The sequence below is a fragment of the Rhineura floridana genome, chromosome 4 (genome assembly GCF_030035675.1).
Source record: "Rhineura floridana isolate rRhiFlo1 chromosome 4, rRhiFlo1.hap2, whole genome shotgun sequence".
NCBI classification, from domain to species: domain Eukaryota; kingdom Metazoa; phylum Chordata; class Lepidosauria; order Squamata; family Rhineuridae; genus Rhineura; species Rhineura floridana.
In genome coordinates this window covers 81,273,845-81,418,023 of record NC_084483.1, presented here as the reverse complement: position 1 = coordinate 81,418,023, position 144,179 = coordinate 81,273,845, and the positions used below count along the sequence as shown (strand labels likewise).

At 41.8% G+C, this 144,179-nt stretch overlaps 1 pseudogene; it reads left to right on the top strand.

The window, feature by feature from the left end:
• Positions 1–24,079: 24,079 nt before the first annotated feature.
• Positions 24,080–109,988, top strand: LOC133384153 (ATP-binding cassette sub-family D member 1-like; annotated as a pseudogene).
• The last annotated feature ends 34,191 nt before the right edge of the window (positions 109,989–144,179 follow it).

Sequence of the window (144,179 nt, the reverse complement as noted above, 5' to 3'; positions counted from 1 at the left end):
AAGCGAAGGGAGGGAGGGACGGAGACACACATTGCCTCCAAGCAAACAGCTGATGGTTCAAAGTAGAGCAGCAGAGAGGCCCATTGGACATCATGTGTAAAACTGCAAGGGGGGAAGGCAGCTTCTTTTGCAAGGCCAGCTTCAGCAGCAGCACTAACAACAGCAGCAGTAGCAGCAGTTGATGAAAGGAAGAGCCTGCTTGTCACACACATTCTCTCTCACACACACATCATACACCGAGGGGGAGAGAAAAAAATCAAAAGGGCACAAAGCAACAGAGGAGGCTGCAGGGCAGAAGAAAGCAGGCAGAGAAGGGGTAAATGGGACAGGGGCATCACTACCGGGGTGCGGAGGGTGTGGACCACACCCGGGTGACACCCTGAGGGGGGTGACACCCAGAGCTGCCCCGCCCCACACCGTTGGCTGGCAAAGGAGCCGAGAAGCACTCCAGGTCGGCGCAGCCAACTCCTCCTCAGAGGCGGGCAGGTGAAACCGACAGCAGGCGCCCACTCGCTGGTGGTGAAGCCAGGACGGGCCTTCCACCACCAGCCTGGAGCACGTGGTGAGTGCGCGCACATGCACGCGCAAGACCAACCACCCCCATCCATGCCCTGGAGGGTGTGCACCAGAGGTCCGCACTCCCCGCATTCCCGCTAGTGACGCCGCTGAAATGGGGGAGGCAGAGAAAAAAGAGCTCTTATGTGATAGGCATTTGGGTTGCTCTTGCTTCCTTTTGGAGATTTCAGTGAAAGAACGGTTGGAGCATTGCTGTTTCTGGGGAGGGGCAAAACAAAACGATAAAAGGGAAGAAAAACAGAAATTAAATAAATGCAAGCCATAGCCACCAGCAAGGTGGATGGAAGAAGATCCAAACTGGAGCACCAAATGGACTCCATCCCTAGCAGCAGCTAAGGTTTTTTAAGTGTACAAACAAGAATACACACCACTCAGCCACTTCTTAATTATTTTTAGATAAGAAAGTTAGAGACAAATTTTGGCACCCTCCCCAATTGAAACTAATACAGGTTTTTAGACTTTTGTTTGGTCTAATAAAGGTATTGACCTAATATAGAAAGTGAATCCCTTTTACTTTCCCCACAGATGCCCCTTGACCTACAGTTTAACAGGCTTAATCCATGCTAGGGCTCATGTGTCTGCAAATTTTATCTGCTTCTGCCAAAACGGGGAAAGAAGTAATAGCTGGTTTTAGAATTCTCATAAGGATGAATGGGGAACACTAAGCTTCATTTAAACAGAGCAACTCAGAAGTCACAGACTGAAGCAGACAAAACACAGAGCTACTAAAAAATAGATCAGGTTTTTTTTTAAAGAAAATAGATACAGATACAAGACAAATATTTTATTTATTTATTTATTTATTTATTTATTTATTTATTTATTACAGTTTATATACTGCCCCATAGCCGAAGCTCTCTGGGCTGTTTACAGCAAATATTGGGTACTGTACACACTCCTACTGCATATACTTTTCCCTTTTACAAAGCTGAACAAAGTTTAAGTTAGTTTTGTTACTTTTCTTCAAAAGTCATTTTTGCACTTAACTGTATCACAATTTTCAGAAAATCTGAAAACAAGCCACCTTCAATTAACTTAAACTTCCTAAGATTGGAATTACTTTTGGAGCTATAGACATAGCCATAATCAAGAAAACATCTCCCAGGACAGGATTTCTCTGTGTCCTGGTTACACTTAGATGCATTTCTATTTCCAACCAAAGAATTTATCCACAGCTGATATAGCCAGAGGGCTTGTTCTGTGGTGTGAACCTCCACTTGCCAAGGAAACAGTCATTTTATTACCATGAAGACATCAAGAAGGCTCTAGAGAGAATGGTGAAAGCTCCTAAAAGCATTTTTAACCTCCACTCTTCTTCCCTCAAAGCATTATATTTCAAAATAACAAAAATTAACAGCCAGAGAATTGAACTGCACAATGATGGCAGAGCTTTGCATTTTTTCATGGCTTTGTCCATGGTGATCTCAATGTGTCTTCTGCTCCTAAATACACCCCCGCGCACGCACACATGTGCACACACACGCACACGCACACACATACCCTGTGTTTTGCCAACAGAATTTCAGAAGGCAATGAATCACACTGGTGGAAGAAGATAAACTGTTTTATTGGAGATAACGGTATAATACTGAGTTGCAGGCAGGCACTAAAGCAATAAAACAGAGATAAAAGCAGCTAATGAGCCCTCCCCCCAGTCTTATTTTTGCCTTCAGTTGCTGGAAGCCCCAGAAACAGAAACAGCGAGATCCCTGAGGCCAATTACTTATATAGCACCCACCAGTCTGTATTTAAGCTTACTGATCAACATCTAGGAGCTTTATTTATACCCATAAAGAACCCCTGGACCTGGGGGCAACTTTGCACCTCTGATTTTAACTGTCTATACCTGTGTAATATTTATTTTTACTTGGATCTCACCTCTGTCTTTTGTTTATCACTTCTGCTGGGTCTGTGACCTTGAGTTTTGCTGCAGCCAGGCCTGAGAACACAGCCTTGAGGCTGTGTTCCCAGCCTTTGGCAGTATATGTGAAAACATCTTCCCCGATGAGCTCATTGGTATCCACTGTCTGTTTTGGCTAATTAAAGGCCTTTCCTCAGCTTTTTGTACTATTATCTTCAACACAGGCAGAGTGAGAAAACCTGCAAATTGAGCTTAATGGCCTCGACAGAGCTTCTCAGACTCCTGGATTATGCAAGAATGCTGAGAAAGCAATAAACAAACCCACTTGGGTGACAAGTAGGGGTGTGATACAGGAGTATGGGACAGGGGAATGGAGCATGCCACACTAAATCTCCTCAGTTACATTGAGATGTCTTCTGGATTTATGTTCTAATACACCCTGTAAACTTCAAACTTAGGGGAGTAGATCTTCTTGGCTTCCCCTCACTCCTGACAGGGCCTGACCCAGGCATGCTGGGGCCCTTGGGCACCACCCTGCCCCGGGCCCCTCCACTCCCCTTCCATGGTTCATGGCAGGATCACTGCCATGGATCACAGAGTGGGAACTTTGGAGCCCCCGCCATTCCCTCATTCAACCTACCTTTCTTGGCTGTGTTTTGTGGCTGCGCATGCAGGGCTACCCTTAACCAAGATGGTGGCCAAGATTTTCCTAAGCACAGCTGAGAAAGGTAGGTTGAACGAGGGAATGGCAGGGGCTCCGAAGCTCCCACTCTGCAATCCGCGGCAGCGATCCTGCTGTGAATTGCAGAGGCCCTCCCAGGGGCCCCTTTAGCCCCAGGGGCCCTCAACCAGAGCCCCACCTGGCTGTCCTTTGGAGCTGGCCCTGACTCCTGATAAAGCTATTCCTGGGGTACAGGCTTGCAACCAGTCCTGAAAGTTGTATTCTCAGCATCTGATCATGGCTATTAATTTAATAGCTTTTAGTCATAGAAACACCATTTCTAACAGCAGCTTCTCCTCCTCCTGTGATACAGAGGGTTCATTTACATACCACTCTCCGGTTTGGCAAGTAGGACTCTAGTTTTTACCAATAAGAGTGGGTAGGAACATGGACTGCTAACCTAGGGCATACCTACACTGCAGGGTTAAATGCATTTCATGGTGATTCCTACTTCTCAGAGACTTTGAGGATTTGTAGTACTCATCAAACTACAATTCCCAGGATAATTAAGGGAAGCCATAACAGTTAAATTGGTTCAAACCCAATATTAACTGGTAGCCTATCTATGCCCACAGTCTAGTGAGCCAGCTATATGATCAAGTTTAGGTATTGTTCTCCAGAGTTCCCTGGAAAAAGGGATTGATTGTTAAATTACTTTGAGAATTGTATGTCTGTGAAGGGAATAGGGTTCTCCTAACAATTCTCAACTTCCTTAACAAACTACAATTCCCAGGATTCTTTGAAGGTAGACATGACTATTAAAGTGGTACAATACAGCTTTAAACATAAGGTGCAGATGTGGTCAATGTTGCTTTCTGATATTTCTGTTTGGTGTGTTATATTTCAAATACCTTGATTTGCTTGACAAATTCCCTGCATGAAGATTACTGATTACTTTGACTACTCAGCTTTTAACATATATGTTTTGGGCTGCATATATGTTCAATAGAATTCTAACTTTTAATCAAATAAAGAAAAGTATCTGAAAACCATTAATACACATTTTGAACTCAGTAGATCTGAATCCGCAATATCTTGTGGAACGCCTCTCCCGCTATGAACCGACCCGGTCACTTCGCTCAGCATCTAAGGCCCTCCTCTGGGTACCAACCCATCGGGAAGCCCAGAGGACAGTTACTCGATCTAGGGCCTTTTCTGTAGTGGCCCCCGAACTGTGGAACAGCCTCCCTGAAGAAGTACGCCTGGCGCCGACGGTTCTATCTTTTCGGCACCAGGTTAAGACCTGGCTATGCTCCCAGGCATTTTAAGCGTTTAATGTTATAACTTTAAATCTTTTATTTTTTGTTTGCTGCTTATGTTTACTGTTGGTAGTTGATTTTATTGTGATATTCTGTATTTTAACCTAAAGAGAGCCACTCGCTATGGGCGGTTTATAAATGAAACAAATAAAAATAAATAAATAAATTAATTAATTAAGTTTAAAGTATTTTAATGTGTATATTATTCCAAGACACTGCTAGAAAATGTTTGGTGTGTTCCCCAAAATCCCTGTAGATTAGATAATGTAACGTAGTTAATATTACAGCATTATAAAAGTAAATAATCCTTGAAAGCAGAATGACACTTTTGGTTAACAAAGAAATAAATAAAAGTTTCTGAACCCCACCAAGTTCCAGAATATCTTACTTAAAATAGGCATCAGTCATGTGTCAGCTGATATCAGTTATAAGGTCAAATTCTGTTTCCCTTGTTGAAATGAAATATTCCATGTGACTTCATTATCTATTTCATCTCATATCATGCAAGCCTGTTTTAATCAACAAGGAGCTGAAGTATATACTTGAAACCTATTGACTTATCTTTGCATCTAGAGAGAGAAGATGATGTTGACAATAATTTAAATTAATTTACTGCTACATTCCTAGAATAAGTAAAACTACAAGAAGCCATACAGTAGCTCATTAACTGGAAACATGCATTCCAAATGCATTTTGAGTATAGATCAAGGAGATCAAAATAAGGATTAAACTAACCCTCTGGCAAAAATTATTCTATTCCCTCAATGAAAGTTGGGGCTTTCTGCAGGATTTAGTAAAAAGAACTACTCAGTATGCAGCACTCACTACTACCTATCATCTGAAAAGGATAAACTTAAGCAGAACTGCATATGATTGTGGGGTTTCTTATTCTGCTCTGTAAGGTCAAAACTGATTGCCATGTATTTAAATGGCACTTTCGCTTAAAGTATCAGCTTAAGTTGATACTGAAAGGTCTAAAAATGTAAATTGTATTATTTATTTATTTATGTAAACATTTGTATCCCACCTTTCTTCCATCATCAAACCCAAGACAGCATATCTGTGGGTTTCTAGGCAGTCAGCCATCCAGGCACTGATTAGACTCTGCCTAAGTGCAACAAGTTGGTGCTTTCTGTGCCTTCAGACCATAAACTGGGAAGAGGGTTTCATATACTTTCAGTTATTTTTGTACTCATATATATTTGATTATTTTTTGTGTGTTATCAGATAATTGGCTCTTACAATATTGCTAGTTCCTTTTCCCTCCCCACAATATGTGTGTGTAAGCAAAAGCTTGTTATAAGAATTGCCCTTACAGATTCTAAACAGAACTGGAGGCCTTTAATTTAATTACATTTAATTAAATTGCATTATTTTAAATTATAGTTAATTAAAATATTTACTGGAAACTTGCTTCTAGAAAATCCTCACCTTATATTCAGCCTTTGATGCCACCTACCTCCCCCACAGCCTCCACTTCCTTCCTTTCCCTCTTCCCTCATTTCTGCTCACTTCCCCCCCCCCCAAAGTCACACGCTGTCAGTTACTAAGCTGTGTGCTGGATGTTGCTCACTTCTGTATGCCTGTATTCATCTGTGGCCAGTGCTGGCTGGGGCTGATGGGAGTTGTAGGGCTTGTCCACGGCAGGCTTCACTGTGTATTCGAGGCTGTTTGAACCTCAGTTTTGTGGGTGCCATCCACATGACATTTCCCCCATCCTGCAGCCGTCTCGCTTTTTTGTTTACAGTCAATTCACATTTTCATAACCCTTGGAAAATCTGAAAAGAAGGTTTAAATCAAACCCTGATTTGGAATGGCCTGCTTAATGGATACGTACCTGTGATTTGATTTCTCTTTACTTGTTCCTCCCCCTCCATGTCCCCTGCCTCCTCTGTCTTCTCAGCTCTTCTGAGTTCTCTTCCACCCAGTGTTGAATCAACTTCCAGTTGTCCAGTCTAGTTGTTGGTCTAATCATTGCATTCATTGGCACCTACTTACTCAGAAGGATCCCCGTTCCCATGGAAATCCTGAAGTAGAGATTCACATTTTCTGGACATTTAGAATTACAAGCCTTGGATTCATAGTTGCCTTTTGGCCCACAAAAGGTTAAATGCAGAGAAGGAGGTGTATTCCTAGAGACGAAGGGAAGGGAAGGGGTGAAATGGTGTCCTCCAGGGCAAAGGCTCCTCCCTCGCCTGCCTTGGAGAGAAGCTTCATGCATGGAGACAGTAAAGAGCTTATTGGGAGGCGAGCTTCCACAACCTCTTGCTCACCCCCACACTGTGTGTGTGTGTGTGTGTGTGTGTGTGTGTGTGCGTGCGCGCGCGCCTACATAAAAGAGAACTAGCCTTTCTGCATTTGGATGAAGGGGACACAGTCACAGAGAGACCTATAGTGTGTCAGGAGCATTCAAAGGAGTGGGACTGATGGGAAGGTGGGGCAAAGGACCTTGCAATTACCTCTAATTTAGTTCAAGTATGAACAGAAGCCACTGGCTTGAGATCAAAAGGACCAACCTCCTATTTACACAGGTTGGAACAGTTTGGAGCAAACTCGAAAACAGATAATGTGGTTGTATCGCTGATATAACTTGAGATCCTGCTCATGTGTGGATTTGCCCATAGTCCAAAACTTCTGGAGAAGGCTGGTCTAAAATGAGTGTGAGAACAGGTTGCTGATGTCACAAGGGCAGCCATAGAAGACCATTTAAAGCAGACAAACACAGGGCCTTGATTATTCCTAGGGAGGAGATGCATAATGTATCTTTCCCAGTCAAAAGGCAGATTCCTAGAATAGTATTGTTTGTTTCCTGGTAGCTTTCAAGATGGTACTTTTCTGTTCATAAAGAAGTTCAGATACAGTAGCTTGCAAAAGTGAAACATAAGAATAGACTAGTTGCTGGGTCAGACCATAGGTCCATTTAGACCAGCATCCTGTTCTCACCCTGGCCAACCAGATGGCTATGAGAAGCCATGATTCTCAGCAACTGGTATTCAGAGGCATGCTGCCTGCAACAGTGGAGGTAGCCAGGGCCGGCTCCAAAGGGTGGCCAGGTGGGGCCCTGACTGAGGGCCCCATGGCTCACAGTGGCCCCTGAAGGGCCCCTCGTTAAGGTGGGGGAGTAGCGCTCCCTTTCCATGGCAGGCTTCCTGCCACGGATTGAATCCTGTCCCCCACTTGCTCACCCCCCACTTGCTCACTCACCCGCCCACCATTCCACCCCTCTGGCTCACTCACCCACCATCCTGACCCCGCTCGCTCGCCAGCCCACCCGCTGTCCCGCTCACTCACCTGCCCTACCTCCTGCTCCTCTGCCCACCTGGTAGGTAAGTAGGTAGGTAGGTGGGGTGTGTGTGCATGCACCAGGGCTCAGGGCAGGCTGGTGCCCAAGCACTCTGGTATGCCTGGGACCGGCCCTGGTGGTAGCCATCTTGGCTAGTAGCCATAGATAGCGGGAAAGCAGAGAGGGAGGCACCCCAAATGCACTGCAGGCAAGGAGAGGGGAACCCTCAAAGTGCTGAGCCAGCAACCAGCCAAAATGAAAAATGAAAATAATAATTGTTTATTGCAGCCCGATGCATTTCAGGTAACGAACAACCCCTTGTTAAGGGCAATCTTGTGCAAGTAACACACTGCTATCTTATCAGTGTAAAAATCCTCTTTTGAATCCATCCAGGTTGATGGCCATCTTGTGGGAGAGAATTCCATTGTTTAACTATTTATTATAAGTTATATAAGATTCATAGATGGAGATACGGAGTATTTGAAACAGGAGGTGTTTTAATGAATTAGTCAATGAAAATGTGCTCGGTATTATTGGGCGAGCTCATTTACAAAATGTGAGAGTGATGTTTCCTTGTTCCTTCACTTATTATGCTTCAGCAAGAGCAAAGGACAGATGTAAAGCTGTAGAAAATGCATCAGCAAAAAGTGCAGACTTGCAGAGTTAGTTATTCAGCTGTCCACAGTAAATGTCTTTACTTTCTTTTAAGCACACAAGCATTAAAGGAGTATGTTAAAATAAAATATTTATATCACCTCTAAATCCACAGAGAGATTTCTGAAGGAAATGCAGGTAATAACCAGTGGTAAAAATGGGATCAGTTTTTAGGGAGACAGGTTAACGCAACAAAGCAGGAAAAATGACTGATGGCAAGTTTTAGAATATAACACCCTTCTCACCAAGCTTGAAACAAATTACTGTTTTATTTTGGATAAGGCAAAGCATTGTACTGCTGAAGACTAATCTGTTAATATTTGGAAGTGAGACCTAATGATTTCAATAGAACCCATGTCCAAGCAAGTTGTCTGAGCCTAATAGCATAAGTGTTTCTGTGGTCTGAGGGAAAATTTCTTACGTTTAGGCAGCAACATGTCTAACAGTCTGGCAAAAGATCCCATAGCAAGTAAGCAAGAAGGTAGGAACTAGATTCAGTACCCAGGTCTTAACCAAAGAAACATACCAAGTATAACTGAAATAGATTTATTAAAATAAATAAAAACAGCAATAAAAAAGGAGAGCCAAGATACAATTAAGAAATACAGTTAAGAAACACAATTGGGAATTATATATCAGAAAAAAACAATAAATCTATCTTGTCCTAGCTCTATACATACCATAAAGAACATTTGACGCCACAGGAACAAAGCACACATCACAGCAGAGGTAACAGGCAAAAAGGTGTGGGGTACCACCAAAACCAAGAATGGGGCTAGCTTTATACTTAAAAAGCTTAGCAACTAGGGTGGCTCTTATTAGCCAATCAGAAAGCGTTTAAGCTAGAACTTTCTGGTACTTTGGTGTACATGCTTTCCCACAGCTGAAAGATTTTCACAATTAGGTCTCATCTCTGAGCATGGAGCACAGCAGACTTAGATAACACAAGTATCTCCATTATGAGATCATTACCAATTACTGAGAAATAATTTCTATGCCACAGTCAGCTTTTACTCAAAGTCCTGAGCAGGGAAACCATTTTCTTAGCAAGAGGTCTAAGCAGGAAAAACACATTTTCTTGATGCTCACCAGAGATGAAATCCAAGAGCTCCTGCCTTTTCAGACACTGTTATGAAGGTGCAAAAAGTAGGTGCCTGAGTCACTGTTCCTGCTTCGTCTCAAAAGCTATCATTTCTAGTTACCAAAAGTAGCTGAATTTAAGTAGCAGTAGAACAAAAAAGTCCCACTATTGCTATGGAGCTAAGCACATGTTGTTCAAGAGCAAAACCTCATGTGTATACCTCCTTTGAGTGTTATTTTGAACCCCAAGAAGACCAATACAAGGGATCTTTTTCTCTCCAGTCCTATCTCATGTTACCGAGCTTATTTTGGGGGCAAACCAGCGTGAATGGTGAATGTGACAAAAACTTTGATCAAAAAGAAGGAGAGGGCTTTCTCTGTGGCAGCCCCTAAATTGTGAAACTTCCTCCCCACAGAGGTGTGTCTAGCATCTTCATTGTACAGCTTTCACCATTTGCCAAAGATGCACTTCTTTACCTTGGCCTTTGAAAGATAATTTTGTGGGACCCCATCTTTTGCTGAATTTATATATTTTATAATTGTAATGATTTTATCTGTTTTAATAATTGGATTTTCTATTGCTGTAAGCTGCTCTGGAACCTTACAGTGAAGGATGGCTAAGTAATCTAATTAATAAATATATTAATTAAATTAACAGATTAATTACATAATTGTGGCTCATTACTGAAGTAAGCCTAAATATCTGTCCTGGAGTAAACATGTTGGAAGGTGAGAAGTAGAGATGTTGACAAGGCTTTTTCTGAGCTACATGTATGAAGAAGATGCCAGATTTGTTACTCTGTGTGGCTAGCAGTGCTGGTGATCTTCATAAGTCTGTCTGTGCCCCAATAAGTCTTGAGATCATGTTAACTCCTAAAACAATGGAAAACTGTTTCTGAAAGTGTTTTGTTCCATCACCAAGGCGTACTTATGTACAATGTGCTTTTTATTTCTCTTTGATATTCTTTGTGCTGACATTTACTATGTATTTTTGAAAGTGGTTTGTCTGTTCACTATGCATTTGGGCACCTCTTAAGATACTGGGCACCTTTAAAGACATTTTGCATGATGGTTCCTGAGATCAAGGAGCAGGGTTTTGTCTATGTTTGGATACAGTTGGATGCTATTTTGAATCACGATGGCGGACTGAACCTTTTTAACCACTAATTTAAAAACTGCACTGAGATTTTGGTTTCTTAAGATTTCCAAGCAACACTGGGCACAATGCTACTAGTTGGTTATAAACTAAAATGCATTCACTGGTCTTCTGCTATATTTAAAATACATCTTTCCAAATGGATTGTAGCCATTTGGGTCCTCTTCAGTTACCACTCTCTTGCCCATTGAGGCAAATTAAGAGCTTCACTTTCATCTCCCATTGGTCAGTTTCCTTAAATTCCTATATCCCACACATATTCATTGGCCACCACAAAAGAAGGGAGATCTAAAAGCATTCCTGCCTGCTGGATGGCTACATGGGGCATGATGTGGCTGGCAATTAAGCATAATCTTTTCCACTAAACTGTTTGGGGGTCATGATGTTGCTTAAATTCTTGCTTAAATTCATGCTCAGCATGTTTGGGATATGAACGTGTCCAGCTTGTAATGCCCATCTGTAATGCTGCCCTGGGCTCCTGCTGGGAGGAAGGGCGGGATGTAAATTAAATAATAAACAAACAAACAAATAAAATCTGCCTTATGGAGTAAGAACCATTTTGTCTCCCTATTCTTATCTCATTTGATCTGAGCTGTGCACCTCCCATGAACTTTGAATGCTGCAACAATAACATCCCAGGCATTAGTGGCATTGGGAAATGTTATTTTTCCTGGGCATCACTATGATCATCAGGTACCCTGGGAACATATTGTTCCAGACCTCCTTGCACTTGGGATGGTGCTGAGGCATGAAAGTCCCTGAAAATCCTGCCACGGACACACTGAATGTTCAAGTAAGGAAAAGAAGAGAAATTCTTCTCAGTGTGTGTATATGAAACTCTTAGTGGTTCTGTTTGTTCAACTTATATATATTCTTCCCTCTTCTGACTTAACCAGGTTTCCGTCTGCTTACTTTTTAAAAAGTTTTAATTTCATTCTAAAAATCTATACTTAGGTAACCTTACATTCCATGGAGGTATTAGCTCTTATTGGCCATGGTCCAGATAGTTTCTGCACAAAACAAGCAAAGAGGGAATAACAAGCAAAGAGGGAATTTCATTCAAAAGCCAGTTAACGGAATGCTTCCCTGGGGAGATCAAAGAATAAAACGAAGAGCATATGCCCTAAGTAGAACTAAAGCAGAGAACAAAGCATTTAAGCAGTTTATGGGTACTGTTTCCATTGTTGTCACTTCATTTGAAAAGTCTAGCAGAAGAACTTAGTGCTGCCATTAAGCAGTTTCCCACTGCACATTTTTTATTCCAGTAAACTTTGTAGCAAGTTCTAAAATGGACATGCAAAAGAAACATAGGTGTCATGTACAAATATCCAGTTGAAGCCTCTGATTCAGTGAGTTCCTGAGGCTTATTCAGGAGCTCTGCATTATGAGGGGATTGAGATAATGCTCACTCCATGTCACCTTCACATATATGTTCACTCATCAGCCTGTTTCATCCAGTTTCTGCATTAATGTCTGATTAAAAACAATGGCAGACCTCAGCACAGAAAAACTTGTCTGTATTTTAAGATGTATTTTCAAACAAAATATATGTTTCTAAATGTATATTTTTCTCCATATACGTTTTAAAATGTATTTTGTACATCTTTGAGCTGAGATCTGTGTTGGACCATTTGCAAAGTGTGAAAATTAGTAAATAATTAAGTTCTAATCTGCATATAAGTCAGGGAGATATGGACCAGTTTGTATTGGAAATCACAAAGATCAAATTCCTCAGTTAATCCTTGCTACATCTATTGAGCTCTATGTATATCTATGTCCTTTGGTAAAGATGGCATCTAATGCTTGGATGTATTTATTTATTTATTAGATTTATATACCGCCCCATAGCCGAAGCTCTCTGGGCGGTTCACAACATAAACATCCAATATACAATTAAAATATATATTAAACAACTTAAAAATAAAGTAATTATACCAGAAACCTAAACATAATTAAACACATAAGCAGCTACAAAACTCAACACTAAAATATTAAATATTAAAAAAGTATTAAATTGGTTAAATATTAAGATGTTAAGATGTTAAATATTAAATATTAACATATTAACATATTAAAATGCCTGGGAGGAGAGGAAGGTTTTTACCTGGTGCCGAAAAGATAACAATGTTGGCGCCAGGTGTACCTCATCAGGGAGAGAATTCCATAATTCGGGAGCCACCACTGAGAAAGCCCGTTTTCTCATTGTCACCTTCCGGGCTTCTCTCTGAGTAGGCCCCCGAAGGAGGGCCTTTGACGTTGAACGCAGCATACGGGTAGGTTCATATCAGGAGAGGCGTTCCATCAGGTATTGTGGTCCCAAGCCATTTAAGGCTTTATAAGTTAAAACCAGCACCTTGAATCGAACCCGGAAGCATATAGGCAGCCAGTGCAAGCGGGCCAGAATCGGTGTTATATGTTCGGACCTCCGAGTCCCTGTTAACAGTCTGGCCATTGCATTTTGCACGAGCTGTAGCTTCCGAACCGTCTTCAAAGGCAGCCCCACGTAGCGTGCATTGTAGTAGTCCAATTTAGAGGTTACCAGTGCATGGACAACTGAAGCAAGGTTTTCCCTGTCCAGATAGGGGCGTAGTTGGGCCACCAACCGAAGCTGATAGAAAGCACTCCTCGCCACCGAGGCTACCTGTGCCTCAAGTGACAGGGATGGTTCTAAAAGAACTCCCAAACTACGGACCTGCTCCTTCAGGGGGAGTGCAACCCCATCCAGGACAGGTTGAACATCCACCATCTGGTCAGGGGAACCACCTACTAACAGCATCTCAGTCTTGTCTGGGTTGAGCCTCAATTTATTCGCTCTCATCCAGTCCATTACTGCAGCCAGGCATCGGTTCAGCACCTTGACAGCCTCACCTGAAAAAGATGAACAGGAGAAGTAGAGCTGCGTGTCATCAGCATACTGGTGGCAACGCACTCCAAAACTCCTGATGACGACACCCATCGGCTTCATGTAGATGTTAAAAAGCATGGGGGATAGTACTGACCCCTGTGGGACTCCATATTGGAGGGCCCAGGGTGCCGAGCAAAACTCCCCAAGCACTACCTTCTGGAGGCGACCCGCCAAGTAGGAGCAGAACCACTGCCAAGCAGTACCTCCAACTCCCAAATCAGCGAGTCTCCCCAGGAGGATACCATGGTTGATGGTATCAAAAGCTGCTGAGAGATCAAGGAGGATCAACAGAGTTACACTCCCCCTGTCTTTCTCCCGACAAAGGTCATCATACAGGGCAACCAAGGCCATCTCCGTGCCAAAACCAGGCCTGAAACCCGATTGAAATGGATCTAGATAATCGGTCTCATCCAAGAGCGTCTGGAGCTGGTCTGCAACCACTCTTTCCAGGACCTTGCCCAAGAATGGTGTACATGCTGGGAGTGGGAGTAGGTGGAGTGGGTGAGCGCACTTCTGATCAAACATCAGCATAGGGCATTTCCCTCACATGGGTGTCTTGTTTACTTTGGCAGTAGCAGTACTGTAGCCTCCTTTGACAGACAAAGTGCATTCTAACTCCACTTTATTTGAGATGGGGTTTATTGTTAGGATTGCTTATGTGTGAATATAAACCAAGACATCTGACTGTGTGTGTGGATAACTGGATAACTCTAGCATATTGATTTCTGGACTGGATGCAAGATGTACTGTTATATTTAATTTTGGCAGGCAAAATATTCAAAAGGCATTTGTGTATATTACCAAGTGAGTGCCCCCTTCCCCAATTCTTCTCTGGCTTGGATCATAACCAAAGGTAGTGCTTCTCCCTTGAACAATGAGTGGTACAACAGTAGTAACCCAGGTTTCTGGGATACTGCAAAATGCAAATATGGAGAAATCATATTGTTTCTGAAGTAAAGTTTATGTTTTTAAAATGTATAGAAGTCCTCTTCTGAGTAGAATGTAAAGGTTAGTAGTTATGTAAACTGGCTTGCATTCCTGCTAGAAGCTTGGAGATATTATGAATCAGCAGGGGCCAGCAGGTTGCCTGTATGTCTGTTAAACAACCATTGTTTATTTTGTTTCAAACAAGATGTGGTTATGTGACTGAGATTTCTGTCTTTATAGACAGAAGCAAAGGAATCAGAAGCTGGTAAATTATAATATGTCATTTGGTAGACATTCTGCTTCATCTTATTGGATCATAGTTATAGATAAAAGAGGAGGCTGAATTCCACATAAATTGAAATGATTGGCTGGGGAGAATGCTATCAGGACATGAGGAAAGGTAGAGCTGTGCACAGCCCCCCCCCAATCAACCCCATGCCTCTAATCAGGCTGATCTGCCCTGGGTCAACCTGGGGACCAGCCACCCCGCCCAGAACCAGTCTCAAATAAGCCCTGACCAAGAATGGGGATCAATTCTGCAGGGGTGCTGTTTTGCATCTTGCAAAGTAGCACCTGGATGATTTCTTCTTCTGCTCAACAGTTGATGAGCAGAGGAAGCAATCCTGTGGGGTGCTCTTTTGCAAGGGACTTCCCTGAAGGAAAAGCAGCACCCACATCACACATGATATCAGGTCTGAAGAGTGTAAGGGCAAGCCTTCAAAGGGCAATGAGGAGCTTAAAGTTGGCTCCCAAATGTTCCTTTGCTTGAGTAAGGTGTGTTCCCAACCACCCATCAGCTCATCAGCAGTAAGAGCACACCTTGCTCAAAGAAGGGGAAGCACTTCTGCTTCCCAGGGCTGTCCTTTGAAGCTCCCGAACCCAGGGAGGCTTGCAAAGGAGGACTCTGAAACTTTGGCAAAGACTTTTTGGGGGGAAGGACAGGTAGGGACGGGCAAATCTGCACGACAGTTTCTCATTTTTCCAGTCTTAAGTTCAGTTCTCCACATTCCACAACACTTTGCAATTTTACATATAATATATATAGCCTCATGGAGCTTTATTAGCATTTCAGTGCAAATTTCTCCTAATATAAACATTTCTGTATGCAATTTTGCCTAATATAAATATCTTTGGAAAGCAGTTTTCCCACATATAATGCATTTTATGTTATTTTTCAGTAATATATGAATTTATCAGAGCTTGGAAGTAATTTGTTACATGTAACGAATTAGTTGTGATTCATTACTTTTTAAAGGAACGAGTGGGTAATTATTTACATTTTGATTGTAATAAAACTAGGAGTAATTTTATTACTTTGGTGGAGTAATTGTAACGTTTCCAGCATTACTTTGGGGCATTACTTGGGGGGGGGAAGCAGGGGAAGTCTGCTCTTCTGATTTGTGGATGAAAATTGTGTGCCTCAAACTGGGCTTCTGTGCAGCATCGCTCTTCTCTCATGCTCTGAGGGTAGGTAGGAGGTGGCGAGGGAGGAGGTGGAGAGTGAGAAGGGGTGGAGTGGAGAAAACAATTGTTAAAAAATGGATGGTGGTGGTGAAGAATGGAGTGGAGGGAAAAAGGAGCTGGAGGGCAAGGACATGAATAAAGGGGGAGAAGGAGGCAGCAGCAGAATGGAGATAAAGAAATGTGGAGGTGAAAGATGACAACGTGTGTGTGAATACTGTGTTTGCACTAGGCACACAAAGAGGCCTCCACCACCCTCTCTGGCTACTGTGCTGCATTTGCAGTATTTTAACTTTTTTGCATCTCAGGAAACAATGTTTGCTTGGGTGAGTGTCCCTTAGTTGGTGGCAGGGCAGGGTCTGGGAGGTGGTTAAGTGAGAGAGATTATGCTTGCTGGCTGAGGGGGGGTTGCACTTGGTTTGACGTGCAAAGATCTGAGTAGTGGCCTCTGCCTCCCTCCCCACCTCCTTTACCAGCGGAGAGACCACCATTGCTATCTTATGGATAAAAATTTATTATTTATTTATTTTATTTTTTTTTAAAAAAACTTATATACCGCCCGACTAGCAATAGCTCTCAGGGCGGTGAACATAGATACAATAAAATACAATATAATACAAAAACATCAGTCTAAAATCAAATTTCACAATCTAAAAACAGCAAAGGCTAAAATCAAATTACAAACATTACAATCATTAACAAAAAATTAAAATGCCTCGGAGTAGAGAAAGGTTTTAACCTGGCGCCGAAAGGATGATAGTGTCGGTGCCAGGCGAACCTCCTCGGGGAGACTATTCCATAGTTCGGGGGCCACCACTGAGAAGGCCCTTGATCTTGTCACTGCCCTCCGGGCCTCCCTATGAGTCGGGACCCGGAGGAGGGCCTTCGTAGTAGACCGTAGTGTACGAGCCGGTTCATAGCGGGAGAGGCGTTCCGACAGATATCGAGGTCCCGTGCCGTATAAGGCTTTATAGGTTAATACCAACACTTTGAATTTGGCCCGGAAGCGTATTGGAAGCCAGTGCAAGCGGGCCAAAACAGGTGTTATATGGTCAGACCGCTTCGTTCTTGTTAGCAATCTGGCCGCCGCATTTTGCACCAGCTGTAGCTTCCGAACCGTTTTCAGAGGTAGCCCTACGTAGAGTGCATTACAGTAATCCAAAAAGAATCATTCTACTACCTCTGTATGTGTGTGTTTAGGCTACTTAGATGTGTAGCAGCCAAGGCCAGCACCTTCTGGGTGTTTTTTTTTTAAAGTAATTGAAATATAATTGTAGTGATTACTTTTGAGAAAAAGTAAAGCAATTAGTTACTTTCAGAGCAATTGTAATTGTAACAGTAATTACTACTTTTTGGGGCCATGTAATAAGCATAGGGTGGTGGTAGTAACTGCCCCTTGCCTGCTTGAGTATACGGAGATGAGAACTGTGCTCAGACCCTTAGATTCCTATAGCAAGATGCTACTTGATAAAAGAAAAAAGGCAAGTCATGCATCCCTGGATGTATTTTGGAAGAGCCTTCAAGTGGCCTGTATGCAAGGCTTACCTGACCCAATTGATTCATTTCAGATGTGTGTGTTGTTAGTTTTGAATAAAAACTTTCCTGAAATATGTTGAACTGCTCTTCTTTTTTTGTGGTGTAGGAATCTATCTCTGTTCTTTCCATGTTGTTGCTACCTCTGGTACCAACGTTTCTGTTAAAGAGAAATGTCCAGAAACACATTTACTTCGTTAACTGAGGTATGACTGTATACACATTATTGTAAATGTTACATGGCTGGAGAACTGCATTGCAAAATTTGGAGAAGTGTGGATTTCAAAGGATGGATATCTTTTGGTTTAAGTATTGCTTTGTAAAGTGTGAATTACATAGAGTCACCTTTAAATGCAAACTGAATCTAATTTCTCTCCCATGCCTTGATACAGGAGGAAGGGAAGAAAAGATTTAGTTACATGATCTGCCTTCTGCTCAGGTAATGATTGTATACAACCTCATGTTGTTAATTAAGTCTCCTATAAATGCTGTGGGGAAGTATTGAGATCAAGTCATCTCTTGATTCACTTCAGATTGCTTGAAGTGGATTTTTAGCAAGCTAGTGGTTGAATAACTCCTATTGATCAATTAGTAGTTGAATAACTCTTTATCTAACACTTCAACCCGAAACTGATTCAAAGTTTATGTTTTAAAAAGTACTATGTGTTGGAGAAAGAGGGTTCTGAACTCCAAGAGGAAAATGGCTCCATTTGTACTTTCTGAAAATGTAAACTAAATTATACAAAAGAGATAGAAAATGGGTGTCATCTACATATAAATTGCTTTTGGAACCTAAGGGAGCACATATTCTGTCTATATTATGTTAAGATTCTATCACATTACCTAATGGATTAGATTTTCATTAACTACAATAAAACAGCATGAGATTTTCTTCAAGAGAAAGTGAAACTAGATAATTAATTACAATAAACCTTTCTTTTTTAGCCAACATACACATAAACAGGTTTTGCAGAATAACTGTCTGTTGCCCACTCCATCATAAAAAAGGGTTTTAACGCTCTATTTACCAAAGAATCAAGTCTTTTTGCCTTTGCCATTAGAGGTCATGAAGGGTAATAGTATAAACTGGGTCTGAAAAAGGGATTCAATGCATGAATGGATGATAAGTTCTGCAATGGCTACAATCTAAGAAGGTCATGATATGTAACATTTTCATTGCGTTTCTATCTAATGGCTTATTGCTAGAGTCTGTGTTAATGACAGTGGATGAATCTAGCAGTGTGGACATGATATGGGAAAAACACTGCCATTTTATTTTCCAGGCTCTGCTTTTGTGCCTTCTTTCATTTATTTAGAAACAGAACCTTTAGATCACCCTTTGTTAAAAAAGAATCACAGATCAACTCCCAAGTAACATAAAACAGCACATTATACAAAAGCATAGCAAAAAAATAAAACTAAAATTATGAACCAGTCATAAAACAATCACAAGCAATAGCAGCAGTTCAAAGATACCCTAAAAACTAGGTTTGTTAAATTCCAACAGAAGAAGAAAAAGGGTGTTCAACAGGCATTGAAATCCCAGCAAAGTTAGATCTAGGGTGAAAGGAATTCACAGCTGGGCTGTGTTAGACAGAAGGCCCAATCTTCTGTCACTGTCCAAAAGGTCACATCCACTGGCAGAGCAGCAAGATGGCCCATCCTCATGCCAACCTCAGAGCATGGTTGTTTGATACAGGGGAAAGTGTCCTGACAAATACCTGAATCTCAGGATGGGAAAGCCTGACACACACAAATTAGACATAAAATACTTAATTAAGCACCTGTTAAAGTCTTGATTCTGTCTTGTATCATGCTAGCTACCCCTCCCTGCAAAGCTGAGAAGCATTCCCACCGCTCCTTCATCCCAAGTCACTTATACATATATCATTGTGAATTCCTCCTCTGAGCATGCTTCACCCATACATAAGAGGGAGGTAACAGCAGCCTCAGAGAAAGTCCAAGTTAGCAGAAGTACAACAGATATTTAGGGGAATAAATCCTAAGGAATGGGGGGTGAGTTAACCCCAAATCAGCCCAATGTGAATTGTGCATGCTCAGTGGGCAAGCCTGGCACCAACGGGTGGCCAGGTTGGGCACTGGCCGAGAACTCTGCAGCTAGCCAAGAACCCCTGCAACTAGCCGAGGGCCCTGCAGCTGGGGCTAAGTGGGAGGAGCTCCCACTCCGTGATCCCCGCCAGCATTGGCCCACGGGCTGCAACCAAATGGTGGTACAGATTGTAGAGTAGGAGCTCCACTCTCCCAACAGACATCACCCCTGCACGTACAAGAAGCTGGCTCATGCTTAGATATGCCTGGTTGCACCATCTTGCAAGTGAGTATATCAGCATGCATGCCTGCCATTACCCAAGTTGTCAGCAGGGGTATCAACATGCCCCCTCCACCATCTTGGTCATGCACGCTGATACATGAGGTGGCACAAACTGGTGTATTTAAGTGTGTGTGCACATGCAAGCATATGCACAAACACACACACAGGGAGAAGAAAGTGCCTTAGGCTGGTGCCCGAGGGTCCATGGTGGGCTGGTGCCCGAAGGCCTGTGATGAGCTGGTGCCAGCCCTGTCAGTGGACAACAATGCTGGAAGGGGAATCAAATAGCATATTCTGGAGAAGGAATCCTGAAGGGAATTTTCTATCTATCTGTCTGTCTGTCTGTCTGTCCTGCCCTTCCTCCCAAAGAAGCCCAGAGCGGCAAACAGTCAAGCAATAAAGCAATACCACTTAAAATAAACACGTATTTTAAACATTTAAAAACAATAGGACCTAAAAACAAAATTAAAAATAGCTAACAGCTAATAATTTCAAGTTTGCCAGGAACAGTCTTTTTCAGGGAGGGTGATCATTATCCACAGGGAGGTTATTTATTTATTTATTTATTTTCAGTTCTAAACCACCCATAGCTAATAGCTCTCTGGGCGGTGTACAAAACAAGATTAAAATACAATATTAGAATAAAATCAGTAACAAAGAGCAACAAAATTAAACTAAAACATTAAACATAGAAACATTGAACATTAAAATGCCTGGGAGTATAGCCAGGTCTTAACCTGGCACCTAAAAGAAAGAACCGTAGGCGCCAGGCGTATCTCCTCCAGTAAGCTGTTCCACAGTTCGGGGGCCACCACAGAAAAGGCCCTAGATCTAGTAACAATCCTCCGGGCATCCTGGTGAGTTGGTACCCGGAGGAGGGCCTTAGATACTGAACGAAGTGAACGGGTAGGTTCATAGCGGGAGAGGTGTTCCACAAGGTATTGCGGTCCCACACCATGTAAGGCTTTATAGGTCAAAACCAGCACCTTGAATCTGGCTCGGAAACAAATAGGTAGCCAGTGCAAGTGAGCCAGGACAGGTGTTATATGCGCGGACCAATTGGTCCTCGTCAACAACCTGGCTGCCACATTTTGCACTAGCTGAAGTTTCCGAACAGTCTTCAAGGGCAGCCCAACGTAGAGTGCATTACAGTAATCCAGTCTAGAAGTTACCAGAGCGTGAACAACTGAGGCGAGATCATCACTGTCCAGATAGGGGCGTAATTGGGCTACTAAGCGAAGATGGTAGAACGCATTCCGTGCCACCGAGGCCACTTGAGCCTCAAGCGACAAGGAAGGGTCAAAAAGGACCCCCAAACTACGAACCTGTTCCTTCAAGGGGAGTGTAACCCCATCTAGAACAGGAGAAACATCCACCATCTGGGCAGGGAAAGAGCTCACTAACAGTGTCTCAGTCTTGTCTGGATTGAGTTTCAGTTTATTAGCTCTCATCCAGTCCATTATCGCGGTCAGGCAACGGTTCAGCACATCAACAGCCTCACCTGAAGAAGGTGAAAAGGAGAAGCAGAGCTGCGTGTCATCAGCGTACTGATGGCAACGCACTCCAAAACTCCTGATGACCGCACCCAGAGGCTGCATGTAGATGTTAAAGAGCATAGGGGACAAAACCGACCCCTGAGGGACTCCACAATGGAGAGTCCAGGGTGTCGAGCAATGTTCCCCAAGCACTACCTTCTGGCGACGATCCGCTAAGTAGAAGCGAAGCCACTGCCAAGCAGTGCCCTCAACTCCCAACTCCGCAAGCCTCCCCAGAAGGATACCGTGGTCGATGGTATCAAACGCCGCTGAGAGATCAAGGAGAATCAATAGAGTCACACTCCCCCTGTCCCTCTCCCGACAAAGGTCATCATACAGGGCGACCAAGGCTGTTTCAGTGCCAAAACCGGACCTAAAACCGGATTGAAACGGATCCAGATAATCGGTTTCATCCAAGAGCGCCTGGAGCTGGCCAGCGACCACCTGCTCCAAAACCTTGCCCAAAAAAGGGACATTCGCCACCGGTCTATAGTTGTTCAACACATCTGGGTCCAAAGAAGGTTTCTTTAAAAGAGGTCTTACTACTGCCTCCTTGAGACTGCCAGGGACTACGCCCTCTCTCAAGGAGGCACTTATTACCTCCTTGGCCCAGCCGGTGGTTACAGCCCTGCCAGTCTTCACCAGCCAAGATGGGCAGGGGTCCAGAGCAGACGTGGTCGCCCACACCATTCCAAGCACCTTGTCCACTTCCTCGAGCTGCACCAACTGAAATTCATCCAATAATAAAGGACAAGGCCGCACTCTGGACACTTCAATGGATTCATCTGTCATAACATCAGAGTCTAAGTCCCGACGGATGCATACAATCTTGTCCTGGAAGTGCTCCGCAAATTCGTTGCAGCGGGCTTCCGATGTTTACTTAGTATCATGAGGGCCAGAATGTAGAAGCCCTCGTACCACCCTAAAAAGCTCCGCTGGGCGGCAAAGGGATGATCTAATGGTGGTAGCAAAATAAGACTTTTTTGCCACCCTAACCGCTTTTATGTACAACTTAGTGGAAGCACTTACCAAGGAATGATTACATCCGTCAGGAGTTCGCCTCCACCTGCACTCTAGCCTCCTTCTCTCTTGCTTCATCACTCTCAGCTCCGGGGTATACCACGGTGCTGTATGAGTTCTGCACTGAAGGGGGCGCGGGAGCGGTCATGTCGATGGCCCAGGTCATCTCCGTATTCCACAAGTCAACCATGGCCTCGACAGGAGCACCAGTGCTATCAGCTGGAAAAACTCCCAGAGCCCGCTGGAAAGCTACAGGATCCATAAGCCTCCGGGAGCGGACCAACTTAATAGGTCCCCCACCTCTGCAGAGGGAAAGGGCTGTCGTGAGTCTAAAACTCAGCAAGCGGTGATCTGTCCATGACAATGGAGTAGATGAAAAATACCCCACCCTCAGATCACCTTCTCCATGACCAGTGGCGAAGATCAAATCAAGAGTATGTCCTGATACATGTGTCGGGCCAGTAACAATTTGAGACAGCCCCATGGTTCTCATGGAGGCCATGAAGTCCTGAGCTGCCCCGAGCAAGACAGCTTCGGCATGGATGTTGAAATCCCCCAGTACTACGAGTCTGGGGGACCTCAACAATACCTCCGAGACTATCTCAGTCAGCTCAGCTAGGGAAGCCATTGGGCAGCAAGGTGGGCAGTACACCAACAGTATTCCCAGTCTGTCTCCTTGGCCCAGCACAAGATGAAGACACTCCAAACCAGTCGCCGTCTGGACAGGGTGCTTGGTGAGAGAGAAAGAACTCCTATAGACCACAGCAACCCCACCTCCCCGGCCCTCAGATCTACCACAGTGCTGCACCGAATACCCAGGTGGGCAGAGCTGGGAGAGAGCAACTCCTCCCTGCTCACCCACCCAGGTCTCGGTAATACACGCAAGATCGGCACCTTTCTCCACGATCAAATCGTGGATAAGGGGGTTTTTATTAGCGACCAACCTGGCATTTAAAAGCAGCACCTGGAGATTCGAGAGCTGGCTGACAGTACAACAGTCCTGTGGATATGAGGAGAACCGGAACAAGGCACAGACACAACTTGTCTGGGACGAGTTCCCCTTACCTGGCACGTTCTCCTCCCAACACCATACCTCCCATTACCCGTCACTACGTTAATTGGGGCCCCCGAAACTCCCTTTGCTAGGGCCAGAGTATGTTCTCCCAGACACATCTTAAAATAAATCTAATACGACAAAACACTAAAAAAAACACACAGCACAAATACTCACACACATCCACTCAATCTCATTCACACAACAACCAACAAACAACAACAACAATTAAAATACAGCCAAGCAACAACAATAAACAACAACATTAAAAGCCCTCCTCCATAACAAGCCTTGTCTACAGGAAATATCGTCAACAGTGCTGGAAAATGTCCCTCATACGTTCTCCTGCCACCGCCGTCGCCACCAGCCGGACCATGATGACAACCTGGCCTTCTCCTGCGGTGCTCTCACCACCGCCAGGCCAGGATGTCTATGATAGAACCGTTCCATGCAGCAGTCTCTCGTCATCGTCACTCCACGCCGGGCCATCCCAAATCGCGCCCAGAGCCCAACCAGCCTCGTCAGTGCTCTCACCACTGATGGGCTGCTACACAGCCCCTGGGCATTCACTCGAGCATCCGCGCCATTCTCCACACCCCGGCCGTCTTGCTCTACCAACGTCACTCCACGCGGCATCCTCCACGCCCCAGCTGAGTCTCTCTCCGTCTCCCGTGCCGCTCCATGCGACGTCCTCTGCACTGTGAGCCTGGACCCTTTCCGTGATGCTCTCACCATCACAGGGCCAGGCTCACCACGACGCCCCAAGCTCTGCGCGCAAAGCGCCGAGCCCAGCTGACTCATCAGCGCTCTCACCACTGACGACAGGCCGGCGCTCCCCGCAGCCTATGGGGCCCAAACCAGCAGGCCCAGCCCAGAACTCCAATGGTCCGCAGCGGCGGCGGCAGCACAGCAATCATGACACCCCGGTGACACAGCCCGCAGCAAAAACGGATGGGCCAGCGGCGGCAACAACACCAGCTGCAATGACGGGCGACACAGTCTGCAGCGGCGGACAGGCAATGGAGAGAACGACCCAGCCACAACGACCCAGCCACAACGACGGCACCCCGAGGAGCAAACAAGGCAGCAGCAGTCCACAGCGACAGTAACGGGCGACAACGGCACCCCAACGGCACCCCAGGTACACAGTAGTTGACAGACAGGCAGGCAGGCAGATGGAATGATGGTAAGTAATGTTTTAAAAGATAAAACGCGGAGCTCCCTGCTGAGCTCCCTGCTGAGCACACACATATACACACAAGGCTGATGAAAATATCCATCGTTACTCATTGAATGTATCTAGTTTCAGCATGTCTGTCTGCACAGAGCTTGTGGCTATACTCCCAAGCTGTGCAGGTGTCATGGTGGGACCCCTGTTCAGAATCAAAATGCACAGGAGTACACTAGCATATCAGTAGATGCTTGTGCAGTGCACTGCTACCCTTCCACTTCCCAACTGGGCAAGCCTAGCTCTGTTAGAATGATCAGACTGTAGGAAACTTTGTCATGGTGTATAAACAGCAGGGCTTAAGAGAGAGCCAACAAAGCCTTCAAATATATTGTTTCCAATTTCACATGTACAGGAAAAGAGTGCCACTGAAACCTAACATAAATTGCATGCAGGTTTGCCACTGGGCAAGAGAGTCTTTAACTACTAGAATGTCAGCCTATTGATCAGAAAAAGCCATGTAGTAAAAAGGTCCCCCAGCTAGCAAAGCTGAGGTTTAAAGTGATTACAAAGCAGGTGAGCATACATTCATCTTAATACCTGTGTGCACCTGTTTCAGATAAATCAGATCTGAACCCTGGAAGAGGTCTAGCTAACAACTGAAGTTATTTACCACCTTTCATTACTAGGAATGCTATGGAACAAACATTGATTTCATAAAAGCACGTTAGTAATGAGGCCCCAAGCTAGTGAAAAGTTCAATAATAGAAAATATGAGTCTTACACTTCCAAGCTTTATTCTTGTGAGAGAGATCAGCCTCCCTTGCAGTTTTCAAAGTTCCAGTTCTTCCAAGTAATGTTAGTTCAAGAACTAAAATGTAGAAAATAAGTCTGCCCCCATAGTTTTGTAAGGGTGAAGACAGAGAGACATTTTAAGGCTGCATTCAGACATGGGGTTTTTAAGGGTTACTTTTACTGGTTATAATGCTAGCCCTTCTGTCCTGATTTCTAATGTTGCTTTCACACTGGGGTACCTATTGTGTTATGGAACTGTGACTTTTCAACTGATATCCTGCCATATCACATTAAATTTCATTCACACCAGTGAACATGGTGTGACACGAAAATGTCATCAGATATGTTGCCACTCCCTCACCCTTTCTGCACATGATTCACCACATGGTATGCCAAAATACCACAGGAAATTTCACTATGTGAATGGTGGGGGTGTCATTCATTAAAACCACAGGAAACTGACAAGGCAAAACTTCCACAATATTTCAGGTTCCCAAGGCTGCAAATAGATTTTTGTCTGGAAACAACTAACATGGAAATGAGTGTTAAATTTCTGCTAGATTCCACTAGATTTCCAAAAGTGGCTTTGAGGTTATGGGAGAGATCACATAAAATGCAAACATTAACAGATAAGGAAATGTCAGGAAGACAACATAAAGTGCTCCCTGAACAGAGTCTAAGTGTAGCAAACATGGGTTTGATAGCACATTTTCTGCCTGAAAACAAATGCCTTGTAGTTCAATGAGTGTTCCTAGTTCACTATACTTAGAATTATACATCTGTTTTCACCCATCAAGTCACAGTAGGGATAGAGAAGGAATCTTTTTTAAAATGGATTTATACATGGATTTTGGTGTTTCTGACCTGATTTGCGGTTTGCTTGCATTGGACCACCTCTTGCATCAAGTGTCTGCTTATGTCCAAGCTGCCCATGTATATAAATAAAGACATGAATAAGAAATGAGCAATGGTGGGAGAAGCAGCAACTGGGAGTGGGATGGTATAGGTCAAAATGAGAATAAGAGAGGGTGGGGGACAGTAAAGTCAGTCAGTGAAAACAGGATGGGAAAAGTGTGAGAGGGGGAGAAATGGCAGTATAACTGACAAGAGAGAAAATGGAGAGATGTGAAATGGGAGTCACAGAAGGGAGAGTGAAAGAAAGGTGGTGTGAAGTGTAGGGAAGCAAAACACATAAAAATGTAGATTGTATGAGGCACCCCAAAATTAATTCATACAGCATGCTGGTGAAGGTCCCCACTCGAATATTGTATTATCTGTTACACACATCTACCAGGAAAAAAGAGAATTCTTGTTAGACTTAAAAATGATAATGATACGGAAAAACTGAAAAAGTCCCAGGTCTGTGCTAGTTGCACAAAAGATTGGACAGAAACATTTTATTTATAATATGGCAAGCTATTATGGAGGCTTAATCTAAACTAAATCAAACCAAACTTTACCATGATAGCCTGTATTGCTTTTTGTTTGTAAGCATTTTGTTGTTTTGAGTATATCATTTTATGAAACTATATTTGTTTACTTTTGGTATTTTATATTTATAGACTACATGTACAATGTTCCTTCTAGTTTGTGAGAGCAATGAGTGATCATTGGAGAGGAACAACACATCTGAAACATACATCCACATACATTAAAATATTCCAATACTTAAAATATATGAGATAGGTTAAGTTGTTTATTTGTAGATTCCTATTGGATAGAATGTCTAAGGCTGAGGAGTAAAGTCTTGTGATTTTAAATTTATAGGAAATGTATAGACTGTTCATCAAAACACATTGTTAGAGAGCAGTACCTAGTGGTAAACTATAACAGTACTATCCTTTAGTGATTAATCTTGTCGCTGATAAGGGTGTCTTTTTTGCTTGACAGTCACAGTTTATCTTTTCAGTAAACGCATTTTCTCTTCTGGAAAATTGACAAGGAGTACATCCCTTATAGCTAATGGCTTTTATCACTCCAGCTTACAGATGATGGATTTGCTTCTAAATACCCTCAAGGGTGAGCTTAGCTGTTAGCATGTTCCTGGCTTTCATTCCCTCCATGTGGAAATGGTGGGAAGAATTTCCCCAGGCCTCATGTGAATCTTCATTTTATTCTTACAGGCAACAGACTACGTTGTTTCAGAGTTAGTCCACACAGTGAGTTGTCGCCTAAAGACAATATGAAATTACTTGGTGATTTTAGTGGAAGGAGAAATTAAGGCTGCAATCCTGTGCACACTAGGAGCATAGGAAGCTGCCTGATACTGAGTCAGACCATTGGTCCACTTCATATAGTCTTGTCTACAATGACTGGCAGTGACTATCTAGGGTTTCAGACGTGAGTCTCTCCCAGCCCTGTCTGGAGATCCCAGAGACTAGACACAAGACCTTCTCTATGCAAACCAGGTGCTCTACCACAGAATTATGGCCTTTCCTCACTAAATTGGGAGGCAGCCCCATTGAATTTAGTAGGACTCCATTCTGAGCAAACATGTCTCAGATCAATGCAAAATAACTATAGTCCACTAAAAAGGTAGTATTTATTTATTATTTATTTATTTATTATTTATTAATTAATAGCCGAAGCTCTCTGAGCCGTTTACAGTAACTAAAAACAAATACAATTTAAAATACATCTTTTAAAAAACAATTTAAAACACAATTAAAAAATTTAAAACAATATAAAACAATATAGTGAATATTGGATCATTTTTGTTGTTACTGCTCTGCTGCCGAAACATGATCTTCTGATTTATCTTTGCAAGATACATTTTGACTGAAGGTACTTGGCTTTTCTAGTTTATAATTGTAATATCTGTAAAATTAAAATGATAGGGAATGCTTTATCATCTTAATTTAGTACAGATCATTCAACGCTCAATGACAAATACATTCAGCCTCCTTCTTATTAGCCTATCAATATCTTGCAAAGCAAACAAACAAGACAAAAATCCATTCCGCCTCGCCTGATTATTTTCTGCATAATCCCTGAATCTATTTGAGATGGATGATACAAATATTTTCTGGAATATATTGCAGGCCTAGATCCATCCCCTTTCCTATGTGTACCAAAAGCTGTGTGCAGCCTTCCCGTGTATATAGCACTCTGTGTAGAGGAGGCTAGAAGGTGCATGAGGTGTAGAGATGGATCTGTCCATTTTGGTTCTCTTAGTTTCTCATTTATTCCAATTGTAAATTCAGTTCCCCGCATTTCTGCAGCAATTTGCATTTTTAAAAAAATCCTCATAAAAATTCTTCAGCATTTTTGTGTGAATTTCTCCTATACACATTTTTGTATGCAGTTTTGACTAAGGTATACATTTTAGCAAGCAGCATCTCCTAATGTAATGAATTTTTGTATGTTGTTTTCACTAATACATTAATTTTTATGCACACTTTTCCCTAATACATGCATTTTTAAAACATTGTTGGTTGGAGAACTGCATTGCCAAATATGGATAAGTACAAATGTTGAAGTATGGTTGTATTATGATCCTCATATTGTTTCAGAAAGTGTGCATTTGATAGATTCAGCTTTAAATGCAAACTGAATCTAATTTCTCCCCCATACCTAATTAGGAGGCTGGGCCATCTACTGTTGTTATTATTTATATAATGATGTCAGTTTCTTTGTATCAGTTTATACAATAAAGTAGCTAAGGACCATTTCCATCCCCAAGAAGCTTGTAATCAAGATTCAGAATCAAGAGGGAGGCGACAGGGGAAAGGGGTGGAAAAACAGGGTAACAAGGAATAAAAGGGAGCAGCACTGATGGCTCTAGGCGCAGTTCTAGTCTAGGAGATGCATAATGAAAACTCACTATGATCACAGTTCTTTCATAAGCAAATGTGACACCATTGGCCCATAGCAACTGATTTCATGAATCCAGTTTTGGATAATACACCCAGTCCATGCTCAACATCACCTACCACACATTGTATGCATGAAAGTGGGGTTTCCGCAGGTGCTTACTTATGCACAATTCATTGCGCATAGCCTCAGAGCTGCAGAATTATGCTAATTCACAATGAGGTGAATTATGGTTGGGTAGCTTTTGCTGGATTGTACCATTTCAGATTGCAGGTCCCTGCATATTCAGAATTAGTATGTATATACAGGATCTGCATATTTTTTAAACCAATCATATAATACAAATTTGCTGGAATGTTGCAAATATACAATTTTCTGGCTAAATGATTGCTCCATCCTACAAAGGCTGTTCTCCTGCAGAGGTACATGCATAGTATCATTAATGTTGATGGGATTTCCATAACCACATCAAAGCAAGATGAAGCCCTATGTGCATTTGCTCTGGCAGCACAGATGAGAAGAGCAGGAGCTCTTCCTGTGTGCATGCTAAATGATTTAAATGTTGAAATGCTTTTGCCATTGAACCAGTTTGAAAATGACATTTGGATTGATTCAAAATATAGACCCATGTCACTCAGTTATAAAATTAGCTTCAGCAGCAAAATAAATCTAAAGATAAGAAGTTGCAAGAGGGCTGTTAAATCACAAGGAAATGAATATTCTTTATAGGCTTTTGCAACCCATTTTGCAAAATAAAGTGCTGTAGTTTGTGTTTCATTCTCTTTTTCTCTTCCCCAAGTGAAAACCCAACCTGCACATCATTTTGTAAAGTCATACTCTTTTTCCAAGATTGCTTTCAAATGCTAGCCCCTTTCATAGCTTGTAGGAGAGAGACCATATGTATTTCTTTCTTTAAAAATTAAATATTGCTTTCAAAATTAGTGTATAAAGCAATTTTACAATATGAATAAAAGGGAGGCAAAGATATTAAGGAACATCCTTGTAAATAAAAAAATATATATCTCATAGAATAAGAAGGTGATATCATCAGAGGTAAAAATACATACAATGTTTGCCTTTCATCCATGGGAAACCATATTCATAAATCCTAACCTTCAGGGGTACAGTTCTCTCATTGTTCAATTTAAATTTTATACCACTAACACCTGAAACCAGAGCAACCCAGAGTAGACTTGCAAACACACTGAGTGGGACTCAGATAGTTGGCAGATAATACAGAGAACCAAAATGACTGAATCTTCATTATTCATAATAGTTTTACTCTCTAGTACAAAGCATACAAAATATCAAACGCAGCTATCGTGGTTGACCATTACTGGATGAAATCTGAAGCAACCTAAAGTTGGAGATCAAAGATTCAGGCTGGTTGAGCCTAAGAGTGTCCTTGAAAAAGAATGTAATTCAAAACTAGCTGGGTGCAATCCTTTTCCTGCCCTGTAAAGTACTATATATGTTGTTGGAACTTTAAAATGTTCCTGCTACTACTACTACTACTACTACCCCCCCCCGAGAGAGTATCCTAGCATATATCAGGGTTGGGGAAAGTGTAGACCGCCAGTTGGTATTGGATTTCAACTCCAATAATCCCTGACTGCTTGCCACACTAACTGAGACTAACGGGAACTGGAGTTCAACAACATCTTCTGGAGGGCTATGGGTTCCCTATCCTTGCTATCCAAAAATGTAGCTCTCATGCACCTTCAAATCTATATGTTGGTTGCAATGTAACAAAGTCATTTAGAATGGATCCAGTCGCTGTACATTTATAGTGCACAGCAGGGGTACCAAACATGGTGTTCTCCAGATCACTGGCCATGCTGGCTGGGGCTAATGGGAGTTCTAACCCAAAACATCTGGACATCCTGTGCTGACTACCTCTCCCCAGCCATATCACATGCATAATGTACAGAGCCCAGGAGACAGGGGGTCCAATTAGCAAGAACTAGCATCAATGAGTATCATGATATCTACAGGGAGCAACAACTAGCATCAACAGGTAGGGAGAGGCAGGTAGCTGATACAGGTCCGGTATTCAGGAGAATCAAGAAGATCAGTAACAAGGCTTGCAGGGCCACTGTCAGATCACTGGGTTCGAGGAAATTGCTGCAATGGATACCTGACATACCTCCAGGCCCTGATTACACTTTCCAGGTCCCATCCTACACCTATGGCTGGAAGTGGGAAATCCTTAAAAGATAGCCTTTTCCCTTAAAGCTTTTGTGCCTTTTCCTTAATTCTCACCTAGTGCACTCTCTGCACTAAGGATGGTATCCATTGGCCAGTGATGGTTCAAAAGCATTCTGTTGACCTAACAAGCTGGCATCAATTCGGGTTCATTCTGTATCCACCAGCTGCTGCTTTTACTGATCCATGTTTTTTTTGCTCTGAAAAATATTGATATTAATATTGATATTTTGAAGGAAATATCAATATTTTGAAGGAAATGTTGATATTTTAAGAGGAAATATTGATAAATTATCATTCTCACAATCAATGTTTTAGAGGGTTTTTTTTTAAAGTCCATTTTCAAAAATAGCAGTGGAAATTTGCTACGTGAAAATCTGATCCTTAGTGATTGAGAATAAGTAAATTAATAGAAAATTTGGCACCAAATCCAAATTGGGCAGAATTCTAGCACATCCCTATTCTGCACTGGAGAGCAGGTGTTGGGAGTGGGAGGTGTTTGGCATGATCAGAATTGGTTCCCTGGGAGGGGGAATGTGCAAGGCTCAGTAGGATCTGGGGAATCATGGTTCAGGGATTTCTGGTTCTAGGACACCAGTCTCAGGCTTGAGATGCATTGTGTTCCTCTATTGTGGGCAAGACATACTCAACTGGCTCCTCCTCCATGTCCAAGAAGCAGGGCAGTGACAGAACTAAAGTTTCAAATGCAGAGATGTATACCCTGATCAAACCATGACATTTCCTTAACTTGCAGCGCTGGGTGTTAATTGATTGACATAATTTGCATGAGGAGAAGGGAGGATTAAGACCACTCAATATTCTCTTTGAAACTGGCAGGGGAATGGAGCCATGTGTCTAGTGTCTTCCTTTTTCTGGTAAACTGTCTTTCAGGGTGACTTGAAACTATAATGAAATACGCTTACATGGAAATAAATGCCATTAATAACTGATTACTTTATTGAAAAAAATAGGGAAAACAAAAAAAAAATATTCTCTTGGCAATTTTAAGAACACTGAAGAATGAAAATAGAATATGAACTAAATGTACTCAATTCCCAGACAAATGAAGCAAATGAAGAAGGAAAATGGATATAAAATTAACCATCCTAACATCTTATTTTCTTTGGTTTAGATGGAAAGTTCCTGTGAATGGAACTCTGCTCCCAGGATTCTCCTGCTGGTGGAAGGAGAGAGGCAATTTTCACCAGTTCCTCCTTCCGCTTACAGCCATCCAGCACTCCATGAAAATCTGACCCAATGGGTTGAGGAATCCTACAGAATAGTGTGGGAGATGACTCCAGAGACCAAAGGGATGAGTCATCAAAACTTGTTTCCTCCTTTCTCCAGAAGGAGCCTCCACTGGATTGCAGACTCTTCTGTGAATACAAGGAGGCCTTCTGTTTAAGGACAGACTAACTCAGGATCCATTCCTTTATCTTTAATAATATTGTATTGCTTTAGAGCAGGGATGGAGAACCTTTGGCACTCCAGATGGTGTTGGACATTAATTCCCATCAGCCCCAGCCAGCATGGCCAATGGCCAAGCATGATGGGAACTGGAGTCCAGCAACATCTGGAGGGCTGCAGAGGTTCTCCACTCCTGTTTTAGAGGAAGGATGCTGGTATGATCAGGTGTGTAGAACATCCAACCAGTAGAAGGCACAATAGTATTCCCTTAGTGCTTAGTTAGTGTTCTGTCTATGTTATCATCTTCTTTGGATCTAAGTAGGGTCTGTCAGTCGTGTGCAGAGCTTGGAAAAAATACTTTTTTAAACTACAACTCCCATCAGCTCCAGCCAGCATGGCCACTGGAGTGTGCTGATGGGAGTTGTAGTCCAAAAAAGTAACTTTTTCAAGCTCTGGTAGTGTGCATGGATTACTTGTAGTAAAACCTATTTCTTTAAGCAGTTATTACAAAATACATTAGAAATCTGAGAAATGGACAATTCAAAGGAAAATAGTATTTTGCTTGTTTTAATTCTGGGCTTAGCAGAATACTGTTTTGTTCCGTATGCCTTGAAGCTCTTATCTAGCTGGAAATGTTTTGTTTTGTTTTTTGTCCACTGAATGTATATGGGTGCTGAGGAATAAGCAAACTAATTAAGAAGTTTGGTTATATAGTAAGGGAAAAGCAACATTCTATGTGTCATGTTTCCACTGGAGTATTCCAGCATTTAGTTGATGAAGTGTGAAATTTTATAATGTTGTTCTTAAAAGCTGCATTTAGACAGCTTGTGGCAGAGAAAAAAATCGTTTGGGGGAACTGATCCCTACAGACAATGAATGATTGCATTTCTTGATGGACTGCAATACAAAGTTGGAGGTAGTAGTCATCAAACCTCCAAAGGCCTCTTACAGGACAGCTAGTGGAACCAGCATATCAAAAAAGGATGTTTACAAATGTATGTTAATCCATGCAGAAAAGTCTTTGTATAAAATTGCTTTCTATTTTCTCTCTCTAATAGATTGCAAGTATAAAACAGAAAAAGCAAGATACTTATCCGTTCCTGCCTCTGAATATGTCCTGCAGGTTATTTTCTACCCCTATATTAATTCATTTGATGACAATACTTGATAATATGGTTTGAAATATTGGGATGGCCTCAGAACTTTGAATAAATAGCATTGCTTTTGAAATATTGTAGGCAACATCTTTAAATTATTATATGTAAATAATTCTTAACAAAGATACAGGGAATCATTAAGTAAGCCCCCAGATTTTCTCTCTAGTTTTCCCTCTTCTCTCACTGTTCTCAAAAGTATTCACTAATAGTAAAAAAACATAGAGATGTTGCCACCACTCACCATATGCTCAGAGGCACGTGTTACCAAATTCTTCCAAGCTACACAGGAAGTGGATTGGACTGTAAAAGACCAACCCTAATTGTGTTTCCATTTTGACAAATTTGTAGGGCAGTACAATATCTCAGAAAGCAAGTCAAGTCTCCTGCTCCCCTGGTGAATTCACTATAGCTGCCCAATTTCCCTGCTTTTAAAAATTTGATAGAAATATCTGTTGGCTATAGGTATGTATGTCCTTAAACCACAAGGTGTTTTTTTGCCTGTTCATGAATTTCTCAGCTTTTTAATCCAAGCTGTAAGAAATGGGATCCTGTGCAAGTTTGCCGAGAATTTACTGATCATTTGCATGCTTATTGAGTTCAGTGGGATTTACTCCTCTGCAATCATGCTTAGGATAGGTGAAACGGACCATGGGGGAGGAGGAGAAGAGGGAGGGAGGGAGGGCTGGAGTGGGCAGAGGAGGAGAAAGAAGGAAGAGGGGAGTGGAGGAAGAAGGGAGGATGAGGGGAGAGGAAAGGGGAAGGAAGGGAGGGGGAAGGGAGAGAGGAAGAGGAGGAGAAGGAAAGAGAGGAAAGGAGAGGAGAGAGGAGGTGGGGAAAGGCAGGTCAAATCATTTGTATGCATATTGAGTTCAATGGGATTTACTCCTGTGCAATCATGCTTAGGATAGGTGAAACTGACCACAGGGAGGAGGAGAAGAGGACAAAAGAGAGGAGAGGAAAGAAGGAATGGAGGGGGAAGGAGGGGGAGGGGATTGGAAGGGAAGGTGAGGAGGGAACAGGAGGGGGAGGAAGGGGGAGGGGAGGGGGAGGGGACAGCAGGGGAAAGGAAGGGGAAGGGGAGGGTCAGGAGGGAGGAGGAGGGAAGGGGAGGTTTGATCATTTGCATGCTTATTTAGTTTAATGGGATTTACTCCCATGAAATCATGCTTAAGATAGGTTGAACTGACCATGGGGGAGGAGAAGGGGGAGGGGAAAGGAGAGGAAAGGAGGAAGGGAGGAGAGGTGTGAGGGGGAGGGGATAGGAAGGGGAGGGAGGATGGGGCTGGAGGGGCAAGGGAAGGAGGAGAGAAGGGGCAAGAGGGAGGGGATAGGAGAGAGAAGGAAGGAGAAGGTAGGGAGGGCAAGTTTGATTATTTGCATGCTTTTTGAGTTCAGTGGGATTTACTCCTCTATAATCATGCTTAGGATAGGTGAAACAGACCTGGGAAAGGGGCTGAGGGGTGGAGGAGTGGGAAGGGGGAGAGAAGGAGAGGGAGGGGAGGAGATTGGATGGGTGGTCACTGGGCATAGGGGAAGCCCCTTTCATTTCCAAAAGGAAAACATTGTGGACAGTATCATTCTTTTTCAGGGTTTCCCCCACCATTTAAACCAAACCTGTCCCTGGCCACATCCACACCAGACCTTTATTTCACTTTAGACAGTCATGGCTTCTCCCAAAGAATCATGGGGAGTGTAGTTTGTGAAGGGTGCTGAGAGTTGCTAGGAGACTAACTATTCCCCTCTCACAGAGTTACAATCCCCAGAAGAGGGCCTGACTGTTAAACCACTCTGGCCACTGCAGTTCTGTCAGGGGAATGTGGCCTGCTGAGTAGCCAATCCAGACAGCTGTGAGTCTGGCTTTTTAGAACACTGACGGTTCTTACTGAGCATACCTCTGCTTCTCATTGACTTCAATATTAAATTTCTTAAAGTGATTAAAAATCAGCCAGGCATTTTTGTTTTAACTTTTAAACTGCCGAAGATGAAGGTCAGAGTATGGGGCAAGGTCAGTAATAGGATTACAGGTACTCTGTGAACATGGCTGATTTTTAATTAATTTCAACACATTATGAGACCACTGACAGAAAAAAGTCCAACAGGGGTCTGGATTTTTTTCTCTTGTTTTACACTTTGAACTTTTGATTCTCTCTGACTGTTTTGTATATTGCCATGAAAACCTAAAGTAGCATTTCTGAGTTCAGGATTATAAGTTTTGTAAGGTTTTGTTTTGAAATGAACTTGGGGGAAGCAGCAGAATAACTTGGGGGTATTTCAATTTAACTTTGCGGAATGTGAAAAATCCATGCTGACTATAGTATAAAGCGACTCTTGTGGCTGTATAATATATTTATCTCCCTTTGAGAATTGTTTGTACTTTAAAACAAAAACTCTTTTCCTTGGCCTCTTAAACAATGGATTTCAAAAGAGGTGACATTTTTACAACCAAGCAAATTGTGTTTTTTGAAGGAAAAAGAAAAAAAACTGAGGGAGGGAGTCTATTTGTCTTTAGCGATCACCGATGGTGAATCAACTAAGACAAGCCTGGAAGACTTCAGCTGTGGTCTCAATCTGTTCTGAATGCAGATAAAGCCAGGATCTATATGTGTAGGTAATTAATTCAATATAGATAACTTTTGGGTTCCCAGAAAAAAAAGGAGCTTTGAATTGATAAATTTGGAAACAGTTTGACAGGCTTATTTCTGCTATGGGCAAGGGCAGTTTAAGTCACTCCAGAGATAAGGTATGGAAAAAAAGCTCTCAAATTGACTTGACACAAGTGATAAACATGCACTGTCTTTACCCTCCTTGTAACAGCATCTTCTGAAGCCAAGCCCTCTAAGCGCTGCACAGAACTGCAATTATAACAAGTGTGTTTTTCACAAAGTTGTTACTAATGGAGTAGTGATCATGTGAGGACTGCACCAAAGGGACTTCCCGGAAGGATTGCTCCGCCTGTGGCTGCCTCTGAGATGAGCTCTGTCTCAGAGGAAGCTTTTTTCAGTTTAAAATCAGTCAAAAGGGAATTTTGACTGGTATAAATGTTCTCCCAGGCAAGGGTGAACTGAAGATTATCCACAGAAACTTCGTTGGGCTGTCGGTGGCTGGAATTGATCAGGAATTCCCTGGGATAAGAAGGCATACCTAGCAGCCGAGGACGGAGTTAGGACTTCCAACAAGCTGGGCTGAAAAAAAGCGAGACGTTTTTTCTTTTAAACGATCCACAACGGGTGAGCTTTCTTCTGTCTAATCTTATCATTTGGCTTAAATTACTACAGTAAAAGAGATTTGTTTAAGAATCAGCAATTAAGATACCTGTGTGAGTTACACTTCTCTCTTTTATACAAGGAATTAAGGAGGAGGAAAGAAAATTTAAAAAGCTTATCTTATTTTTTATGGCAAAAAGCTGGCCTGAATTTGGAAACTATAAAGATTAAAACGGATGAGGGGCAACTTACCCGAAGAGAAAATCTGATTTAGATGATTATTTGATTGATATATGTCTGGGACTACTTTTTCTTGGACTACTTTCTTTAGACGAATCTGCTGTTCGTGTATGTTACTAATTGTTTGGCGGTGTGAACCAAATTTGTTTTGCATTCTTGGATGTGCGGGAGATAAGAATTGTGCTGGCCAGATGATGTCAACAGGCCTGGAATATTAACTCCCTTATTGCTGGAAAAAGAAGCAAATTACTCTTTGCTTGGGAATTGTGGCTATATTGGAAATTTGAAGGGTTTTTTTTTTCGGCTTTAAGAATGACAATCAAAGAAGTGGCAGAGACCCTGGATGTACCCCTGGAAGGGTTTTTCCCTCTGGATATGTTTCAGAAGATAATGGATGAGATTAAGATAACGAAACAAGAACTGGGACAGAGTAGACAAGAGATGGCAACTGAATTTGGTAAAGTGAAACAGGAGTTGAAAGAAATAAAGGATTATATGAGAAAAGAAGCAGATGGACAAGCAATAGAAGAAGAAAAAGAAATTAAAGGGAAGGAGCAAATTCTGGAGATTGGATCAGATATATCAAATGTGGAATTGGAAAAAGATTTGGACTTTATGGCAAAAATTGAAGGGAGGATGCAAGTCCTGGAGATTGGAACAGATATATCAAGTGTGGAACTGGAAAAATATTTGGAGTTTGTGGATCCTGGAGATAAAGATTACTGTTTGGAATTCGGCGTTGTCCCTGGAGAAATTGATGAAGATATCAGAGATAAAGCTATCAATGTTTCGATGGAATTTCTGGACTGGAATGATTTGATGGAACTTGAAATAGAGAAAATTTATAGAATTAATTCCAGATATGTGACAATGGAAAAACTCTCAAGAGATGTGCTAGTGCATTTCGTAAAAAAGAGGAACAGAGATATGACTTTACAACAATATTTCAGCAACACATTCAGAATTGATGGCAAGGAAATATTTGTGATAAAGGAAATTCCCATCAGACTCTTACTATATGACTATGACTATGACGGCAAGATTATTATGGGTGCAAGGATGGAAGTTGGAAGATGGAATTAACACTGATAATGGAAGAATGGCTATTGAAATTACTGGACCTAGCAGACTTGATGAGATGGATTAATTGACATGTTTACTTGGAGAAAGATCGATGGATATATTTCTCAAGGAGTGGAAGCCTCTCTTTGACTTTTTGCAGAAAGAATAAAGTGATGTTAATGAGATTTGATGATTAATTAAGATAACTACTGGAGGAAAGTGATTTTGTAATATATTAAGAGACAGGTTTGTTATATATCATAGACCTATAACTGATCTGCGACAAATCGGAAGTCAACATTTTATTTTATTGTTTAATTTGTTTCTTTTTTGTTTTGTTTTGTTTTGTTTGAAAATTTGAATAAAAATTAATGATAAAAAAGGACTGCACCAAAGGATAAAAGAAGAGTTATTGGTATTACAAACAGAGGGCTCATCCAGATGACTGCAAAATGTGTGACACGCCCGCTATGTGTGTTGATTATTTTTCGGTCGTCCAAATGATGTCTCACGCTGTTACGCATTTTCACGGGTTAAATCCGCTCCTTGCAATACCGGCAAAAATGTGATTTGCTGTTTAAAATCAGGAATTATCCGCTGTGCCTTCAGGAGTTAGGATGCAATACTGTGGACTTTACAGCTGATGGGCAGTTCTTGGGCATTTCCCCTTGCCCCTTCTCCTCATTCCAGCCAATCATGTATCTGCACTTTTGTGCATGTGCGAGAATAAGCCCGGGAAAATTGAACCAATCATCACAATGGTGGGGTGTTGGGGGGGGTCTGCAACTACTGCACAGATGCATTTTATTTTTTGCCAGCCTGCAAACTGGGTGGCCACTCTGGGTGAGATCTGCAATGCACAGCAAGCGAGAAAGGGGGGGTGATCGGTTTCAGCCTGCCTCCGGAAAGCTTTGTCAATTTCATTCTACTTGCTGGGGGTTTTGCTTCAAATCAGAAAAGCATACATTTGTTTAAGTGTAATATCGCAAATACAAACAAGAAAAGGGCTGCTGGTCGGATTCATGCCTGCTCCGGAAAGCTTTGTCAATTTCATTCTCCGTGGGAAGGAAAGGGAGAAGGGGGGGTGACACGTTTCTTGCTTTTTTGGAGAAATAAGTGCAATTGCCAGCACGTGTATCTCCTTGAATATCAATAAAGGCAGAAAAGCATTCAATCATTTAAGCATAATATCGCAAATACAAACAAGGCAGGCGTGAAACCGACCAGCAGCCTTTCTTTCCAAGGCGAGAACTCCTTTACAGCCATATTGTGCTTCATTCCAAAGGGGGAGAGGAACATATGTAATTTTTTTGCTGACCAATTGGTTGATAGGGGGAGGTTTTAGAGGCGGAGCTTGGAAAAAGTGAAAAGAATGTAGGGGTCTTACCGCTGCGTGTGCGGGTGCAAAAAAGCATTTGGTTTTAATTGGGAAAGAGCCAACTAAAAGGCAAAGTGAGGACTATCAGATGACAAAGTGAATATGGAAACCGTGGATTATCCCGCTCCGTTTGGATAAGCCCAGATACAAAAACATTGGGAATGAAGGTAAAAAATAATAGCTGACCTGCTTTAAGCAGAAATGCATGTAATCAGAGGGCTGACCTGCTTTAAGCCTAAAAGCAGAAATGCATGTAGGAAGATTGTATCAAATAGCCCAATTTGTCAAGAAATGAATAAAAGTCATCCATAGGAGAAACTACTGTGCATTCAAAGTGGGCACAATCCAGCCACAATTAAGTAGCTTTCATCCCAGTGATTTCCATGAGATCAACAGAAGCTTGCAATTACATTCTTCTGTGTTCAGTTAGATTCACTTCCATCTAAGCATGCACAGGATTGCACTTTTAGGCCACATTCACACCATACAATTAATTCCACTATTATTCCACTTTGAACAGTCATGGATTTCCCCAAAGCCACCAATTCCCCTCACAGAGCTACAGTTCTTATGTTCTTATGTTCTCCAAGTGGCTTAACAGTCAGTTTCTCTTCCCAAAGAACGCTGGAAATTGTAGCTCTGTGAAGGGAACAGGAGTCTCCTAACAACTCTCAGTGCCCTTCAGAAACTACCCTTCCCAGGATTCTTTGGGGGAACCCATGGCCATTTACATGTCTTAACTGAAATCAGCTGGAAGAGCTTCACTTTGATTAAACTATGGCCAGGGACAATGGCTATGGTTGGTTATTTAGGGTGCAATCCAAACCCCTGATTCACCATGTTGGAACATTGGATAGAATGAGGTCTCCCTCTGCCAATGCAAAGCTCCTCATTCTGCCTGCCCAAAGTATTCACTTTCACTAGTGGTGGGTTTTCCTCTGGTGGTAGCCCACAGAAAGACTCAGAACAGGACATTCTGGGGGTGGGGATGGGCTGAATCTGCTGGACCCTTAGACAGCCCTACTGCTGTTGCCACCAATCTAGGCCCAATTGCTATGACAGCTCCAGACTGGCATAGCCCTGAGGAGGCTTTTGTCTGTTCCACACCTTACGTCCTGGCCAGTGTGAATGGCAGGGCTGCAAATGCAGTGGTCGCCATACTGCTTTGTCACACTGTGCCACTGCCCAGCTGGGGTATGGCTTGCTCTGCCAGTGGGTCAGTTAGCCATGATTGTTCATTTCAGAGACAATTTCCTATCTATCTATCTATCTATCTATCTATCTATCTATCTATCTATCTATCTATCTATCTATCTATCTATCTATCTATCTATCTATCTATCTATCTATCTATCTATCTATCTATCTATCTATCTATCTATCTATCTATCCCATTTTTGTACCATATAATCATATATATACAGTATATGTGTGTGCATGTGTGTGTTGTGCAGAATGTAAAATTTAAAACCAGTATAAAGTAATACAAATACAGAAAACATAATAAAACACAGCATATTCACATAGATTCACAGAAATGCAATATAGTATAATTACTATTACAATATATAATTACTATTACAATATATAGTATAGCATATATAATAAATGCTTCATGAGAGCACTTGCTGGAACAATAAAATTTTAAACTGGCAGCAAAAGCACATTACACATGGTGCCAGCCTAATCTCAAGTGAATTGCCTATGTTCCAGTGTTGCCTACCCTTCATATAGAGAAGTGAAGCCCTTTTATTATATTTCAAATATTTTTAGCCTGCCCTTCATCACAAGCAGTCACAGAGTTGGTCCATTAACTCAGTTTAAAAATAACATTGATCAGCATGGTATACAACTAGAGCAGATAAACACATACCTAAAACAAACTGCTAAAGCTAGAGAACAATTTTCAACAGCTAACATCCTACAAAGGCTTGAACGAACAAATATGTTTTCAGTTGGTGACAAAATACATAAAGGAACATGCCAGCCATACCTCAGAGAAAAGGGTATTCCATAAACAGGTAGCCACCACAAAGCAGGCCCTTTCCTAAATCACTGCATAATGAATTTCTCCTGGCAGTGGGATGCCAAGTAGGACCTCCCTGTGAGCAGCTTGAAAAGGGGTAGCCTTTTCTAGAATAAAACTCTCAAAAAATAAATAGCTGAAATGTTCATGTCAAAATGTGCATGTTCAGTTAGGGATGGATGGATTCTCATATAGGGAGAGAGAGTGCATTCTGCTCTCCACTAGCTCCAGTGAAGTTTTATTTAATGTTTCTCAATCCTATTCAATGGCTAGGAATTACAAGGTCACATAAATGAATAAAAGAAACATTTCCATAGGCAACCTCTCTCTCTCTCTCTCTCTCCCCGAAACTAAAACAAAATTTGACTGATGTGACAATCACTTTTATTATTATTATTATTATTATTATTATACCCCGCCCTTTCTCCAAAGACTCAGGGCGGCTTACAATTAAAACATAATTAGACTAAAAACCAAAACAATTAAATCAAACAAGAATACAATTAAACAGTTAAAAGTACATTAAATCCAAAGTAGATTAAAAATAGATAAACATTATTAATTAAAAGCCCGTCTAAACAAAACAGTCTTCAACTGAGTACGAAAAGACGATAACGAGGGAGCCGTACGAACCTCATTGGGGAGAGAGTTCCATAATCTAGGGGCAGCCACTGAGAAGGCCCTATGCTGTGTCTGCGCAAGAAAAACTTGTGAAGAAGATGGAATAGAGAGGACTTCCCAGGAGGATCCCTACGCCTGTGCAGCCTCTGAGACGGGCTCCCGTCTTGGATGAAACTTTTCCAGTTTAAATTCAGTCAGAAGGCTCTTTTCTGACTGGGAATAATTTCTTCCGGTTAAAGAAGAAACGTGAGATTTCCTACATAGCTTTGTTTTGATTGTTGGAGTCTGGAATTCGTCAGAATTGTCTGTCTTCCAGCAGCTCAGACAGAGCGAGGATTTTTATGCTAGCTCAGCTGGATAAGTGACCCGGTTTTTTTTATACGGATTAACAGGCAAACATCCTCCTGTCTACATTCATCATTTTCTTATCTATACAGCTAAAGAGATTTGTCAAAGTAACAGCAATTGAGATAACCTAGGTGAGGTAAGACCTTCCTTTTTTTATTCACGGAACTAAGGGGGAAGAAAATATAAATAGCTTATCTTTTTTTTATTGCAAAAAGCTGACATGGAAAATGGCATTCTAAAGATTACAACGGGCGAGAGATTTCTGATGGGAGGAGATAAGAAATCTTTTTGATCTATGGCTGAGATTATTTTTTCTGATCTACTTTTTTTTTGACGAATCTGCTCATTCTCTCTGCTACTAGCTATTTCGATGCTGTGAACTAAAGCTGTTCTTACACTTTCAGGCAGATAAGAGATAAGGGCTGTCTAGCGTGTGACGTAAGTTTGTTGGAAAAATTAACTCCTTTGTAACTGGTTAAAGAAATAAGCTGCTCTTTGTTTGGGACATTGAAAATTGAAGGAGTTTTGTTCCTTTGGCTTTAAGAATGACAATTAAGAAGACCATGGATGTACAAGAAGGGACTTTATCTCTAGACATGTTTCAGAAAATAATGAATGGGATTAACTCAATAAAACAAGAACTGAGAAATAATAGACAAGCGTGGAGAATTGAATTTTACGAAATGAGACAGGAGCTGAAAGAAACTCAGGATTCTATGAGAAAGGAGAATAAAGATAGATCTGGAAAACAAAAAAAAGATGAAAGAGAAATTAAAGGCAAGGTTCAAACTATGGAGATTGGCTTAATTATGGACATGAAAAAAGATTTGGATTTCCTGGCTGTGATGGATCCTGGAGACAAATATTACAGTTTGGAATTCAGCGCTGTCCCTGAAGGAATTGAAGAGATTGGAGACAAAGATATTATCGGTTCAAAAATATTCTTGGACTGGAAGGATCTGATGGAACTTGAAATGGAGAAAGTTAACAGAATTAATCCCTGTCTTGTGTCAATGGAAAAACCTTCAAGAGATGTACTAGTGTATCACGTGGAAAAGAGGAACAGAGATGCGGCTTTGCAACAATACTTCAGTGATACGTTTGGATTTGATGGCAAGAAAATATCTGTGATGGAGGAAATTCCTATCAGACTTTTATTATATGACTATGACAGCAAGATTTTTGGGTGCGTAAAGATGGAAGATGGAAGATGGACCCAATATGGATAATGACAGAAGAGCGATTTAAAATCACTGGACTTAGTAGATTTGATGAGTTGGATTAATTGGCATGTTTATTTAGAAAAAAAAATGATTGACATATATCTCAAGGATTGGAAACTTCTCTTTGACTTTTTGTGGAAGATTAAAACGATATGATGTTAATGAGATTTGAAACCAACTAAGATAACTGTTGGAGGAAGGTGATTTTATAATCTATTAAGAGATAGGTCTGTTACATATTATAGATTTATAGTTGAATTATAGTGTTTTGAAATTACTGGATTTAGTAGATTTGATGAGCTGGATTAATTGGCATGTTTATTTAGAAAAAAATTGATTGATATATATCTCAAGGATTGGAAACTTCTCTTTGACTTTTTGTGGAATATTAAAATGATATGATGTTAATGAGATTTGAAACCAACTAAGATAACCGCTGGAGGAAGGTGATTTTATAATCTATTAAGAGATAGGTTTGTTATATATTATAGATTTATAGCTGAACTATGACAAATCGGAAGTCAATATTTTTATATATATGCATTTTTTTTTGTATTGTATTAGTTATTGATTTGTGTTGTTTTCTTTTTGTATTATTTTGGTTTTGAAAATTAGAATAAAAATTAATTGAAAAAAAGAAGAACATGGAATAGAGAGAAGAGTCTCACCAGATGATCTCAAAGGCCGAGCAGGTTCATAAGAGGAGATACAATCTAACAGATAGCCTGGACCTAAGCTGTATAGGGCTTTATAGGTCAAAACCAGCATTTTGAATTGTGCCCGGAAACAAATTGGCAGCCAGTGGAGCTGGTACAATAGAGAGGTTGTACATTCTCTAAGTCCAGCACCAGTTAACATTCTGGCTGCAGCTCTTTGTACCAATTTAAGTTTCCGAGCAGTCTTCAAGGGCAGCCCCACGTAGAGCGCGTTACAGTAGTCTAATCGGGATGTAACTAGTGCATGTGTCACCATAGTCAAGTCTGACAAATCAAGGAACGGGCGCAGCTGGCGTATCAATCTTAATTGAGCAAAAGCACTCCCTGCTACAGCAGAGGCCTGTGCCTCCAGGCTCAAAGCCGAGTCTAGGAGTACTCCCAAGCTGCGGACCTGTGATTTCAGGGGGAGTGTAACCCCATCCAGCACAAGTTGGATCCCTATTCCCCAATCCGCCCTCCTACTGACAAGGAGCACCTCTGTCTTGTCAGGATTTAATTTCAGCCTGTTCATCCTCATCCAGTCCACCACTGATACCAGGCATCAGTTCAGAGTCTGGACGGCTTCCTTGGTTTCATTAGGTGGAAAAGAGAAGTAGAGTTGGGTGTCATCTGCATATTGGTGGCACCGAACCCCAAAACTCCGGATAACCTCTCCCAGCGGTTTATTGACAAAAAACAACATAAACTTTAGTATTCCATTAGGTGTCTTCTTAATTGTTTTGTCAATTTAAGAGATATAACATAATCTGCAATCCTATGCATACTTACCAGCCATCTTGGGTTCTTTTGGGAGGAAGGATGTGATATAAACTGAATAAATCAATAAAATAAACAGATTCATAGGGACTTCCATCCTAGTAGACATGTACATAGGATTGTACTGTCAGATATAGAACTTGAGCCCTAACTTAGATGTAAACAGAAAATGTGCATATCAGCATGCAAAAGTTCCCTTGGTAAATTCCTGGCAAGTCCAGGTAGGGCTGATAATATTTCCTGTCTGAAACTCTGGAAAGCCACTGCCATTCAGCCTAGACAAGCATGAGCTAGATTGACCTCTGCCAATCCTTCTCAGTTGGAATACCAAAATTCAAGAATTGGGAAAATAAGGAGTTTCTAGATTAGCTTTATGAGGGGGGTGGGTAAGGGAGGAGGGAAGAAGAGGAAAAGATCCGGTTGGACTTTGCTCTCTTTTCAGGGAGGGGAGAGGAATAAGGTCTTGGGGTAAAGCTGCCGCCCCCACTGGCTGCAAGCAGGCAGATCGGATGGGGTTTAAATTTATTTATTTTTAAAAGGGGGTGGGTGACAAGTACCATTAGTGTATAGGTGAAATTAGAATTTTTGTTCCAAATTACATCACTTTACACTTGCTGACACTGAACCAGATTTGCCATTTTAATGTTCATTCACCCAATTTCGAGAGATGCTTTTAGAGTTCTTCGTGACCCCTTTTCGTTTTGACCATCCTAAACAACTGTCATCAGCAGTAAACTTGACCACTTCAGTGTTCACCTCTAACTCCAGGTCATTTGTGAACAAATTTAAAAACAAGACTGGGGAGTGGACATCACTGGGTTAGGTATGCCAATGGCTGGATATGGTAAAAGGCAGTTTCATATTATCCACAGATCCTTCCCATTTGAAAGATATCACTACCGGAACTCAGGAATTGAGAAAACACTTTGAAAAGGACACCTGGAGTTTCTAGTATAGCTTTTTTGAAGGGGGGGAGGGACAAAAGCATACTGCAGACATGGGTTCAAAAAAACTTTGACAAAAAGCAGAGAAAACATATCCAATCATTACCTCACTCACAAATTTGATGTGCATCAAAAATTGATGAGGTTTTTAAAAAATATTTTGATTTATTGTGAAGTGCCAACATAGCAAACAAACAACCTTGTGTAAAAACAAGACAAAATGTCACAGTGAAATACTGTATAGAGTATGCTTTGTCGTCCCCTTTTCTATAAGTTCTTCTTAGCTTACTGTGTAAAGGGGCTTTGCAGGGTTGCTTGTTTACTTGCATAATGCTTACTATTTTGCAAATTCCAAGAAAGTGCAAAGCCTCCCGCATCAAAGGGCTTCCTTCCGAGCAGGGCTGGAAGGAAGGCAAGATTGGTAGTCTCGCAGTGAGCAACCAATGCAGCTCCATGCAGAGAGAATGCACATTCTGCTTTTAAGAGGCATGAACACAGCAGAGAAATAAGCAGTTTCCCATGTGAAGCCCCACTCAGTGACTCAGCTCCCATGAGTAGTTAGGAGGACGGTAAAGAAATCTAGAAGCTTAGAAGGTAAGCAGTGTGCTGGGCAGGCAGGAAATGTTTTTCTTCCTGATGGACAGGTGGAGAGCGGCAGTGGCAGCATGGGTGGTAGTGTTGGGGCTGCCTTGGGACAGTGGGCTCCTGTTAGGTAGTGGGCCCTCGGCCAGTGTCCTACCTGGGCCATGCGTGCCACCGGCTGTGTATATATATACACACACATAAAATCTGATTTGGTTGTCAGGTGTACTTTCACTTTTGTTAACTGGGGTGTCCTTCATTAGTTTGCCTGCATGGTGGTTCATGTTATCTCATCATCTCTGCAAAGAAGATTTCATGTCATGCTGTACAAGAAAATGTATAAACGTGAAAGCTAATGCTATTTCCACCTGGTATTCTACAAGCGAATAGTAGAAGTAAAAAAAAAAGTGCTCTAAAGCTTAATAAACTGACCTTATTATTGAACAAACTTTCTACCCAGGCCTTTGGGGACAATCTAATACAACTTATTATAAAACAAATCCAGATTGCTTTAGTTTTCTGCTTCAGTAAGTAATCCTTTACTGTGACTAACAAAGGCAGAGAGCTGGGAAGGAAAAGTATATACTAATAGGGTTTTGCGCAAATTAAAACACATCACATTTCTCACCGGGAGCATAAAGATGCAATAATAAAGCTTGTAGCTCCCCAAACTGCCTGAAATAAATAATACATAAATGATACAGAGAGAGAGATAAGAGGCATGTGCACCATAGCTAAGTATGCACTGAAGTGTTAGCATCATCTGTGATTAATTCCTGTTATATATTCCTCTTCTAGGGAGAACTCACAAATGCATTCCAAAATGTAGCTACCTTGCAAATGCGTTGAAAGAAGCTCTTCAAGTATCTTTATCAGGAAATTCTTCAGCTGAAACTCTGGATTTATCCTCCCCCCCCCCAGTTTTGTAGAGGAATTCCTCCAAATCCAGGCATAAAACGAAGGGAATATCATTTATCTGTCTAGAATTCTCTATCCCAGGAGTCTCATTGAGGTGAATATTAGTAAAATAAGATTTAAAACAGCAGGGAAAAGCTAAGAATAGGCCACAATGTAACAGGAATATAAGAGACAGGGAGGATCAAGGAGAAGGGAACATTGGAAACTTATCTCATTCTGAGTCAGACTATTAGTCTACCTATCCTAGGACTATCAGTTTTGAGCTCAAGAATCTCCCTAGCAGCAGTGGATGGCACAGAGGGACTGCACTGCTTACCTGAAGTCCCTTCAGCTGAGTTGCTGCTGCATACTGGGGCAGAGAGGGGGAGGGATGAAAGGTGAGGATGGTATGGTGAGGATGGAGCGATGCCAACGCCCTCATGGGGCATCTTAGCATGACACCAGCCTTGTCACCACCATGCCCCTCCCCCTCTGGCCCAGTATGCAGCAGCGACTCAAATGGAGGGAGGTCAGGTAAGCAGTGAAGCCCCACTGTGCCATCCACTGTGGCTCTCTAAGATCTTAGGCAGAGATCTTTCCCACCCCTTGATACCTAATTATTTTGACTGGAGATACCTGGGATTCAAACTTGAAACTTCTTCAGGCAAAACATAGGTCTAACACTGAGATGTGGAGTCCCTCCCATGATGGTAGATCCCTGTCCCAAAGAGCTTGCAATCTAAAATTTAACACTGGGTGAAATCCAGCAAAGTCATTCTCAGATTGGACTGACTGAGATCAATGGACTGAATGCTGCAGGCTTTATCCTGAGAAGGCAACAGAGGGAAATGGCATGCGTGTAGGACCTGCGGTAGGAGGTGGCGAGGTGGGGTACTGGCCCAGGGCCTGTGAGTTCTCATGGATCCACCAGCCTGGCCCAGCTCCCACTCATCAGCTAGCCTCCTCCCCACCAGGAACCTCAATCTAATGCACTGTGTGGATAGGTGACAGTTTCAAATTGGAGCAATCCTGCTCCTGTGTACCGCAGCCGCCAGCTATAAAATTACCCATTATCCAATGGCCCCTTGGAACATTGCATGTTGGGTAATTATGAAGTGGGCAACTTCTGCGCAAAGGTGCCAAATCCCTGCATTTCAAAAGTACAGGTGCCATGGCTGCACATTAGTTAAGTTTACCAGACACTTCCCCAGTCCCAGACATAACGCTGTTGCACCACCACCTACTAGCTGACCTCCTCCTGAACTAGATGGTTTGGGCTGAAAAGAAGGTGAGCACTGCAACCTCTCTTGAATAGGAGTAACTTGGCTTGCATGCATAGTGGCTGCACAGCTTAAAATTACTCAACATGCATTCTATATCTGGTAATTTTCTGCCAGGCAATCTGAATCAGTCCCAGGGGCATCACTATCGGGGTGCGGAGGGTGCGGCCCGCACCCGGATGTCACCATGAGGGGGGTGACACCCAGAGCCGCCCCACCCCGTGCCATTGCCAGGCAAGGCTGTTCCAACTCCTCCTTGCAGGCGGGCAGGTGGGCAGGCGGGTGAGACTGGGAGCAGCATTGGCAGGGTGAGGGAGGCGCGTCGGCGTTCCCAGACCTTCTCCAGCTGGGTGTCCCTCCGGCGCATGCCCTCCCAGGGGCATGGACAGGGTGGCTGGCCTCGAGTGCGTGCACGCGAGCGCACGCACACAAGCCCAGCCACCTCGTCCATGCCCCTGGGAGGGTGCGCACCAGAGGTCCGCACCCCCACCCGCACTCCCGCTAGTGACGCCACTGATCACTCCCATTCTAGAATGCCTACACTGCACACCTTCCCGCGAAACACGGCATGCAGGAGGAAGCCAGCCCAGATTGAAAACCTGCAGTAAAGGGACAAGGGAGTGGAGGTAGGAGCAGCTTCTACTGAGGCCTTTCTTCTCTCTGATGAGAGGAGTGCAGCTTTGGGTTAAAAAAGGGTTTTTTTTCTTCTTCTTCCTTCCTGGCATGGTAACTTCTTGAAAAGTAAGAGGAATCCCTTTTCTTCCGGGGGCAGGAGAAAAGGGGGGGGGAGAAGAAGCCAAAACAAAATGGAATAGGGTAGGTAGGTACTGATGGGTGGGTAAGTGAGAAGAGAGAACAGAAGGTGTTTATGAGGGAGGGGAAGTTGCTGCTAACTCATGTGAGAATGGCTTTGGGTTCTTTATAAAGAGCGGGAGCGGTAATTACTTGAGATCTTTCCTGTTGTTTGAAATCCCTTGTAGAAAAAAAAGCCCTTAATATTTTACTTTCTTCTTCTCCCCTCTTCCCTTTGTCCCAGTGATCTGATAGGGAGTGAGAGAGGAGAAGGCTGAAGTCTTTGCGTGTGCAAGTATGTGTCTGTCTGAAAACTGAAAGATAATGTTCTATTTTCCCTTTCCACTGTTGTGCAAACATATTTCTCCTTTTACAGGCCAGGCCTGCTTCTAGTGATCAAATATGAAGCCCCACTTACCTGCGCAGCATGGATAAGCGGGGCATAGTTGCGAGAAGGGAGCGATGCTGCCGCGGCCATCTTCGTTAAGGGCAATGTCGTGTGTCGCAGCGTTATGCGTGCATGACGTGCAGCAGGGAGGGGAGGGGCCATGGGCCTATTTAAGGCCAGGCCGCCCCTCCTACCTCCTCTTTCAGCGAGCGACAAGAGGATGATGAGGGACATAGCAGAGAGAGCTGCAGGACAGTCGGCATTGGTTGGGCCTATTAGGCCTAATTGGTTACCCCCAGAGGGGGTTTTGGGAGCCCCAACAGCTGTGGGTGGTAGAGCTGCGGCGTGGCTGCGACTGGGGCAGGCCTCGTAAAGGGGCCTGACCAGCGGGCCTCGTAGCGGGGCCTAGCAGCGGCACGACCAATACCCCCCCCAGCAGTTGTGGAGGGGTTGATTGAGGCTTTTTATTGAGCAGTGCGACGTTAGTGCTGCTGCTGGTTAAAAGAAAGACACACAGCATACTAAAAGGAAGTTTAAAAATAAATGAGACTATACTGGATATACAAACAAAATTAAATATAGTCATGCTAATACACTGGTTAAAGACAGACTCATGCACATAAAGGGAAATGAAAAATAAATCAGAATAAAAGGGATGGACAAATGAAATTGTATCTAATCCTTCTAGTTTAAGTTCCCTCTGAGCACTCCCCCTCAACAGGTTCAGCTTAGCCCCCCCCCCAATGATATACACAGGTTGGTTCTTTATTATATTATTACAGGGTGGATGCATGATGTGATGGCACAGCCTTTTTGTGAGGCTTATGACTTCTTGCTAGGCCCAGACATAGGGGGAGGATTGCCCATCCCTGCAGGTTATCCAGCTTAGCCCCCCGTGATGATATACACAGGTTGGTTCTTTATTATATTCACTAATGGGCAAAAAACCTTGCGGTTTAAGAATGTACCTATAGCCCACAGATATTTCTACCAAACTTTAAAAAGCAGGGAAATTGGGCAGCTATAGTGAATACACCAGGGGAGCAGGAGACTTGAACTCCTCTCTGAGATATTGTACTGCCCTACAAAGTTGTCAAAATGCAAACACAATTTGGGTTGGTCTTTCACAGTCCAATCCACTTGCTGTGTAGCTTGGAAGAATTTGGTAACATGTGAAATAAAGGTCTGGTGTGGGTGTGGCCCCCTGATTAGGCTAACCCAGCAGCTGTGAATCTGTGAATTTTAGAACACTGACAGTTGTTTCTTACTGAGCATGCTCAACGCTATCATTCAGTTCAATGCAAAATTTCTTAAATTAATTGAAAATCAGCCAGACATTTTTTTAACTTTTAAACTGCAGAAGATGAAGTTCAAAGTATAGAACAAGGTCAGTAATAGGATTACAGGTACTCTGTGAACATGGCTGATTTTTAATGAATTTCAACAGATTATGTGAACTCGGACAGAAAAAAGTCCAGCAGGGGTGTGGTTTTTTTCCTCTCTTTTTACACTTTGAACTCTCGATCCTCTCTGACTGTTTTGTGTATAACCATGAAAATGTAGAGGGTTGTTAAGCAAGCATTTCTGAGTTCAGGACTATAAGTTTTGTAAAGTTTTGTTTTGAAATGAGCTTATGGGAAGCATCACAATGGCAGGGGGGTATTTTCAATTTAACATTGCGGAATGTGAAAAAATCCATGCTGGCTATAGTATACAGCCACTCTTGTGGCTGTGTAATAAGTAAAAGGTTGTGCTTAGAATGACTTATCTCAACCCTTCATCCCGGGCTCCATGTAAATAGCACAAATAGCACTAAGAAAGACAATGTGTTGCAGTGGTTAGAGTGTTGAACTAGGGCATGGGGGACCAGGAATCAAATTACCATTTTAAAGGGGAAGAGGCCAACAGGGAGGAGGAGCGTAGTTTGAGGACAAAAGGGACAAGGGGCCCATTGATATCCTGTTTCCAAGAGCCCACAGAAACCTGGAGCCAAGTCTGCATGCATGCATACCACAGGTTGACTGTTCATGCTTTAGGGAGCAATACTAATCATGCAAAGCCATCTTAAATTAAGCTGTCATAAAGTATGCCAGATACAAACCCCTTCAGCAGTGAGGCTGCTGCCAGCTGAGTCTGGCAAACAAGCCTTTAAAACAGAGTTTGACTTATGCCACCTTTGTTGCAAATGTTAAGTTCTGCCAGTTGCCAGGTCATGTGACCAGCTGAACTGAGTTAGGATCCAGTGTAAGTCCCACTCCCTACCCAGTTCAACCCACCACCACAACCCCTTTTGGGACATATGCTGGCCTCAGCTGAGCCCTGGCTGAGCTGGGACAAGGAACTGAATGCCAGCGTACCTACAGTTGAACTGGGTTGGGGACTTTCACTGACATAGGTCCATCTCAGCCAGAGATCCTCCAGATCCTAACTCACTTATCAGGATGGATGTTGGGTTTGGATTCCTCCCTTAGTATAGAATCATGCCTTGTCTCAAGGCAGGGGCTTGAATTAGACAGGAAATGCTACTCATCCTGGTTCAATATCGTTATGCTCTGGGAAATGGTGGGAGAGAATCGTGACATTATTTTTGAAATCGATGAAATCATTGAAATTTGGATAGAATATGATCATTTTGGTTTTATTATCTGAACTCAAAGTGATGGGATTATATGTGTCTTTAACAATAACACCCAGAGTGCATTAGACAGTATTTGCTATGGCAGAAATGTGCATGACTCCTATATTCAGATCCAACCAATCTGCTTCTGCCCAGATCTATGCATAGTGATAAATCATGTACCAAGCAAGACAAGGCAAGCTAACATATGAGAGCCAGTATGGTATAGCGGTTAGATTGTAAGACTAGAACATGGGAGGCCAGAGTGCAAATTCCTACTCATCCATGAAGCTTACTGGGTAGCTTTGGGTAAGTTACTGTCAATCAACCTAACCTACATGGTTATTGTGAGGATGAAATGGGAAGAGAAATGGCATGCCACACATGCCATCTTGAGCAACTTTTAGGAAAGGTGGAATAGAAATGGGAAAAAAGAATAGCCGGCTAGAAATATAGTGTGTATAGCAGAATCTTACAGAAAAGAGTGAAGGAGACGTTTTAATAGTTTTAAGGTAGCATCTAATTTTGACAATACCTCAGACGGGTGAGATTGTTGAGAGGGAAGAATGGAAAAATGGGAGAGAGGGACTGGAATGGAGTATCCTGGAAGAGGACATGGCTAGCTGAACCCTGAACTTTACACTTCAAGATTCTGTTGTACATTCTACTTCTATATATGTAATATGCACTTCAGATTTGATATATCATGGATATTTTAGCTATATCATTTGTGATTATTTTAGCATGCTCTTACTGTAGCCAGGTATTGAACTTTCAGCCTTGTTTAATTTTATTACCTTTAAGTGCATTTTGGTAATCTGTGGTAACCTTGGCATTTGAAGGCATACATCCTCATAATCACCTTAAATCTGTCTTTCCTTTGAGACATTTCTCTTAACAGAAAAAAATATTCAGTTGATGCTTATATGCTTACCATTACTTAAAGGAAGACTTTATTGATTTTCAGCCATTATAAGTCTGAATTCTCCTGCAGACAGAAGTAGCGCTCCCTAAAATAACCCAGGCAAAAGGAAAACTTCAAGGCCATCAAACTGCACTTTTTTTTGCAAAGTATGAACAAGTTTGCAGTGCTGCTGTAGGCCATTGAAAAGGAAGCCGGAGAGACTTACTGCTGTTATTTGAATGGTAGGGAAGCTGTTAATACAGGATATTTTCAGGGCTCGCAGGGAAACCAATGGGTAGTTCTATAATGACATGAGAATTAAATCTCATTCAGTCACTTTGATTGTTCTAATCAGTTATAGGGATGGGAGAGGAATTCAATTTTGGTTGCATTTTTATGAGAAACGAGCTTATTTGCAATTCTCAAAAAATACATGAACTGAAATACAGCTATCCTGTGAAATTCACACTTTTCTGAATTTTGCAAGACAGTTCTCCAACCAACCACTGTGAACAAAGATGCCTATATTAGGGGGAAATGTTCATATAGATATATATCTTAATGAAATTAACATACAAAAATACATTACATTAGGGGGAAATGCTTCCAAAAATGTGTATATTAGCCAAAACTGCATACAAAAATGTGTTATATTGGGAGAAATTCACACCAAAATGCTGAGCAATTTTTATGAGTTTTTTTTTAAACGAAACAAAACCACAAATTGGTGCAGTAATGTAGAAAACTAAATTTAAGTTTGGGAAAATGAGAAGCTAAGAGAAACCAAAATGGACAAATTCATCCATCCCAAATCAGGTACCTTTAAACCAACTTGATAGGAACTGCATTTAGATTACAACCAGACCAAATCCATTACAGGATTCTTTATTTCAACAGTGGTGGGTATAGCTACTATTGTTTAGGATCATTGCCTTATATAGCCAGTCCTCTCATCAGGATAGGTGGTTGGCAAGCTGTCTTAGGGAAGCAATTTTTGGTTCATGAGAGGTAAGGATTTAATACATACAAATATTTAATACATTTATTCTTCTTCTGAATAGTTCGTGGTGATTTACACCAACAATAATTAAAACAATGATATCAGTGAAGTAAAATAACTTAAGGTAATAGAGCAGCAGATAAAAACAACAGGGGAGAACCTTCCATTGCTTAAGGAGAAATCCTTGCACTAATGGAACACGTTCACCCCAGCATTACTTTGAATACAACCCAAAGACTTCAGATGTGAATAATTTTCTACTTACATTGAAACATGTATATTTAACTCACCTGCACTGTGACTGTATGGTTCATTGTTGTTACTGTTGAAATGTTTGAAGGTCTACTGTTTAAGGAGATAAACACATGACCTTAGGGCCCTTCCAAACAGGATGTTTGTTTGCACAAACTATGGGCATTATTTGGCATATTCTATTGCAACTGTCTCATCACTTTTCTAACCACAAGCAGTCCAGTTAGAAAAGTGACAGAAAATTGTACTGGAAAGTGTAGGATAACAACCACTCAAATGCCATATAACCTTTGCACGAACGTATCAGGTCAATAAACAAGTGAGAGTGTATAACCTCCACACCAACCCCCTCATCATCATCAGATCTCAAAACATAAGATCCTAAGCCCTATGTTCTCAACCATGCATTTTACCTTATTACTGCACTGTCCCTGTCACATGTTCCAAGACAACACTGTAAAGTTGTAGCCTGTTTAACCCATCTTTATTGTCTTCCTGCTGGTGATTTACACATATTATTTTAACATAAAAAGAGAAAGAGGGGAGGGGGAGAGGAAGCTAGGAATAAGGGGCAGTGCCCCCACCCTAGTGACATCATGCCAGTTGCCACAGCCAAAGTGGCAACCCGGTTGGCCCAGAGGGCGACAGCAAAAAGAGCAGCAGTGGCACTGTTGGTGGCAGCATATGGTGCCGAGAAGTTGTACCCAATCCTGCGATGACAGTGGGCTACCTCTAACCTTCAGGTGAACTCTAGGTCAACAGGAAACCACAGTCCTGGAGAGCCAGCAGCCAAGTGGAGGGCACCAGATGAGTCAGCAGCAGCATCACCTGGGGTGAACAGAGTCTTCTTCTTTCGCCTGTGGTGCCTCCTGAGGTTGCTGTTCCCTGGGCCACTGTGCCGGGAAACAGGGCTCCTGGCCTTGCACTAAGCCACCCTCACCAGCCGCAACTTCCTCTCAGTCTACATGGCCCAGCTGGATGGGTGTTTGGCCTGCTGTATTGTCCGCAAGAACCCATATGACTTTACATGGCAGTTTCTTCAGTGGCTCCTCATTGCCCTCCCAGCCACATTTGTCAACAGTGCCATTCGGTACCTAGAAGGGCAGCTGAGCCTGGCCTTTTGTGGATGTTTAGTGGACCATGGCTATCAGCTCTACTTTGAGGGCCAGACCTACTATCGTGTCAGAAACATGGATGGATGCCTGCGCAATCCGGACCAGTCTCTCACGGAAGATCTGGTGGCCTTCGCTAATTCCATGGCCCACCTCTACTCAAACCTGACTAAGCCAGTGCTTGATCGCATTGCGACTTCCTACACCCTGCTCAGTTCTGCCAGATCGAAGGGCGCTGATGCAGCCTGGCCCTCAGTCATTGCCGGGTTGGTGGTCTGCATCACCGCCAAGGTGCTGCATGCCTGTTCACCAAAGTTTGGCCAATTAGTGGCTGAGGGGGCACGTCGGAAAGGGGAGCTGCACTACATGCATTCCCGGGTGGTGGCCAACTCCAAAGAGATTGCCTTCTATGGGGTCATAAGGTAGAGCTGTCCCTTCTATGGCACTGTTATCATGAGCTGGCCTCCCAGATGAATGCGCTGCTCCTAGAAAGGCTCTGGTATGTCATGTTGGAGCAGTTCCTCATGAAGTATGTGTGGAGTGCTGCTGGGCTGGTCATGGTGGTTGTGCCAATCATCCCTGCCACCAGCTATTCTGAGACATAAGAGGCAGTGAAGCAAGCGGCACTGGAAATGGAGGAGAAAGAGCTGGTGAGCCTGAGGACAGAAGCCTTTACCACAGCCCGGAGTTTGCTGACTGCAGCAGCTGATGCTACAGAGAGGGTAATCTCCTCTTACAAATAGGCGACTGAGCTGGCAGGTTACACTGTTCATGTGTATGAGATGTTCCAAGTGTTTGAGGATATGAAATGCTGCAACTTCTGGCGTCCTGGAGAGCTTGAGGAGGGGCAGGCTCATGCTGGGACAGTGATGAGGCATGGTGTGCGTGTAGAGGGGCCGCTCCAGATACAAGGAAGTGTGATTGATGTTGATAATGGAATTGTCTGTGAAAATATCCCCATCATCACTCCCACTGGAGATGTGGTGGTCAGCAGTCTCAATATCCGAGTCTACATGGGCATGCACCTACTTATCACTGGCCCAAATAGCTGTGGGAAGAGGTCGCTGTTCCAGATCCTGTGGGGACTCTGGCCAACATATGAAGGCATCCTCTACAACCCCCCCATTGTATGTTCTATATTCCACAGAGGCCATACATGTCTGTGGGAACCCTGTGAGACCAGGTGATCTACCCAGACACTGCAGAGGATATGGAACAGAAAGGACAGACGGACACTGACTTGGAGCGGATCTTGGGCATTGTCAACCTCAACTACATTGTGCAGTATGAGGGAGGCTGGGAAGCAGTCAGTGACTGGAAGGATGTGCTTTCAGGTGGCGAGAAACAGCAAATGGGGATGGCCCGGATGTTCTACCACAGGTTAGTGCCTAGAAATGCAATATTAGATGCCTGGTTGTCTGTCGCTTCCAGAATGTCACAGACAGATAGAATGGTGATGGACATCCATCCCCATTTCCTGCCGTGCAACATCTCTCTGCCCGCCCCTCGCCTAGGCGGGACTCCTGTCCTCGCCATCATTCCTGGCAAGCAGGAGGAGAGTCGGAGCAGCGCTTCCTTCATCTCGGACCCACACCCAGTGGGCATTGTACTGAATACAAGAAACTGGAATAATCATCTCTATCAGCTTGCAGGAACAGAATTTTTGTTCACCAGACTTCTTGACTTGTCAAGGTATAACAACAACAACAACAACAACAAGGGCTGAGCCTGAGAAGCAAGGCTCGTGTGGTGCTCTGGGGCCATTTGATGTTGAACGGTAGCATTGCTGGCTAATTTTCACCTGACCTGGGAGGGCCAGGCTCTGACTTATCCCTGCTACAAAAAGCAGCAAATGCTGAAGGAGCCAGAGACCATCTCACCTGTGTGAGTTCTACAAGACCTGCTTCCTGCATTGCTGGCTAATTCCCATCTACCCTGTCTTACTCCAGCTACAAACTGCTGAAAGGGTGAGGAGCCATCTTGCTACTAGACCTGAAAGATCTGCTGCTCAGGATGTCTATAGGCTACTGGGGATATTTTTAAGGAGTTCTTTTTGGGGGTCAAGATTTAATTTTAGAGATGCACTTTTGCTGTTTTAGGGAGTATAGCTTTGTATTTTTGTTAGACATTATTATGAAGTATGTGGAGATTGCTTAATTTTATTGTATATTTATAGAGATGTTTTCATTAGTTTATTGCTTATGACTGTGGGTTGACTATATTTTGTTTTATTTTTTAACTGTTAGAATGAATCATGTAATGTTTTGACGTTGTAAGCCGCCTTGAGCATGGCTCAGCTGTGGAAAGGCCATACAAATAAATGATGATGATGATAAAAGTAATATGTTACTCTATTTTTGGAGACTAAATCACTGGCAGCATTAAACTAATACATTTGCTCAACTTAGGATAAATTTTAAAAAATCAGCATGTTCATATTAAATAGGTGAGACCACTACCAGGACCACAACTGAAGTATAGTTTACTTCTTATTTCCTAATGTTAGCATATGTTTGGCTAATATCATTGTTTGATTAATTGGATTAATTTCATTTCCATTCATATTGTATGGTATCATAAACCCAACAGAAGTTAAGTTCATTTGTAGGCTATCCTTCCCCATAAATATTGTTTTGTATTTAAAATATAGTAGCCACAACAAGGCGGACATGTTGATTTAGGAGCATGGTTTTGTTGTTTTGGGTCTGAGATGTTTTGGGTTCAGTTCACAGAAAATCCCAGTTTTCAATACCCAATGAATAGATTGTTGGATTTTGACTCTGGAGACATGGCTCCAAGTCTTCTCCGAGCTATGAAGCTCTCTGAGTTAACTTTGGACAAGTGAATATCACTCACCCTGTAACAGTCATTCATGTCAATGTCAACCCTCAATCCTTGTTAACTATCAGATAATAAGAGGATAAATGCAGAGCAACAGAGTGAAGCAGAAAATGTTATAGTAATGAAGGATTGTGCAGTGGGAAAACATTCCCTTGAATGTCAAACAAATTAAAGAACAAATTAACAGTTTACAGAAGTGTACAATTAAATAGTTGCAAGATAAAAAAAATCCTCTACTGCAGTGGCTGTACCTGAAAACTCTGTTCCTCTATGAACCAAGGCAGGCCCTCCCCTCTGAGCTATACATTGGAAACAGTGCTCATCTTTTAGCTCCAGACTGAAGAAACACTGCCCTTTGTACTGCCATAGTTCATGTGTATTTGCTGCTTAGAAAGTGAAGCTTCACCTGGAGAACTCAAAGACAGGTGGGAATTGTATCCAGGAGGATATCTCTGATCATAATTCTAGGTAATAACTAGCACCTTGAATTTTATCCAGAAGCTGACGGCACATCAGAGCAGTGGCTTAAGGTTTTTGCTGGAGGTGGCGGTCTCTTCTCGCCCATGACAAGAAGGAAATCAAGTCAGTTTTTCATCAGCTGAAGCTTCCAACTGGAATGCTCTTTTTAGGGTGACCCCAGATATGATAATCAGTCTTCAAGGTTGCAAAGTCATGGATAATGGTTTCCAAGTCACTACTCTCTAGGAAATTCATGAGCCTGTATATAAGATCCAATTGAAACAAAAGCAGCAATAGGCAAAGCAGTTACCTTGGCATACATTCCTTATAGCCGGTGTCACATTTACTCTGTGCACTGGGTCATATGCATGCATGCCAGCTTACTACAGGCATACCCCGCTTAACATTGCTTCACTTAACGTTGCCTCGCTATAACGTACATGCTCCATATGTCCTCATGCCCGGCTTAACATTTGCGTGCTTCACAATAACGTACATTTTATTGTCATGACGCCGCTGCCATCTAGTGGTAATCGCTTGCAGTACAAGTGAAGAAAATTTATTCACCTAAAGTAGATTTTCACTTAAAGTATACTCTCTGGTCCCATTGCGAACGTTAAAGTGGGGTATGCCTGTATTTGCTAGGGCCACAGATCAGCAAAAATGCCTTGCAGCATTCATGCACATTTCTGGGATATATTTGGATCCCAGGTGCACTTTTTATTTGTAATTTACACATAAATAGAACTACAGGAATGTTCTTCTAGGACATTGTCACAAATTTAATCTGTACAACATCCCAAATTTTAGCTAATTACCACTTACCGTTTTCCTTATAGAAACAAAAAATCACTGGGGTCCAAATATACCGCAACAAAAAGCCCTGGGGAATGGACCAGCTCCAAAAAAATTCTACCTCCTCTGAATAATTGGGGGGTGGGTGGATCAAGGGGCTTTGGTATTGTCAGTCACACTTGTGCAAACAATATAGAAACAATGGTCCTTGGGGGACAAAGTTACCCCATTCTTCCATTGGAAATCTCATTGGGGTACAAACATACCCTGAAGATGGCTAGTGTAATTTTGTTTTATTGGGTCTGCGCAGAACAGTCCTGTGAAAAGTCTCACTGCAGAGGCCTTCACTGCTGCCTATATAGTCCCCTCCCCCCCTGAAATTAGGTTTGAAAGAAGCATTCAATATTGTAGTAAATAGACTATATTGCAAGGCGTGCAGGGTATGTGTGCTGCCCACAACACTTTCTTTAGTTTGCAAATGTGCCCATGGGCCTTACTCTACAGGACTGAGAGTGATACCCTTATTTTCTACACTGGAAGGGTCTCCATGCCTGCTTGTGATTTCTGGATCATTAAGTGTTTTGATCTTTTTCTATGGATTGAAAACAAGAAGTAAGAAGTAAGAAAATCTAATCTTTGTGAACTTCTTGATGGTGAAGAATAGTGACTAACTTATACATCCATGACTTGAATACCATCTTTGTTTAAAGAATTAATATAATTTATGTTACTGCAATTGAGAGTGTGGAACTTGTTGTACAAAATGGGGGGGAACATACCAGACTTTCCCAAGTTACTGTATGTGTGTGTATTCCTTCAGCAATGAATGGTACATTTCATTTGGAGTACCTTTATTTTGAGGATGAGCTGGCAGGAGTAATTGACAGGAGACACAAGTCACAGGAAGGATCATGATTTATGCATTGCTATGCCTATAAAACAATGTTAAAGTCAGCCATGGTGAAAATTAGACTATTTCTATTAAGATGTCGATTCTTTAAAATAGTGAGTAATTATAATATGTATTTGCATGAGGTTGTAGGCGAGGAAAAATAGTTGGGAAAATGTGCTATTTCTGCTCCAAAATGACATAGGAATCATATAGCTGTTTATTTTCAAGTCACATATGGTTCATCTTAAATGACATTCTTTATTGCCTTTAAACCCTGCACTGCTTACTCTTGATATACTGCTGTTTTCAGAATGGTTTATAGTTAATAATTCATTCATATTCCTCTTGTTTGGCTGCTGCAACCTTTTGTGTAGACCAATTTGTGCCTTGGTTTAAAATCCAGGACAAAGTATACTAAAACTTTCTTGCATCTTTCTGTGAAACACTGGAAGTGAAAGCATATGAATTGTGTTACTAAAAAAAGGATTGGTAAATATAATGAAATTTCTAGTCTCCAACCCTTGATTTCTTAAGGGCACATTGCTGATTTAATTTTATAGCCATATTCCAGTAATTGTTGAAGGTGGAGCTGCTGTGATAAAATCAGGACTTATTGGTTATAAACTAAATAAAAAGCACCTCAACTTCACTCTGGGTAAATTCTGCAATATTACTCATTTTTATCTCTTATTAAATTGCCATAGCAACTCCACTAGATATTCTGCTTCACTGCCTGCATGTTTTCTTTCTTTCTTTCCTAAAGGAACACAACGAGTGGCGGATAGAAGATAGTAGAAGACAGATATAAGAAGCTCTAGATTATCAGGACATTGAGATAGGTCAACTGAATCGTAAGAAGAGTTCTTGTTACTGGTATTTCTGTGGTGTTGTGCCACTTAGAATAACCATCAAAATGTAGTCCATCAATGGCAACAGAAAGGCTCTGAAATGAGTTATAAAAAATAGGATTCGTACAACAAATTTGTATGTAAATCTCATCCTTAATATGACCTGATATGAACTGATATTTAAATAAAGAAGGCACATGATTCAGGAATCACCTGCAGTTGATAAATGTAATGATGAATATAGCTGAGTGGCATTTCCCTTTTAATGAGAACAAAGACAATCCCTTAGTTTATGTTGCCCGAAAAAAAGAAGTTGATTCAGAAATGAAGTGCCTAGACTTCATGTTGACAATTGCATCAGGAATGATCACTTTCGGTCTATAATGTATGTGATGGCAGAGTAACAAAGAAATGGTAGCTCTTGATGGTCCAAGTTATTTTTAGAGGAAAGCCTCTTATCACATAGAGAGAACTATTGTTTCCCCACCCCTGCACTGAAAATACATGAAACAATATGTTTAAGCATTGATGTGACTGTATATAATTATGATCTGTTTGATACATTGTTTTAGAAGTCATGAAGTATGGTAATTGTTATTAGGGTTGCCAGGTCAGCAGCATCGCAAACCCTGAGATTTTGGGGGCGGGCCCTAGAGATGTCATGGGGCAGGCCCAAGTGATGTCATGAGGGTGGGCCCAAGTGATATAATTAAGCATGATAATGTATCATCAACCATCCAAGCATCAACCACAGTTGCTTGGAGCATACAATTCAAACAAAAACATTTCTCTGATTGGAAATTAAGACAGAAATCTTAGCTAAAAGATGAAGCTTGGGTAGGGAACATTTAATCTAGCCAACTTGCTTCTGGCAAAAAGGTTTTAAGTGCCCTCAGGCCAGGCCATTCATCAGAAGGCCATTGTAGGAAGAAAGGAGCCTAGTGTTGTGGAGATGTTAGATGGGAATACTCAGGAGTAAAAATAGATGCCGCCAAAGGCTGCAATTCTAAACACACTTACTAAGGGACTAAGACTCAGTAAAACTTACTTCTCAGTAGATATGGTTTGGATTGTGATGTTGGTAAAGCTTGACCAGGAATCCTCTGCAAAGATATCCATATCCAAGTAGGATTGGCAACCGCCTGCCTGGAATGCCCAGCCTCTACATTTTAACATGGCTGCTCCAAATTTCTTTACAGATTTGACTCTTCACTTCAGAAAGAGATTTGAGAAATGAGTATGAGTAAGAACATTCTCTACTCTTTTCTGTCTACCCTATGGGCTGCTATAAACTCACTCTGACAGCCAAACCAATTCCAGTGAATAATAATTAACAGAGAGAAAACACACATGGTTTGGTCTACCTTTATAGGCAGCAGCTTGGGAACAACAACATTTCCAGCCACAGTGCCCAGTATGTAAATTCTCTTTTACCACTATTGGGCAAGAAAACTGTCATGCAAACATGAAAACTGTCGTGCATCATCAGTGGATTTAAGGTGGTTGAGTGGAGTGCATGGAACCACTGCTGTTGCTTCTATGGATGAAAATTAGTGAGGTTAAAGGTAAACGAAATGCAAATAGAAAAACAAAAACAAAAGACAGTGATGATTTCCTAAATGCAGTACCATACCAACCACAAGATTCCTATGAATAAGGCAGAAAACTCAATGTCCCACAACCAGTCAGGATTCCTAAACAAAAACAAAAACTAGAAAAATCCTGGCAGCCAGTTAGCCAAGGTCACAGAAATCCCCATGCAGCACAACCTGACCCAGGTGCTGCAGTTAGCGCAGAATGCTGTGGCACAATTGCTGATATGAGTGAGATCCTATCAGCACATAATACCTCTGCTCTGAAATCTGCACTGGTTGCTGATTTGCTCCCAGGCCAAGTTCAAGGTGTGCTTTGCATGTTATGGGTGCCACATAGTACTTGTTCTGCTCTTGTAGGAAATCAGTCCTTTAGTGTGGCAGCACCTACGCTTTGGAACTCTCTACCTATTGACATTAGCAGATGCCTTCATTGTACTCTTTTTGGTACCTGCTAAAACATTTTTGTTTAGGCAAGCCTATCCAGGCATGTAGAAGTAATTATTTTTATCTATTTTTAACTCATTGTTGGTTTTATTATTTTGAATATTTTAAATACCTGTCTTTAACTGTTTTTGCCAGTAATTTTATTGTTTTAATTCCTTCGGTAAACTGCTTTGAGATTTTTTAATATAAAGTGGTATATAAATGTTGTAAATAAAATACTTAAATAAATTTTAGAGTCATTGTGGCCCTTGGGTCTCTTTCCACTTTTAGGAATAAAGGAATCTGCCCTATACTTCCACAGGCCATTGGATGCCATCTAGCTGATTACTGATGACATGGACTAGCATTGGCTCTCCAGGATTCCAGGCAATAGTCTTTTCCAGAAATTGAATTTTGGACATTTGCATGCAAAGCATATACCCTACCACTGGGCTACAACCCTTCCTGTTTTTTTAAAAAATTTTTTTTAGCATTGTTCTTTTCAATTTACTAATGAATGCACATCATACCTAGTGCAGATCCACACCATTCATTTAAAGCACATTCAACACATATTTGAAGCACATGAATCACACTACAGAATCATGGGAACTGTAGTTTGTTAAGTGTGGTGGGAACTATAACTAAGGGGGAACTACACTTCCCAGGATTCTTTTGGGGAAGTCATGTGCTTTAAATGCAAGTTGTATGTGTTTTATATGTATTGTGTGGATCTACTTAATAACCTTTTCCTGCATGTAAATCATTTTAATTTATTTTTAAAATTGAAATGAGCTATTAAGTTTACTGGGTGACCATGGGCTACTCACCATCTCTCAGCCTAATCTGCCCCTCAGGATGAAAACAACAGAGGGGAACCATGACCACCACAAAGAAGAAGGGCACACTGAAAATATAGAGGAAGTAATACTGTACAACCATAGTGTGAAATCAAATACTTATTGGGACATAGTATGAAGAAATATTTATATAAGCATGACTATCAAATATGTTTATTATTTACACAACCTTATTTTGAGCTGCCTTGGTTCCATGTAGGCAACCCTATCTCACAGGATTGTTGGAACGACTCCACACACACACACACACACACACACACACACACACACACACACACACACACACACACTGGAGATGTAAAAATACATAACTATATAATAGTTTTTTGTCAAAACCAGTTGGTCATTGCAGAACATTTTAAAAAAAAGTATTAGTTTCCTACATAATAAAAGCAGTGATACCTACGTAAGCCCTGCCTAATTGCTTTAAAAAATAGGATTGGAGAGGGAGAGAAAGATTTACAACACAAACACAATCATTTGCTATGTTCACTCAAAAGTCCCATCAATTTACACACAATCCTTTTGGGATAGAAGGTGTTTAGGATTGGGCTTTACAAGGCTTGTTTTATTGTTTTATATTATTATTTGTATTATTTTAAATTGTTTTTAGATTTTTAAGTGCCTTTTAAGGTTTTAAGGTTGTGCATAGTTTAATTGTATTTTAATTGTATGCTTTTCTATGTTTTTAACTACATGTAGTTTTATTTGTAAGCCGCCCTGAGTTCCAGTTTGGAAAAAGGGCGGGGTAAAAATAAAGTTTCATTCATTCATTTCAATCCTAACCATGTCTACTCAAAAGTAAGTCCCATTGAATTCAGTGAGGTTTACTCTGGGTATGTGGGATTAGCATTGCAGCACTACTCCCAGAAAAGCAAGTTTTGGATTAAAGCTTCATATTGGGAAGGTTTCCAATACAGTGCTCTCTTCAACATCCCAGGAAAATTTAAACTTGTTTGACTCCTGCACACAAGAGAGAAAAAGACTGAAAGCTATATACTTACTCAATTGATGAGATTTTCAGAAAAGCAGGAAAAAACAAGTTGTCTGAGTTGCAAAGGGCTCTAGTTATTGCCTTGTGAATCACAACACTGACTTCACATTGGCTACAAACCTGAAAGGATGGGATTAGAGCAGCCAGCTATAAGCTCATTTAACTGAAGTTGTGGGGGTGACGTTTTGGTGTATATCTCAGGAACCAGAACATCTAGAAACATAATTTAAAAATAAATGAAAGTTCAGAGTCTGGAGATTAAGGTGACTCACCCAGAGACCCAGAGAGCATCCCCAAAATCCAGAGTCTCTGGGCAAAAATCAGACACCTGGCAACCCTAATTGTTACCAAGATTCTGTTAAAAAGTACTTCATAATAGTCTTTAGTATAGCAGCATTTATGTAGGACTGAGTTTGTTTCTAAATCGTAAAGATACTATAACTGTACATCTTTATCTGCCCTAGCACATTTTGTAAATGTTTACAAGGAGACTTCTATAGGTTCGTGATAGGAGCCAAATTCCTAGAGTCATGAGAAGAAGGCCACAACAACTACAGTCATTTCAAATATCATTGACGCAGAGCTAAATTCCTGACAATCTTTTAGACTCAAAGAATTCTTGCACATATGTGTCCAGCATGCTTGATGTCCAAAGTACACAAATGACCTGTAAAGTTACATCCCCCAGAGACCCTGGCACACCGCAATTTCAGCATCCTAGGTGTCAGGGCACATACAGTTATAAGGAGGCAGTGATTTCCATCCTATCATATGTTTGTCTCAATTCATGCTGTTTCCATGATGCTACAGTTCAGCTTCTGCTAAAACCTATGATATTTGTCTCGCTATCTGCTACAGCCAAAATGAATGTAATTAATTAGGAAATTAATTAGGTAATTAATTTCAGTGCATTTCAAATGTCAAAAAATGCAAAAAATAACATTACTATTTATGTAACATTTGCGGACTAAAAATGATTGTTAATACCAATCATATTTGCGTGTATCTTTATGTTCCTGGCCCTGGACCAACATGAGAATTGTGGCAATATCCACTCCTGTTTCTATTTCTGATGGAATGTTTTGGCATCACTAGAAAGTCTCCCCTCTGACAATTTCAGAAGAAGGGATGGGGAGGTAAAACAACTCATGGACCCAAGGGCAGAGCTGACAAATTAGCAGAAGCTCGAGAAGATGTGTTTTGGGCTCCATCACACTTGTGATGAGGTCAGCAGCAGCAACAATGAGGTCCACATTTCTGGGGGAGAAAGTTATGTTCCAGTTCATTGAAAAAAACACTCAGACAGGGCCTTTTTAAGGGGGGCACTGGGGGTGATTGCCTTGTGCCTCACATATGGAAGGATTTCACACACAGAGGAGCCATATCAGCATTGACATTGCTGCACTGTTGCCACTTTCCAACATGCAATTGCAATTGAAAACATTCTAAAACACAGTTAAAAACATTCTAAAACACAGCTAAAAACGTTCTTTCATCAATGATTTTCAGATTGCCAAGAACAGTTCCCTTCAGCCATCAAATGCCTGAGGAAAACAGGAATGTTTTCAAATTCAAATACCTCCTGAAAATCAATAGTGAGGAGACAGACACATGTCACTGGGTAGGCCATTCCACAAACACGGAGCCATGTCAGGGACCAGTCAGCACCAAGGTATGGTCTGAGGGCACATGAGGCTAACACCTTGCTGAAGCTAAGCAGGTCTGGGTCTGGTCAGTGCCTGGATGGAAGACCACCTGAGAACCACATGTATGCTGCCTTGGGTTCTTTGATGAAAGAAAGGCAGGGCATAAATATAAGAAAACAAATTAATTAAATAAAAATACCCTAGCAGTGTTCGGTGGCAACCCCACTAACAAGGCGTCATCTGCCAGCTGTAGGGTCTAAGATGGTTGATCCAGAGGAAGGTGCTCTTTTAGATACTTGGATCTCAAGAAATTTAGGGCTTTATATGCTAGTACTAACACCTTGAATTGGACCCAGTAGCTCACTGGCAGTCAATGCAACACTTTAAGGATTGGTGGTGCATGGTCCAATCAGGTGCCCCACTAACTAGTCTTGAAGCCACACTCTACATTATGTGCAGCCTCTGAACTATAGTCAAAGGAACCTAGATAGACATGTACATGTTGATTAGGAACATAGGAAGCTGCCTTATACTGAGGTAGACCATTGGTCCATTTAGCTCTATATTGTCTACATTGATTGGCAATGACTCTCCAGGGTTTCAGACAGGGTTCTTTTCAAGCTGTACCAGGAGATGCCAGGGACTGAACCTTCTGCATCCAGAGCACCACTGCTCCTGCCCTCTCAGAGATGGCATCACCTGCTCTATAAGAAAAAGCAGCAGAACCATCTGCCCTGTGGTGATAGTATCAACAAGGCCCCTGTGAGCCTACCTGCCCCAGTGGGAGTGACAAAAAGCCAGAAGATTCCACCTAGCCCCCTGAAAGCCAAGGCCCCACCCTCAAAATAAAATAACTTTTGGCTGCATTGCAATTACTCCCAGGAAAATCGGGTCACCAGATTTTTAACTGGCAAACATCCATGTCCATCCAAGCTGGGCCCAGCATGTCCTCCAGGTTTTCTGCTCCATCCCCCACTGCCATGTTCTAAATGGTCAACAGACTCAGAAAAGAGGGAACAGTTCTAGTTGGATACCAGTAGCAAAGAGGAGACCAGTGAGAACTGTTCTCTTTCTTCTCTCTGCTAGTAATGTCCAATTAGAACTGTTTTACAGTTCTACAGGGATGCTACCAGCAGAGTCCTCTATTATGACTTGTATTTTCAAAATAAAGACTGTCAATTATTCCACAGAGGAAGTGGTGGTTATATGAGAAGGAAACTCTTTGATACTCCCTCCCCCCCCCAAAAAAACCCAGAAAACATTTGAAATATAATGTATGGCACTATTCTGGTTTAGTCCTTCACATATCTGACTTCATCAACAACATCACAGAAAACCAACAAAAAAGTTGCTTACTACCCTCATCACCTTTGTTCATGAAACATGGAACGTTGAAGAAATAGAACAAGAGGCGAAGAAAACAAGTAATCAAGTGAAAGCCACATATTCTTTTTTTTTTTTACAATATTTTTTATTCAAATTTTCATAAAACATAAAAAACAAAATCATAAAACATTCAAAGACAAAAAACAAAACAAAACAAAAATGATTAAACAAAAAAATAAAATGTTGACTTCCCATTTGTCGCAGATCAAATCAGTTGTAGGTCTACAATATATAACAATCCTGTCTCTTAAATTATATTATAAAATCACTTTCCTCCAGTAGTTATCTTAATTAATCATCATATCTCATAAACATTACTTTATTCTTTCCACAAAAAGTCAAAGAGAGGTTTCAATTCTTTAAGAAATATATCTATCAATTTTTCTCCAAATAAACATGTCGATTAATCCATCTCGTTAATAATAATAATAATCTTATTGTCATAACCATAGTCCAAATAAACATATCGATTAATCCATCTCATCAAAATCTGTTAGGTCCAATAATTTCAATAGCCATTATTCCATTATCCATATTAATTCCATCTTCCATCTTCAATAGTCCTGTTAAGTCCAGTAATTTCAGTGTCCAATCTTCCATTAACAGTATTCCATAATAATCTTGCTGTCATAGCCATAGTCATATAATAAGAGTCTGATGGGAATTTCCTCTATCCCAAATATTTTCTTGCCATCAATTCTGAATAAGTTGCTGAAATATTGTTGTAAAGTCATATCTGTGTTCTTCTTTTTTACAAAATGCACTGGCTCATCTCTTGAGAGTTTTTCCATTGTCACATGGCTGCAGTTAATTCCATAGATTTTCTCTATATCAAGCTCCATCACGTCATTCCAGTCCAGAAGATTATCCAAGCCATTGATAACTTTATCTCTAATATCTTCATTAATTTCTTCAGAGATAACGTTAAATTCCAAACAGTAGATTTTATTTCTAATATCCATAAACTCCAGATCTTTTTCCAATTCCACATTTGTTCCAATCTCCAGGGCTTGTATCTTCCCTTTATTTTTTCTTTTCTCATCTCTGATCTCATTCTCCTCTCTCACAGGATCCCCTATTTCTTTAAGCTCCTGCGTCATTTTGCTCAGTTCCATTTTCAGCTCCTTACTGCCCTGTCGCAGGGTTTGTTTCATTATCTCAATCTCATCCATTATTTTCTGAAACATAATTACTTCCAGATTCTCAGCCACTGTCTTGATTGCCATTTTTAAAACCACGAAAACAAAACAAAACAAAAATAAAGAAGAACCACTTCTTATTTCAGCAACAATTGGGTTAATATTCCAGGCTTGATGACATCACAGTATAAACAGAGCAGCCTGCCTTATCTCTCTATGTTCAAGAACACAAAACAAATTTAGTTCCCAGCATCAAAACAGTTAGTGGCATCGTGAAGAAGCAGATTTGTCAAAATAAAATAGACCAAAAAGAGAATAGTCCCAGACAATATAATGTTCCTCGGAATAGAAATCCCTCTTCTGTTTATATCTTTAGAATGCACTTCCAGGAAAGCTTTTTGCAATAGAAACAGAGATAAGCTGTTAATTTCGTGAATAACAGAGAAGAGTTATAGCTCACCCAGAAGTTCTTTAAAGCTGATTCATTTGACAAATCTCTTTTTGCTGCAACAATTTAAACCAAGTAAAAAAAATAATAGAAAGAAGGGTGCTTGCCTGTTAGTCCATTTTCTCTTTGAAGAAAAGATAAACGTGTCGCATTAATCAGATAGAGCTTGTTCGGAAGTCCGTCCGGCATTGCTGGCTGGACCTTTTCTCATAAATTAATGAAATCCAGTCCTCCCAACAAAAACAGGCTTTTGAGGTTGATCTCTACGTTTCTCCCTGCCCGGGAGAAATTTCATCAGTCAAAAAAAAATGTTCTGACTGATTTATATCTGAATAAGCTTCTTTTGAGGCGGGAGCCCGTCTCAAAAGCAGGCACAAGCGAAGTCACCCTTCCCGGAAGTCCAAGTGAAAGCCACATATTCAACAGCATGGAGACACACAACAGTTGGATGGGGAAAGTGTCTGTAAGTGAACTAGCAGTGTCAAAATCAGGATGGAAACGTACTACAGCATCTGCTCCTGCTGGGAGGAAGGGCGGGATATAAATCAAAATTTTATTATTGTTGTTGTTGTTGTTGTTGTTAATAATAATAACCCTGGATATGAAATCCTAATCACAATAGTAATAATAATAATAATAATAATAATGAATCTCAGAAAAACTTCAAAAGGAACTTGGGAAGCACTCCTGCACTTACACAGAAGTTATGAATTTATTTGGAGTACTGGAAAACTCCAAACCATGCAGATACTGCAGAGGGAAGTGATGGATCTGAGACTACTGACATAGGATTGCATCCAACGTAGCATTAAATCAAGAGTCCTGTCAGTGCATGGATTTCTTCTTGCGCAATGGGACTTCCCCCAGTCCTCCCCTGGTGAGACCCCTAAATCTGTTTTTGGGTTCCCCCAACCCTCCAGAGCATATTTGGGGATAGCGCAAAGCACATGGAGGGGGAGGAAAAGGGGGGAAAGTTTCATTGTGCAAATGGAAATCCTTGCACTGACAGGACTCATTAGTTGAAAACAGCCCATAGTCCATATTGTGAATATGAAATGAAATGGACAGCCTTCAAGTCGATTCCGACTTATGGCGACCCTATGAATAGGGTTTTCATGGTAAGCGGTATTCAGAGGGGGTTTGCCATTGCCTTCCTCTGAGGCTGAGAGGCAGTGACTGGTGCAAGGTCACCCAGTGAGCTTAATGGCTGTGTGGGGATTCGAACCCTGCTCTCCTAGATTGTAGACCAACACTCTAACCATATTTTGAAGGAAAAATAATTCTCCAAATTATTTTTCATGAAAAATAAATTACAGTCAACATTGCTGCAATCAAGAATGCCATCATTATCTTTTATCTCTAGGGAATGCAATCTTATGAGAAAAATGTCCTATGATAATCTCATATCTGAATTTGCTGCCAAGAAATGTAGAAAAAAAGAGGCATAATGTTTACAATGATATAACTTCTACAAAAATCTGAATGTAGTTTGTCATTGTGTGTAAATGTTTTCTTTAACTGTACTGATGTTTATATTGGTAAAATGTAAAAAAGGGATCCCATCTGCAGAAGAACTGAAGGAGTGTTGTGTATTGCAAAAGAATTCAATTCTTCAAATTTTGTAGACATAAAATCTTAACATACCACTTCTGATGTCAAATACTGTACATTTTTTTGACAGAGTTATATGCATACTTTTTTTCTGAGGGGAGGGGACAGTACAGGGAAGGGGTGGGCTTAAATGAATGTGTTTCCTCAGGCTTCTCAGAGTCTTTAAAAAGCCCTGAACCATTATAGCACATCATGGAAGGGTACCTCCCCTCCCCAATGGCTTGGAAGGATTTTAGGTTAGATCCAAGTTAGTATGAGAGGGCATCGACTTGAGCAATGAGATTTCTACTTCTTGTCCTCCCTCTACAGCACCTCCCTCTCTGAACTCCCAAAACCTGCTGTGAAGGGTTGGGGGGTCCAGAGCAGATTTTGGGGGGTGCACAGGGAGCTGGAGGGGGAAGAAGAGAAGCTGAAAATCCTATTGCACAAACAGATTTCTGTTGGGCAGGTGAACTGCCACAACTGGATATCACAATATAAAGTCATAATTAATGCCGTATCTACATCTGTATCTATAATATCCAATAAAGTTTTCCAAAACTGGAAATCTTCGTTAATGAAAACTTCTGATTATCCAGCCTATATATCCTGCCCATTTGTTTTCATTTAGCCACAGCGCATGATACAAAAATTTATACATGCCTAAATCTTTTCCATTGAACTCAATGGGAATTAAAATTGTTTAAATTTAGTGGGTTGGATTAATAATCCTTATCCAAATGTACATAACACTACTAATATAAATGCCATTTTTTAAAAAAAGCCCACGGGATTATAAACAGGGAAAAACATTGTCTGATCCTATGCATGTTTATTCAGAAATCTGTGGGATTTATTTCCAAGTAAATATGCATAGACTGCAGTTTCTTGCATTTAAAAAATAGCAAACTTGTAGCCTAACAATGCATTTTTTTACATGTCTACTCAAAAGTATGCCCATTCAGTTTTGTGAAGCTTTAGGATGCATTCTTATCCCTTTTACCTGAGTCCCATTGAACTTAGTTGGGCCAACATCGAAGTGGACACATGCAGGACTGCATTGTTAGCCACCCAATATTTTCCCCTAGTTGTTGCATGGGGCTCAAAAAAGGAAGCAGTTAATCACAGATATTTACCCACCTTATCATATAAATATAACTTCTGTCCACAGTGAAATAAAGTATAGAAATGAAAAGAAATTGCATTAAGGATGCACAAAACTAAACAGCTCTGTCTTGTTTAAAATAAATAACCAAACTTTTACATTTATTTGGATTCTCAAAGCTTATTTCTTATATATTTATTTACTATGTTTTCTTATCCCTTTTTTTTAAAAAAAAAATGGCTATGCATCATTTTCAGTTCATTATCACAAGCAATTCCATACTACCGCTAAGGTACTCTTAACATAAGAGAGATGGAAGATCTGATTTATTAGTGCTATGTATGAAGATTGCTGTCCAGGACTAATATTTTCACAGTGTATTTCAGTGACTTAAGAGTATCACATTTCTAGATTTAACATGAGATGCATATTTAAAAAAAGAATTCCGATATGAATTTTGCAGATGTTTAATAATGAAGGAGACTTCACAGCAGCGGTACAATTGGGGAACATGCCTGCATTTTATAATTAATAGAGATCTACTGTAGTCAAGAATCTGTTATTCCTTTTGAACTAATCCTATGTTCATCCTGACACTATTGGGGGTTGCCCCACCATCTACTTGGGGGAAAATGCTTGCAATCATTCCCACACAATCCATGAAGATTTCAACAGGGTAAACAAAAGCAAATCCTTTTATAAGGAGTAACTTTGCTTCTTCAGACATTCTCAGAACAGAAATGGTATTTCCAGCTATTTGTCTTGGGTGAGTGACCCCATTCTGGTTCTAAATATTAGATCAGTGATGTGACGGTCTTTGCTCCTTACTGCTCCCACACCTGAAAGGTCTGGGGAGAAAGCCCAACACTATTTGCCCCTAAACCAGTAGGTTCTGAGGTCAATGAGGCTAGGAGGATGGGGGAGGAGTACCCTTGCTCCAGGTCTTCTTAAAACAAGTTGCTTGCTCTGTTTGTTTGTCATGAGGTTATTTTGGGTAATCCTTCCATCACCACTTGGATGCCTCAGGATGCTCACCAAAGTCCACTAGGTGTCTTTATCCCTTGAACCCATATTGGATCTGACAGTTGTGCTGTATTTACCAGAGCTTGGAAAAGTTACTTTTTTGAGCTACAACTCCCATCAGCCCAATCCAGTGGCTAGTCTGGCTGGGGCTGATGGGAATTATAGTTTTAAAAAGTAACTTTTCCAAGCTCTGGTATTTACACGGGGAAGGCAAATATTCTACCTTAAAACCTGTTCTTGAACCCAACTGATGCAACAGAGTAGATGGGGGGGGGGAGCTCCCTTCTTGAAGGCACCATGAGTATTGTTAGCTATTTGGCACCTGATCTGAATAAAGCAATGGTTTGCCACACTGCCTAAAGCAAGCATATTTAACATGCTCTTTTCCGTGTGCTAGACTATATGCATCCTAGATCTGAAGGTCAACAAACAGTGTGTGCTAATGTTTCATGCATGCATATGGGTCGACAAATGAGGCAAGATTACTAAACATGGCACTGGCTACATGGTCAAATTACTTTCCACTAGCCTTTTTTGTTGTTGTTCTATTTTCCCCACTGTTATAAGTGTGAAGTGGTAGTGAAAATAAGTTCATTCTAGGCAGGTATTCATATCCTACTTTGAAGAACATTGTTACATTAACTTGTAGGCCTGCCTATGAACATCCATTCCAGTCCTGATATCTGTGCATAATCAGATGCATATATGCATTTCTTATATTTGTGTGTGCTGTCCCATTCATTCCAGATAATAGCAGCAGTGTGCAAGGGTGCCCTTGAACCTATAAAAATGGATGAACAGGATAGAATAGCTGCACATTATTCACAGAAATGATCTACCAGGAGGTAGCCTCAGCAGCAGATGACAGCTTCCTGTTGCGAGTCACCCAGAGGATATATTTGACTGGGCTGCATATAAATGCCAAAGCCAATAAATAAATAAATAACCCTCTGGGGCTAAATATTAGAAAAAAATAGTGGATACATAGGTCAAGATTAGTAGCACTGTGCAAGGCACCACAGTTTGGTTTGGGATGTAATTAAGTGATCCTAACTGGGCTCCAATCTGACCTGGGCCAATACACTCAACCCAACCTGGACCCCAAACCAAAACAGGGCCCTTGCACCATCCTTAAGTTTATTTAGGGTTTAAAACCAGTCAGAGGGGTGTGTGTGTGGGGGGGATGAGACATGCTGACAGAGACTCTTGCCTGCATTGTCTCCCTCTCTCCCCCCACCTTCATGCCATCCGCCTCCACTTTTGACAGCCCTGGATTGCCCCAGATGGATCCAACCTGGAGCAACCTGCAACTGCCTCAACACAGCCTGAATAAATAAAGTCTGAATTGGTCCGATTCAGTTTGGGATTTCTACAGAGTAGATGCACAGCACTACCTATTAGCTCCACTCACAGAACATGAGCCTGCCCAGTTCTTGGTTGTCAACCTTCCCTCAGGTCACCTCAATGAGGAAGGTCCCCTGACCCTCCAGAAGAGGCTTTTTTTGGGGGGGGGCAGCAATTCTTTGAATCAGGCAATTCAGAAAATAAAATGAAATGGATAAAAACTGTGGAGCTTTTTTAGCTTATTTAAAAATTTGCCTTATATTTAGCAGGGAAGGGTTATGCATAGTTTAGTTTTAGTAAGTCACCTCAAGTATTTGAAAAGATGAGATAGCATAATTTAAAATGAATGAACTCAAACCTCTTTATCTGCAGGAAAAGCTGAAGTGACTGCATATTCAAAAAATAAAATTACCAAAACACAGGAAAGAAAGATCCCTTAAAGTACATAGTTAAACTATGGAATTTTCTCCCACAAGATACAGTAATGGCCACCAGCTTGGATGGCTTTAAAAGAAAATTAGACAAATTCATGGAGGACAGGGCTATCAATGGCTACTAGCCATGACGGCTATGCTCTGCCACCCTAGTCAGAGGCAGCATGCTTCTGAAAACCAGTTGCTGGAAGCCTCAGCAGGGGAGAGTGTCCTGCTTGCGGGCTTCCCCCAGGCAAGTGGTTGGCCACTGTGAGAACAGGATGCTGGACTAGATGGGCCACTGGCCTGATCCAGCAAGCTCTTCTTATGTTCTTATGTTCTTACATTGCAGGGTTTCTTTCACAGTACACAAATATGTGTAATTTGTACCATATTTTTTATACTTTTACGGAAAACTGCTGTGGTGACAAAAGACACAAAACAAATAATGTTGTGATCCAGCAAAGCTTAAAGCTTAACTATGTTGTGCACATATTTTATCATCTATGAAAGGCTATTATATTTCCATTGTCTACCTTGGACTGTGCTATAACAGAACTGGCAATGGAAACTCAAAATGTTTGCAGTCTAGGCCACAGACATGGACTGCCTTCAAGTCGATTCCAACTTAAGAGGTGGTGTACCATTGCCTTCCTTTGAGGCTGAGAAGCAGTGACTGACTCAAGGTCACCCAGTGAGCTTCATGGCTATGTGGGGATTCGAACCCTGGTCTCCCAGGTCGTAGTCCAACACTCTAACCACTACGCCACACTGGCTCTCATCTCTCAATGTCATTTCTCTTTGGTTCTCATTTTTCCAGTCTTAAGTCCAGTTCTCTACATTTCGGCATCAGTATCCTCATAAAATTCCTCATAAAATTCATTAGCATTTCAATGCAGATTTGTCCTAATATACATATCTTGGGGTCCAATTTTGCCCAATCCATACATTTTGCAAGCAATTTTCTGTTATATAATGAATTTTATATGTTATGTTCACTAATATATGAATTTTTTATCCACTCTTTTTTCCTCAATATACACATTTTTGTACACATATTTGGACAATTATTCTGAACATGACAAAACTAGGAGAGGTGTGAATTTGGAAGGAAAGCTGTGTTTTGGTTTGCAAACTTTGAATATTGTTTTGGAGAGTGAGAATCAGGAGGTTTTCATTAGAATCCTAGCTGAACTGAATTTCTACCTAGTCCCTACTCCAACACTGCAACAAGTTGCAGATGTTCCATTAAGAAACCCAATTATTCCAATGGACCTTTTGCATGATTGCAATTTGTAAATTAGGGACTGCAGCATTTGTGATGTTGTTCTGTCCACATTTCCCACTATCAAAGTGTGGGGGGGATGGTCCTCCTGAAGATGCTGGGTTCCACTTCCCATTACCTCTGATCATTGACCATGCTGGCTGGGACTGATAAGTGTTTGAGTTCAACAATATCTGGAGGGCCATAGGTTTCCTGCCCTTGCTTTATTTATTCACTAATTGACAAATAACCCTTGTGGTTTAAGAATGTGCATATAGCCAACAGATATTTCTATCAAACTTTAAAAAACAGGGAAATTGGGCAGCTATAGTGAATGCACCAGGGGAGCAGGAGGCCTGACTTCCTCTCTGAGATATTGTACTGCCCCTAAAATTTGTCAAAATGCAAACAGTCCAATCCACTTCATGTGTAGTGTGGGAGAATTTGGTAACGTGCTTCTGAGACTCCTAACAACTTTCAACACCCTTCACAAACTACACTCCCCAGAATTCTTTGGGGGAAGCTATGGCTGTTTAAAGTGGAAAAACATCTGGAGTGGGTGTGGCTCCCTGATTAGTGAAGCCAAACAGCTGTTAGTTTGGCTTTTAGACCACTGACGGTTCTTACTGAGAATGCCTGCACTATCATAGGCTCCAATGTTAATATTCCTACATTAATTAAAAATCAGTCATGCATTTTTTAAACTTTTAAACTGCAGAAGATAGACAGAGTACGGGGCTAGGTCAGTGATAGGATTACAGGTACTCTGTGAATCTGGCTGATTTTTAATTAATTTCAACAAATTATGAGACTATTGACCAACAGGGGTCTGGATTATTTTACTCATGTTTTAGACTTTGAACTCTGGATTCGCTCTGAGGGTTTTGTGTATTGCCATGAAAACTTAGAGGGTTGTTAGGTAAGCGTTTCTGAGTTCAGGACTATAAGTTTTATAAGTTTCTGTTTTGAAATGAGTATATGGGAAGCAGCAAGATGGCATGGGATATTTTCAATTTAACATAGTGGAATGTGAAAAATCCATGTTGGCTATAGTATACAGCCACTCTTGTGGCAGTATAATTTGGAAAACATGGGGAGAAACAACAATGGTGAAATACTACATTGTATTTTGAGCAAACATATAATTATTAATAGACTATAGATTACACCTACAAAATCACCTGCAATAAGGATATCTTTCCTAAGGTGTGCATGAGTGTGCCAGCTCAAATGTCAACTAAATATTAACTGAATTACCCAAGGTATAAAATACATAATTAATTTTAAGTACTCTGAGCCCAGAATTGTTTTTAATGGGTCCAATTGGAATGAACCAATAGATATTCAAAGCAGGTTGGTTTAACTTTCCAGAGTGATCCACACTGTATTTACATTTGCTCCCCCAAATTATGTAGGAAGCAAATGCTTTAGCACACCTACACACACACGCACATGTTATGTATATGTAACTGTCTATATAATTGTCGCCTTTAGATTTTGTGCATCCATCACAAGTATAAAGAGCTGTTTATAATTCACACAGGCAGAAGCTGGAGTCAAGGGCATTTCACATATTCTGTGTGATGAAGATAAGTGCCTAAGCCATAATGATAGAGATAAGCTCCTTTGATTTCTGCAGGGCTTTCTGTTGAGTGTAAAGAAGGTATTGTAAGATTTTGATGAGAATCAGTACACAGGGGGACACAAAATTCTTAAATAAAAATAAAAGGAAGTTCTCTGAAAGAATAATTTTTGAGTCTAATATAAATGATAGCTTAATCCTTAAAAAAAAAAGAAAAAAGAAAATGTCCAAAGGCACAATTCTATCTTTTTACTAAATTGGAGAAATACAGAATGATAGATACTAGACTCCCTGAAGTCAATGGAAAAGCTTTCATTGGGTGATATCCAACCAAGTAAAAGTAGACTTTAGTCCATTTATTTCAATGAGCCTGCAATGTTATAACTAACATTGTCTAGCATCCATTGTTTTTTATTGTTTTAGGATTAGGAAGCAAGAGAATCTACTGTATTAGTAGATTCATGCACTGCAATATGAATAAGACACTAGCAAATATTTGCTAAGAGTACAGATTCTTGCCCTATTATATTATAGTTACTATAACAGCTGAATGCATTAGTTGATATATCAAGACAACTATTTTCCATTTAGCATGAAACAAAGGGATGGCTTCAGCATAATACATGAACCAATTCTGGGTATAGGGCTCTATAGGTTAGATCCAGAACTCCTGTGAGTGGAACTCTGCTTACAGCATAGTCTCTCCAGAGGAAGAGTGGAAAGAATTTTTTGCCCATTTCTCCTTCCTCCTACAGCTCTATGTTATGCCTGAAAATCTGCTCTGGTGGATTGGGCAGCTTCTGGAATAATGAGGGAAGTGGAGTGGGGAGGCTGCAGGGGAAGGGGGAAATCAGCAAAACATTCTCTTCCATTCCTCTCAGCCTGCACTGGATCTCAGTCCTTTCCATGAATAGAAGGAACCCTTCCATTCAAGAAAAGACAAGACTGGATCCAACCCAGAGTCTGAGCTACTTCTTACGATCACCATGTGGAACTTTGGGAAACAGCTTCCAAGCAGTTACTGCTCCACCAAGCATATAGAGCAAACTGCTGCATCTATCATCCATCAAGTAAAGAATGCATACCTTCCAGCAGCTGCTATGGAGCACAGAGATCCATGGAAACCCGTGTGAGAATTTCCAGCTTCTACCACACTGTATATAAGAGCCACTCTGCAAGTAACAGCTGCAGCAGGGAGCAGCAACCTGTTTGATTTTTTCTCCAGCTGACCAATCATTTAGGATGGCACACAGGAGAAAGGGTGGGTATAAATTTAATAAATAAATAAATAAATGGCAGGCCTGGGGAGGTGCTGGGGGGCCCATGGGACAGTATAGCAAACCCATTCTTGATTTTTTTCTCCATTCTTGTTCATATGCCACTTTGAAATCTAAGATGAAGAGAAATGTTTTAAATAAGTTCCTCCTCTGAATCAAGGAACTACTAGGGTTGGGCAACAAGATGGAGGAGGGAAGGAAGATTCCTCAAAAAGATCCAGTTCAAATGTTTACTCTGATTCAGGATCCCCATCTCTTTACCCTGCCCTTTGACAACAGGTGAAGGCTGGCTTAAAATAATTAACCTTCCACGGGTAGAACAATCCTTCCAGCAAGGGAGTGCCACACCAGCAGTGGGGAAACTTCTCATGAGCAGAGAGAGAGAGAGAGAGAGAGAGAGAGAGAGAGAGAGAGAGAGAGAGAGAGAGAGAGTGTCCCTGTTGCTTTATTAGCAAGAGAGGATGCAGCATCACTGAGCCCAGCCTTGCTGCAGCCCACTTCCCTTCCTTTTATCTCCAACCTTCCATTCCAATCAGCAGAACTCTTTAAACCTACACTCCACCCCTAGCAGGTAGCAAGACAGGATCATGTCAGTGTCCCTGAGACTGGAGGTGCTGCACATTTAGCTGTTGTCCTGCAGCTGTCCAAATGCAAGGCCAGGTCCGCAAGGCCAGGTCTCTGGGATCGGAAGCAGACAACCCAAAATTGCTCTGGAGAACAAAATTCACATAGTGCAGAGAACCCACGGAAACCCTCGTGGGCCATCAAACCTCCTCCAAAGAAAAGGGATCAGCAGAAAGCAACACAGCTGAAGAAATATATCCTGTATATAAGGACCCTCTCTTGTGAATGTAATTTGTTTTAGACCGTTTTGAATGTATTTTATATTGTTGTGACCTGCCCTGGGACTACTGGTGAAGGGCAGTTCATAAATTTAATGATGATGATAATGATCATCATAATCTCCTAAACTCCTCTCATGTATTTGCTCATGTACTGGAATACTTGCTGTAGAACTTAAAGGTATAGACAAAGTGATCAAAAGTAGTTGGGGGAGGGGGGAGAGAAAAGAAAAGTTAATTCATCCATCTTCAGTTCTATGCCCTGCCAGGCTTGCATCCACAAGGGAAGAGGTGGGTGTGTTCCTCCCCCTTTTTTCAGTTCTGGGCTTGTTATAACAATTTCCCTCATGGTCTCAAAGGGAGGTACATAATCTGTACAAGTTCCAGCGTTGGTGCTGTTTGTCCCCCCATTCTAAGGATATGGAAAGACTGGGAATCCTGAAGATAGACAAAAATCTCCGGACATGCCTCACTGAACACATCCTTCTTGCCCTCCAATGTCAGAGGGGCACTAGCTAAAGACCTTTCTAAAGCCTCACAGAGATCAAACTAAGTCAGATCCTCTCTAATGGCAGCCATCACCTCTGTACTCAGGAAGATCTGATGAATCTTATGGGCTCTGTGATGCTTCAGTTCTTGATTTGCGATCCAGGGTTTTCCACACCACTACTACTAGCTCTGTTCTGGTGACCAGTCTCCCTCTCTTCCCATTCTGCTGCCTGTCCTGACGGGAAGCCCTTTCCACTGGAAGTTGGTGAAACCCTAGGCCAACCTGTAATTCTCATAAAACTTCAGATAATAGACTTCTGATGTCTCACGTCACAACATGAGGCCCAGCATGACTCTTCCTTTTTCCTCCCTAGTGAGCTCTCCTTGCCTTGCAGGGTTAGCTGTTCACTATAATGCTCCACTGAAAAAGGCTTCTAAGGGATTATTGTTTTACTACCAGCTGTGATGCACTTGGTGCAGCCTCATTCATATTATTTTTGTTCATTCACAGTTTGTAACATCTTTAAGATACTAATGTTAGTACACTTAAAAATATTCAGATATCTTCTCTTTCTTTCTTCCCCAGCGGTTAATGTTATTTTTCTTCCAGTTATGAAGGTCACATTTAGAGCTAGGCAACCTCCCACCATCCACATCTGCTTTCACTTTCCAAGCAGTTGGCGGAAGTCATGCATTACCAGGATTTTGTTTGTATTACTTGGTATGATATCTCATCTTGGACGCCATTATATGAACTAATAGGAGCAGAAAAGAGGTAAACACCCTTCAGCTTTCCAGCAGGAATCTCTTTTTTGTCAGTTCTACAAATTGTACCATTAAAAGGCATATTCTGGCTTGGTAGGCACCCATAATTGTATAAATAGAGAACAGTAACCATAAATCTCACAGACTGGTAACTTGTCTCACATCACCATTGGAAACAAAGTGGCTAACCATGTAGTGATGCTTTCTACTTCTTTCCCTGTTTATGATTGCCCGGGTTTGTGCCAGAAATTTATAAATACAATCATCTGATAAGTGCACTTTTCAATAAATGATTTCCTTTCAATAATACTGGAGAAAGGTTTGACACAATGAATGACTTATCAACTGCCAAAGAATGGAATACTTTGAGGGCACAACTGAAACTGGTTAAATAGTATTTCCTTTGTCCTAGGGAATTCTGGGAACTGCAGTTTAAGAGAAGGGAGCTTGAATGCTACTCCTCAGAAATGCCCAAGATTCTTTGGAGGAAGTCATGGTCATTAAAACTGATATATACATTTGGACTCTAGATAGGCCTCTTCAGTTCAAGGTTTAATCAGAGCTGGATAACAGCTTATCCCACCCAGTGCCGGTACCAGGCTATTTTGCGCCCTAGGCAAGGCTAACTACTTGCACCCCCAAAAAACATTGCTAACGTCAATTTTCAAAAACAGAAAAAATGAAAAGCACAAAACTTGAAACTGCTAAATTTATTTTAAATTGCAAGAATAAGTAATACAACAATCTTTGATTATCTTTCTCATATACAAAAGAAAATGTTTTAGCACACAAATCATTTTGAATAATCTTGTGAATTGTGATGTTAGAATTTAAGTCTTTTAAAAGTTTCAATTTCAGGCACATCAAAATCTCACTTTGAGTGCCTTTTCCTTTGCAAATTTTGTCATCAATTCCTTCAGGTCAAGTGCTGATGCTTGGGCATGTTCAATTGATATAGTTGCCTAGCCAACTAGTCTCTTTTGCAACATAGTTGAGTGTATGTAATTTTTTATAAGTTTGAGCTTTGAGAAACTGCTTTCACCACTTGCTACTGACACTGGAAGTGTGAGAAGGATCCTTAGAGCAGCAGAAACATTAGGCACATTATCCAGGAGTTTTTGTTGTAGTATGAAGAGTGTAGAACTCCTTGTGGCGGCATAGAGTTTGGAAGTCTTCAAGCTATTGCTATAAGTTCACAGCACAGATCTTCAGCATCAATATCTTTGTTTCCATTGTGCATCAATGATTTTTCCAAATTCTTGCAGGCCTTAAGTACATCTTCAGTAGATTTTTTGTTGATACTGGATATATAATACAGGAAGCCAAATAGGGAAATATATTGTTGTAGCTGTTGGAATCTCTCTTCAACAGGTTCTTTGCTGTGTCAATGTCGGTGGCTGCGAAGACATGCTTAGTCAGCGTTAGTCAGGAAAATTAGATGAATGAGTCAAAAAGCCTTTACCTTAATAAAAAGAGAAAAACTCAGAACCGAGTGCGCCTGGATTTCTTGGCTTTGGGAGGGGCAAAGCCATTAACAGCATGCTTGCACATTCCACATCAGAACAATAGCTTTTACCATTCTTTAGATTCTAACCATTTATACTTGAAGAAAGGATTCTATTAGAGCTGGACCAAATATTCTCTAGTTTTGATATTGGGACAGGGATTCCCTTGCATTAAAAATAATGTCACTGTACACATAGCCATCCTTTTCCAAATGTGTCCAATATTATCATTTCCATGGGCTGCTGCTGCAACTTCTCCTGTTCTGGATGAAGTATTATTATTATTGTTGTTGTTGTTGTTGTTGTTGTTGTTGTTGTTAAAAACAGTGATCACCCAGACCCTATTCAGGCATTCTAAATACGCCTCAAATAAACACGCAAGGAGGAGAAAGCACGCATGAGCATACTAGCTCCAACTCTCTCTTTGTGTCAGCTTTCTGTGTGTTCCAGGCTGTTTGCAGTGGGGAAGATTTCCTTAACTGTGGAGTCTGCACATTTTGAAACCCTGATTTTCCATGGTCCCTATACATATGAAGCTCCCCCCCCCGAGAACAGATGAATGGCAATGTGACAGGGAAGAGTTAGCACAATTGTGCTTACAGTTCTCTCCTTGCATGTTTACTTAAGACCTATTCAAAACACCTGAACAGGGCTCCAGTGAACAAGATACAATTGCATTCCTATATAGCCAATCTCATTTGGCTACAAAATCATATCGCTGAGGGCAACTGGGAATGAGGGCAAGTGAAGGCAATATAAATGAATAAATAGTTGTTGTTGGTATTCTGACAATGTGTGCCATGTGTTAAAGAATCAAAAGAATGTGGAGGTATTTTTAATATTGTACCCCCTACCTCCCCCCCAAAATAACCTCATAAAAAAGACTAGTTTTGGCTCAGCTTGAGATGTTAACACCATTTGCTCCATATTCCTTTGGCATCCAGCACCATCACATTGTTAATTCACCACACTGCAGTAAAAAGTGAGAAATCAAAATGAGTGAAAATAGATTTTGTTTTTGTCTTGTTTTCCAAACAAACTGTGAGATTTCCATCCCAGTAAATTACAGCTCACAGAGTAACAATCCACATTTAATTCTCTAAACAACAAGCCTAATGTTTCTTCTCTTTATGAGTCTCTAGGAATGGTGCTATAATGGAATGAATAAGTCCCCTGATGTTGTGTTTGCCAGAGCACATTTTCACTTACTTTTGTAAGTAAAAGGAAAAATATTGGAGGCTATCATATATCTTCTACCACACAGCTCACCCATAAACTAACTGAGCCTGACTTTTAGCTCACAAATCATATAGAACATTTCTATAATCTCTGAAACAGACAGACAGAAGTGGCTGTTTGATGAAGATGCTAGAATTGTTTAGATAATGGAAATGAATTTAAAGACTAAAGGCTAGAGGGGGGAAATCAGTGTGCATCTCCTTAGAGATGTAGATAGCATTAAGATGCATGAAGTAATTACAAGAGTTTATGGATTTCTATATTTTCACAAAGATTTACATTCCTGTTGTATTGCTTTTTATTTATTTATCTATTATAATAACTGCACTAAAACTTCAAAGCCTGAATTATAAACAGGAGAGCCACTGCATTAGGTTTGATAGAAATACTAGCAAGATGGCCCATATATGACTGGGTTTTTTATACATACACATGCATACAAGGGATGGGCAGGAACTTTGATTCAGTTCACATTTCAGGCCAAATCTATCAAATTCACACTTTCTGAAACAATACAAAAACCAAAACACAGCCATCCTTTGAAATTCATACTTTTTCAAGTTTTGCAATAATGTTCACCATAAAACCAGTGTATACAAAATTCATATATTAGGGGAAAGTGTGCATAAAAATGAATATTAGAGTGAAAATAACATACAAAATCATTATATGGTGATAAATGGCTTGCAAAAATGTATACACTAGCCAAAACTGCCTACACAAATGTATTTTATTAGGAGAAATTCTCACTAAAATGTTGGAGAATTTTCATAAGGATTTTTTTAAAAAAAATAGCAAATTGCTGCAGAAATGAAGAGAACTGAATTTAAGACTGGACAAATGAGAAACTGAGAAAAGCAAAATTGACAGATCTTTCCATTCCCAGAGCATGCGCGTGCACACACACACATGTGCAGAAGGAAAAGGAAGAACAAATCAGTGTGATGAAGGTAACATAAGAAGTGACCCAGCTACAGAACTTGCTAGCTACTAAGTGCTGATATTAGCTCAGCAGAACATATCAAAGAGTTTGAAACTGCCCTCAAGCACTTTAGGCTTTAGAGTCAAGGCACAAAGAAAATGGAGTCAGACTGAGAGTGTGCATCCCCCTGGTTTCCCTGTGTATGCACCCTACAAATTACTCCCCAAACCACCCAGTATTGTCAGAAGAACCTGCAGTGAAGCTAATGGAGTCTGACTGCTCTAACTCTTGGAGAGACAGTGGAAAAGCTGTGTTGGAAGCCAGAAGCATGCACATTTACAAAACAGTTTCTGAATAACTTGTGGAGCTGTTGGTTCTTTTTGTGTTTTGCAAGTCTACATTTTATGAGGTCATTTACAGACATAATCATGAGCAAATGTGACTTCTTTTATAGTCATGGCAAATGAAGCATACCTTCAATTAGAAACTGCTGAAAATACCCCGTGATAGCCTACTGAGAATGGAATTGCTTTTCTTTACAGCCATGCACGCACCCATCTTAGAAGCCCATGGTTTCACTTAAGTGCTGCAAGTATCTTTTATTGTAAGCATCTTAGCTTGCTACATGTACAGGGAACTTCAGTGGTCACATTTTCAATAACATGGTGGATCTTATAATTTCCAAGATACTCCTGCTTTATTCAGTCCATTCAGTATAGCTATACATTTGATGCATATGGGTGAGTGGTTCCCATGTCTGGGAGATAGGTCAATTGCCTATCCTGGATGGGGTTGCACACCCACTGCAGGAGCAGGTATGCAGCTTGGGGGTACTTCTCAATCCATCTCTGTCACTAGAGGCTCAAGTGAGTGAGCTCTGTGGCCAGGAGTGGTTTCTGCCAGCTTCGGCTTATATGCTAACTGTGTCCATTCCTGGACCGTGATAGCCTGACCACAGTGGTCCATGGATTGGTAACCTCAAGACAAGGTTACTGTAAAATGCTTTATGTGGGGCTGCCCTTGCATCTGGTCCGGAAGCTGCAACTAGTGCAGAATGCTGCTACCAGGCTATTTACAGGAGTAGATTAGTGGCAACATGTCTCCCCGCTGCTGAAAGAGCTGCACTGGTTGCCAATTTGCTACCAGGCCAGGCTCAAGGTATTTGGGCTAATTCACACAGCCCTAAACAACATGAGCCCAAAGTATCTTATTAACATCAAGTGCAATTTACACGAGCACAAGCCCTTATATATTTAAATTTGTAGCAGTCTGTGCAGTCACTTTCAGTCAGCTAGATTTTACCGTTTTTATATTCATCTGCCTCATTCTCGTCTTCAAAGTGTTCTGATGCGGTAAGAAAATCTTCCTCTATTGAGGACACTGAGCAGTTAGTATCGTCCTCAGGCTTTAAGATGCTGGCCTCAATGTGCAGCTGCTTCTCCTGCACAAGCTCCAGCCCAATCAGAAACTTGTTTATTTCAAATATGATGCAGTTTGTGCTGTTCTTGCTGTTTCCTCTTGCACACTGAACCAGACAGACATCTGCCAGCCAAGAACACTAGAGGGGAAAAACACCCAAGGTTACGCGATGCAATTCCCTATATTTCATCATGATCACTGAGATTTTCTGATGGGGCACTTTTGGCGGTTCCCATGCCCATATAGTTCAGTTGGCTTCCACCAGGTACTGAGCCTGTAGTGTGGCAGGTCCTCTCCTTTTGGACCTCCCTGCCAATAGAGGTTTGGCAGGAACAGTCCCTTCTTTCTGGCATCTCTTGAAAACCAAACTTTTCAGATAGGCCTTTTTTTTTCTTTCAACAAATGCAATGTTTGTGATGTTTTTATTATTGTTTTTAATGATGTTTCTATCGGTTTTTAATTTTATAATGTCTCTGTATGTTGTAAGCTGCCTCGATGTACCTTTATGAAAAATGCGGCTTATAAACACTTTAAGAAATAAATAAATAATGTGCATGTGTTGTATTCAGTGCTAGTCCTACCCAGAGTAGACCCACTGAAGTTAATAAACATGACCAATTTAGGTTTGTTAATTTCAGTGGGTCTACTATGAGTAGGACTTAGTTGACTAAAACTCATAGTAGTTTATTTTATTTTACTAAAACAGTTCTATACTGCCTTTCACATGCAGTAATAAAAAAGTACAAAAAAGTACAATACAGTATAGAAATATTATGGACATGTTGATATGAGAACTGTATACTACTCTCAGAATCATCTACAGGGTTGTTCATAATAAAATCAAAAAATAACACAGCACATTCTCAAGTTCTTCCTAATATCACCCTCATGCAAAAAAAACACAACTATTTATGGTAGATCTAAAACAGCTTTCTTCAACCTAGTGCTCTCCAGATGTTTTGGACTACAATACCATCATCCCTGACCATCAACATCAGAATCCCTGCTGCCCTCAACTCCTTTGGATGAAAGGTGGGATAGAAATGTAATAAATAAAATAAAATCATTGGTCATTGTTGTTGATGTTTATTATTATTATTATTATTATTTACCTGCTCCTCATCCTAGGGTCCTAGGGCAGGTCACAGCAATTTAAAATACAATACTAAAAACAGCCTAAAACAAACTACAATTACAAGAATAGGCTGGGTCTTTAAAATATACACCTCAGGTGTCAAAGGCCAGGGGTAAAGAGGCATGTTAGCCATGCTTCCTAGGATTATGGAGCTAATGGGACTTGGAGTCCCAAACATCTGGAGAACACTAGGTTGGGAAAGGCTAATCTAAAGCAACATAAGGTGAACAAAATGATCAATAAGGATATCATACAGAATATCAAGAAATAGCCCTTCATAATGGTATAAAAGATTAAGTAAAGGAATATTTTAATATATTGTTGCCATTGTTCTATGCTGTTTGATTTATTGTTTTTGTTTTGTCGTCATCCTAACCCTCTGAAAGCTTAGGCGACTGAGTGGGGGCCAGGGGGAAGTTTTGTATCTGCTCAAGGTGAGTCAGGTATCATCAGCATGCATGCAGATACACCACAAGAAGTCACTTGAACTTCATCTGCAACACCATGGCTCCGTGGCAACCTTCCTGTGTTCCCCTTTGTGACACCATGGGAGAAGGGGAGGCCAGCTTGCCCCAGCCCTGCATTCATGTCAGATGAGGGATGCAGGAAGATATCCAAGTGTGACAGGATTTCTTGTCTCAATTCAATGGGGTTTCCTTCTGGAGGGAGGAGTTGAGGATTGAGGCCAAGCTGCAAATTAACTCCAATGCCGCAGGTGCCCATGGCTTCAGGGTGTTCTTTAGGGAATATTGGTTTGTTGAGGCCTGACCACTTGAGTGAATATTTAAGAAACTGCAAAAAATGTGTATTTAAATACTGTTTTAGAACATATATTGCAACAGAGTACACATTTCTAGACATTTCTCTGAAAGCATGTATTTTTACACACATTTTATTAATGCATTATTTTTAGGGGAGAACTGCATCACAAAACCCAGAGAAACATGAAAGAGGACTACATTCTGATCCACATATTAATCCAGGGTGTGTGGATCAAGTCAGTTTGGTTCAGAATTCACAAAGAACAAAGTCTTCCTCAAGCTCAGCAACAATATTATTGGTTTGACACACTATATACCTCTGTTGAGTGTGTCCTATCCTGATAGTAAAAATGGGGTATAAATGTATAATTGTAAACAACAAAAGGTGCTTTCTGAATACCCTCTCCTGTCTTGCTACTTTTGCAGTACTTGAACAGAATGTTGGCTATACAGTGCCTCCACTTCTGGCTTTCCAAATAGCAGGTCTGTTTAATGCCCACAATACAGAGACTTGCAACACATCAGTTATTGTGGCATTCTATCCAAAGTGGGTTAGAGAGCGAAGAGCCTTAAATAACCTTGCTACAGTTATTTCCTAGCGTGTCAACCTGGGAGCAGGTCCCACGGTCCTTCAGAAACTGGGGATGTAACTGAAAACCCCTTGGAAATGAGGAGAAAGCAATTCTTGCTGTCCATTGCTGTTTCAGAAGTCCCCTTTGCCTTGGGCTAAATAGGGCATAATAAAACTCTAGTTAAAGGGTTAGCAGCTAGAATTGGGCTATTTTTCTATTTGCATGCATTGTTGGAGAGTGGACTTTATGTACATATGTAAAGGTTTTTCATGACTTGAGTCAATACTGGCTCTTTACCCAGGAAGCAACGGAGCAATCAGTGGCTGATGATGGTGCGTCAGAGCAGCTGCTTTTAAGTGTATGCCACACATCTCCAGGAGATCTGTTTTCACAACAGTTTATATCATCATCATATTTTAAATGTGTTGGGTAGGCAAAAAAGAAGCCTCTGCACTTGAGGAAACAGTAAATTAAGCTTTCCAAGAGCACTTTTGCCTGGAGATTTGTTTTATTTTATCATAATGGATACTAGGGAAGAGGCAACTCTACCAAGACATGCTTATATCTGAAATCAGGAGCAAATGGCAATAACTTGTAGTTCAAATCTTCTTGAAGTAAAAAAAACAGTGAGGGGAGAAAACCTACATAAAACTCAGAAGACACAATTTAAATGGCTGGAATGTGAGCTTTGTGAACATCAGATGCTTGCATGCATGCTAACCAAGCTCAGATCACCCCGAAACTATTGACCCATCCACTTGGTGCCCTTCGGGATATTGGGAACAGCTCTGAAAACTGCTATTTTTCTTTCCATCTGGCATTAATATGGAAATTGTGGCTTTTTCTCACATGTGCAAATGTTGCTACTGTTGCCAGTGCATTACTAACATAGCCCTGAACAACTTGTGATCCACAAAGATGATTGTAATCCAGAAGCCTTTTGTTGTAGGAAAAAATGTGTGTGGGGGGGACTAGAGTGTGGGACTAGATGGGCCTTTCACCTTCTCCAGAGGAACTCTTCTTATGATAGAAGAAGGGTGGGATAGAAATGTAAGAACATCAATCAATAAAATAAGGGGTTCAAGCTTATACTATAAAGTGGCTTAAGACCAAGCTATGCATTTCATACAACCACTTGTACCTTTTTCTTCAACATTTTAGTTTTTGGGAGAAAAAGCAGCATTTGAGGCTGAAGACTTCAGTGGAGAAATGACAAGCGAAAGAGGAGGGGCTGCTTAACCCTTTCCCTTCTAGTCATTTTCCAATCAAAGTCACCCCAAGCTGTATCCTAACCCTTCTGTCCCTTGTCCCCAACAATTCCTACCCTGAAACTTGCAGTTTGGGTATCTGCTTTTTGTTTTTAAAAAATCAGACACAGCTGTATCTGACATAGATTGACACTTGATGCTACCCTTGAAATGCTACACTGAGAACTTGCTTGGTTCCAAATGTGAACACATGCACAGATGCTTTACATTGGTCACATGGAGCATATTGCCCAAACTGGCATCCCAATCCACACTGATACCTAGTTGATTTTTAGATACAACTAAAAATACAAATTTTATTCCACCCAAGGAAGAAGTGGGTTTTGCTAACACCTAGGAACCGGCATTAGAGCAATCTCTCAGAACATCCTTATCTTTGATAAAACCAGTTCCTGATGTGTTGAACTTAGAAATGCTTCAAGCTTGAGTTTTATTTGTTTTAAGTTGGTTGGCTTCTGTTTAAAGTGTTTGCAACTTGTATTTATTGTATGACACGCCTGGTTGTAGAACAGGCTTTGTTTGATTCTGTACTTTAAAAATACAGGTTAGTGTATTAGCTAATAGGAATGGCACATGTTTTAGAAACAATAAAATAAGATTACATTTACCTAAAACCCTTGTTTTCTGTTGTATGATTCTTCTGAACTAGGCTATTAGTACAATTCATTTTGTCTTTCCTGAGACCATTTCTCTAAGGGACAATACCATTCTGAAGGCCTTTAGAACTATGAAATTTCAGATGATTGTGTTTTGCTATGTGCTTGACACCTCTCCTTGTATAATAGTCACAGGCAAGCAGAAAGAATATAAAACTTTTCGCAAGCTCTTGGTGGGCTGCCAAAATGGTAATATACTTAATTCAGCTTGATGTGTTGTAAGGCCTGATTTGTATTATTATTTGACATTTGTATTATTATTTGACATTAATATTGAAAATAGTGTTTACTAATGGAAAAAATGGAATTCCAGCCTAAGCTGAGTTCAATAAACAGCATAATGTTTTACAATACATTTCTATCACATGCTTGAAAGCCATCTGTTGCTGCTGAAAATGCTGGGATCTATAGTTTTGGTTGCTCTTAGTTCAATCAATTCAGTGAAACGTAAAACTATAGTAGTAGTTCTTCTCAGTAGCGATTGAAAGTTCCTGAGCACAGTCAAAACTTCTCAATTTCATGGTCTAGAATGCAGGGATAACTTAAATAGAGTATCTCTGCTAAATGCTACAGGTTACAAGTTTTCCTTGCAGTTGTAGTCACCATATGACAAGTCTGTATAGCTGGCCATCATCATGGATCAGCTGATCATAGGAGTTTACGGTTGGCTAACCTATTGGTAAAGTGGTGATTGCTTTACAGGAAAAAAAATGTTGGCAAAGAGTAGATGAGTCAAGGGCTTCCCACAATGATCCTTACAAGCAAAGAGAAGAGCATGTAATAGATTATATAGGATGGATCCACAAGGACAGCCTACAGTATTAGTCAGGATTCCTGGGCCAGGCCATCATTTATTTATTTATTTATTTATTTATTTATTAAATTTATTAGTTGCCCATCTGGCTGGCTGTCCAGCCACTCTGGGCAACGTACAAAATAAAAACATACAAATACATTAAAACATTAAAAATCTCAACAATAATAATAAAACCTAACTCACCCCAAAAGCCTGCCTGAAGAGCCAGGTCTTCAAGGCCCGGCGGAAGCTCATCACAGAGGGGGCATGGCAGAGATCATTTGGAAGGGAATTCCAAAAAGTGGGGGCCACAATTGAAAAAGCCCTCTCCCTAGTTCTCACCAGTCTAGCTGTTTTAACTGGTGGGATAGAGAGAAGGCCTTTTGAGGCTGATCTTGTTGAGTGGCATCCCTGATGATGTTGGAGCTGCTCCTTCAGATAAACTGGGTCGAAACCGTATAGGGTTTTAAAGGTCAGAACCAACACGAACTGGGCCCAGAAAACAACTGGTAATCAGTGCAACTACTTCAGCACTGGAGTGATGTGATCTCGCCGGCGGCTGCCTTTAATCAGGTGAGCTGCCGCATTCTGTACCAGTTGCAGCTTCCGGATGGTTTTCAAGGGTAACCCCATGTAGAGCACATTACAGTGGTCTAGGTGAGAGGAGACCAGGGCATGTACCACAGATGGGAGTAGATGGTTGGGAAGGTAGGGGTTCAGCCTCCGTATCAGATGGAGTTGATACAGCGCTGCCCGGCTCACAGCCAAGACCTGAGCCTCCATGGACAGCTGGGAGTCAAGAATGACCCCCAGGCTGCGGACCTGGTCTTTCAGGGGCAATTGTACCCCATTGAGCACCAGGTTAACATCCCCCAACCTTCCCTTGTCTCCCACAAACAGTACCTCAGTTTTGTCAGGGTTCAGCTTCAGCTTATTCCTTCCCATCCAGCCACTCACCGACTCCAGGCACTTGGATAGGTTTCTACAGCCAACCTTGATGAAGATTTGAATGAGAGATAGACCTGCGTGTCATCAGCATACTGGTGACACTGCACCCCAAATCATCTGATGATAGACCCCAGTGGCTTTATATAGATGTTGAACAGCATCGGGGAGAGGATGGAGCCCTGTGGCACCCCACAAGTGAGAAGCCAAGGATCCGAAACCTCATCCCCCAATGCCACTCTCTGGTACCTACCAGAGAGGAAGGAACGGAACCACTGCAATACAGTGCCCCCTATGCCTAACCTCTTCAGGTGGTCCAGAAGGATACCGTGGTCAACGGTATCAAAATCCGCTGAGAGATCCAGGAGGACAAGGAAGGTGCATTTGCCCTTATCCAACACCCTCCTCATATCATCCACCAAGGCGACCAAGGCTGTTTCAGTCCCATGTCCAGTCCTGAAGCCTGATTGAAATGGATCCAGATAATCCGCTTCCTCCAAATGCACTTGCAACATCAGAGCTCTAAACTAGAACAGATCCAGTGCACAAGTCTCCACTGGCTGTCAAATATCAAATATGTTTGCCTTTTAAATATTTAAGTGATTTCAGATTTGAGTCAGATGTTAATATCAAAGGCACTGGATGCCAAATATCAAAGACAGTTGGATAGAACTGGTTATCAAAACTCAGCCTTGAAATTTGCAGGTCTGAATTTTGAAGGACAAATTTATTTCAGTTCCTGTTGGTATCACGCCCTTGGATAAAATAATTTAGCATGAAACTCAGGAAAAGCTCCTACTCTTGCTATCTCCTCACAGCAACACAATTTTGTAAATTGGCAGTGTCATCCATATTTATTATTATATTTAAACCCTGCCCTATCCTAGAGGGTCGGGATGGCTTACTGCAACTTAAATTAATATGTTTGTGTGGCTACAATGAAAGTTATATAATTCATATGTCTATATTAGGGCTATACATTCTGATTTGTGGGTTGAAAGTATTGCTTCAACGGAACAGCAGTCTTTCTTTAAAATCCCGTCTCTACTTTAAAAAGTAGCCACCCTTGTTAAAATCCTGTTTTCTGCCGTTGTTTCTGCCGTTGTTTCTGCTGCCATTTCATTGTCACTTCCCCTATCCCTGGTTTGGCCTTTTTTCTCCTTCCTAGAGTGATCCTAGTCAATAAGGGATGAGGTAGTGAACATGGTGATGACAGCTCAAAGCTACATAATTTATTCAGATTCAGCTACAAGGTGATGCTCATGAGGGTAAATAAAGTTCATTCCGAGCAATGCTTCCTTAATAAGTGAAGCATTTTTCTCCATTTGAAACAATTTCTGAAAAAATTGCTGAAGGGTATGCAGTGCTTTTTGATGCCAGTGAAACTGTTCTTAAAAAACCAGGGGCCCTCCCTTTCATCATCCCTTTATATAGCTTTTAAATGAATGTTAAAACAATTTTCATTACTGTTTCAACTATCTTTTGAAAACCAACATGTCTGATGGTGTTTGAACATTGATCATTTTTATATACAAAGGCCTTAGTCTCGTTCCAAGATGGGCTGCAGCTGAGGATCAAAAGGGAAATAGATATGGTCAGTGGATGGGCTGGATGTCAGCTGAGAGCATTCAAACTGGGAGCTCAGCTGTGTCTTTTCAGGCTAGAACCATAGCCTACCCTACAGCCTTAGCCTAAGACTGAGGCTACATGCACACCAGTTTCTTAAAAAGCAGCAAGATGGTTTGCTTGGGTGTGGTTTGAAACAAATGTGCATCTAGCTATATACATCCTTATTGTTTGAGTATAATGTACCCAGCCCTGATGAGGATGTCAGACATTTTAGGGCCACCCACAGCAAAGTATTTCCATTGGACACACCTTGGAGTCACAGTGAGTTGATATTTTGTTCATGTTTGTTTGAATGTAATGTATAAGAATCTTGTTGTGACATGAAAAATTGATACTTGCACAGAAAACAAATAAAATGTTTACAAAAAAAAAAACACCCAGATTTTTAGTAAAAAGGAGCAGAATGTGACTGAAGTTGTGTGTCCCTGGATTAATAACACAGAGGTGGGGATACACTGAAACTAGTACAACTGCACGTGTGTGCATAGTCATAGTCTGCATGGCTGCATGAGGACCCAGAATGCTGGTAGAGCCTTTAAGGGGGCAGCCCCTGTCATGTGGAACTTCCTGCCAGTAGAGACTCAGCAGGAATCACCCTTGCCTACTTTTAGACATCGCCTACAAACAGTGTTATTCAGACAGACCTTTGAAACATAAATGTTTTTCCCAACCAGTGTTTATTGATGTTTTTGTTCCCTGATGTTTTTATTGATCTTGTTGTAATTTTGTATGTTGTATATTGTGTTGCTGTATTTTTATGAAAAGGGGGGAGGGGTCTATAGATATTTAAATAAAGCAAAGAAAGAGCAGTTGGAGACTGATTCCTGAGAGCCCTGGGACAAGATCCTTTTCAACACTTTATAATTATAAACTTTAGATGGCTATTGCAACGTTATTAAATGTATGTTTGTATGACGGTTTATGTACTAGGTTTCATGATGGATTGCCATAGGCAGGATGAGATTATAGCCTTACTGGAAAAGCTCTAACTGCGGAGGGCTCTTGCTAGTGTTTTGAGGCCTTAGGCATATTTTACTCAAAGGAGCAGAGAGGCTCATAAGAGGCAACCCCCACTGTCCATTTCAGAGTCTCAGCAGTCCCCTTTGCCTTTGGCAAAATAAGGTTTGGCACTATAACAATGGATGAACAACATTTTGTGTTAGAATAAGATTCTGGTTGAAATACTTAAAATGTGTATGAATTACTGTACAAAATGGTTCCCTAGTCAGGTCAAGAAAAAACAAAATCTGCTCAAGCCTTCCTACATATTCCTGAAGTCATAATTGTACCTGCTGAGGTTGTTTGTGAGCTACAGGAATGTTATGTCCCTTAACAGATTCTCCTGTTTTTATATATATACTTAGGTTAGCTGCAGTTTCAGTTCCTCTTGGTGATTACTGGGGGGGGGGGCAATTACCCAGATTACCCATAATCACATTTTTTTGTTCATTTATTTAAGTAAAAGCTAGGCTGAAGTATTCACTCCAGACTTTATTGTCAGTTTCAGAGGGATGGGGATGAGGCAGAAATAGTACCCCCCACCGGCATTGTAATAGCTTTCCAGGGCTGAGCAGTTACTTTTCATTTGCAGAGCCATTGCTAAAATGAAGCAAAAGAGCCTCCTTTTTATTTTCTTTTAACAATAAAAGCCCCAGCCAGCATGGCCAATGCTTTTGGATGATGGGAGTTGCAGTCCTACAATATCTAGAGGTACTGTTTTGGCTATGTATGTGTTACATCATGGCATAGTGCCATTCCTGGGCTGTTTGGTGAGTTTGTGTGTGTGTAAAATGGCTGCCTCTAATGATCACTTGCTGCTCTGACTCCTGCACCCACCTGTGAAAGTGTGTCATGCTTAAGCTGTATTGATGAAGAATCCTTTCCTGCTACAGCCACTGCCGCCAGCTGGGAGCAATGTCTTCCACACAGGATGAGTGCTTGCTTTGTTGGCAAAGGACAGGCATGCCATTCCAACCATTGCCACTGCTATCCAAACACTGATGAGCACTTTGGCTATGTAGGATCACTGTTCAGATTCATGAAGCAGAGTGAACTGTAACTGCCTACAGAATTCCACTGCAAAGTAAGGGGAGAAAGGGGTAAGAATTGCCTCAATCTCTGCCATCTCCAGCTGGTGCTGCCAATCAGAAATGAGCCCAGGGAAATATAAATTGCTGGAGCCATGGAGCGGGAAAGAGGAATAAGGCTAAAATGGAGGCAAGGGCAAGAAAGAGGGGAAGGAGACCAGCCTGAAGCAGAGCTTCTGTGTGCTGGCCATGAGTGAGCTTGAGGAAAGGAAGGAGGCAAAAAAATGGGTGGTGGTGGGTAGGGTTGCCAGGTTCATGGCCTGAGACTGATCCTGTATCTTGTATCTTTAGGAGAAGAGAAAGTCAGACAAGTGCAGGCGTTCTTGGTTGCCAGGCCCGGCCTCCCAGAGGTCTTCTGAATCTTTAAAAGTTGTGCAGGGGGAAGGGAGAATTCCACCTTGTGGTTTTTCCCATTACAGTGTTGCAAGAACACCTGCACTTGGCTGACTTTATCTTCTCCTAAAGATGCATGATCAGTCTCAGGCCATGAACCTGGCAACCCTAGTGGTGGGGGAAGCTTGGAGGACTCACACTGCAATTTGTTTTTTAAAAAAGTCTACTCAGAAGTAAGCCCTATTGAGTTCAGTGGGGCTTACTCCCAGATAAGTGGAGTTAGAAGTGCCTAAAAATGTGAGAAACTGTCAGGGAAGCTAGAGCTAGGAATGGACTGTTGAAATTGTTAATTCTAAAAAATTAAGTTTCTTTTACAAAGTTAAATGGAGCTCAAGCCTCTTGTGATCTCAGACAAGGAAAAGTCAAAAGAGAAGTCAAAAGGAGGCAAGGAAGCAGACACCTAGTGAGGGGAGATATGGGAGGGGAGAACAGCTTCTGAGGGCTCACACTATAATGCTGAAAATGTCTACTCAGAAGTAAGTCCCACTTCTTTCAATGGGGCTTACTCACAGGTAAGGGGAGTTAGGATTGCCTAAAAAAGAGTGATCCCTGTCAGGGAAGCAAGAACTAGGCATGAGCTATCTAAATTGTTAGGTTTTTTTTAAAAAAAAATTAAGTTTGGGTTACATTCACAGTGCAATCCTAACCATCCCTACTCTAATGTAAATCCCATTCAGTTTGGTGGGACTTACTCCCAGGTAAAATGGGTTAAAATTCTAGCCCAATAGAAGAAACAGTTGGGGGGGGCAGAGAAAGGGAGGGGAGAAAATTTGTCTATGAGATCATCCACACAGCAATCTAGTGTGTGTCTAGTGCTACTTGCATTCCCTTGTAATTCACATGATTCACATGACGTTGCAGGCAAGGAGAAGCTATAACGCAGTTTTCCCCTTTAAGTCTGTATTAACCCAATCCAATTATAATGCGAAAAGGAAAGGAAAAACCATGTCAGCTATGCAGTGCTCCTCTGTGTAGGCCCTTTGCTTTGATGTTTTTATAGTGGGCAGGCTCTCTTATGCTCCCTCTCTCTCTGTCCCAGCAAAAGGTGCCACAGCAGCTGCCTACTTTGCCTTTCACTCACTCCCCCATCTAGTCAGTTTCATATAGTTTTGTGTCAATTGCATCCCAAGTGCTCTCCCAGCTGAGGGGAGAGGTGTGCAATTGACAAGAAATAATGAAACTGACAAAATAAACCTTCCCCTTCTCCATTAGCAATATCGATACTCCGGAAGAGAGGAACATCTACTTGTGTGAATGGAAAACAGCAGATTGGAAGCTACCATTGAGCAAGAAGTGTGGACCTTGAAAAGCTATTGTGATGATAAAAGCAGTTTCTTTATTACAAAGTTAGGCTTCTGTGTGGATAAGCCCTATGTGTCTGCTCACCGTACAGAGCCCTGTGGGCTCAGACAAGTGAAAATTGCTATCTTGGATGTACCAGGAATCTAGTAAAGCGGGTGGGGAGAAAGACTTAGGAATCTGAAGTTACAGTGCAGTCTAGGGTTGCCAGGTTCATGGCCTGAGACTGATCCTCTTGGAGGCCGGGCCTGGCAACCAAGAGGTCTTCTGTATCTTTAAATGGTGTGCAGAGGGAAGGGAGAATTCTACCTTGTGGTTTTTCTCATTATAGTGTAGCAAGGACTCCTGCACTTGGCTGACTTTCTCTTCTCCTAAAGATACAGGATCAGTCTCAGGCCATGACCCTGGCAACCCTAGTGCAGTCCTAACCATGTTTATTCAGAAGTAAGTTCCAGAGTTTAAAGGGCCTACTCCTGAAAGGAAAGTGAACATAGAATTACATGTGGGATATATAGACTCCAGAAAGTCTGCTTTAAAAAGCATGCAAATGATCAAACCTGGCGTCCCCTCCTCCTCCTCCCTCACATCACCTCCCTTTTGCCCTGTCCCTCCCACTTCCTTCACCCCTCACCCCTCCCCTTCCAATTTCCTCCTTCCTCCTCCCCTCCTGCTCCCTTCTCCCCTCCCCCTCCTCCTACCCCATGGTCAGTTTTTCCCATTGGACTCAATAAGCATGCAAATGATCAGACCTGACTTTTCCTTCCTTCTCCTCTCCCCTCCCTTCCTCCTCCCATCTTCCTCCCCTCCCCTCTTCCTTTTTCCTCCTCCCCCGCCCACTCCAGGCCTCCCTCCCCATGGTCAGTTTTACCTATGCTAAGCATGATTGCATGGAGTAAATCCCACTGAACTCAATAAACATGCAAATGATCAAACCTGTCCTTCTCCGCAACTCCCCTCCTTCCTGCTCCTATCCCCCTCCTCCCTTCTGCCCTTCCTCCCCTCTGTCCTCCTCCTGCTCCCTTCCCCATCCCCTGTGGTCAGTTTCACCTAACCTAAGCATGATTGCAGGGGAGTAAATCCCACTGAACTCAATAAGCATGCAAATGTTCAATCCATTCTCAGCAAACTTGCACATGATCTCATTTCTTACCTCCAGGATTAAAAAGCAGAGAAATTCACTAACAGGCAAAAAACCTTGCAGTTTAAGAATGTACCTATAGCCCACAGATATTTCTATCAAACTTTAAAAAGCAGGGAAATTGGGCAGCTATAGTGAATGCACTAGGGGAGCAGGAGACTTGACCTCCTTTCTGAGATATTGTACTGCCTACAAATTTGTAAAAATGCAAACACAATTTGGGTTGGTCTTTCACAGTCCAATCTACTTCCTGCATAGCTTGAAAGAATTTGGTAACATGTGCCTTTGAGCATATGGTGAAACAGGACTTATTCCACACCCAGTTCTTTGCTGACCAGAAGAGAGCCTCACCAGATGACCAGTGGCCACGACTGTCTGTCAAACAGGGCAAAGGAGTCCTGTTGGGGTGACTAGCTTGCAATCCCATGCATATAGTCTTGCTTTCAAAACTTACTCCATCCCCAATGCTGTTGAATAAAGGCTATAATTTTGCCACAGGTATTTGTTTGCCAGGGACTGGTAGATAGGGATCACTTTCCCTTATCCCAGTACAATCTGGATTCAGCTAGCTTGAGGATGAAATGCTAAATAGAGGTTGTGTGGGGGAGAGGGGAGCTTAACTCTACCAGGGCTCAATAGCTAGCTGTCTGCATGGTTATGTGAATTCATCACCTATGTTTATAAAACAGATTTTGCTCAGTACAGAAATGGCTTTTTTGGGGTTTTCTTTAGAATTTAAAGTATTGGGTTTACTGCATCTATTCACATAAATTACAACTGCATCTGGAGGAACACAGTTTGTGTATTTGGTTTGATATTCTAGTTCTCACTTTACTTCCCTGATTGCATTTCCATTTACTTTTAGTGGTGTCCCCAAAAAGTTCTGTTCACCTGACAGGATTTAAAATAGTCTACCTATGAGATTTACATTCTAATATTGGCAAAGAGAAAGGAAAGTATAAGCAAGTTTCCTGTAGCAGTGGTTCCCAGGGATCTTAGGACTGGCAGTGTTAAAAAAAGTAAACCCAAGAAAGCAAAACTCCCACCTACTTCTAATGTACTGTATATATGCCCTCCTAGAGAACTGTGTACAGAATATATCAATTTTCTAGTAATGAAGCTATTAGAGAAAAACAACAGGCTGATGAAGTAGTCTTGGGTGCCGTTGATTATAATGGACTTCCCATAAATACAATCTTAACCATACAAATAAAGATTGTCTAAAGAAGCATTATCTTCTGAGTTGTAGTTATATGATGCAATTGCAGATCTATGGGGGGGTTGCAGAGAACAGAGAAGAGGAGCAGGACAATGAACAGGTCATTCTTATCTCCTTTTACCTTTCCTGTTTAGCCTTCCTCAAATTCCTTCAACTCACCTAGTTTAACCAAGGTGATGGACACACTGATCACTTGCTGAATCAGGAACTCTGAGAAAATTAGGTGTGCACGCAAATCATTCCCTCTGTTTCCAATATTCAGGCATGAGTACCAAAGTAGAAACAGCAGCCACACACAAGAGTGGATATTAACAGCCTTGGGGGATCCCCATGTATTGCAAAAGTACAAAAATCCCCAATGGGTAATGATTCTAAAAACAGCCAATGAACAATGAGCGTGCTCACTGGCCACATCATGGTGACTGATGGGGATGGGATGGAAAACAAGGTGGGAGGGGGTAGAATGGAGTATCCTGGACAAGAACATGGCTGCCTGACTATAGTAAAAGGCAGCACTCTACACTGTAGCATTTGGTTGCAGGTTTCTTTTATGTGCACTGAATGCCGATCACATTTTTCATACTGCATTGCATTCAACAGAATGCACAATTCAAAGTGAATCAAAATGTGCATCTCTGTGTGGATATGCATAGAATGTGCTTCCTTGTATACATTCCATTTACAATAACCTAGTGTGAAAACATCTACACTTGTGTGCAAGCCATCGAAAACAATGTAGTGTGGATAGACTACATCTGTGCTTGGATACACATCTTAATGAAGAACAGTAAAAAAAATCCAAGGTCCATTTCCATTCTTTTCCCATAATCCTATTTAAACCCTGTGAGAGGATCCTCACAGTTTTGCGGCAGTTAAATTAGGCTTGGAATAACCCACATTCTCCAAGCATAGTTCTAGCTGCTACCAACTTAAGTCTGCACTCAAATCTGCATTTCTCAAATCTGTACTTTCTGCAGTAAATGGATTACTTTCTTGAATGTCTTCTGAGTCTGCTCTGGTGTTTCCAGGAGTACAACCTTCTGCCCTCATTGCATCCAGTAAAAGTTGGTTGGTGCCAATACTTTAATCATTTCAGTACCAAATAAAAACTTACGGAGCAATTCAAGCCCCTGGTGGGCAGCATAAATTGGGGCTTAAGGGAGCAGCAGAGTCAATGTTGCATCTGGAGCCCCTCCACTCACACCACAAAGGGCAGAAGGTGGTGGTTGGGGCAGGAAAATTATGCTTTCTTGCTATGCCAACTCCAGAGTGTCACAGCAGAGAGGTCCAAACTGGGTACATTTCCTCAGTTTGTTGCAGCTGAATCAGCTGAGTATTCAGTAGATCCTTGGCCAACCGAGCTCCACTCACTTCCTGACCCTCAAACAGCCCATTTGAATACCACCAGTGGAGATTCCACTTTAAGAACATAAGAACATAAGAAGAGCCTGCTGGATCAGGCCAGTGGCCCATCTAGTCCAGCATCCTGTTCTCACAGTGGCCAACCAGGTGCCTGGGGGAAGCCCGCAAGCAGGACCCAAGTGCAAGAACACTCTCCCCTCCTGAGGCTTCTGGCAACTGGTTTTCAGAAGCATGCTGCCTCTGACTAGGGTGGCAGAGCACAGCCATCATGACTAGTAGCCATTGATAGCCCTGTCCTCCCTGAATTTGTAATTCACTTTAGATGGGTATAGTTGGGAATTTGGCAAAGGCAAAGCACAACCAAGCAGAACCTAGTAGAGGGGCACTTCTGCCTCATCCAGGGCAACTGATTCGAGATTTGGATTGTTCTGTTACCTGTTTGGCATTTATACTGTTGCAGTGCATTTATTGGCTTAGAGCAGGTTCAGGGAATATCTGGCCCTCCTGACATTGCTGAACTACAACTTCCATATTCCTGGCCATTGACCATGCTTGCTAGTTGTAGTTCAGCAACATCGGGAGCGTCAAACGTTCCCCTTGCCTGGCTTAGAATGAGTGCCCCACTCTGTAATTTTAACTGTTCTTACAGTTTAGATTAATTCCATAATTTTGATTGTTTCTGTTTGATTTTTATGGACTCTGTTTCCTGTCCTGGGGTCTATTACAATGAAGGGCAGGTTATAAATGTGTTTAATAAATAAAACAATTAAATAAGTCCCTATATCATTCTGTCTGAAACCTGTATGTTTCAGTTCAGATCAAGCAGGTCTCAGATAGTCCGGGATCTGACTTGAACCCTTGTTGACTTGATAGCAGTTACCTAAAATATAGTATCTAGCACCACCACCAAATAGATAGACCTGCATGTATACATAAAACTTCTCCTTAGTGCGGTTCATCAGGATGATTAGATCAGAATGACCAGAGAAATGGAACAACAGCCTGCTTAAGTGCTTGTCTTGTTCAACTAAAATAAAATGCAAGATCACAGCCAGTATTATCTCAAACTTTCAAGAGTCTTGAAAATCAAATCTTGTACAGAACAATGCTTGTCAACTGGAAAATACTTGAACTAAGCAGCTCCTTTCCAAGAAGAGATTCTCTAGCCTAGCTAGAGAATGATAGCCATTAATGGATTTCAGATAAATAATTCTTTTATTTTGGTTGAGCAGAAAATCTTCTTATAAATTAAAATGAAGAACAAAAGAAAAAGAAAAAAGGAGGAGTAACGATGAGAACTTAAAACTTGAATGAGTAAAATGAGAACTTGAATAATAAAAAGCTAAGGCTCAAATCTTATAATTTTTTGGAAGTAACTTCCACTGAAGTCAGTGCAGTTTTCTCCTGAGTAGATATGCACAGGATTGTGATGTTAGTATATTATAATAATTATAAAATAAAATGTAATGCTGTGCTAAATTTCTCATAGGGAGCTCAAGGGACAGGAAAGGATCTGGTTCACTTGGCATTTTGAAACAAACCTATGCATTTCCCCCCTCACACCCATGCACTGATTGGTATGTAGATCTGCAGATTAAGCTGCATAATTGATGAACCAATCCACATATGGATCCTTACTGTACTTACCAGCTGGTCCAAAGGCTGCCTCTTTCCTTAACATTTAACAACTGCTTAGCCGTTCCCACATACCTTTCATCAGCCTTCTTTTTTCCTCATACAGTGTCTCTGATAGCCTTACAAGGACATTGTAAAGAAAAAATGTCTGCTCCCAATGGAACATTGTATGGAAAAATGTGTTTTTGCTGTTATGGTTATCCATTATAAGGCTGGGAGGGGCTTAAATACAGAATAATTTTATAGACAAACAACAAATATGTGGACATCACTCCACCTATTGATGAATATACTGATGCATGCTGTTTTCCCAAGGTATGGGGGGAAAGTCCAGTCATAAGACTGATCATCTGTTTGGGAGGCAAGAAATGTGAAGGATGGTTGGATGTATGTTCCCAGCTTTTGTATGGGGCTTTTCAACATAGGGAAATACACATTGTGAACCTGCATTTGAACACATAGTTCCTCCTGTAGAAATGTATAGAGATTGACTTCTGTGTGTACATGGCCCTAGCTCAGGAACAGCCAAGATAATGTCCTCCAGATGTTACTGACTATAGCTGCCATCACATCTAACCATTGGCTATGCTGGGTGGGGCTGATGGGAGTCCACAACACATCTAGAGACTTCCACGTTGGTTACCCTTTCTCTAGCTGAACCAGTTTGATGGTGTTTCAGTGATCTTTTCTGTTAAAACAAAAGATGAGTAGTGCCTGCTACAGGATTTCAAAATGGTTGAACACAAGTAATGTTAAAGTTTCAAGCAAGGATACAGAGTAATCTAAACCTTAGGTTACACTTCAAGGTTGTTTACTTTTGAATCGTGCTGCACTCATTTCTTTTTTTCTTGTGCCCAGGTAATGGCAAGTATCTGCCTTTTTCTAGTAATAAATTGATTTAAAACTCTAAAAGCTTTTGGGCATCCATCTATCGAAAACATAAATCCATTATGTCAGAGCGCAGGCCTTTCATTAAAAGCAATGTTATATTAACACAACAGTAGAAAAGTGCTGTAAACTAAATTCTGACCATTCTTGTCATTATAAATGAATAGAAAGGTCTTTCTTTCTTTTTTTTTAAAAATGGTTCATTTATTTTATCTTTTTCATTGCCATGACTTTCTTCTCTTCAGGGGGCTTTGTATTCATTGTGAAAATTGCTATCATTAATTCTTAACCAACTCACTTTCATAAAAAGAGATAAACTTTGAGGGTTTCCCAAGGCAGATGCACTCACAAGCAGTATTTAAAATGACATATGATACATTATTTTTTTCTCTCTCAATTTTTTCCTCCCTGCTTCAGAATGCTAGCATTTTTATCATCATTAATTATTGGTGTCGAAAAATCTCTTTGATATAACAAGCTACAGGCTTCACCATCTAAATCCCTGATGTCTAAATTATTAATAGCATGTAGACAATATTCAATGGGCAATCAAGATAGAAACCATCAGAGATGTGCAAATTTTGTCATCATCATGTCCTTCTCTATCCCCAATTACACAACCACTGCAAAAATCCATCTTGCCTGTTACAAATCTTATTTCAGTCATTTCTATTAAAGCACTTAAAATGACACACTCTTTGGAGTTGTGTTCATTGGAGCAAAGTAAGAAGATCATAAGTTTAACCTACAGAGAGTTGGCTGAGGTTGTTCGTCATTAAACTTGAATGTCAGCTCAGCTGAGTCTATAGGAAAACAGGAAATTAACTGAAAACATTCTCTTCTTGCAGAGACCCAACCATTCCTGATAAATGTCATGAGTATTTCCTGCGTGTTGTCTGGGATATAAATAACAGGTATACACAATGAAAGTGAGTTGAAACACTTTCATTTAGAGAGCACAACTGTCCATTATAATGGATGGGAGGAGATATTATTGTGTTGTTGTCTGAGTAGAACCAAAGCTTGATTATTTCAGTACAGTTCAAAGCATGTGATTTTGGGCAATGGTCTTCCAGATCATGAGAGCTTACCTTTATTTCTACAAATTGTTTTTTAAATGCTAAAATAATAAAGTTGACATGTTATACATATTTCAATGCATATAAGTGAATTTGCAATTATGTTTCTTCTGCTATTTTATATTAGGGACATATCTGAAAGTCTGCATTTCACTGTTTTGGTTGAAATTAACTGTTTCAGGGTGCCACAATGAGCACCCCCCTCCATGGGCAAGTTATTTTCAAGGGGACACAAAAATCCAAATGTTTTTCATGAGGCCAAACTCTTCGGCACTGTTCCCCAATTTGAGGTTGGCTCTTGCAGCAGTTGTGGTGAACACCTCCCTCTTGGAAGTCCTTGTGGCAGGGTTTGCTCTCAAGTAAATCAACTACATTGACACAATGGTGTCCTAGAGGAGAATACAGGAGGCTGTGAAGAGCTCTTTTGCTGTCACTAGAATAGGTAGCTGCCCACCCCAAGGGACTCCTTTGCAAGAGGCAGCTGGCTGCCTTGTATGAGGAGAAGAAAGAGAGAGACAGAGAAGAGACAGACACAGAGAAGAGAGAGATAGCTGATCACTGCTGTCTCCATTAGGGAAGGGTGAGAATTCTGATTCAGTTTGAATTTCAAGCCAAATCTATCAAATTTGCACTTTCAGAACCAATATGAGAACTGAAACAAAGGTTTCCTTTGAAATTTGCACATTTGAATTTTGTGATGCAGTTCACCAATCATTGTTTACAAAAATGCATATATTAGGGGAAAGGGTGCATAGAAATAAACATATGAGAGAAGATAGCATGCAAAATGCATTATATAGCAAGAAATGGCTTGCAAAACTGTACATTAGTCAAAACTCCCTACAAAAATGTGTTAATTAGGAGGAATTTGCACTAAAATGCTGGAGAATTTTCATGAGGATTTTTTAAACTTAAAAAATAGCCAATTGCTGCAGAAATGTGAACTGAATTTAAGACTGGAGAAAATGAAAATGGGAGAGAACTGAAATTGACAGATCTTTCCATCTCCATTGACTTACATGGAGGGAAAGAAAGGCTCCACTTCCAAAGATTGGCTGGGAAAAAGGGAATCCAACACTTCACTGAACTCTGTTTTCCCAAGGATCCTTGGCAGAGTGTGGATTTCCCTCAACAGCTGTTTTCAGGGATGGAGTACTTCTTTCATACTATGCAAACAAATGCCGTTCCTGTAAGGGGCGTGATTTGCCTACACCCCAATTAGGGAAGATGCAGGAAGGTTCTAGAAATTACGTCACGGTGCCACGTGAGATCGCTTATCCAATCTAAAGGGGCGTGTGAGCAGCAGATATAAAGCTGCTCCTTCCCCCACTCGCTTGCCTTTTTGCCTTGCGGCATCTGCACTTGGTCCTCGCTTCCCGTGGCTCCGTTGGCGTCTTGGGTGTGATCCTTCTCAGTATTCCATCTTTCCCTTGCCAGGTTTACCCACGCTCCTACCCCCACCACTGCTATTGCTTTTATTCCTTTTGTTTGCGTTTATACAATCCCCGTTCGTCAGCTGGGTTGCGGGCGTCTGCTCAGGCTCCCGCGGCTGCCTGCCGGCTCGCCTGCTTCTTTTTTTTTTACTATTGTATACTTTGTTGGTCCGAAATTTTGCGATCTTCTCCCTGCTGATCAGCTGGGCGGCGGGCGTCCGCCCACACGCCGGGCTGCTGCCCGCCGGCTAGACGGCAGCTTAATTCCTTCCCAGTGCTCCCTTGTTTGAATTTAACGTCTTTGCTCTTTCACTGTGCCTTTAAAAATTTTCTTTCTGGGGTTGTAGTTTGCTGCTTATTTGTTTCTTTTGTAATTTTGAATTTATTCCGTTAAGTCCTCCTTTGCTTCGTTACTGTTTATCTGCCTCTACCCCCCCCACTCCTTCTTGTTGTTAATTGGCGTTTGTTACTGGGTTCTGTTCATCTGCACCAAAGCACCTCTTCCACCCCCCTTCCCCCCCTCCCATCCTTTCATTGTTCAATTATAGTTTTTAGCTGATTCAGTTATTCCTGTTGGTATTTATTCAATTCATTGCAAAATTTAAGTTGTATAAAAATAGTTCTTGCATATTATAATTTAATTGATAAGGTGTTGTATTAATTGGATGATTATAACGGTTGTTTGTTTTATTATTAGTTAATTGATCAATTAAACTAAAGCAACACACACCCCCTCCCTTCCCTTTAAAAAAAATTTATATAAAAAACAATAAAACATAAAAATTAAATTAAAATAAAAATAAATAAAAATAAATATATATAATAAAAATAATACTTAAAAATTTCTGAAAGTTGTGGATAAAAATTGCATTTGAATTCTCTCTTAATTTGCATAATTGTTGTTTATTGGTTTTTTTTTCTAATCATGCCACCCAAGAAAGTTCAGCAGAAAAAAGGGGTGCGGGTGGTGAAGCAAGCTGAAAAACGTCCCCCAGTGCACCAGCCGCAATCTTCCGATGATGAAGAGGATTTGGGGACTATCTGTGCTTTGGTGGCTAGGGTCGAGGCATTGGAAAAGGAGCGTAGGCAGCCAATAGACATAGAGGCGGGCCCAAGTTCCGCCCCTGCAGGTAAGAAATCTGCTCGCTTGGCTGCCAGAGTGCCTAAAGCTAGTATTCTTGCGGATTTGGCTTCTAGGATTGGTATTCTTGAAGCTGCTGCACCCATTGATGAGCCGGTGGTTGCTGTGACTCCAGTTGGTTTGGCTGCTGTGCCTGCTACCATCTCTTCTCCTGCTGTTCCACTCCTGCCTGCTCCTGGTCCTCTTCAAGTACAGTCACAGTTTATGCCACCGGCGGCCACAGCTACGCCTGTTGGAGTTTCGGGGATGGCTGCACCCCCAGTGGTTGCTTCTCCGGCTGCTTACGCAGGTGAGCAATTTGCGCATTCACATGTTCTCAGCACACAGGTTCAGAGTTCAAGTGCCCCTTTTAGTGACCCTCAAATGCCAGGTTCTCAGTCAGGTGATACTACCCACCCTGTGGTGTTTATGGGAGGGGTGCTGGTTCCACAGCAACCCCAGCTTCCTTGGCCGGTGGCTGCAGTGACGCCTTGGCAGCCATCAGGTGATTCTTCTGTCCAGTCTCCTCCTTATTTGCCTCTTCCTTCGGGAGTTTATCCACATGGTGATACTTCTCTTCCTTTAGGTGACCATTTACTGTTAGCTACTAAGGAAAAAATTTGGCGTGGAGAGTATATAGACCTGTTTACTCTCCTGTTTCGTGAAAATGAGATAAAGCACAAAGATGGTCAGGAATTTAAGGAGCGTGAGGCAGCCATGAAAAGGAAGGTCAACCGTGTGTGGCCTAATTGGTTGAGCGCCTATACTGTCTATATGGGCGTTATGACTCAGGCTTACCCGTCTAGGGCTTTGTCCATGATTAAATATCAGGACATTGTTCATCGAGCCTTTCGCGAGTTTTCTGGTACCGCTTGGTTGCGGTACGATGAAAATTTTAGGCAGAGAGCGGCGTTGGACTCCACCCTTCGTTGGGACATTGAGCATCCGGGCTTGTGTCTCCGCTCTATGACTCCAGCTCGACCCACTTTAGGAGATAGAGCTGATAGTGGACATATATTAGCTCGTGCACAGACTTCCGCCTCTGGCTTAGGCCAAGGCGGGCGGTGGGTTCAATCCCAACACATCTGCTGGACATTTAATAGTACCAGCCATTGCCTCAGACGTCCTTGTAAATCAGACACGTCTGCGGTATATGTGGGGGTTCCCACCCCAGCTCATCATGCCAGCGAGCACGTTCAGCTCGCCAGAGTACAGGGGACCATAAACAGCCCAAACGGGGATCTGGCAATAGTGGCGGTACGTCGCAAGGCCAGTAGCCCGATAAAATTAATTCCTTTGGCTGGGCTGTTGAGGTTTTATCCCAATAGGCAAGCCGCTAGTTTTTTTTGTTTTTTGTTTTTGCTTCAAGGTTTTACGGAAGGTTTCCGTATTCCATTTGAGGGTCCTAGGATTGCTACTTCCTCAGCAAATCAGCCCTTTCTTAGCAACATGGCTTCGGCGGTGCTAGCAAAACTCAATAAGGAGATAATTGCTGACAGGATATCCAGCCCATTTTCTTTTCCTCCCTTAAAAAATTTGAGGATTTCTCCTATAGGTATTATTCCTAAGAAACAGCCTGGGGAATACCATTTAATTCATAACTTGTCATTCCCTAAAGGTGCCTCTGTTAATGATGGGATTTCTCAGTTATATGCATCAGTTAGATATACGTCTTTCGACAAAGCGGTGAGAGTAGTTCGTAAGGCTGGTAGGGGCGCTTTAATGGCTAAGTGTGATATAAAATCCGCTTTTCGCCTTCTCCCAGTTCACCCCGAGGATGTGGATCTGCTGGGTTTTAAATTTCAAGGTCAGTTTTATGTAGATAGGGCTATGCCAATGGGTTGTTCTGTGTCCTGTGCTGCTTTTGAAGCATTCAGCACATTTCTAGAATGGGCATTGCGGAAGAAAGCCTCTTCTTCCTTCTCTGCTCATTATCTTGATGATTTTTTGTTTATTGGGCCAGCTGGGTCTTCACATTGCCTCCATCTGATGCAATCATTTGCAGCTTTAACTAAAGAATTGGGTGTACCATTAGCTCCAGAAAAGTCTGAGGGTTCTACTACTTCCCTAATTTTTGGGGGGGTCCAGTTGGATACTGTGGCTCAATCTTCCTGTTTGCCACAAGAAAAGTTGATTGCCCTTCGGCAACGGCTTTCCGAGATTTTAGGATTGAAGAAGATTACGTTGGTTCAGTTGCAGGAACTTGTGGGTCATTTAGTATTTGCATCGAAAGTAATTTCACCTTGTCGTGCATTCCTCAGGCGTCTTTGTGACACCATGAAGGGAGTTCGCTCTCGCTACCATTTTGTTAGAATTACTGCAGGGATGAGAGCTGACTTATATATGTGGCTTCAGTTTTTGATTGATTTTAATGGCCTCTCTTTTTGGCGAGAGGAATTATTATTGGAAGCTGAGTTACAGGTACATTCTGATGCTGCTGGAGGCCTCGGCTTTGGAGTAATTTTTAGATCCCAGTGGTGTGCTGCAAGATGGCCTGCCAGGTGGCATGTTTCTGGGATTACTTCTGATTTGACATTTTTGGAATTTTTTCCCATAATTGTAGCAGTTTATATCTGGCCACTGGTATTTCAAAATCACACAGTGCGTTTCTGGTGTGACAATATGGCTACTGTTAGCGTTATCAATGCTCAGACTTCCAAGTCTCCTCGCGTTATGCGCTTGGTGCGAGCCTTTGTTTTGCAATGTTTGTGTTTTAATATTTTATTCATAGCCAGGCACGTTCCAGGTTTGCAGAATTGCGTGGCTGATGCTCTTTCCTGCTTACAGATGGCGCGCTTTCGGGAGCTTGCACCTGGAGCGGCACTGGATCCAGTCCCAGTCCCACCGTTCCTGTGGAACCTTGGCAATTAGAAGTCGGGGCCGCTATTGCAGCCGCCCTTGCGCCCAGTACTCAAAAAGCGTATGAGCGTTCTTTGACGAAGTTCCAGGATTTTCGCAACATTCCTGGATTGCCTATGGCGTGGCCTATTCCTGCTTCCCACTTATTGTAGTTTATGATATTTTTAAAAGGGCACAATATGGCTGTTTCTACTATCGCTGGGCACATTTCAGCGCTGGCCTTTATTTCCAAGGCGCGGGGACTGCCGGATCATTCTGTAGATTTTAGGGTCAGAAAGGTCCTTGAGGGTTGGTCGCGTTCCGCTCCCAGGCGCGCTGACCGGAGGAGGCCAATCACGCCAGATGTCCTCCTCCAGATCCTGGCTTTGTTTCATTGTTTATGCTCATCTCTGTATGAGTCGCACCTTTTCACCGCAGTAACTCTGACGATGTTCTATGGTGCTTTTCGCCCTAGCGAAGTTTTGGTCCCCTCTAAGCGCGATGTTGCCTACAGAGCCTTATGCTTCAGCGATTGCACGCTAGGTGCCGATATAGTAAGGTTTTCCCTACGAGTCTCTAAGACTGATCAGAAGCGCCGTGGCAATATTGTGTCTTTGAGCACTTGCTGGGTCCCTGAATTATGCCCTGTGTCTGCAATGTGGCAATTCTTGTCTATACGGCCAGGTGGCCAGCATTATCTGTTTATACATGTGGATGGTTCTGCCCTGACTCAATTTCAATTCTGGGCCGTTGTTCGGCGGGCCTTGTTGGCCAGTGGTCGCGATGCGGGAGTCTATGGGCTCCATTCATTTCGGATTGGTGCGGCTATGGCCGCGGCCCTTGGGGGCATGAGCGTTAGCGATATCCAAGCGATTGGCAGGTTGCGTTCCGATGCATTTAAGTCTTATGTCAGGTTTTAATTATGATACATTATGTTTTTGTTTCCTTAGGTTTGTTGAGCCTCCCAGTTCCCATGAAGATCGTTCTGTGTGGCCATTCAATCTTGTTTTGGGCGGACCGGCGTGCCTCTTCGTCAATACCTGGAACTCAGCTGCAGCTCTCGGCCGTAGCTACAGTTCAATGGGAAGCCCGTAGGGGCATGCTATGGGATGCGCTGTTGCCATCAGTTTGCCGAATTATGTCTTCAGCGGATCGGCCTCATGTATTGTTGATTCATTTGGGTGAAAATGACTTGGTACAGCGTCCAGGGATGGACCTGCTCCGTAAGGTCACTCATGATCTCACGTGGCTTATTTCTTCATTCCCCAACCTCATATTGGTGTGGTCGGATATGCTAGCTAGGAGGGTGTGGAGGGGTGCTTTTCATCCTAACAGGATCGATAGATCCCGGAAATGGGTGAATAGGAAAGTCAGGGCTCTGGTCTTATCTCTTGGTGGGGCATATATTCCTCACGATAAGATCAGGTTCCATGCCCCACATTTGTTTCGTGATGATGGGGTTCATCTTTCGGAACAGGGGTGTGATTTCTTTTTAGAGGATCTGATGTTGGGATTAAGGGGTTTGCTAATTCTTTGGGCTGAGGGGACCAAGCTTCAGCTGATCCCCTCTTGTGGCATAGAATTCGGGCAGGTGAGGTATTAGAGGGTTGAATTGAGGTGATTAAGGCATTCTGAAAAAGGGGCACTTCCTAGGGAACCATCACGGCTTTATGTCGTGTGGGGATCTGGGTAGTGTCCTGGTGGGACCGGCTTGCACATCATGGTGAACGCCTGTATGGCAGGGCCATGGTGTGGAGGTTGGAACCACATAACTGGCTCTAAGAGCAAGGAGGGAGGAATTCACCCATGTCCTTGTCTCTGGAGTTACAGACTCAGAAGAATTGATGTGTTTTGAAGGTGAGGGCGTAATCCCTCATAGATAGGTTTAGCCTCACCTGCCCGAAGTATTTAGATATGAATAATTGGCTGTATTTTAATTGAGTTAGTATGTTATATTTAATAAATATAACATTATTCCAGTCTGGTGTCACGTGTCTTCCTTGGTGTGGGGGCAAAGGAGATGTGATTGTCTCTGTTGACTCTCTCTTCAATAGAGCCCCTTGAATAATAGTAATAGCTCGGAATCTACAGGGAGACCTTGCATCACCACCAGAATACACTGCAAGGGCCTGTTTTGACACTGTAGCTGGGAAAATGCTGTATAATTTTTTTGTCAAGTGCAAAGACAGCTGAAGTTCGTAGGAGGTCCACAAAGCCCTGATGACTCAAGCAATGAAACCCAGCTTATTTACAAAAGAAAAACACCACCTGTCCACCTTACCACTCAGGATCCTGACTGTAATGTTGCATCAGTGTAGAGAAGCAGTGCAAAGAATTGTTGGTAGTTCCACTCTTTTGTTTCTTTCCTTTTTTGAAAAAAACCATATTTTTTTTGTAATAAAGTTGAAAATCCATGAAACAAAAAGAATATTGCATAACACCTAAAACAAAGCCACTAATGAAGGGAAGGGGAGAGGAGAGCCCACTGTCCTTAGTAGATAAGTTTTTGAGAGAGTTCAAGCATCAGCCTGAAGAGAGGCTCTTGAGTGATCTGGATGTTTGAGCTAAGTAGGTGACAGCAAATTAGAGGCAGTTTAGGCACACCAACAGAGCCAATCCAGTGCTTCCACTACCTTCCCCCACCCCTGCCTTGACCTGGTACGCAGCAGCAGCAGCACTGCTGGGAGGCCAGGTCCATGGCACCATCCATCCCTGCTGGCCATTCCTGGTCTACTGCTATTTACAAGATTGCTTAGGAGACTTCAAAGTACATTGTGTTATATGCAATGTCATATTTCAGTACCTCACTGCAATTGCATATGAAGGTTGTAATGCAAGAATTCAAGCTCCTTTGGTTCAAACTTATAACGCACAGCTAGAATTAGCTGCAGTTTTAACATGCAGAAATCCCTCCTAGTAACCAGCAACCATGTCTCAACAACCTTCATTCCCACCACCATTGTGTGAATAATCTCTGAATTGTGTAGAGGCTGAGGTACATCACAAAGACAGGAGTTCCTTTGGCTGCTGCCATGCTTGTCTTTGGGAAAGATCATGGGTTGCCTATTATTACTATTGTTGTTGTTAAGTTATATCTCACCCTTCTTCCCAAAGGGAGTCCAGAGCAGAAAACAGATGTAAAGCACTGAAAATATCTTAAAAACATATGTAAAAATATCTTTAAAAAACAATTCCAGTACAGGTGCAAATTAGGATAAGGTCTCTACTTAAAAGGCTTACTGAAAGAGGAAGGTCTTCACTAGACACCAAAAAGACAACAAAGATGGCACCTGTCTAATATTTTAGGGGAGTGAATAAAAAGGGTTGGTGCCACAATAACAAAGGTCCACTTTCTCAGTTGTGTGGAACAGTCTTCCTGATAAGATGGTGCCTGCAGAGGCCCTCATCTGCAGAGCACACTTATGGACTGGGTATATACATGGTGAGACAATCTTTCAGGTATCCTGATTCCAAGCTGTTTAGGGCTTTGTCCACCGCAACCAGCACATTGAATTTAGCCCGGTACCTAATTGGAAGCCAGTGCAATTCTTTTAGCAGCAGGTGATCTCTTGCCCGGTGATCTCTTGCCCGGATAAGCAGTTGCTCTGTTGCATTTTTCATGAGTTGCAGTTTCTGGACCAACCTCAAGATCAGCACCATATAGAGTGCACTTAGTAATCCAGCCTAGAGGTTCCCAGTGCATGCTGCTGTTGAGGACCTATCACATGGAACCTATGAAAATCCAAAAGGGGTGATCCACAATAACTCATTTGTGAACTGCAATCTAAGGTATTACTGGTGCAAATTAGAATTTTATATTCTATTGTTGTCCTAATGCCTATTTTAAGGCAATTAGCTACAGTCCCACTGCTGAGAAGCAACTATATGATTTAACAAGAACTTTCCCATGAAATACCCTGAGTTTATTGTTTCTTATTTGAAGGAGGCAGCCTCAGAAAAATTCCATAGGCATCTAAACATAAATTATGATTTAACCTTAGAAAAGATATTATGTCCCCCCCCCAGTATATACGTGATCAAGTTTGAATTGTTTTCTGTCTTATGAAAGTAAAAGGTGTTCAGCAAAGACATCTATAATAAAATTTAAGTCAACACTTAAAATAACAGGGTACACACGCACACAATTATGTTGATGAAAAACATTTCCAGAATAAGCTATGTTCCAGATTTCCTGCCCACTAAAACCATACTGATATTTTAATGGAAAGAGAGACATAGCGTACCACATCAACATATATTATAGTATGCAAACCCCAGAAGTAGCATCACAGATTAAAATACAAGGCAGCTTGTAATCATGGCAGTGATGATGATGAAGATAAGCAAAAGAGGATAATAGTGTTTGGGAATTTGGAGCCTTCCCATCCGTTCCAGCTTTATGAGTAAACAAAAGCAATGCATCTGGCATACCAGATGGTTCATATCTGAGAAACAGAACCAAACAAGCAAAAATCACAAAGACCAGAACTAAAAGATTTTCAACACTGCTGATCAGTCATATTTATACTACTCTTTGTCTCTTCACTACATTTTAGTTATGACTCATGACGGATCACTCAATTTTGCACTCTTCAGAAGGAAAACAACTGAATATTCTTTAAGGCTGCACAAAGATTGTCAGGGCTGGCAGAAGGCATGACTCTGCCCTTGGATACCAAACTGCCCCAGGACAACATTGTCATCCTCCCAACACCTTCTCCTGATGCAGGCAGTGTAGGCTTAAATAGGCCTGACCTCACCACCTACCTACCTCACTGCTGCATCAGCATGCTAGTGCTCTGTGCATGCGTACCTTCCACCATCCAAGATGATGGCGGGGATGTCAACCCCTTAGGGATATTTCCTGGGAGGGTGGAGCTTCCAAATTATGATCTGCAGCAGAATCTGGTCACTGGACCCTGCAACCAACACTAGTACAGATGCAGAGCAGGAGCTCTACCCTCCTAGCCTAAGGATGGGACCCTCAGGGATCCTTCTAGGCTGCAGGGGCCCTTGGCACCTGGCTGCTTGCTGGTGCTGGGCCTGAAGATTGTTCCTCCTGCCTCTGGCCCCACCCACAAATGGCCCCTGAAAGGTTCACTGAAAGAGAATGTGGTCCTCAGGCTGAGAAAGGTTTCCTACTCCTGAGTTAGAAGTGAGTTTCTGAGGTCTTTCCAGGGATTTTGTTAATCCCCCTCCCAGGGGGTTCCTGACCCAAGACTTTGAGGAAAAAGGTGGGCTAAAATACATGAAATACATAAAATAAAATACATATAATAATGCTAACAGATTATTCAAAGTCTAACTAGATAACATATAAGAAAAGCCACACTCATAAATAAATGTTTATTTGTAGAGCAGAGCTTCAGAATGGACTGAAATCCCATTTGAAAATGAAAATGTGATTCTTGGATGAGGAGAGCTGTTGAAGAAAGAGTTTACTGATGCTAGAAATTACACATTTATCCAAAGAGTGCAAAGCAGTGGTCCCAAATATCACCTAGAACACAAAAGTAGCAAGAGCACCAAGAAACAGACAGCAAGAGGTTCCTTCCAATTTCCACTTGGTGCAGCCTTTGTAGGGTAATTCAAGGCTGATTCTCAAATTTTATTTATTTATTGTTTGATTTATATCCCACCCTTCCTCCCAGCAGCATCCCAGGATGGCTCTGTTTAACTTTATGGAAGATGCGGTTTCACATTCACAACACATTTATTTTATGAAATATTACCAGGGAAGAGACATGGCAGGGAGACACATAATGCAAGTTGGAGAGAGGGACGTCTCCATAATATGCAGACAGGCTTAACGTAGGGATGGACGAACCTATTAAATGTGGTCCATCCCAATTCTCAGTGGGGATGAGACTGTGTCCATCCTATCCTGTTTCTATGTCAATTTTTTTTAAGGGAAATCCTTAAAAATCTATGATGAAGCACACAGTTGAAAAAGAACAAGGACTAGAGGTGGTCTGTCCAATGGCTACAATGTTGCATCCATGCATCTAAATATGTATAATGTGTGTGTGTGTGTCTTTAAAAAATAGGTAATCCAGATGCCCATAGCTTGAAGTGGCTAGCACAAGGGGCTACTTGCCACTGAAAGCTTTGAATGCAAATATAATGAGTCCCCCTGGGACCAACAGAACTATATTTATTTATCAAAATTTATATACTGCTTGTAACAGAACCTCTAAGAAATATTAAAATCATCAATGAATCCTGTTAAAAACAAGAAAGGAAACATAGTTCCTGCTGTCATTAGCGCATTGATGCTTGCCAAGTCGCAAATCAACATCTGATGTCTCCCGGTGGTTTCATGAAGGTGCTACATATCATATGAGATCAAATGGAATCTTGTAGGACACCAAAAGCCAATGCAGAAATATCCCAGCACCATATTCTGAAATGTATCCTCTAGGAAAGAATTGAATACCACAGAGCGATACCCCCAAAACCCATATCAGAAAGGTGATTCAATAGGATGACATGTTTGATCACATCAAAAGCTACTGAGAATTCCCACATGGTACCTCATGCAGGCAACATGTACACCTAGGAGACATTTTGAATGACCAAGGAAAACTACTCAGTTGCAGAGGAGGGCACTTCTAGAACTTCACAAATTTAAACACACTTTAATGAAATTGTTTATATAGTCAGCTGTCACCAAACAGCAGGCTCCTTGAGTTTGTTTGTTGTGGCTTCTAGTGTATTTTTAATTGGTCGTCTCAGCTTCAGATCTCATCGTCTTCTGCTTGTTTTCACTGTAGCCTTTCCACATTCCTTCTAGTTATTATCTTTATGAATTTCTACAGTTAGGTGTTGACACTCACTCTGGTCACTGCTTCCACCATCTTCTTGTTAGCTCTCACATTCAATCAGATCCATAGAGATCTGTCTAGGAAGCTGTCAAACCAAACAGTCCACCAAATATTGAAATAGATTCCATTTACTATTCTTGTGTCAAAAGCCTTTCCCAAGACCAGTTTAGCAAAATTTTAATGACACGTGAAATCCAGCTTGCTTCTATATAGATGTCTATCATTCTGCTGCTTAATAATTAGATCATTTGACAACACAGTTAGAACACTGCAAATTACTAAGATCCTAAATTGAACAAAGTAGACACTCCATCCCAGGCAAACCAATGCTCATTATACTGAGTTCCTATAACCTTCCTGGAGTAAATGTTGTTATGGTTCTAGTTTTGTGGGTATAGAGTGCTACTGTTTGGCTGCTTTCAGCCCTGCCATGCATATTTGGGTTTGGCCTACATATTCAGCAGTATGTGGTGGTAATGAAGTCTGCTCTTCATTCCAGCTAGAATGGTCTGCTCTTCTTCCAACTAGAGGTTGGAAATACCACTGCAATTAGAAGATGAGTGCATGAGGGGAATGGTTCTACACTAGGCCTTTGCACCCACAAAAATTTGAGACTGCAGCTTCTAAAAAAAAAAAAGAGCAACAAAATGTATTAAATATGCTTAAAGGATCTGCAAACAGATAACTGTAGCTATATGGTCTAAAATTACAACACAGTGAAATCCTGTTTATTTATTTATTCATTTATTATTGCATGCATATCATACCTTACCTCCAAGGAACTCAAAATGGCATGCATGATTCTTCACTTCCCCAATCACAATCCTGCAACATAGGTCAGGCTGAGAGTCAGTGGCTGGTCCAAGGTCACCCAGTGACCTTCATGCCTGAGTGAAGATTTGAACCCTGGTTATATGTGCCCTAGTCCAACACTCTAACCACTACACCACACTGCCATTCAGTGCGGCACAGAAGCATTACATCTATGCCCCAGATGTTGGGTGATCTTTCTTGGTGTAGGGCCTGAAGAGTAGTTAAATCCCTACTTCCAGCCCTTCCTGTGCATTTCCTGTGCCAATGGAACATGAGTGCGTTGCCCCACATATAGAACATTTGTGCCGAAAATGGCACGGGTTGCAGGTGCAGGATCCACGGGAATTAAATTCCCATCAGAACAGCCATTGCTGAACCCTCTGCCCCGCATTGTTGCGGGGCAGGTTAGCAGCCAACTGTCTGCTGAGAATGTGTCCACTATCAGCCCTGTCTCCAGTCATGGCGCAGGCTGCAGTCATGAACTGTAGCCACAGCTCAGGTTCTTTCTTGTCCCAGGGGAGTGTCTTATCGAAGGCCACCCCCATACGGAAGGCCTTGTTGTAAGACAGCCAGGCCAGGCCAGAAAACTCAATATAGGCCCAGTATATGATGTCTAGATACTTTATCAGGAGGGGGCCTCTCAGTGGCAGTTTTTCCATCACCACTCCTGCGTAAATGAGGTAAGCTGGCAACCAATTATGCCATGTTCACTCCACCTTCTTACGCTTAGGCCGCTCAGGCTCCACATCGCCATCCTTGTCCCTATCTCTCTTGGGTTGCTCCCTGTAAAGCAGAGTATACAGGTCCACATATTCCCCATGCCAAATCTTCTCTTTGGTCACTGGGAGCAGGTGGAATCCCAAGGAACAGGATGTCGCACCAAAAGGAATAGCTCCCGCAGCAATTGAATCTAATGGGTCCATAACCGCTGCAGAAGCTGAATTGATGGCCTGCAGCTCCAGAACAGGAGTGGGAGGCTGCACAGCCCCCATGCTGGAGGGGGCAGCTGTAGCTGATGCCTCTCCCTCAGTATGTTGCCAAACTTGGTGGCAAGCCATCTGTAATGGAGTTGGCTGACCCCCTTGAGTGTCAGTCATCCCTTGCCTTACATGTGGCATAGAGCTAACTGGAGTGCACTGTAGTCCAGCTTGCCCTGAGGCCCACTGCGGCCACCCTTGTGTTGGCCACCCCCCATCTTGAGTGGGTGCTGGTGACTCACCTGTCCCTGTCACCGGCCGAGGTGCTCCCAAGGGCCAGCCTTCCTCATTGAGGGACTGCATAACACTGGATACTTGCACTCCCAATACTGCAGCTGGTTCTGCCACTACTGGAGGGGCTGTAGAGGCATCCACCCTGACTACTGTTGCTGAAGAGTGACTGGGCCCAGCCTCCAGCGCGTCCAAACAAGCTAAAATTAACACAGCAACGTTAGAGTCAGTACCCACCAGCTGACCAGATGAGCATTTCCCCCTCCCCTGCTGGACCTAGGACTGGTTGCATGAACTGCAGTCATTTCATGTGTCACAGGCACCGCCCCATCACAGCTGGCTGGACATTATCCTGCCTGGGTAAGCCTACCCTCTGCCTCTCAAGTATGTCCAACCGCACCATAATAGCCGCCCAAGGTGGTGCCTCATCGTCATCTGACAACATTGAAACTGGGGGGGGCACTTGGGTGGAGGCCTGCTGGCCCTCCCTTTCCCTTTTGGGCCCCCTAAGCCTTTTTTGGGGGCATTATAAGATTAAGCCCACCCAATCTATCCTCACTTTAATGTTTTACACCACCTAGGAGGGATCAAACCTAACTAAGAAAAGGCAACTTATTCCACTATATATGTGGCAAGCGGGCTCCCTTCAAGCCTAGCTTGCAATAACAGTGTGCTTATGCAGACTATTATGGAGGGGGCAGGCAGGCAACCTAAAGGCCTAGGCACCTGTCCTGCTTAAACCGTGTGCTGCCTCTATGCAGCCAGCCCCACCACTGATAGGCCCTGAGGCCTCAGCGTCGCCCCCTGCGTGAGCGGGCAACCGCAGAGAAACGGGCCTCCAAAGCCTTGGCCCAGCTTTTATGGCCGCCGCCCAGGCTCGGCCCAGTCCCTCCACTGCCGCTGCCAGCTAAGATTGGGCCTTCAGGGCCCAGACGAATCCTGTGCTCGGTGCCAGAAAATGGCACCAACCACGCGGCCAAAGAAATGGCCGCCGCAGAAAAGATTGTCCCACACATCTCCTTCTTCCTCCTTCACTGTCGTGAGCCAAGAGGAAGAAGGAGGGGACGGCACGGGCTTAAATAGGCCCAGTGGTGCTCTGCCCCCTCCATGCAGCACGTTGTGCGTCATCTCAGCATGACGCGTGACGCTTCCCTTACCTTCCATGGCTTCTGTGGCTTCACCCTCGGCTGCAATTGCGCTCTGCTCTCCCAGGCTTGCCAGGTAAGCGGAACGGGACTTCTCTTTTACCACTATTGGAGAAGAAACAAACAACAAGGTGAATCATCAGTGGGTTTAAGAAGGTTGAGCAGAGCGCATGGAACCACTGTAGTTGCTTCTATGGATGAAAGGGAGTGAGGATAAAGGTAAATGACATGCAAATAGAAAAAGAAGAACAAAAGACAGTGATGATTTCTTAAATGCAATACCATACCAACCACAACAAGATTCCTATGAGTAAGGAAGAAATCTAAGCATCTCACAACCAGTCAGGATTCCTAACCAAAAACCAATCATGTCATTTGTGACATGACAGACAATCACAATCTCCATTTAAAGAATAGCAGCTTGTTTTAAGAACAGGAGCAATTTAAGAATAGGACCCTCTGAAAAATTCATTGAATAAGGCAGGGTGACCGCACAACAAAACCTCATCTGGAAGAGCCCCCAAAGTCTGCTCACTCAAGACTTTCCCTGACTGACAGTGGATTTTTCATAATCACAATCACACTATAATTACTTAAGTGACCCTGAAAAAAACCAACCTGTATAATAAAATGACCCTTGAAGAATTAAATATTAGAAATTTGTATTATGGGCTGGAATTCCACTTCCACTTCTGGGACTTTCCTTTGCTCTGTTTTTCTGTTGTGTTCTCTACCCAGCCAGTAATAAAGAAACATGTTTGTTTGCCTGAAGTAAGAGTTCGTTTATTCTCCAGTTATTATGTTGAGTAAATCAGAATTGGGTGCTTATTGCTAAAGGGTAAAATAAAGAGATAACTTAAAGTGAACTGAAAAAAATATACTCTAAGTTATCCTTTACTTTTTTAAAGCACTCGTACTCACAATCATAGTAACTATTTTTTCTTCTTTTTCTTCAGTCCTTTCAGGCAAAGGATGAAAACAGCCCTAGAGGAATATAAACACTGCTCTGTACACTAGTTAGCTGGTTGGCTGCCCACCTAGGCTGTAACTCAGGCTTAATTTTTTTGATCTTCCCAGTGTGGGTCACTCAGCATGAGGCCTTGCCAGAGTTTATGGGCAGAAAAATAAAATTTCAATCGCTTTTCACAATTAGTTTCTAATTGCTTAGTTAGCCCTTTATATAGCAGCCAGTTAAAAGGTTTTCCCTTGATTATCCAATAGGAAAGAAAAGCTCTAGGCCAGGAACAAGACTAGAAGGAGGGACTCTCAAGGAGGAGTTAATACCTTTGGGTATCTCCTTGTTCATTTTTTTCTTATGAAACATCCTTTTTTCTATCAAACCAAAAATATGCCAGTCAATTAATTCCTGGTGTTCATACTAAATTTGCTGTTAACGTGACCTTTACATAGCCCATTTTTAAAAGTGAACACACTGTAAAGGGAAGCTCTCCCTTTCCCTGGCCTGGCCTGGCCCTCACATCCCCTACATCATTTAAAGATTCATGCAGAATTAAGCAGGTGCAGAAATCTCTCCTGTTGAAATCAGTGGGAAATATAAGTGCTTTACTTTGGATGGATAACATCTAGTGATAATCATCATTATCAGGGGGACAGTTTTAGTAATTATTTTGATTCTGGAGAGAGTAGTTTACAGGAGTAGTTTGTTTAATAAGAGAATCTTATAAATTTTATAAATCTATATTGCCTATGAGAATATTTGCTTCTTCTGTAATAAAGGAAAACATACACAATTAAAATGTATAAGCACAACATGGGAACAATCTAATAAATCTCATAAACTGGCAGTGATATAATCTCCAGTAAGACATACTGATTGCATAGCACAATGGAAGATATAGAGTCTTCAGCTACTTAAAGAGCTAATAAAGTATTAAGTTGGCTATTTTTGTACAAAATGTCCAATTCGTCAACAATGATCAAATGCCATTTAACACTACATATTTGTTTGGGGTTACATGCCATTTTGGCAATTTAATTATTTAAAGGCCAATTTGTGTGATAATTTTTGAGATAAAAGACTGCTATCTATACATTAAAATAGTTTTGTTGAAATAGCTGCTAAATTATAAGATCAAAAGATTTTCCATATCCTGAAACATTAGTACATTTCTTGTTATTTTCAGGATGTGGCCTGTTCTTAAGAAATTTAATATGTGAATATTGTTGAAGAAAATAATCACCACACGGTGTGTTTTCCATTTCAGAAATGATCATGGCCATCAGCCTGGGTTACCACTCCTCCACTGAAGCAGGGGTGAGCAGAAGGTAGATCTGGATCTACTGGGAGATTTCTGGGTTCTCTGCCACAGATTAACAAAAATTTCTGACTCCCATTGTTTTTACAATAGCAGCAACAAAATGTACCCCCCCTTTATACTGCTGAAATGAAGAAAACTTGAGGTGAAGAGTGGATTTTTGTATGAAAGGATTGTGAGCTCTTTCTGGTTCTGGTACTCAAAACAAATCCCCAGGCTCAAAAGTCTTTAATTCTAAGGGTATGTATTTTGCATTAGGCTACAGTTGGTGGGTCTTGGAGCTATTTAAAAAAAAAAACACACAACAACCACCAAAGTGGATCTCACAAGCCCAAGGAAGGGCTGTAGCTCAGGGCTAGAGCATCTGCTTTGCATGAAGAAGGTCCCAAGTTCAATCCCCAGCATATCTAGGTAGTGCTCGGGGAGGGTCCCTGTCTGAAACTCTGGAGAGCCACTGCCAGGTTGAGGAGACAGTACTGAACTAGATGGGCCAATGGTGTAAGGCAGCTTCCCTGTTGCCTGAAATCTGCCTCCCCCTGTACTAAAGCTTCCAAGTCGCAAGACTATTTGAGATCATGTTAGACATGTGTGTTTTGTTTGTGGTTGTATTATTGTTGTTGTTGTTGTTATAATAACTTATTAAACCATGCTGACTTGCCATGGCCTGAGATCTTTGTGTACCTGTCAATAACTGCTGCTTGCTGCATGCATAGCTAAGCTCTTTCATGGATATTGTTTTGCTTCAATGGTATTCAATGCTGGGTGTAAATACCCCAACAAGGCAGTATATTCCCACTGTCAGATCTGCCAAAGTCAAGCAGCAATCCCACAGCTCTGCACCCAAAGCAACTCTGGTGGTGAGTAGCTTTTGCAGCCAGTTAAGGAGGGAGGGGCCTGGCAAGCTTCATAGTGCAGACGCATGCTATGCCAATGTGGGGAGTGGGCATGGTTGATGTGAGGACTATGTAAGTCCACACCTCTTGCATCTTCTTCATACCATGGGCTACCTACCCTCCCAGCCTACGGGCAGTACAGAAATTGGCTGATTGCATTGTGTGGCCGGGGGGGGGGGCAAATAGGGAATTTTTGTTCATCAGCTGATTAGCCTTGCTAGCAGATTTTTTCCTGACTACTCTGTGCTGTTGTGGTGATAGAGGGGATAATGGTTAAATATGATAATTGGCCACATTGGCAGGTAGATATTCCCCTTTGACTCCCCTGCAAACTTACCCAAACGCAGAAGTTAATTTTCTAAAAAAAATACATGGAGACAGGGGAAGAGAAAGGATATTTTAGACTCAGATACTTTTTTCCACAAGGAAAACCAGTCTCTATCCAACAACTGAAAATAGATTTCCCCTCATGGAATTTAGATTGGCTGCACACACTTCAACTACACTCCATACTGAAAGACTCTCAGATTAAAACATATGCTACTAAAACTATTGCACAATTTTGAAAAGGTTTTATTGGAAAATGGTCATAATGGAAAAGGATTGGTATCCAAGGTGTACAAAATACTGTTGGAAAGTAATATGGGAAACCTAGTAGGATTAAAATAAACCAATGGGAAAAGGATTTGGATATGACTTGGAGGTATCTGAATGGACTTCAATATTTGCACCTAAGTACAATAAAACTATTTCAGCCACACATAAAGAGATTTTCCTGAAAACGCTGCATAGATGGTACTCCACACCAGTTCAGCTTTCACATGTTTCTTCCTCAATGTCCCCTCTATGTTGGAGGAGTTGTAAGCAAAAAGGAACATACTTTCATCTTTGGTGGACTTGCTCAAAAATCAACAAATTTTGGGTTTTAATTCAAGAAGAACTCAATAAAATCACGAAAGAAACAGTACATCTAAACCCGGAACTATTTTTATTGTCTTTATTCAAAGGTGAAAATAATACATTAAAATCAAAACATCTGATATCCAAATTATTAATGGCAGCAAGAATATCGATATTGCAACATTGGAAACATCTGGATGAGATGTACATACAGATCTGGTACAGCAACATTTGGACAATTGCAATCTTAGACAAAATATCGCTGCATCTTCGATTTCTGAGAGGCACTGCAAAACCGGAAACATTCGTATCAATATGGTGGAGATTCATAGACTATACCTCACAACAAGACATGCATAAAGAACTCTCTCCATCAGCAAAAGCTATATGGTTATCATAAATAACCAATCTGGTCCATATAGGTTGTATATCTCCCAAGCATTATTATTATACTAATCATTCAACTGCAAGATACTCACCTATATATATGCACTTACCTATGTACCCTCACACTTCTGCATATATGATATATCATAATCATAAGTATTGACTCTGGGGAGGGGGGAGGGAATTGGGGTTACATTTATTTTGTTATATTATTTTTGTAAATTTTTGTATAACAATAAAAGGTTAATACAAAAATTAAAAATAAATAAATGAAAGTTATGAGACAGTTGAGGTTTGGTGATTTATTATTATTATTATTATTATTATAACAATCATCACCTACTGCTTAGCCTAATGCTCTCATATCTTCCAATACTTCAACTGTATATTTCTTCACACATATGTTTTCTAGCATTAGCTTAGACAGCTTGTTTCCACTATCTAAGTTGATGACATTAATTAACATCACAGGCAGGATTTTCAAACACTATTTCTGAGTGATAATCAATTGATTTGTCTGACAGTATCTTAGGATTTTTTTTAAAAAAATGACAATTCACTATATTTTATTTTCAGTTGCAGATGATATAGTGGGACAGCGCCACTCCCCTGACCTCCTGACAGCTGTGTGTCACCGCTGCTTTTTTTTAACAGAGAAGGGGGGGAAACCCCAAAGATTTTTAAAAAGGAAAGAAAAAAACCACATGGACAAAAAAACCCCAGTGTCAGCTCAAATAAAGAATACAATAACTATCAATACTTTCATCTGAAATGAAACATACCAGTCAACATAAGCCCTCCAGATGTCAAATAGGTGTCCACACAAGTTTGGCATTTATGGAAAATATGTTCAAATGTGGCAAGAGCAGTGAGGTCCTCAGACCATTGTGTAATATACAGTGGATGCATATCCATCCAAGCTTGAGGTATAAGTCTCTTGGTGTCCATAAAGGCTTTCAAAAGCCATGCTACAGGGATATCATTTAAAAATACATGAACATCTGTAAATATCAAAGTTTTTTGATATTTACAAAATTGATACGGACAATAACTTCATATCAAAAAGAATATATCACTGGACATGCCCACATCACATGCCTCAACAAGACATTTTCAGCACTATACCTCCCTGCATCTATCTGTATTAGACAGTGCCTTCCTATAAAGATGTGGAATCCAGTATACCCAAAACATTTTTTTGCTGGATCAGTTTCAATTTTGTATAGTTTCTAAAGTAAGTTTCCATTGTTTAGGTTGTATAGCACACTTGAATTCCCTATTTCACATCTCTAAGTTCCTGAACATCTGTTTTACAAAGATCAAATAAGCAGACTGAATAATTCCCTCCAACAATTTCAGAGATGCTGAAGTGCTCAAAGTAGACAGTCGTGGCTATTTACTGGGAAGGACAGGAGAAGTGGCAAGGTGGCTGGGAGGTTGGTGCAGTGCTCCTGTTGGTGTTTTCACTGTACCGACCTTCCTACCACCTCCCCCTCTTGGTAACCAGCAGTGACTCAGCTGTCAGGAGGGCAGGGGAGTCACCCCAGTCCTCTACTGCTTATGTGAATTGGAAAAGAACAGTTATGGATGTATTTATTATTTAAATTTGTTTGCTTGTTAAAGTATTTATACCTCTTTCAGTTCTACAACACAACTCCCAAGGCAATTCACAGTTCTGGCTCTGTGTGTGTCTCTGTGTGCCTGTGTCTATATTTAGATAGACAGATATAGTTAATAATAATAATAATAATAAAATTTTATTTCTAGGCCGCCTATCTGGCCGAATTAATGGCCACTCTAGGCGGCGTACATAGACTAAAATATAACATAGAGTAAAATATAACATATAATACAAAACAACAATAAGTTAGATACTTACACATACATACATCAGTATAAAATCAATTATAAAAGTAGAAGAAGCATTACAACAAAGAATAAGGAAAAAAGAAAGCAACAGGCACCATTATGAGAGAAATATGACCAAGCAGTTACCGAAAGGCATGCCTAAGCATCTAAAGGCATAGAGAGAAGGGGCCAACCAAATCGTTCATGGTAAAGTATTCATAGCCTGGGGTGCCACTATTGAGTAGAGAACATCCTATCCTTCTAGTCTAGTCTTATTTATGTGAATTGATTTCCTTTGCTAATGTTCTTATATAACACACCCTTCTTATGAAATCTTGTGGTCTGAAGTGATTTTCTTAGGGCTTTCATCTGGTTTACTTGTTAACAACAGTGTTTTTACTAAATCTGAAAGAAATACTGAATTATTGGCTGGGACCAACATGTTATTCATGGCATTCACCTCAAGATCTCAGCTCAATATATAAGATTCCATAATGAACAAATCAGCCTACTTATACATGAAACCAATAGAATCCACTGCAGTCACACAAACCTAAAACTTAAAAGACTGGTCAGAAGGATCACAGCATCAGCACATGGGCACAATTAATTTACTTGCATTAGCACTCGGCCCCAATTTGCGCAATACAGACACTCTGTTGTTTTTCCTCCTTCTCTGCAAAGCACAACTCTGCTAAGTAAGCAGCTTGTTTAGGGTCTGGCTGCTAAAGTCCCAAGGGCCATCATAGGGGCTCTGAAGCATCTGCAGGGGCATAACAGGTTTTTAATATTCAAACATTTGTTTTTAATCTCAAGTGAGGCAGGGGTGCATGACTCCTCTGCTCCTTCACTCTAGCATGGGTCGTTGGTATCGCTGCACCCCTCCTGTTTTGTAACTCTGTAGCTAAAAGCAGTCACTAAGGAAGTAATGTGTGTCTGCCGGGCTGTGTACAAACTGCAGTGGCATAAATGGATGATGTTTACAGTTTGACAATCATGGAGCAACAGAGCATTGATTTGACAGTAGGGTGGGTTGCACACCTGTGTTCTACAGGTAAAATCAAAGCAATTTAGAAAGAGTAATGGAAGTATTCACTTCCACACTTTTATAAGCAAAGATAAATTAGGGGGTGATGATTAGCAAGAGTGGTAGACTGCTGAGCTCTTTAAATAGAGCTTGAGTAACAAGAATGCTGATTAGGATCAGCTACAGGTAGAAAAGGAATGGTTGACACAGATCTTATTTGAAAGAGCAAGACAGAAATTTGGATGGGAGACAGTACTTCTTTGCTCTGATGGATAATAATGTTCTAGGTGCCTGCTCTGCAGTCTGCTCTGATTGTCCCACCCTGCCCCAGAATCTTCTCAAACATGCTCCAAGAGGGGACCATCCCACTGTAAGTCAAGCAGATGTTAATACTCATATGTGTTTTCCAATTAACAACTTTCTACAAGCACTATTAAGAAATATGTGGTACATGTAGCCTCATTAAAACTGACCTTTGATCACCTTGGATCTATTGCACTCGTACAGCACAGGCACATGAAAGCCTGCTTTGAAATCATGGGTAGTGAGCTATGGCTGTATCTTCTTGAGCATATTTTGTATCACCTAATGAGCCCACAAAGAAATCTGTTTTCAAAGAGAGCTACAATAAGAGGTGAGTATAGATGTTGGAAAAGGAAATGGACTGACTTCAAGTCGATTCTGACTTATGGCTACCCTATGAATAGGGTTTTCATGGTAAGCGGTATTCAGAAGGGGTTTACCGTTGCCTCCCTCTGAGGCTAGTCCTCCCCACCTGGCTAGGGCCTGCTCAGCTTGCCACAGCTGCACAAGCCAGCCCCTTCCTTGTCTGCAACTGCCAGCTGGGGGGCAACTGGGCTCCTTGGGACTATGCAGCTTGCCCACGGCTGCACAGGTGGCAGGGCACGTAACCCCTGAGCCACTCACTGTGGGGGTGATCTTTAGGTGGCCCTTGACACCCAGGAGACACGAATGGGGATTTGAACTCATAGACTCTGGACTCCCAGCCAGGCTCTCCTCCCCACTGTGCTATACCACCTCTTTAGTACAGATGTTAGTTAAGTATAATTTAAAGATAAGCAACTAACAGCAGACTGCTGGTGCACACCATGATTACTGAATCAGAAGCAGGAATCAAGCAGACAAACTGAAAGACAACCTTTGTTGTCCCAAAAGTGAAGCTGCCTTGTTGTATTCTTACTGGAACCAGATGATTAAAGCAAGATTAGTACACCAAAAAAATAAACAAACCCAAACCATTTGAAACAGCCCAGAATGTAAAATTGTATGAGAGTACATATGCAGGCATCTTCTCAAGAATGTTTCTCTGAAAAATACAGTGAAATATTTTCTCCTGGGAGACAACAATGTTCTTCATGCATTCTTTAAACCAGCTGCGGGGAATCTTTGGCCCTCCAGATGTTGCTGAACTACCACTCCTATTTGCCATGCTTGCTAGGGCTGATGGGAATTGTAGTTCAGCAACATCTGGAGAGCCAAAGGTTCCCTACTCCCACTTTAAATGCATGTGGACAGAAAGTATGTAGGGAGAATGTATGCATCAGCACTATCCCCAAGCATCCCTGTCCCCACCCAGTCTGCTTTAAACTTCCCAAGTATAATTAGTCAGGCAGCTTAGCAAATAGATGTGAATGTTTTGGACAAAAGCACCACATTTTTTCTGCTTGCCACCCATTGCCGTAGCTTTCCATTTTTGATAGGAACCACTTCCTCCAGATGCATCATGGTGGCCATCTTGAACATTTATGTAAAAACCTATATCTATCAGTAACTTGGCTTTTAAGCTACTTAGGCTCATAATCTTGGTGTCTAAATATACATTTTCTGGGTCAAGGAATACAACAATACCATTTAGAAAAGCAGCAGATGATTATTTCATCAAAAATAAAGCAAGCCGATCAATTATTATGAGAACTTAAATGTCTTCCATTGATTTCTTATCTTTGTAGCCCTGGGGTAGGCTATAGAATTCCTCAATCCTGGCCAGATACCAGTTATAGCCTTTGATGCACCACTCTATGCTCTTGCCAAGTTCACTCAGTGGAAGTGGCCTGACATGCATGGGGATGAAAAGTTCATAGCAATGTTGGGTGGCCTGCACAAAGAGATACTGATGTGGAAAATGTATGGTGACTACTTGGAGGGATCTGGGTGGACCAATGCACTGCCACAAGCAGGCATTGCATCATCAGGCACTACCAACACTTTCTTGAAGGCCTCACATCTCACCAGAACAAGACATGCTCACCAGGTGACTGCTTTGGCTCTGACAAAACTCCAGGAGGATGCTTTCCTGCACACTAAAGGAGCACATAGTGATGAAGCCAATGAAGCATGGAGTCAGAAAATGGTGCAAATGTGTCCAACATTCCAGTACTGGGATATGATTCTTAACATGGAACTTCTGGGCTTCATCTTCATCAGATCACACCATGATGGGAATTTTCCTCTGTATGTAGAAAGCCTAAAGGCCTTGGTTCAATGGTTCTTTGCTCTCGACCACTACAATTATGCATGGTGGATCCCAATACACATCTGAGGCATGGAACATCTACCAGCACCCATTCTCAAAGAGTTTGAGGAATACAGTCATGGGCCATCCACAAGACCAGCAACATATTCTCAACTATTCCAGTCTACCAAGTCCATGAACAAAACAATGAAGCAGTCAAGGGTTTGGGGGGTGTAGTTGGACTGATCAAGCAAGGTTCAGCAATGTTACTGAAGGAGTTTGAAGACGACTACCTCCCCAAAGAAACAGACTCAGAGTAATCATAAAGAGGGATTTTCCACACAGAGACAGAACAGGCTTTGAAGTTTATGTCAGGTCATGAATCAACTTGGAAACCCTTTCACGAATGACAGGAATGAGTTATTGGCTCTAGACACACAGAATATTTTGGATAAATATGTGGTGAACACAGTGCAAACAGTATATAATCTAGGAAATTATTAGTATGACAAATGCTGCAAAGAACTGATAACTGACTGCACATGCTCCATCCATGAGCCAATTAAGAAGAATGCCCTTCTTCTCTTAAGTTGCCCATGTCCAGAAGCCAAGATAAAACAAGTGGGGAAAATCTCCTTACTTAAGAGAGATGTTTTCCCTGTTCTCTCACCTGTACATCATGATGCAGCACAGGCTGAGCAAAATGTGTACCTTCGTCAGCCATAAGAACCATCCTTTTCCGCCTTCGCTATCTGAGGGTGGAAAATTGTGCTTAGAAAAGAAATCTGATCTGCTGACAATTCTGGCCAACGATGCCCAGAATGATCCTCTAGATTCCATTGATATGAATCTTCTTGATGGAGCTGTTGTTGTACACTTGCTCCCCGCTACCAACGTTGTGACTTTGATGAGTATGCTGATCAGGTCCCAGAAGAATTGATATAGTATGGGGCACATACATCCCCAGAAGCATCAAAGTATCCACTAGAAAAAAGCAAGGAAAGGATGTTCAGAGAAAGGTTGCAGGTAAGAACAAGCTCCCAGGAAACTGGGCCAACTTCTTACATGACATTACCAACAAACAGGAACTTTTTGCATTCTTTTCCAACAGGTTTCCCACTGTGGATTGCCCTGAAGACAAGGAAATCATCATCACATGTGGTGCTGCAGCTATTCTTTGAGGAAGCGATTGATCCATGGCATCACGTGATCATGAGGAAGCAGGCACTAGGCTGCTCATCCACTTACAGGATGGCCTTCGAAATGGCTATCTGGTGCAGTGTTGACACGGATGTAGTGGTGATCCTCATTGGCAAGTTCCATCACCTGATCACCTTGCGCCAAGATGTGAGCATTTGGGTTGTGTTTTGTACAGGTAAGACCTTTACATATCATCACATTAGTGGTATCTACGAACACCTGGGCAGGGAGAAATCTCTGGACCTTCCTGTTTTCCATAGTTTCAAGGGATGTGATACCATGTCTGCCTTCTTTAGACAAGGCAAGAGGTCAGGATGGGAGGTATGGAATTGCTATCATGATGTGGCATGTGCCTTTACCTACACGGAACTCCTTACAAAGTAGAGGATGATGTTCAACATTTCCAGCTGCTGGAACACTTCACCATTATCCTGTATGATAAGACCAGTGTCCTGGAACATGTGAATGAAGACAGAAGGAAGCTGTTTTGCCAGAAGGGGAAGATAATGGAGACACTTCCCCCAACTCAGGATGTACTATTGCAACACTCAGTGTGGGTTGCATATCAGGCTGGAATATGGCGCACTAGTGAGCAGAGTGAACAACACACACTTAATCCAGAAGGTTGGGGCTGGATCCTTGATGGAGACAGCCAGTCATGCATTCCTGTGTGGAACACGTTACTTGTGGCCTCCAGGGCCTGCAGGGAACTAATCAAATGTAGCTGCAAGAGTCCAAGTGGAGGTGGTGCTAGGTGCACATGCAGAAAGGCTAGTTGGAAGTGCACAGAACTCTGTCGTTGCTACTATAAGAAGTAAGACAAGCATGAACTGCATGTGCTGTGGTGTGTGATGACATTGTACCATCTCATTTACAGTTGATGCAGTTACAATATTTCCAGTGATTCTGTTACATTAACAGTATTCCATCTTATTTTGTTCTTGCAATTTTTATGTAGTTTAATTTTTGTGTTAATAAAAATCCATCTGCTGCTTTTCTAAATGGTATACTTGTATTACTTGACCTAGAAAATGTATATTTAGACACCAAGATCATGATCCTAATGAAGAGAGCTACTTTATGCAGCAGAGTTCATTGGAGATATAAAAGAATATGAAAGAGAGTGGTGTTTATCTTAAACAAAATAAACTCATTTTATTAAGAAAATGCATGTGGATAGGAAAGGGTAATCATCTACACTACCTGAATATAAAAAGTAGGGAGGGAGAGAATTGTGGGAAGAACAAGGAGGAACTGGAAGTGATGATAGCCCTGAGAATATCAGTCTAACCAATCAGAGGCATGCTTAAGCTTGAGGAAAGTAACAAGGAGAGAATTCAAGCCAGGGCCCTTTCAACTGACTAACAATATCTATTGCTCCTAATGGTCAGTAGGTTCAGAGCACACAGTGAGACAATGATTGAAGTGAAATGTCCAACAGTTAAGTGGCTTAGAAGCTGAGTTATTGGTAGATACATTACTTTTTGAGATGACTACCATGATGTATCTGGAGGAAGTGGTTCCTATCAAAAAACTGAAAGCTACAGTAATGGGTAGCATGCAATAAAAATTTGGCCCTTTTGTCCAGAACATCCACCTCCACCTCAAATCAGGTCTTAAACTGCTTGACTAAGCAGAACAAAGCTGCTAAGCACATTTGACTGAGATGCTTAGAAGCCTCTGCACAATCAGCTCTGCATTATCAGGTTTCCCAGTCATGAGGAGGCTGAGAAACCCCCTTCCCACCTTCTCACTCAACACTGAAGCTCAAGGGAAGGGAAGGGCTGAAGGCAGAACACTCTGTCTTGTGTCTTTGGCTAGGGCTGAAAGGGTCACTGGAACTCTGCACCCCCTGCCTCCCAGGAAAAAACATCATGGCAAGGGGAGACCAACCTGGCTCCATCCATCAGGCAGAGAAGGAGCAGTTAGAGGGATCTTGCTCCCCTTTCCTGCCTGAAAGAATGCTGATAAGAACTTTGTAATGAAGAACTCATGGCTGAGTTTGCTTCCCCTGCCCCTTCTCCAACCCAATCCCTTTTCCTTTTGTGTTGTGTCTTTTAGATTGCACCCAAGGGTAGTAACTCTCTTATTATTGATTGGTGTTAGCTGTTCTGGAAAGTTTTTCAGCTGAAGACCATTATAAAACTACTACTACTACTACTATTACTACCACTGCTACCTGCCATGTGGGAAGGTTAGGGTGCATTAGACATGGCTATCATACATAGGGACATTGATTGTAAGGTTGGCACCCACATACCTGCTCCCTTCACACACTTATTGCACTCTTTAAATGCATGAAGAGGGGAATAGCTGCAGCACTAGTGGACTGAAGAAGACTTGCCATGGGAGCGAGGATCTTAGCATCTGGGTGCTTGCTGCTTGCTCCTTTGGGTTGCTGTCCTCGAGATAGCTGAAGTCCCTGGTAAGTTCTGCAAGGACTGGGACCCCCTGCCTGACCCTGGCTCCAGAGAGAGGCTGCAGTTAATCTGGCAGCCTCTTGCATCAGCTGCTGGCTGGGTCAGGAGGCATAAAAGCCCAGCTGCCCTTGTGTGGCGGGTCTGCTACCGGTGGGGTCACCACCAAAAGGGGTGACACCAAAGGGAGGTTTCCCCTTGGGGAGTCCCTTAGGGAGTCCCGAGGGCAAGGGCGCTACCTCCCTTCTATTACTTTTTTTAAAAAAATTGTTTTCTGTTAAACCAGTCTAGAGGTGATTGGTGGTGGGGAGGGCGTGTGGTGTATGTGTAGTTCCTGTACATGGTGAGAGCCTATGCAGTGAACTGAATGAGAGGAGAAAGTTGCCAGATGCTTTCAGAGTGAGAGTCTGTAACTGGCAGAAGGCTGCCCCTCCCTGAGTGTGAGACAGGAGGGGGAGTAGATGGGCCCCGTGTGAAAATGTTTGAATGGGTATGACAATTCCCAATTCTTGCAGAGGCCTACTGGGATAATTGGCTCCAGCAGGTTTTGTTGGTGGGCTCGTGTTGGGTCCATATCAGGTGTTTAGGAGGAGTCTTAGTATGGAGAAACGTGGGTGATGCCACCCCAATTTCAGTGATCACGTGTAGAGGGAAATATAGCCATGGGGATGTGGTGAATTACCACAGAAGACGAGGGCAAGCCTATCTGAGCCTTGTTCCTTGCTGTCACTCCTCTCATGGATGGGTTCCTTGTTGCTCATCTGCTATGCACACTGGCCTGTGTGTGTTGTTGTTTAACACTAGATAGGTACACAATAAGACCACTCTCATCCATGATTTGATTGTGCATGAAGGTGCCGATTTGGTGTGCATTACCGATACCTGGGTGGGTGAGCTGGGAGGAGATGATCTGATCCAGCTTTGCCCACCTGGATACTCAGTGCAACACCAGCACAGTCTGCAGAGACAGGGGGGAGGAGTTGCGGAGGTCTCCAGAACTTCCATCTCTGTCACCAGGAAACCACTCTGTCTTGGAGCTGGCTGTGAGGGCCTGCACCTGGTGTTGGGCTGAGGAGACAGTAAACTAGGGTTGCTGCTGGTGTACAGTCCACCTTGCTTTCCAGCAGTTTCTCTGACCAAGCTGGCGGAGGCTGTCTCGGCTGTGGTGTTGGAGGAGCCCAGAACAATAGTGCTGAGTGATTTCAATGTCCATGCAGAAGCTGCCTCTAGTTTTCCAGCTTGGGATTTCATGGCCTCCATGACGACCATGGGGCTGTCTCAACTTTTTGCCATATAGTCCATCTGCTCACCCAGCTGTATTTGCCAGTGCCATCACCATCATGCTACATAATATCATAATGGTGTGAGGGCTTACATTTTTTATTATATAGGAAGATGTACACATTTTGTAATGTGATGAATTGTACATATTGGGGGGGGGAAGAAACCGGAAAAAGCTGAAATGGATAGATTCATCCATCCCTAATTGTAGCCTAGATATATTGCAGTCCAGATGTCACCCTTAAGCCATACACATCAGCTGCAAAGCTTGAGGCACAAAGATATATCCGTGCAAGAGGATTTTTCCCATTTCCCATCTCTTCCTAAGAGGCCTCCCAAAGTGTTTTCTAACTATATAATATGATTGTATTCGTGGGAATCCTTATGTTGCAGTTAGCTTTGTCACAGACAGGTGGCACTGCAAACTACAGTGTGATGACTCTAAGGAAGCCTTTCCCAACCAGTGTGCCTCCAGATGTTGTTGGACCACAATTCCCATCTTTCCTGACCATTGGCAATGCTGGGTGAGGCTGATGGGAGTTGTGGTCCAACAACATCTGGAGGCACACTGGTTGGGAAAGGCTGCTCTAAGGAGTCATATGAGGGCAAGTGGGTGGGAGAGACCTGGTGAAGGAAAGGTCAATGAGCAGGCAGTGGCGGGACACCAGACTGGGTGGCAAGCAGGCAAGCAAGGAAGCAGGTGGTGGCTAGTGGTGGATTGTGCAAGCCACAGTTCATGAGGGGCCTTCTGGTGTTAGGGAAGGAAAGTAGTAGGGAGACTAGGCAGATGAGATTGAGTGTAGAAAAGGATAGTGAGCAGGCAGTGGCATGGGGCTCCAGGTCAGGTGGCAAGTGGGCAGTGGCCTGTGGCTCCTGGGAGGCCCTGTGGTGGGGGGGAAGGATAGAGGGTGGGCAATCCAGAGGGGCAGAAAGGAGTGACCAAATGGACAGTGGTGGCCGCCTACACAAGCTGCAGAGTGACAAGCTGAAGAAGCTCCTCAGCAACAGGAGATAAGGACTGTTGCTCCAGACCTGCCCAGTTCAGTGCTTTCTGTGCAGCTCGCATCTGCCGACTGCCTCCCTCCTGTGCTTCCCTTCTCCTCTACAGGAGATGGTCAGGTGGGAAGGGGCTTTGGTGACATAAGGGAGGGGGTTTCCTTGAAGGAGAGGTTGGCACATGAAGTGCACAGGGGCAGAGCCGCTAATAACATAATAAAAATGTATATAAAACAGTTGCATATATATTTTAAAAAGTTTAAAACAGCTGTATATAACATTTTAAAAACCATATACTCACACAGTTTAAAACAGCTGGAAGCTACTGCTGGAAGCTATGAGCTGAGATCCCTCATGGCACCTTAGAGACTAGCACTGGCTTGCCCACTGTGCTATCCCCTGTTTTTATGTCCACATTGTCATACATCCATTTCTTGAGATCTGATCTGATCTGCAAACCGTGTTCTCATCTTGTTAGTCATTTCTCAGTGAATGACATCCATCAGGTCCCTGATTCCTCCCCTCCTAAAATTAAATAAGGATTCCTTTTCTGAGTTGGCTCTAGATCTTAGAAATTATTTTCCTTGGAAAACTTGGAAGTATCTTATATTATTTGACATATTAAGGAAACGGATGTTCTTACTTTTTTGAAAACATTTTTGTGTGTTACCTTCTCCCTCATATTCTGGCAACAGGAATGTTAATGATCTCAGTTGCTGCTGTAGCTAATTGTTTTAATTATGGAAATGCTTTTGAAAAGTTGCAAACTGTTTCAAATTATTATTATTATTTAGACAGGTGGGGTAGAGTTCTTTTAACAAATGAATGAATTTAAAATGTATAAAGCTGTCAAAACTCTCAGAAAACCCAAATAAGCTAAAAAAATCTACACGTGAAATAATTATTTTTCTTATTCTAAATACTTAAATAGAGCACAAATGTCCATGAAAATGCACAATAATAAGAAACTGTCTCGTAAACCTAATTTTGTATTTCTCTGTTAGTTAAAAGAGCATGCATACATGCAACATGAAGGAAAAATGCAGTTGATCAACTAGGTGAATTTCTTTTTCAAGATATATTGAATATATACTTCTAAAATAGTAAGACTGAGAAACCGCATTATTATTTTTGGTCTCTTAATCGGAAGTGAATAGTTTTCAAAATGCAGATTTCACAGTCATCCTGTAACTTAGAGAAAGAAAAATCAAAGGGTTTTCAAGATCATTAAGATGTCATCTCTTATCCTTGCCCAGTAAGAGGGGGGGGGAGTGTCATTTTCTGAAGTTAAGAAGCTTGAAAGAATTTTTTCTTCTTTCTCCAAAACTTTTTGTAGCCTTTCAAACAGAAATCTAATTGTATTTCTTTTTTTCTAAATTTATTATTTTGATAATGCAGCTAGGCAACTTGTTCATGGTCATACCTATTGCTAGTGTAACAACTTTTATGGAGACTCTGCAGGAACATAAATATTTTGCTGTGACTCTCAACTATTCCCAGACTCCAGCTACTTTCCTATTGAAAAGAATGAAACGCCAGTGTGTGTATTGCAAAAATCAATAGTCAATCTGCCACTTTTACTTTATTAGTAACCTAAATGGGACTGCATCCAGCATCAGGTTTATGGGGTTTAGGGCTCTTGGCTGAATTATATGGAAACTATTCATGTCACCTCCATACTTTGCCATATGGTTAGCCCAGCATACATAACAGAAAATGAAAAGTCCCTAATGTAGATGAAAGCCCTCAGCCCCCTTTATTTTTAAATAACTAGCAAAAAGTGATCAAGCCTCTACTACACATGCTTCCCTGATCTTTCTAAGCCCAACTGGGATCAGATGATGTCATTTGATCTCTAATGCTCCTTTCCTCTTTCTCTTCTCTAATCCAAGATGAACCATTCCATCACTGTGATACACTGTAAGCAGCTGAAATGTAGGTATCTTATCATAAACTTGGTTGCCTTGATGGATGATTATCTTTATTCGGAGGAGGACAGGAGGAATGCGACCTTATGTGATCTCTCAGCAGCTTTTGATACTATTGGCTAAGGATGGAAAGATCTGTCAATTTCAGCTCTCTCTGCTTCTCGTTTTTCTAACCTTAAATTCTGTTCTTCACATTTCAGCAGCAATTTGCACATTTTGTTTTTAAAAATTCCCATGAAAATTCTCCAGCATTTTAGAGTAAATTTCTCCTAATAAACATCTTTTTGTAGGCAGTTTTGACTAATGTGCACATTTTGCAAGCCATTTCTTGTCATATAATGTATTTTTGTGTTATTTTCAGTTATATATTCATTTTTATGCAGACTTTCCCCTAATGTATGCATTTTTGTAAAAAAAAATGGTTGGTTCGAGAACTGAATCACAAAATTTGAATAAGTGCGAATTTGGAAGGATGGCTGGGTTTCGGTTCTCATATCATTTTGGAAAGTACAAATTCAACAGAATCGGCTTGAAATACAAAGTGAATCAAAATTCTCACCCATCCCTACTATTGACCATGGTATCCTTCTGAGCTGACTGAGTGAGATGGGTATTGGAGGCACTGTTTTACAGGGGTCCCAGTCCTACCTCCAGGGTCATTTTCAGAGAATAGTATTGGGTGATTGTCTTTCGGCCCCCTGGCAGTTGTGCTGTGGGGTGCCACAGGGTACCATCTTGTCCTTAATGCTGTTTAACATCTATATGACTACCCTTGGGAGCAGTCGTCGGGAGATTTGGAGTGAGGTGTATTCTGCAGTATCAGCAGTATTCTGATTATACCCAGCTCTATTTCTCGGTAACATCTGAATCGGGAGAGACCGAGCAAGCCCTGGACCAGTGCCTGGACTCAGTGGTGGGCTGGATGAGTCTGAATCTTAGCAAGATGGAGGTGCTGTGGGTTGGTGGTTCCTGAGCTTGGATAATTGCCTGCTTTAGATGGGGTTGTACTCCCTCTGAAAGAGCAGTTCCATAGTCTGGGGGTGCTCCTGGATCCATCTTTGTAGCTAGAAGCCCAGGTGATCTCAGTGACTAGGAGTGCCTTTTATCAGCTTCAGTTGGTAACACTGCTGTGGCCATTTCTGGACCAGGATAGCCTCACCATTGTTGTCCATACACTAGTAGCCTCCAGGCTGGATTACTGTAATGCACTCTATGTGAGGCTGCCCTTGAGGTTGGTCCAGAAGCTGCAGTTGGTGCAAAGTGTGGTGGCACAACTGCTCACTGGGGCAGGGTATCACCAATATGTCACAAGCTGCTAAAAGAATTGCACTGGCTACCCATTAGCTACCGGGCCAAGCTGAAGATTCTGATTTTGGTGTGCAAAGCCCTATACCACTTGGGACTAGTATACCTGAAAGATCATCCTACTCCTTATATACCCAGCCAATCACTGTAGTCTGCTGGTGAGGGCCTCCTGCAGATACCATCTTATCAGAAGGTTTGCTCCACACAACATAGGAAGCAGACATTTAGTGTTGTGCCACCTACCCTTTGGAATTCCCTCCCCTTAAATAGAGGGTGCAGGGCAGGCCATGTCCAACTAGTAGCTCTGCCCTCCTGCAGAGGGGAACAGCTTATGGGCTCAGGATGCACAGTAAGGAGGGTGCCATCATTACTCCCTCTGTGCCACACAGCTTCTGCTGCATGAGGCAGCTGCCTCACTGTGCCTAGTGGTAGGGCTGGTTCTGTCTTACTTATGCCCTCACAGACTCCATCCACAACTTGGAAATCCACGTGGCTTGTGAGATACACTGAATGATTCTAGTCCATCACAATAACACAACATTCACTGATAAGGTGGCAAACAGCCAGAAACAGCACTGCAATTCTGCTCATGCAATGGGATTTCTCCTTCCTCTCCTTCCTCCCTGCAGCCCCTTGTGTGGCCCCCAGATCTGTTCCAGAGGATTCTCATTTTCACCCTAAGGAACAAACAGAAGGCACAAAATCCTCATGCTCCCCATCCTCATCCTGCACAGAAACACGGTGAAAACACACAGATCTAAGAGTCGTGATGATGCATGTACAAAGAGATATGGTAACACTGTTTAATAAGGAAAAATATTCTTGGATGGTGTAGCAAGGAGTGTTCTGAGGCGCAGTGAGAAGCAAAACAAATTTCTGTTTGGCTTTGTAGGTGAAAATCTATGTAGACTACTATGATAGCTTGCCCGGCTACAATAAAAGGATACTAATTTCAGTGTCAGCAATACATTCTTTCATTATTTAGATAAATGCACTTCTGTGCTGTATGTCTAACTCAATAATGTCATAAACCTAAAAAAAGATGAAAAACTGGAACCTCTTCAAAAACATAAAAGTAATAAGATACAGCAGATGTACAACTCTTGTGACTGAGGAGCTTTGAGATGACTTCTAGCTGAAATGTGAGCAAATAGGCTGTGTGAAATCTGGGTTAAAAGTCTAAAAATTCATAAACTTGTAAATGAGAATAGCACTGGTATGTGAATTAATAGGGGAAAATGAAAAGCCTATTCTAATTATCACCTCTCTATTCTAATCGTCTCTGGCTGCCTCATTTTAATCACTCCCTATTTTTAAAATCTGTCTTTTGATCATCTAAGCAATATTTTGCCCTCTGATTACTTTTCCTTTCCTCTTCCTCTGCAGGCAGTCTAACAATCTTACAAACTAATTCCCTGTATATAGAATTTTCTTTTCTTCTGCCTCCTTCTGTTTCATCTCCACGCATTGGTTCTTCCTTTGTACTTGTTCCATCTAACCCTTATCTTCCGTAGCCCAAGGCAAGCCTTCCAGCCAAAATGTCACCTTTAATCTGCTTTTTCATCTTTACCTCTTATTTGCACAGTCTTTTTTGTGTGTATATGTGTTTTATTATATTATTTAGCACTCAGTACATTAACACAGTACAATTTTTGTTCTTGGTTCAAGCTGCAACACCATCAAGTCTGGGCATTGCTAGCAAGCAGCTAATATGAGGAATGCAATGCAAAGTAAAACTATAGCAATGCTGTGAAGTAATGAGAGCTGTGCTGAAATAGGATAGGTGCTTTTTGCAAACACCTTTGGCATTTTGTGTGTGTGTGTGAGGTTAGATTGACACTGAAAGGGCAATAAAAGTGTTTGCTCATTCAGAGTGAGAGCAACGTGATGCAGGATTTGTTGCTCTCACTCTGAAATGGCTTTGCTTGCCTTCAGTGAGAACATCACAGTGACGACATCACCAAATTGGATCAGCAGTTGTGACATCATCACACCCGGTATAGCCTTCTTCAGGCTCTATGGCTATGAAGGGGACACACAACTATAAAAAGGCTGTTGGATTACACATTTAGGCTCACCCCTATCATAACATAGCTCTTTTCAGCTTCCCTATGTTCTTTGTAACTTTGGAGTGGAGAGCCTTTTCTACTGGTGGAAGTTCCCTGCATGATTAAAACCCTGGAAAATCAAGGTCCTTAATCATGCAGGGATTATTCACGAGTAGAAAATGTTGTCCGTTTCATAAGTTGCACTAGAACATGAGGAAACTACCATGAAGAGCATTATAAGGGGTCAGAATTAAAGACACAGGGTGAAAATGGGAACCCTCTGGAACAGATTTTGGGGCCACACAAGCGGCTGCAGGGGGGAAGGAGAGGAAGGAGAAATCCCATTGCATGAGCAGAACTCACTTGTGCAGGATTAGATACAAGCCAATTTGTCCATCTTGCCCAGTATTGTACACTGGCTGGCAGCAATTCATGAAGTCTTTCCGATCACCTGCTATCTGGTTGTTCTAACAGCATATCCCAGGGTTGAGTTGATCTTCTGTATGCAAAGAATACATGTTCTTCAATGACCTATGGCCCTCCTTTCCCATGTTGTTGATTTATTCACACACAGCCTACAGTAATGTGAGACAACACCACAGCTGAAATTCCCATGTGACTGGGTGTGAGGGAGACCACCCCATCTAGGTTTCAGACATCTTCATTGCCTAGCTAAGTATGTACTTTCTCTCATTTTCACGGTTTCAAGTGAAGCTACTGTTTCAAGCCCTTAAATTCTCCTTGACAAATGTACTCTTCTGTACAACTATGTGGCATCATCATTCACAGAAAGAGAATATTTTTTGCTTTAAAAGAGCGTAACCATGTAAAATTGAGAAGATGGTGTAAAGTACAAATCCCCCCTTTTTTGCAAGAAATGTAATAGCCTATTACATGAGATTTATGAAATTATAATCACTCAAAAGAAACTGTTCATCATGATACATCGATGCTTTTACTGCTACTGAATAAAGACTAATGTTTTAATGCAGATGAAATAATCCATCTATAATTCATTCTTGCACTGAATATCTGTAGTTTTTGTCATTACTCTTATTCAAGTATGGATATAATTAAAGATGGGCCAAATTGCTCAAAATAATTTGAATGCAGATTAACTAGGATGATGCTGACAAGTTGAAGGGTTTTTTTCTTTTTTAGTTTTTAATTTGACACATTAGGATGTGACACTATAGTGCATCTTCTTTTTTAATTAGAAGCACAGTTACTTTTGATAGAGGCTGGAGTGACCTGACTTGTTTTGAAAATGAACTTGGAAGCTAGCAATCATGGGAACCAGTAACTTCTTCCTCCTGTAATATTTGGCAAGCGTAAGAGAAGAGAGAAGAAAAATAAATCTTGAAAAACGTACACTCAAAAACTAATTTCTTTATTTAAGATAGGTCTTAAAGGTAGCTATAAAAGAACATTAACAGTGCCATCCTATATATGTCTACTCAGAAGTAAGTCTTATTGAGTTCAATGGGACTTACTCCCAGATAAGTGGATATAAGCTTATCTATTAAAATGAGAAGTGTTGTAGCCTAGGCCATCTGTGAAGCCATGCCGGAGTACTCCATATTTAACATTTACATAGCACATTTAAAGT